Source organism: Ictalurus furcatus, chromosome 6 (assembly GCF_023375685.1).
Source record: "Ictalurus furcatus strain D&B chromosome 6, Billie_1.0, whole genome shotgun sequence".
Classification (NCBI taxonomy): domain Eukaryota; kingdom Metazoa; phylum Chordata; class Actinopteri; order Siluriformes; family Ictaluridae; genus Ictalurus; species Ictalurus furcatus.
In genome coordinates this window covers 12,400,317-12,522,212 of record NC_071260.1, presented here as the reverse complement: position 1 = coordinate 12,522,212, position 121,896 = coordinate 12,400,317, and the positions used below count along the sequence as shown (strand labels likewise).

General features: G+C 37.9%; 2 protein-coding genes across 2 annotated transcripts; one reads left to right on the top strand and one right to left on the bottom strand.

Annotated features, from left to right (window-relative positions):
- The first annotated feature begins 2,151 nt into the window (after positions 1-2,151).
- hs6st3b (heparan sulfate 6-O-sulfotransferase 3b) lies at positions 2,152-68,116 on the top strand. The gene is made up of 2 exons (XM_053626528.1): positions 2,152-2,672; positions 66,325-68,116. Exons 1-2 carry the CDS (start codon positions 2,152-2,154, stop codon positions 67,013-67,015), a joined length of 1,212 nt encoding a protein of 403 aa, XP_053482503.1. The 3' UTR covers positions 67,016-68,116.
- A 3,484-nt stretch (positions 68,117-71,600) lies between these two features.
- LOC128608640 (2-oxoglutarate receptor 1) lies at positions 71,601-73,299 on the bottom strand. The gene has a single exon (XM_053626529.1). The coding sequence runs from the start codon at positions 73,187-73,189 to the stop codon at positions 72,236-72,238; it is 954 nt and encodes a 317-aa protein (XP_053482504.1). The 5' UTR covers positions 73,190-73,299; the 3' UTR covers positions 71,601-72,235.
- Between the last annotated feature and the right edge of the window lie 48,597 nt (positions 73,300-121,896).

Here is a 121,896-nt window from a genome sequence, read left to right as displayed (position 1 = left end):
TCTTTTGCCTCAATAAAAAAAAAAAAATCAATAGAAACTCCATTGTGTGTTTACTCAGGTAGATCATGAAGATCTAAAACTATTTATTATGAGATATACACAAAAACAGAAAAGATCAGAAATCACACCACTGTAAATAGGACACAAATGATGACCAACACATGAAGTTTATTCACCATTATGACAACATGAAACTATTTCATACTTTCCAGCACATCAGGTATGACAGAATATAGTAATTTTCTTTAATTGTAGTTCTTGTATAATCTGACATGGAGAACATGTTATTGCACAGTGCCAAGATTTTATTGGGATCATCTCATACAGTGTAACAAGTAATAATCATAAATAACCACTGTAATCAATACTGTCGTTATTTTATGATGCACATTTTTTTCTGCAACAGACAAATCAGGCTGAAATTCATACAGTGAAAACCTGGCTGTTGTCATGAACAGTCGAATCAAGAATTGAATCAACTATGATACATTGTAAAAAAAAATGTTGGTTTTGTTTTAACCGAAACGCAGACTTGCACATATTGCATAGTTTAATTGGGTTATGTGTCTCATTATTGGGTTCATTTGGTAATAACCCCACATGTTGGTTTAGATATTCTGGTCTCGTAACAGATTTGAAATGTTAATGGTCCAGCTTGTAACAGAACAGGACTTGCTGATTTGATATCCAGCCTGCTGCTTTCCTTAAAAAAAAGTTAGCCTGTGTAGTTGAATGATTTCATGCAAATTATGTTCACCCTAGTTGGTAACGTAAAGTTAGCAGACTTTTAACATTACTAGCTCCAGTGCTGTCACACATATACAGAAATAACCTCGCAGATGTTACCCAATTATGCAAAAAAATTTAAAATGAGTGTATTTTCATGGATAACATCTTTTTGTTATTGCCATTAATCACCGGTAAGATATGATATAATTTATGATAGAACATTTGTTATTGTTAGGCTAGCTGCAGTCTATGTAGACGAACAGTTTCTATTCAGTCAGAATTACACATGCATGTGCTATGAATTGCAGCAAAAACAAAGTATCTTTTTAATAGATATTTCTATGCCTATAATGATGATGATGATAATAATAATAATAATCCATATATCCATTCATCCATTTTCCATACCACTTATTCTACACAGGGTTGCGGGGAGCCTAGAGTCTATCCCAGGGAATGCGGGGCACAAGGCGGGGGTCACCCTGGACGGGGTGCCAACCCATCGCAGGGCACAATCGCACACACATTCACACACAAAGGACAATTTGGAAATGGAAATCATCCTACAACACATGTCTTTGTACTGGGGGAGGAAACCATAGTACCTGGAGGAAACCCTCGAAGCACGGGGAGAACATGCAAACTCCACGCACACAGGGCAGGTGATAATAATAATAATAATAATAATAATAATAATAATAATAATAATAATAATAATAATAATACACAAGCTAGGCAGAGAGCACTGAGTTAAAAATAACCCAACAGTGGGAAGATGCCATATCCACGCTTAGTAAGGTTACTTATTGGGATGTTTTAAACCCAAAATGGAGATGAAATTGCTTTATTTTTATAAGTCACTCGGAGAATAATGAGTAAATGATTCCATTCATGAAGTTAGTATTTATTCTTCAAAAGACCTCCATATTTCGCTCTTCCCAATAAGAGTGATACAGCCCAATCTGGCAACCCTGGAGACTGTCTGAGGCGGTGTTGGACTCCTCGGCCGGAGGAGACGCTGAGCTCAGGACACGCAGGATGCGCTCAGGATGAACGAGCGGCGGCGGGACGAGATGATGTGAGAAACGTGGCCGTGTTTTCACCAAAGGGAGCAAATCAAATCTCATCGATCCCTCTCACACTTTATTTTCCCGAGCGCACAGACGCTTCTGTAAGCCGTTCAGAGGAATTACGCGTTCAGAGACAGATCTTTAACGGCTCGGTTCTTTTGCTCGTTTTCAAACTTTTGTCGTTGAGATTGAGGTTTTGATGGATACAGAAGACGGACACTTCGCCTGACTGTATCAACATGTAGCATGGGTTTGTTTTTCCCTCCCTATCAAGGCATGATGTCTTCAGGGAAGATCTGGTGAGATGGAGAATGATTCATACTCGTCGCGTGAACACTTCCATCTCGTTATCATGAACGAAAAACCCAATAAACTGGTGTTCATCCCGGTCTTGGCTGTGCTTTTCGTGATGATAGGCTATCAGTACATCTGTCCAGCGGGCAGTCAGTCGTGCCATTTGCGGAACGGCGGCGATCCGAGAGGGCGACACGCGGCTGTAACGGACGACGCGCCGCACGTGGAGCGCGAGCTGGAGAAAGACGCAGCGTCCAAGTTCAACTTCAGCGAGCGCGAGCTAGCACGCCGCGTCGACTTCGACATGAAAGGTGACGACGTGCTTGTGTTCCTGCACATCCAGAAGACCGGCGGCACTACATTCGGGCGGCACTTGGTGCGCAACATGCGCCTGGAGCGACCGTGCGACTGCCAGACGGGCCAGAAGAAGTGCGCGTGCCGGCGTCCAGGCCGTGACGAGTCGTGGCTCTTTTCGCGCTTCTCCACGGGCTGGAGCTGCGGCCTGCACGCCGACTGGACCGAGCTCACTAACTGTGTGCCAGCTGTTATGGACAAGAAGCGCGCTCCGAAGCGGAAAAAGTAAGCCTGGTGGACTCGGGTGTGTGTGTGTCTGTGTGTGTGTGTTTGCTCGCGCGCGTGTGTACGTGTGAGAGAATGATGTCAATTCGTGCTTGACTAATTTAGCAATTCAGCTTTCAATTGTATTTGGACGATATACAGTGTAACTGCATTTTGCATTGTATACAGTGATTGGCTGAATAGGATCAGTGTGAATTAAAAGGAATGTCCTCTCCACTCACTCAGACTTCAACATTCCTGGTCCAAAGCAGGTCTGAGGTGGAAGTAGTAATGCCAAGAGAAGTTAGGAAACTCAAGACATGAGTCATACCCAAATCCAAATCTAGAGTCGGGTTGACAGTGGATGTTATAAATAGGCAGGGTGTTATCCCTCACCCTCCTCTTCTCAGGCTGAAAATTCATAATTGGACTACAGCGATTTAGTCCCACTATTCTTTCTGCTTATAAAAGTGATGGATAATAACTATGTAATGTCAAGGCTATAATTTTTTTCCCTCTAAAATGACAGTATAACCAGAATAGTAATGTGGAGTTAAAAGAGTCCAAGGTGCTAAATAACCAAATGCCACAGAGTTTTGTTTGTTTATTTATTTATTTATTTTGTGCTTTCATGATGCTAGCCATAGGCAGGTATGCACTGATTAATAATGCATTTTGATTAATTTCATTGAATTATTTGACAGCAGGTAGTGTTGCCCCCATAACAGCTCCAGAGTCCTTGGTTTGATCCACAACTCTTGGTTACTGTCTGTGTTGATTTTCTGTGCACGGTCCCCTTGTCCATGTCTGTGCAGGTTTTCTCTGGTTTCTCCAGTTTCCTCCCACCTCGCAAAATATGTCGGTAAATGGGTTCGGTATGCTAAATTGCATGTAAGTGTTCATTTGTGTGTGAATGTGTGGCTTCCCATTCAGGGTGTGTCCCTGCCTCACAGCTAGTGTTCCTGGTATAGGCTCTGGGTTCATCACACCCCTGACCAGGATACAATAGTTACTGAAGAATGAATGATATATCATCAAAACCATTTGGGTCAAATGAGCTGATATTTCTTTTTATATGGACAACAAAGAAATTTAATATGGCATTCTCCTAAAAGAGGCTTTATAAGAGAAATCTTAAGAAGGCAAAATTATGACACAATTACTCAATCATTCATCATTCATGCATTTTAGTTAACCAGGTGAATTATTACTATTTTCTGTTTTGTTAGACTGAGAGTGTACACTAGAGATGTAACGGTATGAAAATTTCATATCACGATTATCGTGACCAAAATTATCACGTTTATCAGTATTATCATGGTATTGTTAAACTGTGCTGAAAATGTACAAATAGTACTGATACACATACTGAAATCATTTTAACAGGTTTTATATCTGAATATAAAGTGATGGATGGTTGTCACTAGGCTTGCTGTGATCATTTATTTCAGTTAGAGAACATGGCGGATGGCAGCGACGGTGCTTAGGAGATTTTCCAACCTTCCAAGAGGACCAAATCCAAAGTGTGGTCATATTTTGGATTTTATAAAAGTGCTGTGGGAAACTTAATAGAAGATGGTAAACCTGTCTGCAGAACTTGCCAGAAGACAGTTGCGGTGAAAGTGGTTTTGGCACTTCTTTGGGGCTTTTACCTCTTTTTCCCCACGCTTTTAAAATCACTTATCAATGCATGTGCGGCCTCGCGCATTTCGCTATCGCTTTAGAATTAGCGGCAATTCAGAGCCGGCAATTGCTTGAATGGTGGGTTCATTATTATTCTTAATGAAAAACACAACAACAACAAAACAGTACAATGACAAACTCGCTTATATTAAACCAAATCTTCCGCCATGGTCTTGTCAGTCAGCTCGCCTTGCTCTTCCTGTCAGTCAGCTCGCCTCGCTCTTCCTGTCAGTCAGCTCGCCTCGCTCTTCCTGTCAGTCAGCTCGCCTCACTTTCGTCAGGTGATAAATGGAATCTGACTCCTGCTGATCTGTGCTGCGACTCTGACTCACTCGGCTCATGCTGAATTGAGCAGACCCGTTCAGTTTTTAATTGTAGCGTCCGTTTTCACGCTCAAAAAACAATGTTGCATGCTGAGCCTGCGTCAGACTCATGCTGGGAGTGTGTGGACAGCATTTACCGCGAGTTTTACAAATCACGATAATTGTGCACAGTTTTAAAGCACACCTATTATGGTTTTGAAACGTGCCTAATTTTGTTTTAGAGGTCTCATACAATAGATTTACATGCATCCAAGGCCACTTTAATGTGCTCATCATTTAAATTGCAGCATTATCCCCCCCCATGTCAAAAACGACTCGTTAAATGATCCGTTCTAAAGGATTCCTTCTAAACTCCTCCTTTCAGAGAGCATACTCTGCACTGATTGGTCAGATGTCCCAGTCTGTTGTGATTAGTCTACGGTTGTCAGCGTGTGTTGAAAAGGAAACGCCCATTACCATAATGAGTTTCAGCTCCGTCTGAAAAAAATGAAGACCAGAGGCGGGGCTTTTTGTTACAATCCTATGTAGTGTTTTGTTACAAACCTATGTTTGTGCAGAAATTAAGTTTGGAATCACTAACGACTCGTTTCAGTTGTTCAGAATCGGTTCCTTCTTTTGGGAGTCAATAACTCCGTTTGTCGTGTACTTTTATTTTTGAAACTTTGCAGACTTTTTACATTCACAAACAGCTCTATAACACACTACATGAAAGGTAATATCTGAAAAACCATAATAGGTGCACTTTAATGGTAATTAAATGTGACACTGTAATACTAACTGTCTGGGAATTATACCGTGGTTTATCGTGAAAACAGTAACCGTTTCATCCCTAGTGTGCACACAACTGGTTAAAACTTTATTTGCAAATGATTTTTTCCCCTTTAAACTGGGAATTATTCACTATTGTTTCATATCATACTCATGACCCAGGAGTCAACAGCAGTAATTTTATAGATTGCACTGTATTACACATGATCTTACTATACAGCATTGCCTTAGTCTTACTGCAAAAGTCAGAGACTGTTACTCTGAAAACAATCCCCTGAATATTTAATGGTTATTTTAATTTTTATATGCAGTTAATTCAGTAGTAAATTTCCCACACCAACAAGCTACCTTTCCCTGTTTAGCTGATGGAGAGAACGTGTGGTAATGAACTTTAAATGAGACATCATAAAGTCAAACTCAGCTGTGGAGCACACACACACACGTATTCCCATCTATAATTTAGGCAGTACCGGTCTGCATCCATGAGCTATTAAAAGGATATTTTAGTTGTTTACTGTGTATAATGAGGGTTTAATGTGTATAGAATGTGCAGATTTTCACATTTATTTGTGAGTGTGTGATGGAAAACCATCTGTTCTGTTTTGGTCCAATGCATTCTTTTAAGGAGATCGTTTCATGTACATTTCATTGAAGCCATTTGGTTATCCATGTTATTGTTCTGTGAAAATATTTTCAGTTGGTTTTCAGCCCTTTAGCAGTTTTAGAAAGGATCGTGGCTGAGAAATATGTCACCCACAGCCTTAAGGGGAGCACTGGACTAAAACTAACACTTAAATCATCAGGTTATCCATTAGTGATTGCGCAATTCATCAGTTTGACAAGCAAATTCATGGTGTAATTATCTGTACTTCTACAACTCAAGTGCAGCTAATTTGCTGCTGACAAGTTTGAATGGGACCCATCACACTAACTAGATGAAATTTTACATAGCATGGTGAAATCCAGTAAAATGGCCGAAAGAAATGTGTTTCCAGAACCTGAGTAAGTCTTTTCTTTTTCATTTGAAATCAAATGTAATTAGGTTTTAAACTTTTAAACTGAGTATTTAGTCACAAGTTGATGCGGTGAAATCATCATTATGATTTAACAAGGTTAAAATAGTAATATTTCCTCAAGTCTATGTGAGGAGTGCTAGCATAAATGGTTTCTCATAATTGCTGAGTCCTGATTGCAGATTAGTTATTAAAGCCAAATCTAAAAAGTATTATTGTGTAGAACCTCTAAAAACTAAAAACTGTAGAATGAAGTGATCAAATGGTGACACAAAAGCAGTTAGATAATGCACTTTTTGGGCACTGTCAAAACTATTAGTCTGTTTGCTGAGACCTAATCAGAGCAAAATTTTTACTCTTGGTTTGTTTGCATGGGGTGGATGGAGGCTTAATGGTTTGCATGTTTCCTTGCACCTCCAGGGTTGGGGGTTCAAATCCCGCCTCCATCCTGTGTGCGTGGAGTTTGCATGTTCTCCCCGTGCTTCAGTCCAAAGACATGCGTTTCAAAATTGTCTGTAGTGTGTGAATGTGTGTGTGTGGTTGTGCTTTGTGATGGGTTGGCACCCTGTCCAGGATGTCCCCCGCCTTGCTCCCTGAGTTCCCTGGCATAGGCTCCAGGCTTCCCTGTGACCCTGTGTATGATAAGCGGTCAGAAAATGGATGGATGGATGGTTTGTTTGCAGTGTGGTTTATTTGGTTTCACACTGCACATAAATAAACTAAGCAAAAGAGATGAAAATGTACTCATAAAACTCTTTTATTTATTGGCCATATATACAAATATAAACAAACATTTGCCAAGTGCACACAGAAATCACTTAAATCACTGGAAAAAACAGAGCCAGTACTAAATAAATGATTACATAACTATCTAAATAACTAGTTTATGTGTATTATATTCAGCATTTGCAGTACGAGACCACCTCGTTCAGACACTCTGACTTTTTTTCTTCTGCAAAAGCTAAGTGCAAAGGATGCTAAGGGGGAAAACTTACTTGATGGTGCTTATGTGAAAGCACCCTTAGAAAAAATGGTTCCTCAAGGATTGTTTGAATGGTTAGGAGTTATTAGCGTTCAGTAGGGGTTCTACAAAATGCAACCTTTTAGCTAATTACTAGAGTTTTATACAGAATCCTTAAGTGCTCCTCCAGAGGGGCATACTAAAGAATGTTACATGAAACCTTTTCCCCCCCTGAAACTGCAGTATATGTTATGTGAAAAGATATCGTTGTGTCTAGTTATCTTCTGTACACTAATTATGGCCCGGAGAGTCAGTAAGCTCTTCTTCTATATCAATTAGTGTATGAAAAACATTTGGCACTATCACTGGGTTCTGTCAAATGGCACAAACATCAAATTATGCATTATTGTGTGCAGAATGAAATGCCTCTAAAATAAATTTTGCTATTTTCCAAGCGCAATCTTTTTATATTGTTTGGCTTCCATTATTTGCTGCCAAACAAATGCTTGTTTAATTAGCTGCTCAGCTGAAAACCAGCTTGATGGGGTACAAATTGGAGTCAGTAATTGTCCTAAAGACAACCTGTTATGAGTGGAATCGTCAAGATCAACAAACAGCTGGAGGTAGCGTGGCCTGCAGCCGAGGTGCGTCCCAGCCTGAGAAATTCCTTATTTGAAGATGAAAAATCGACCTGAGACCAAAACCGCAAGGCTACAGGCATATAATTTATATCTGCAGTGCCAAGTACCTCCTTCCTCTGGGAGCGTGCGCCATACTCTCCTTTGCCAACTGCAACATTAATTCATTTCTCTCTCTCTCTCTCTCTCTTGCTCTCTCTCTCTCCACTTATAAATGTGCCTCCTTTCGTATTTCACCAAGTGTGTTTCCACCTTCTTCTAAGATTGTCAAAACCAAATAAATCTCTTTTGACAATAAGCAGGGCTTGTATAACCACATAAGTGGCGACTTTATGAATTTTTCATCCCTTTCTTCTGTAAGTGTGCATCTCTAGACATTTCACTTCAAGACATTTCGTCCCCCATCTTTTGTACCTTTGCTCTCAATTATACAGGGATGGTACATTCTGTTGGTTATACATGATTTCCGTGAAGGCACAGTGTTGCATAATGTTCTGAGAGGAAATAGGATCAAGGCTTTCTTTCTACCTGAGTGCTCATAGCTGTGTCCTGAGTGGCTGTCTCTGCTGCGAGGTGGCACTGAAGGGGAGCGCAGCACAGTCTGTCTTGCATGGCTTGGCCTTTTCAGAGCAGCCAGAGCAAGAAGCAGGAGCCAGAAAGGTCAGTTGTGTCAGAGCAGATCAGCAGGCAGTCGTACAGCAGAGAGCGAGAGAGCGAGACAGAAAGACAGGGATGGAATGCGCTTTGCCCGTCTCTACTGGGCCTGAGGGAGCGCCTTTCGCTCTCTCTGCATCTCAGAGTTTCTGCTCCATTGGGGCTCTGGAGAGCAGCATGTTAATACAGGAGTGAGAGATTTACATGTTTTATTGACCATTGCCAGGACTCGTCATGAGGCAAAGACCAGTAGATTAACCACAAAGAAAAGATGATGACTCTTCATCTATATTAATACATTATAATTAGCCACCTGATGTTAGGAGGTATTTCCTCTCCAAACAAATTAGCACTCATCCCAATGTACACATCATTTACTTGCTACTTCTCCAATGCAGGAGTGATGCTAATGCATGTTTAGTATGAGCAAATGGCATTGTTATTTCAGCTGTCACACAGAGCTTAATAATTGTAAGGGATTGTTCTAACTAAACTAAAATTAATCATGCAAAGCATACACAACTGACTCTAAAACCTGATATCCGCATGGAATACCTCATTTATCTCCAGACAGTGCTGTGCTATGGGATTGTGCTCCTTGGCACTTGCCCTTTCAGCACTAATTAAATCTGTCATGTCCCCTGGTATGTATAAGAATACGAAATGTATTTTCTGGTCAGCCTCAAATGAACATCAGACAAAGTGAGCCCTAATTAATCGAACCAAATGTACAAATCCTTGCTTGGTTACCAATACAGTTTTTAGTAAGAAAACCCACAGTTTCATCTCTTCTTTAACACTTGCAAAATGGCTTAAAGGTTTAGGAGCTGTTTTTATTAATAACTAGTACTACAGATCCGAAAAAAGACCAGTTTTCAGTTTGTTTACTGTAAGAGAATTATGAATGTTGAAGACTGTATGACACATATGGTCCTATTTACGCTCCTATTTCCATTCAGTGCCTAAAGAATGTATTCACCCTTCAGTGATTTTTTTCTTCTCTTTTTGCTGTTTTGCAACATTAAATGTAAGCATATCAGAATGGGATTCTTTTTTTCTGCTCCTTTTGAACTGACTCTCTACAGAAATGTAATATAATATAATAAATATTTTATATAATCAATATTTTATAATATTTTATATAATCAATATTTTATATAATAAAATATTTGGATGTCTTCAGAATGATTTGAAATGAAATATTTCAGATATTAATTTTTTAATATTATATTATATAATTAAAAATAAATAAATAAATCTATAAACTACATAATTGAAGTAGCGGATGTGTCTCTATGAAATTTATGAACACATTTTGATTATGAACATTTTCCCATCTAATCTCTGCCAGATTAGAAAGGAAATATTTGTGGACAGCGATTTTCAGGTCAAACCATAAGATTTTCAATTGGATTTAAATCTGGGCTTTGACGTGGACATTCCAAAACATAACCTTCTTTTTTTTTTCAATCCATGTCTTTGTAGATTTTGCCCTGTGCTTTTGCTCACTGTCCTGTTGGAACATATATTTTTGCCTTAAATACAGTCAAAAACAGATTCTCCTCAGCAATTTGCTTATATTTGCTTCTTATATCCATCCATGTTGGCTAGAACTTGGTAGTGTCTGGTCTGTGCCATATTCTTTCCATTTTGTTATAATGGATTTCATAGTGCTGGTAAGAAGGTTCAAAGCTTTGCTGACGTTTTAATAACCTTTTCCGTCTTTATCTCAAAGCTTCATGGGCAGTTCTTTGGTCTTTATGACAGCAGGACTGATCTGGTCTGCCATTTTAGCTGTGAAAGTCAGAGATATTTATTGTGCAAGCATACAATTGGACAGAAGTGGATTTAAATAAATGTAGGTCTACCCTGTTTAACTTATTTAGTGTGAGCTCTCGAAAATGAACTACTCGTCCTAATTTAGATTGCTAAAAGAAATGGGGTTGAAAGCTTCCTAATTATGCAGTTTTTAGACTGTTTATTTTAAAAATAATTCTGGGGACATATAAACACTTTATGTAATTTAATTTTATTGAGAGTCACTTCAAAACGAGCAGAAACAAATCCCATTCTAATATACTTTAATTTGATGTTGCAATACAGCAAAAAGAGAAATAATAACTGGGGGAGGAGTAATTTCTGGGCGCACTGTACTTTGTTGATATGTGAATATTTAATTGTCGTGTATTTCTTACATTAACCTTGTTGCATGTAATGTTGCACAATATTGTAAACGTTCAGTACTACAACACCACAAATAACTTTGTACAGACACAACTGCTAGTGAATTTTCTGTAGTCCCTTATGTAGTCCACCTCATGCAGTCTGCATTGAAATAAACAAATATTTGGTTCTGTGATGGACTGGTGTACCCTCCAGGGTGTAATCCCACCTCATGCCCAGTGTTCCCGGGATAAGTTCTGGATCCACTACGACCCTGACTAGGAAGAAGTGGTTACTGAACATGAGAGACTAAGAGAGAGTGCAAAATTTTGGTTACAAATACAGAAGCAATTTCATTGCCAATGAAGTCTCCTTTTTAGCATACACTCTAACAAGCAAAATAAACATATACAGAAACACATTGGCCCTTATTCATCAAAGTTGATCATAAATTGAGCATATGCGAATTCCAGTTAACCTTATTCATCAGTTTATAACCCAACTCATATCTTGTTGGAGTGTGTGTAAACTTAAATGTTAACATTTTAACAACCTGCAAAATGCTTGGTTTGCAGCTAAAGAATCAATTTCATTAGCAATATCAGTATTGTGAGTATTGTAAGTAGAATAGTCAGTCTGTACAGGAGTTTTTTTTGTGATTGTTACAGCCAAAAATGCTTTTTTTTTTTTTTTTTTAAATTTGCGATGCAATTTGTGGAGATTTTTGTGCTTTTTTTTGTTGTTTGTTCTTTTAGTTGTAATCATGTTCGATGCACGTGAATCGAAGAGGGCTTTGATTGAATGCACGTTAAATGAATGAATATTGCGGAGTTTGCTTGATTTTGCTTTCGCAAAATCGCTAAATCCTGGAGGGACTGAGCAGTATAATAATAACAATAAAAATAACAATGGAGTTTAGTTGAGTCCTTTGGAGTTTAGCAGTGAAATTGAGTAGATTTTCATAAATTTATTGGTCCTTCAGTTTGAGTAATATTTGTATTTGTGTGCAAAAGGCACCGGAAAGCACGGACCTGGATGTATAGTATTGGACAGATGGACTATTCAGAGATGCCCTGGATATCATCACATGTTTTTTTCAGGTTATTAAAGAATTTCATAATCAACAGTAAAACATTCCAGATGCGACTTTATTCATTTTGGATTCATCTGGATGCCAGAAAATGATTCATTTCTTTTACCAGGATATAAGAATTTGTTTATTGTTCAGGATGGAAACTCGTCCATATTTATAAATGACACTTCAATTTCTATTCAAATTCTGCAATAAATACAACAGTCCTATAATCTATAAACAGAGTTTACATAACTATCTCAGATTGAATTTGAGTTTAAACATCTCTATAAAAATGAACAGTTCCTTTCCATAACTGAATTCAGGAAAAACAGGATTGCAAAAGAAAAAAAACACATTTGGACCATCTTTTCTTCTCTTGAAATAGTAAATTTTTTTATGTCATGCTTTCATTTTGTCCTCACTATCTTTCCATTTTTAAGGATATAAAAAAAGAACATATTTATTTTCAGCAACCACATACACAAGTACTTCTAACTTAGCTTCACAGAATTTATTACCCTGTTGTCCTTTTACGTCTTCTATCAAATATTGGTAGCTTGCTAAATGCTTTCATTTTATTGGCTCTTTATCACAGCACTTGCTTAAATTAGGGCATGTTTCATGTACTGTACATTAGACGTACATGGGGGTAAAATGGGGTGTACCATATGCATGCTTGTGGGCAGTAGCTTGTTTCCATAGCGCTGAAGCTGATTGTCATTTGTGCTGAAATGACTGATCGTTTTGACGTTGTAAGTCGTTGTACATATACACCATTTATTTGTCAAATCTGTTCTTGTGCTGCACAATTTGGAGGAATAAGGCTCAGTGTGATGAGTGCTGGATAATGATAACTGCTTTTGCTGCTTGGTTAGTAGGCAGTGTGAATAGTAACTAGATGATACTTGGTATCTCTGTCAGAGTCAAAATGATAGTATTCCTCCCCATTTGAACAACGTTGGTACATCTGTGCCAGAAGCACTACTGCTCTTAGACAGACACCTTCAACCCGTAATAACTATGAGGGCGACAACCAGAACAGTCAGTGAGTTTAACAGCCTGTTTCCCTGCTAAAGCACAAACGCACCCACCAACCCTGCGTTGGCCTCGGCTAACACCGACAATCAGAACACAAGTAAATTCACAAGCTCCGTATTTCAGACAATCAGAGTAATGAGCAACCTTCAGCAGAAGCCATGGCCCATTATTGAGCGAGTGATGACATGCTCCTGGCACAGTAATACCCCTGCATCATATTTTATTCATTATACTCAACACAGAGGCCTCTGCAATTACTGTCTGACTCTATGTCTGTGTGGGCTTCGATCAGATTGCAGCCTGTCCCCTTCATTTCATTCCCAGTTATGAAATGTACTCGCAGCTTCACTGCATTTTTTTTCCCTTTATGACTTTGTGGATAAGGCTGTAATTTAATCCACATTCACAGTGTAATTTCATTTCATTTTCTTTGTACATCTTCCTCTTCATCATCATCTTCTTCTTCACCATGGTCTTTATACTCCGATGATTGTAGGATATAATGTGCTTACATTTTCAAACATAGGCTTTTCATCCACTCGCAATGATCAATAGAAATAGGTTCCCATCTACAGTTGCAGGAGTTTAATGTGAGGGATTTACAGCCGTGAGGCCCTGGCTGAACCCCTACGGTATCTCAACATTATGAGATCCTTATTAGGTGTCTGGGCTGAGTATGCCCTTGTGGGCTGGATGCAGTGGGGTCTAGAGATTGCTTTTCATGTATCATTAATCCAGCTCGTCATTGCTGCTGTGGCAAAGCTGTTATCCAGTTGGCGTGATAATTAAGTGCTACCTGCGAGGGAGTGTTGTTACATTGCTCAAACAATTGTTCCCTTCCTGACAAAGGAAGTCAGTGGGGGCTTAATATGTGATTAAAAAGAGCAAAAAAAACTCCCCTAATTTCAGTTCATTTTGTGAGCAAAAGGAGATTGACTTGTGTTGTGACAACTATTCATTTAACTAATTGAGTTGATTCCATATTGGCTCATTATTTTGCTACTCCAGTTGGTAAAGTGAATTTTTTTCTTAGGCAAAAGTTATACTTTTGTTTGCAGTCTGTTTCACATTGGTGACATGCAGGGGGGGGGGGGGGGGTGTCGTTCAGCTGTATGGAAATGTGCTTGTTTTATTGTGGTACATTCGACAACAGTGGACTTTACTCACCACCAGTCTTCCCTCCTGTCATTATACATTACATTATACATGATAAATTATGTTACTTTTCTTGAGATATAAAAATTTGCTGATCTCATTTTCCTAAAGAAAAAAGAACCCTTAATAAAATGAGGCTCAAATTGAGAAAGCCACTCAGGCTAATGATACAGGGCTTGCCAGAGCTTTCGCATAGCACTTCTGACACTACTGTCAAAACTTGCTGGTCTGGCAAATATCTTCAATAATCTGATTCAGCTCGAGCTATAGCTCTAGTTGTATTTTTACTTGGATGATTGGGGATCATAGAAGAAGAGGATGTAGTTCTCAGGAAATAAGTTCTATTATATAAATGAATCAAAATAATCCTTTTCAAACATATGAAGAACATAATTATTTTTCAATAAGGTCTATAGTTGAACATGGTTTCAAGAGCCTGGCTTAAAGTTCTGTTTACATTGCATCACACATTAAGATCCTTTATTGTATATTTGTGTATAGGTAGTTCAGTCGTATGCCTGACATTAACTGTTTATTGCCTGTGCATTCATAAAAAAAACCCCCAAAACAAACATAAAACAAAGCTGAGGACCCAGGTTTGAAGGTGAGAGATGTACAGTTGCATAATAGTGTTCAAATGGCAGCCATCCAATAGCCTCATAGCTCTACCTATAGGGTTATAGTCAAGGAAATAACACGGATGACAATGCAAATGTGAATTTTATGAATGGTTAAGGTTAGGATGAGGGGTGTAATTAAAGATCATAGCTTTTCTAACAGCTTTAATGTATAAAATGGAACAAAATAATTCGATTTCATCACAATTCTGCAGTTGTTACATGAGATCAGGTTTTTAGCACTGTTTAAAGCAACCTAACATTTTATCATTTTGGACCAGGACATTATAATGATTGTATTATCTAGTCTTTTGCATTCTCAGTTATTAGTTCCAAACAGGGCAACTGAATCTAAATATGTATCTGACTAATATGCTGTATCAAAAGTAAGCAGAGAGGAATTATTAAAGATGAAAAGTAGTTATAGATACTTTTAGGCTCTTTGCTAAATAAATGATGTATGAAGGCATGCTGACACTTTATTTATAAACTATATCCAGCTAAATGTGGCTAAAAACGACATATTCCTACACACTCAGAATTATATAATAGTAGTTATATTCATGATGGTAGAGTCCTGATATTCTGGGTCTCACAGCATGCTTTATTACAACAACACACCTACCTTCAAAGTCTTTGGCCTACAGTATATTTTGGAGAAAATCTTCCAGATAGGTATTTGGTGATTTTTTTGTCATCTAATCTTAACATGTTTAAAGATGAAAATTACACATTGTAAATAAAGTATTAATAGCTGAGAGACTTTTAATAGCAAGGGAACATAAACACATTCCCAGATATGAAAGAATGATTACTGTCTGCACTCAAAATCCGTATGACTGTGTCTAGATGAAGAATAGTGGTTTATTCATGTTGTGGGATTACTAGCAACAATACTTCATTCCTGCCACAGGTACAGACAAATATACGCATTAACGTTGTACATATCTTACCATGTGTCATAAATTGAGCATATGCAAATTCTACTTACCTTATAGTAATACTACGTATCGTATAGTATCGCAGTGAAGTACTGATTGTGACTTAGTAATACCTTAGCATATTAGCAGGGCCGTGACCAGAAAAAAAAATTGTGAGGTCCACGTTACAGAAATGTAACATACCAAAGTCACCCACTTTCATTAATCACTTTATCCGGAGCCTGTCCTATCCTGGGAACACTGGGTGGGGGGCTAGACTATATCCTCCATGGGATGCCAGTCCATCGCAGGGCATAATGCAACCGTCCACCCACACACACACACACACACACACACACACACACACACACACACAAATTTACAGCCATTTCATTTTAGCTAATCCACCTACTGTACTGTTTCCACCCATTCAGACAGTAACCCTGGAGCTGTGAGGCCTTTTCATTACCCACTGCATTACCCATGCTGCCCTATGCCCTAATATACCACAAATACGAAAAAATTGCTACTTTCTAATCCATGTTATACTTACATTATTACATAAACTGCTCAGAGTCAAGTTTACCGTTCTCTCACTCTCTCTTCTATGTTGCTTGCCTTCTCATCTTCCTTTTCTGTCTTGCCTCTCTTCATTAATTACTGAAAAAGCATACATTAAAAATGACAACAGATAATTTTACTGTAGCTGTGTTTGGCTATGCATTTTACAATGAGCATTTTAATGAGTATGCGTTTTTACAACCCACCAACTATTCTCACAAACACTCACAGTTACAGTATATGATGTGTTCTCACACCTATCAAAGCTGTGTCAGATGTTAGCTTATAATATGTGTGTTGTATAACTCTCTACAAGAAGTTCATGTCTGGAAGCATAGTGTTTTGTGAGAGCTAAAAATATGGGGAAACCCAAAGTAAGTAACAGTAAGTTGAGAACCAGTCATCACTGCTGACTGGGCTTTGATTTGTAAGTTTTTTCCTCACCGCATTCCACATTGCTGTTTCCATATTGAATTTGACAACAGGAGATATGTGGAGGTTAAAAAACAGAAATTCCTAAGTGTGAACCTTGGTATCCTCATAGTTAGTTACAGCCATGAGCAGTAGAGATAAATCTGCCAGCTGATAGTAGCTCTGAATATGTGTCAGTGACTCCATTCAACCACATTTGCCTTGAGCTAATGCCAGATAGACGTCTGTGTAAAATTGGGTTAAGCCAAAATGGTATTATTGCTTGTCTTCATAATAATAGAGGAATGTAGCACTTGTTTCTGTGAAACACAAAAGTATAAAAGGCAGTTACGCTTGTTATTTTGTGTGATACTAACAGCTACATGAAATAAGCTCTACCCACAGTTTCTTTTCTCATCAATCACCTGCCCCATGCTGTGGTAACTGCTGGTCCTGTGAAGCTTCTAGTCCTGCACTGCAAGGGTCGAACACCAATCTTCCTAATTATATTCCCTCAGTTGTTTTTGTCTAACATGTCGCTCCAAAGTCTCCCACAGGTGTTAACTTTGGTTGAGATTCTGTGACTGTGATTAAGGCCATAGTATAGGATTTCCATCATTTGCATCATCATTGATACTAATACTTACAGATTGGTGACAAATTAAAGGGGGAAAAAATGGTGGCTCTGTTATCCTGTGAGCTACATTTTGCTGGCATGGTTTGTTACATTTCTATCTCTATTGTATATTTATAAATATAAATATTTGCAGCCCCGATACTGTGTGCATTATAGGATTGATATATATTTTTTATTTCATACAAAGGGCTCAATTTTCATTATCATAGTGAATGCAAAAAAAAAGAGAGATAAGAACAGTGCATTGCATTTTAAAAAAAATATTCATTACCACTAAAACACTTGGTAAAGTGGCACAATGCAAATGTATAAAAAGGGTGGGGTAAGAGATCAGCTTCTTTCAATCCATTTAAGAACCTAGTGTGTGCAGTGCAGTGACATACATATAGATTTTACTTACTGAATTTTATGCCGATTTTTAGTGGCACAAATAGCCATCTGGCTGACAGAACACTTTTCTCTTTATATTTTAGTCGTACTGTCACAAATTCTGTGATTGAATAAAAGTGCACACATTCACATATTTTGCATGCCAACAGGCCAGAATCCACAATCATTTAAAACATGGAATGCTATAAAACACTATTATCACTTTGTGGTTTTATCAGCAGAACTGAATGCTCATGGATCACTACAACAATATAGCAATTACGTCTAATCGCATTACAAGCAAACATGTTGATTAATGGGTTGAAATATTAGTGTCTCTCATGATCTGTCATCTCTGTTTTACTTTCTTTTTGTTTAAAAAAACCCCAACAACAACAACACATATTGCAGGAGAATTAAAGCCCCATGCCCAAGAGCTTTACCTGGATAATCTACTTCACACCATCTTTAGCAGCGAAAAACAATTTCACACTTTTACAGTTTTATTTATGTACGACTATGTACATTTATTGCATCTTTTGGTGATTTAGAGATCGTCCTTTGAGAGCGTAAACATAAAGCACTAAAGGCAGGGCATGAGAAAGTGAGAAGGTGTGTGTGCAATACAAATTTGGCTGAAAATATTTCGGGTGACTAAAAGAACTTTGCTAAAATAAAAGCTAGAAAGAATTTTAATGTATTACAGTGATCACAGTGCATGAGAAATCAGTATAATTGCTTAAGAGTATACATCTCTCTCTCTCTCTCTCTCTCGCTCTCTCTCTCTCTTTCTCTCTCTCCCTCTCTCTCTCTCCCTCTCTCTCTCTCTCTCTCTCCACAGCTCCGATGTTTATTTGATGGATTGACGAATCAAACATTGACAGGGAAAATGTCAGCTCAGAAGCTTGCTGGCTGTTATTTTTCAATTGTGAGCATTTTCGGCTTAACTTAAGCTATCTATGTATGAAATAAGTCACTCTGGGCATGATTCATCATGGTCACAAAGTGAAATGCCATATTTCCTTATTTGGCTTAGGCTGCCTGACAGGTAAGTTATGTAGCAGGCAGGCAAGCAGGGCGTCATGCAGCGAGGAGCCAGCAGATTCACCTTCTTGAAGCTTAATCTCCTCAGCAGGCCAGGAGCCTCCTACATGTCTTGGCACTGTATTGTTCACAGCTCCTCTGCCGTTATTGTTCTGCCCCCTCAGGACAAAGGACTGACAGAATTTCAGCTCTGAAATTATGTAGTACCATCAATCTGCAGTTCTGCCTCTGGTGCCTGGCTTTCGGAACAAACACGATCCCAGGAACACTGACGGACATGTGTCAGCACCAGCACAGCTGAGCAGAATTTGCACACATTGTGTTTCAAGGCTGTCGCTGCACTTTTTCTGCATCATACATATACTTACATATTCAGCACATGCTGAAACGCTGTTTTTTTTCTCCGGTCGTTTCTCTTCAGGATGTACATTTCAAAACCTTTTGAAGGGTTGAAGTGCCTTTTGGTAGGCTGACGACTGAATGCTGAAGCAGCGAGCATAATCTTGGCGAATAGATTGCAGGACAGATTGCTTCTTCATCCCCTGTGTTTATAAATAGAAGCCTCCGTTTTTGTACTGTTTACATTTTTATAAATGGTTATGCATTTTTAAATGGATGACACTGAGTTGAAAGATTTCACTAGCCTAATCCTTTGCTATTGCATCTTTACTATTTCATTTTTAATGATTCCAACTATAATAAAAAACTGAAAACACTAAAAAGATTGAGAATATATGTAAAAGAGTGACATCCACAAGAAACAGCTCAATTGCTAGGGTTTAAAAAAATAAACATTTTATCCCTGTTAAGTCATTGCTAGTTCCCACCCAGTTCCCCATCACCTACCAAGCAGCTGGTGAAGCCTAACAGGCAGGACCAATTACTGTATGCTCTATTTGACTCCCAGCAACAGATGGTTACGGCATTGTCTGGCTCCCATGATTGGGTGAGCTTTATTGCTGTTGCACGCTCAGACACATTTGCTAGATTTAAAGTGATGCATACAGCAGTGTAATCACTGGCTAAGATAGTTATTTAGTTACAAGGAAAGTAGAACTTTCACCTCAGTGATTGAAAAGGGTTATGCTTGGCAAGACTTAGTCATCTCATAGCTTTTTCTTGGAGAAACCTCCAAGAAAAACAGGCTTCCAGCTTAGGCATGTTACCTTGCCTGAATGAAAAAGTTTCCTTCAGCTGGTTTGTCAGTGACTTTATCTTCTGGTTGAAGGCACTTCAGCATTTCTTTACTTTCATCAATCACTCCTTAAGTTTCCTCATATACATTCATTGAAAATGCAGAGGAGTAAAGTCCCAGTAAAACACAGTTAATAACTGAGTTTAATGACAGTCTCCAGGTGCAGCTTGGTGTAGAGTTGTCTGACTTGCAAGGATTGCATTTCCCAAAGGTGTGCTGGCAGGCAATCATTGTGATGGAGTAGAGAGAGTGTTCAAAATGATGCTTGGTGTAGCCGCATAAACCTTCATCAAGCATTCCTTAGAGATCATGACTTTTGTAGCACAATTATACTTGTTGTACAATAGAAGTACAGTCTACTATACTATACTATACTATGCTATAGTACACTATACCAGACTATACTATACTATGCTATATTATACTACACTATACTATACTATACTATACTCTGCTATATAATACTATACTATTCTATGCTATACCAGACTATACTATGCTATACTATACTATATTATACTACACTATACTATACTATACTATAATATGCTATAATATACTACTCTGTACTATACTATACTATACTATGCTATACTATACTATACTATACCAGACTATACTATGCTATATTATACTACACTACACTATACTATGCTATCTTATACTACACTATACTATACTATACTATAATATACTATGCTATATTATACTACTCTATACTATACTATACTATGCTATATTATACTACACTATACTATACTATACTATACTATATTATACTATACTATACTATACTATGCTATATTATACTATACGATACTATGCTATATTATACTATACTATACTATACTATACTATGCTATATTATATTATACTATACTATGCTATATTTTACTATACTATACTATACTATGCTATATTATAAGTCTCCATACATAGGGGACAGCACCACGTCCGGTTGTGCCTGCGTCAGTGGATGTTTGTGGACATCTACTTCTTGGTTCTCACTTCTCAAAAACACTTCCAGTCTTTTACAGTTTGTTAATAAGTATGCCAACAGTGTCGTGTGTGATGTGCTTGCCATTGCTAAAAAGTATTAATTTCCCCTATGTATGGAGACTTTGGGGGCACCCTGTATACTATAATATACTCTGCATGTATTTTTTTGTAAAGCTCTCTGAGATGTGTGGTGTATAAAATTGTGTTATATACTGTAAATAAACCTGCATTGCCTTGCCATAACATGTAAGCTCCCTAGACAAAAAAATTATAGATGTGTAATTTCCTTCCCTATCCTAATGCTTGGATACACTGCCTCTTGCCTTAGTAACAGCACCAGTCCTATCAGGTAAGGATGCCAGATTCCACCAATGTCTTGTAATAGTTCCTGTCAATTTTAGCCCACTCTCTTCCACTAACTAGCTGTACATTTCAGCTAGCGCATGTGGGTGTCTAGTTTGGTGTTTCGCCCTCTGTTCCAAAGTTTTCTTTGGATCTAATATCTGGTGATTTTTGCATTCAGGCCATTCAAATGTTACAATGTCTCAGTGTTCCAAGACACATGGATTTGTTTGTATACACTCTACAATCTCATGCTGGAAACAAAACGTCAGCATCAGAGTCTGATTAGAGTCAGGCATACAACTTATTGACGTTGTACAAAGAGATGCTGCTATTGGTGAGTAACTTTTTTTTGGCCAATTAGCTAATAATAAAGGCATAATAAAGGTGATATAGTGATGCAGCAGGTAAAGCCTTAGTGAATGAACCAATGCAATTCACTGACTTTCAGTAGAATCTGGATCTCATATGAAAGAGAGGAGTTGGGTGTAAATTGGCAGTTGAAAATAACCTGGGGCTGATTTACCTTCATCTCCCCTGGCACAAAAATCATAGGGACTTATTTTTAACATCCACTTTTCAGATGAAGGTGCTTTCTTCTTTCCTCAGTTTATATCACTGAGCGCAACTATCCTTGACCTTGCAATGATATGCAAATCTTAGAAAACATAGAAAACATATAAAATGTTTAAACTGAGTAAATGTACCATTTAAAGAAAAAAATAAGGTAATTTTGAATTTGATAGTTGCAACACATCTAAAAAAAAAGTTGGGCAGGGGCAATAAAAGGCTGGAAAAGTAAGTGTTACTAAAAAGAATATTGGCAACAAGTCAGTAACAGGATTGGGTATTAAAAGAGTATCTTAGAGAGGCAGAGTCCTTCAGAAGTAAAGATGGGCAGAGGTTCACCAATCTGTGAAAAACTAAGTCTACAATTTGTGGAACAATTTCAGAATAATGTTCCACAACATAAAATTGTGGAGAATATGAATATCTCATCATCTACTGTGCATAATATCATCAAAAGGTTCAGAGAATCTGGAGAAATCTCTGTGCGCAAGGGACAAGGGTGAAAGTCAACAGTGCATGCCCGTGATCTTCGGGGCCTCAGGCGGCACTGCATTAAAAACTGGCAGGATTCTGAAATGAATATTACTGCATGGGCTCAGAAACACCTCCAGAACTCAAAGTTCATTTAAAATGGACTGAGGCAAAGTGGAAAACTGTTCTGTGCTCAGACGAATCGAAATCTGAAATTCTTTTTGGAAACTATGAACACCTTGTCCTTTAAACTAAAGAGGACTAAAGAGGAGAGGGACCATCCGGCTTTTTATCAGCGCTCAGTTCAAAAGCCTGCATCTCTGATGGTATGGGGCTGCATTAGTGCCTATGGAATTGGCAGCTTGCACATCTGGAAAGGCACCATCAATACTGAAAGGTATATATACGTTTTAACGTTTTAGAGCAACATATGCTTCCATCCAGATTCCATCCCATCTTTACTTCTGAGAGACTCTACCTCTCTAAGATACTCTTTTTTTTTTTAAATACCCAATCATGTTACTAACCTGTTGCCAGTTAACCTAATTAGTTGGAAAATGTTCCTCCAGCTGTTTCTTTTTAGTAACCCTTACATTTCCAGCCTTTTGTTGTCCCCATCCCAACTTTTTGAGACTTGTTGCAGTCATCAAAATAAAAATTACCTTATTTTTTCCTTAAAATGGTACATTTACTCAGTTTAAACATTTGATCTGTTTTCTATGTTCTATTGTGAATAACATATGGGTTTATGAGATTTGCAAATCAATGCAATCTGTTTTCATTTACATTTTACACAGCGTCCCGACTTTTTTGGAATTGGGGTTGTACTAGCAATAAATGTCAGACAATCTCAGTGTCTCATCTGCTGTTTCTCCAGATGACTAAAAGCAGGTCAGGGTGCCACACCTAGCGTTTGACACTTTCTGGTCTGGAGATTATTTACAAGCATGGGTTCATCATTCTTCATGAGTGTGTGTGTGTGTGTGTGTTTGTGTGTGTGTGTGTGTGTGTATGTGTGTGTGTGTGTGTGATATGATCCTGGAAGCTCTATGGCATGACAGGGTGAGTAATGGTCCCTAGAGCTCAGATATTGACCAGAGGCACATTTTGTGATGGACCACCACTACTTATTCTACCAGCATCATATGTCTTCCAGTAACTTGCCTTGGTGGTTATTTTGTTTTATTCTTGTCATAGCTTTTTCAAACAAGGTGTGATAAATTTGTGTCTGAAAGTACTCACCATTGACAGAAATGTCATTCCATTTATTTAAAAATCTGACACCATTTAAGCTGGTTTGTCCTTTCTGTGCCAGAATGTACTCTATATGTTTGATATACATAGTGATTTATATTAGTTTATATTTATATTAGATTTATACAGTATTTCTGCCCATATTATCTATGTGCCAGGAATATTTCTCATGATTTCTTTGGTAGCGACATAACAGTTCAGCAGACAATAATGCCTACTTAGAGAGGGCTGGGGTAAATACTTTTCCTATTGGACAATACCGTATGTGATTTTAGCATTGGATATCCATCTCTTTAGTAAATTTATTAATAAATCTACAGTAACCAATTTATCCTGGTCAGGGTCACTATGGATTCAGAGCCTATCCCTGGAACTCGAGGTGTGAGGTGGGAATTTTCCCCCTAATGAGACCCCACTTCTCATCTCAGGGCATACTAAAAATTCGTTTATTATACTCACTGAGCATTTTATTAGGAACACTTGTGCACCTACTCATTCATGCAATTTTCCAATCAGCCAATCATGTGAAAGTAATACAATGCATAAAATCATGCAGATTCGGGCCAGCAGCTTCGGGTAATGTTCACATCAACCATCAGAATGTGGAAAAAGTGTGATCTCAGTAATTTTGACTGTGGTATGATTTTTGTTGCCAGATGGGCTGGTTTGAGTATTTCTATAACTGCTGATCTCCTGGGATTTTCACACACAGCAGTCTCTAGAGGTTACTCAATATGGTGCAATAAAGAAAAAACATCCAGTGAGTGGCAGTGCAGTGGACAGAAACACCTCGTTGATGAGAGAGGTCAATGGAGAGTGGCCAGACTGGTTTGAACTGACAGAAAGGCAATAACTCAGATAACCACTCTGCACAATTGTGGTGAGCAGAAAAGCATCTCAGAATGCACAACACGTCGAAATTTGATGCGGATGCGCTACAACAGCAGAACACCATGTTCCACTTCTGTCAGTCAAGAACAGGAATCTGATTCTGCAGTGGGCACAGGCTCACCAAAACTGGACAGTTGAAGGCTGAAAAAATGTAGCCTGGTCTGATGAATCTCGATTTCTGCTAAAGCACACAGATGGTAGGGTCACCAACAGCATGAATCCATGGACCCAACCTGCCTTGTGTCAACAGTCCAGGCTGGTGGTGGTGGTGTAATGGTGTGGGGAATGTTTTCATGGCACACTGGGACCATTAATAGCAATCAATCATTGTTTGAATGCCACAACCTATTTGAGTATTGTTGCTGACCATGTGCATCCCTTCACAGACACAATTTACCCATCTTCTAATGGCTACTTCCAGCATGATAATGCACCATGTCACAAAACAAAAGTCATCTCGAATTGCTTTCAAGAACATGACAATCAATGTTCTTCAGTGGCCTTCCCAGTCACCAGATCTGAATCCTATAGAACACCTTTGGGATTGCATGATGCAATCATGCCAAACATTTAATCATTTTTATTTTCATTGATGTATTCAACCATTATTGTCTCTATATGCGTATTATGGTGTATTTCTGTTCTGATTACTAAAATAATGTGGTTATGAAAGTTTTTAAGTGCATTTTATGTGTCTATTGTGTTGCTCCTGGCCCACAGTGTAGCATGAGTGTGTTCGCTGCGATGGGCGATTGTCTGCTCCACTCTGGGGGCACTAGCTAAAAGCCACTTTACTGGTCTGTGGTCAGCCATCTGAAAAATTGCAACGGTTTTAATTGAGATGAAATCTTTTTGCTCCATTTGAATAAGGCACCCAGGAAGGCAGGAATAAATCTTCACAGTTAGGGACTTTTGTATGAAATCGACAAAGACACAATGGAGAAATGGAGTATCTTGAGCGTTCTGTTTTCCTACCACATGATGCTGTTGGTGTAAAAAAAAATCCTAAGATTTAATTCTATAAATGACATCAGTACTCAATCAGACCCATTTTTAAATTCTCATCTTTTCTAATTTCTGAATCTTAAGTGCAATTAGATCGATTTCAGTATGACCAGTGAAGCAGTCCTTTCTTTGTAGAGCATTACATTACCAAAGTATGTATACTACCCAGACGATTGTGTACAACAGGCATATCAAACAAAGAAACTGCAAAGCTTAATTGCCTTTTTTTTTTTAATTTAAAGCAAAGACTCTTGGTCAGAATCGGTCACACCCTCCCTGATGCTGTGCAGAAGGGCATGTGTTCACAGCAAGCGAATGGTCCGCAGCACACTGGGGATTATACGACCTGTCTTCCTTTTATACCTTTTATTCTTATTTGTCTTAATTTATGAATTTATGTTGGCTTACTTTCTTTATTGTTTTTTAGAATGAATATTTCTTAAACTATCACCGATACTCATAGCCAATTGCACAGTTTGAGCATTCAGGTTTTTATCCTGGTTTTTCCAAACTACTTCTGCTCAGTTTCTCCTGTTTAACCAAAGTGGTTCATAGTCAGGACTGTCATGCTAACCTTCACCCTGGCTATTGTTCCGTCTTTTGTCACGACTGACTAGAGTGTGTACCTCACTCATGCATAGCCATTGCACACTTTGAGGTGTCAGCTCAGCGGGGACGGAGTGCTGCTCCAAATTACCCCGCCTATGTGTGGAGCAGGTCTTCTCTGAATTTTAATTCAACCGTGCAGATGGACATGGAGCGAGTGAGAGCAGTGTCCTGTTGTGCACGCTGCTTTTATTGATGCCAGGCGTGAAAGGGAAGAGTGACATTTAACAGTGAGAAAAGGTGGGGAGGGTGGTCACAATTCCAAAAAGCACAGCCCTGTGAACACTGTCAGAAACTGTGTGTAATGCAAACTCTAACTTATTTATAGATGCTTGGCTTTACTCCACAAATCCATATATATATTCTGCAGCCATTTCTGTGATGCTTAATGAGATTAGTTTTATTATTTTTTACTTAATTCTAGTCGATAGGTCACCTAAGCCAACAGCATAAAATAAATATATTTGAGTGAGACAGCAAATACATTCATAAAGATACAAAAAAAATCATAAAATGTCTTTTAGGTGCAATTCTTCAAACAGTTTTAAGACAATCTTCATTTTCATTTACAGCTTTATCTTGGTCGGGGTTGTGGTGGTGTACATCCTGGATGGGACAGCAGATTATAGCAGAACACCATGCACAAACACATTCACAAAACGCTAGGGGCGATTTAATGTTGCCAAGCCACCTTCTGGCATACCTTTGGGAGAAATAACATGAACAAGACTCCATCCATCCCTATCAAAGGTATCTGCCTAAACATTAAATATTGATTGTCTCGGTTTACCAACACCGTATTCCAGAGTCACCCCAGGAACTGCTGAATGCAGAAGTATAGCGAAAGGCACAGAGAGCATTAACCCCAAATATAGCAACTTTGCCAGGTATAGAGTTAAAAGTTCCTACATTAGATCTGTTGCTTTGGTCCAGTAATGGTGGACGTAGGCCCTGCTATGACCATTATAACTATTTACACGTGTACTACTTAAGGTTGTTTAAATCTCACTATAACTGTCCTCTGGCTTTGGTTTACATTTGTAAGGGATAGTTTGGTGAAGATCCTGAGCAATCAGCGATATGTCAACACTTCTTCCGATCCAGTGTAAAAGTGTGAGCTGGCAGTGATAATGAAGCCACCACTACAAATGACCCAGTCACTCCTGATTAAGTGGCATGTCATCCTGAAAGTAATTGCCTTAATTAGCTATTGAACAGGTTTTGGGGTTAATAGGACAACAGGTTGGCTGGCAAGCGTGATTTACTGTTAGCAGTTAATGGTTTCACTTTCATACTCCACCCTCACTGCTTGAAATAATTTGATTAACACTATGGGACGAGATCCTCCTTGGTTGTTATTACAAAATCAATTTCATGCCTGGGTGAGCTATCACTGATGCTGTTTGTGTTGAGCGAGGGAGACTCATTGCTTGCCAATTGCCAAAAACAGGAGCGCACACATCGTTTTCAGGAAATGTAATGCTCTCGTTTTCTTCTACAACTGTCATACTTTAGCATATGTGTAGTCTGGAAGTTGAGTTCAGTCTAATCAGATTGTTTTAGACTGACCTCTCAACCCTATATTAGGAAGGTCTGGGGTACATGTCTGAGTTGATGAAAGAAATAACTGAGTAGAGACAGAATAAGTGGGTTATGAAAAATATGCAAGTCTGCAGCGCAGCACAGGAGAGTGTTTTTAGCCAGATTACGTGGGAGATCCTTGCTCTGAAGATTTTCAAAACAAGATTTGTTCAACTCTTTCCAGATGCTCAGTTCTGAATAGTGCTAAATGATAGGTTAGGTAAACAATCTTGACAGAAAGGGCAATTGGATTGTTTACTTCACATTCTGGCTCGGTTAATGAATTCACAGTCAACAGTGATGGTACTAGGTAATCTGTGTGTTGACTGTGAATTGTCATTGATACAAATAATTTTGGATACATGGATCCAAATTAGAATGAGAGATGGATTTAGTTAATAGTAATTTAGTATGTTTTCTTTGTCATTTGTAATTGTGTAATTTATTTGCATTTTGATTACGTTTATGATTGTTTATGCACTGAACAGATCATTTTGCTAAGAGACTGGAGGAGGGTGCTAACTGCATATAATCTGTTTAGAAAGCAGTGATTACTTTTAATAGTCATAAAGAGCTTGTTTGGGGTTGAAAGGATTTTTTTTTAATGAAATGAAAGCTTGGTATGAGATTATGAAACCTCATAACAATGTATTCAAAAAAAAGAAATCAAAGGTTTAGTTGTAGTTACATATAATGTAGTTAGATATAATGGATGGAGGGTAAATAATAATAATAATAATAATAATAATAATAATAATAATAATACATTGTGTTAAAATGTACTCAGGTCTATTATGTATATAGCATAAAGATTTTTATACACCACAGATAACCAACATAATCATTTGCTAGCAGAGCTATTTAGAATCATTTTGTTCATGATCTTTTATTTGTCATGCACTAAGCTGCTTGTCACAAGCTGTGATTTAAAGCAGTCCCGCTATGAGGTGGACAATAATTGCAACACTTTTCCCTTAGCCAACTCCCTCCATTAATTTGTGTTTAACCATATGTGACTGGCTGCACTTAAAGGGATCCATAAAGAGTCCATTGCCTTTAGGTCAGATTACACAGACTTTATCCAAGACCTCATCCTGGAATGAAACATGACCTAACTATGTGCAATCGAAGCCTATGGCTAGACAGCGTTAAGACACTGAAGATTGGCTATAATACAGCAAGATAAGATATATGTGTTAATGGCAAATTGAGAACATCTCTATGTCCAGCTACTTCCGTCTTGTTCTCTCTACATTGAATAAAGGAAAGATGTAGTGGTTTACTAATGAATTTTGCAGCAATACTCATACTGTTGCTCAGATGCAGAATACCTCTGAGTGTGATGTTCCTCTTGACTGCGTTTTTGCATGTCCTGTGCTCATTCCTTTCAGACACATTAGGTGTATGAAGATGTGTAAGACAAGGATATATATATATATAGGTTGGTTTTGCTCTTAAAGAGCAGTAAGAGAAGGGCTCGTGCTTGTCTCATCTAGCATGTGAATAACAAAGACCCATTCTTGAGATCTTGCCAATGATGATCTGATTGCCAGCGAGGGCTGAGATGAAGAAAAGACTCGTTCATCCAAATTTATTGGCTTTCATCTATTATGTAGCACATCAAATCTGTTGTTTCAGGACAATCACCTGACCGTATTGTGGCCTCAGGCTGTTTAAATCAGACGAATAACATATTTCAGTATGACACACTAGCGAGAGTGCTTAAGGGCCCAGTAAACACTGTGGAATCCATCTGGGTGTCCATCTGGTTTGATGGGTGAAGCACAGCATGTTAATTTAGCACACATAACTCTAAAGCCTGAAACATAATGGCTACATTGACAGACAAATTGATTTCAATAACTGGTCTGTGTAGTTTTCCCCAATACAGAATTGAGTACCAGGCGTTTCATTTACATTTTAGCATTTTGCATTTATTCTGTTGTCAGGCACGTTTATCCAAGCATAAACAGAGCAGTTGACCACCTTTGCTTAATTTAAAAAATAAAATTTGCTTAAATCTTTGGACGTGCTGGGATTTAAAAAAACAACCTTCCAGTCACTAGTACAGAAGCTCAACCACAGTGTTGCTTCTATTTCTGATAGCACCTTTCCCATTTGTAGGCCTGTGAATATTTACAAGTAGAGCAGAAGTTTTCTTTTGGACTCTCAGTGAGCCACACTTTGACCTGTTATTTGGTATGTTGACTGCAGAAAGTGAAGCCCAGGTCAGAGGAGCTAGTCAGTAATTAGCCTTTCTTGTGTAATTGCTGCAGCTTTGTGTCATTCAGTGTAATTGCTGCAGCTTTGTGCTTGCCATTCTACTTTTGAATAGAAACCAGGTTCAGCCTACCATGTCATGCTATCCCTCTCCAGAGATAAGAGAGTCCAGATACATCTACATTGACATTTTATAGTCTTGTACTGAAAGCCACCCAAACCAATCACCCACTTTGCACTGGTTTCAAAATGTAATTTATTTAATAAATAAACATCCATTGAGTGGAAGATTAGTTCATTGTTGAAAATGTAGACATGTTCAAAACGTGTGAAGATTCAGTGGGATACTATGAAATTGTCAGCTTACAGCTTACACTTTATTATGAACAGATAAACCTGCTTGTATTTTAGGTACAGACTATGGCAAAGCAGCCAACTGTTGGCGAAAGAAGCATTTTACTTTTACCGTGGAGGTAGGTGTAGTCTTGTTGGTGACTCAGTGGACTAGAATGGCACCAGTAATTTGATACTGTATGAAGAGAGATGTAACATATGGTCAATTAAAGACCAGGCACAATACCACATTTTTTATTATGCCATGGTTGAACGATGCAAACCAGCACCGAGCTGTGAGATGATGATTGCCTGGATAATCACATATTCCAATAGGTATGGTCTGATCTTCTGGGTGTTTTACAGGGCAAACATGCAATATCAGGAGATCACCCTAATGTGGACGATGAAGGCTGGTTATTAATTGTTGCTGCATGGTGAACCTTTGTGCTTGTAGTGACAATGTGCCTGGCTCTTTCATAGAAAGGTTGAGGTGGAGACAGTGTTTCTTCATCCAGTTGGACATGTCTGTTAAGCATGCTGAGGTGACTTTGCCTGTTCCGGGTGATGTGCTCATGATGTGGGTGAGGAAGATGGCCTTTTGGAGATGTGTGGGGATAGGTCCAGAGGACAAATGGTGGATCGACTGGTCAGGAGGTGCTTAGAGATCTTATTGTCAGTAAGAGGGACAATGAAGTTAGTGTTGTACTGTGTATAGGAGGCTAGAGGAGACTGGTAGCAAAGTGGGTAAAGCACTATGAAGCTAATCAGAAGTTTGTGAGCTCAGATCCTAAGGCTATTGGGCCAAAGACTTTAACCCTCAACTCATGCTGGGCAATATAGCCAAAAATATTATGATGTTATACATTTGACTGTATATTCATTAGTCTCAACATTTATTATGATAAGGGGAAAAAAAGTAATGTCACTTGACTACAAGACAACACTTTTGCAAGGGTAGACAAATAAAATTCTTTAGCTAGCCCACCAGACAAATACAAGCTCTAATGTGCTGCCTAGTCCCATGTTCTAGTTGCCCAAAAAACCTAATTGCCTATGCTGAAAATTACTAGCTGGTATACTGTAATAATGTATGGTGAGCTAGTTAGCCAGCTATTGCATTAATACGTTCATGAATTCATTCATTCACTTTCAGCGAATGCATTTGATCCTGCTCAGGGTCATGGTGGCCATCCCTGGGAAGAGGAATAAACCCTGGATGGGACACCAGTCCACTGCAGGGCACAATACACACATATTGTACATCCACCTGCTTTTTACAAGTCACACCTAGGGGCAAATTACTGTAGCCAATCCACATACATACATGCCTTTGGGAAATGGGACGAAACTGCAGAACCCTGAGGAAACCCACATGGACAGACAGTAACCCAAGCTCAGGACTGAACCAGGGACCCTGAAGCTGTAAGGATACAAGGCTACCTGCTGCACCACTGTCCTACCCAAATTAATACAGACTATGAGAAACAAATTAAACAATACTTATCCCTTCGCCCGCCAGGGCCATGTGTGTGCGGAGTTTGCATGTTCTCCCCGTGCTGTGGGGGTTTCCTCCGGGTGCTCCGGTTTCCTCCCCCAGTACAAAGACATGCATGGTAGGCTGATTGGCGTGTCTAAAGTGTCCGTAGTGTATGAATGGGTGTGTGAGTGTGTATGTGATTGTGCCCTGCGATGGACTGGCACCCTGTCCAGGGTGTACCCCGCCTTGTGCCCCATGCTCCATGGGATAGGCTCCAGGTTCCCCCATGACCCTGAAAAGGAGTAAGCGGTAGAAGATGGATGGATGGATGGGTGGACTTATCCCTTTGTAAAAAATTTTTGAATGTAGCACATCCTCTTTGCACTCTCTACAAAAAGTCTGCAAGTCATTGGGCATGTTTTGGCTATGAGCTGTGGTGTTCTGTCCTCATCACACATAAGACATATTATTCAAGTCTTGTTAGCATGTATTTTTTCTCTCTATATGCTTAACCATGAGCAGACTCTGTGTTGTAAGCAGGAGAGTTCAATAGCTTTGCACTGTGAATTATTTTGCTTGGTTTCGTCAGTATTTTCATATACATAAGTGTTCCTGATTCTGAAAAGATTGTGAGTCATCTTTGCAGAGAGTGTCCTCAATAGTTAGGGTATCAAGGTGTCGTGTCACTGTGAGGCATATTATGTTTAAACATACATACTTACTAAATATAAATATATTTGTTTTGCAAAAGGTAATAAAAAATAGGGTTTTTTTTCTATGGTTATTGGACAAGAGAAGAAAAAAACTTTGCTGCCTGCTTCATCAGCAGCATTCTGAGCCAGCTTCTTCACTGGGCAACTATGAATAAAAAAAATTGCCTGGACACATAATCTGCTTCTCCCAGGTGCCTGGGTAGTGATTTGTCTACCCCTGCTCTGTGTACTCAACTGAGTGCTTTTCTTCAAATGATGGAACAAATTATTAGAGTTTTTTAGATTTGTCAGCACTGGACAGCAGCATTTTGTATTTTGGGCTTAACTGCACTTGGACAGACATAAGATATTTGATGTGATGGAAGTGGCTTTCATCTTTACTTTCGTTCTTAGCCCTGACTGTACTCACTATCTTCCCATAGCTTGCCATTGCAGTATTTGTTTAAATGTTATTTCACCAAGTGGGCATGCAATTGAGCCTGATTAGCTGGTATGTGCTGACTTTATGCTAACCCTACATCCAGCGTATGGCTATTTTGGTGTAAGTTAAATGGGAGAGTAGAAATGAAACTTTGTTGTATTTGACTAACACTACTCTTAACCTCCCATTGTTTTGCTGTAAGTTTGAATTGTCTCAGTAGTAAGTCATTTTGGATAACATAAGCCAAAGAGAGAAATATAAATATCTCAGCAGTCAGGGATGTGGGTGGTAGTGGAAGGTTGAGGAGGCTGTTGGAAGTGGAGAGCAATTTGTTTATAGTGTTGCTAATCTTGTCCTTATATAACTTATTTTAGCATGATAGGAAAGAACGAAGATGGATGTGGTATTAATTCATTTCTCTAGGGTCTTTTGACTCCATTTTCTCTCAGCTGTCCTGAACTTCAGATTGAGAGAAAGCCAGCATCTATTGATTTTTGGAGTTGTTCTGGGTCATATTCATTTTGGTGGGCCAGGCTTAGTCATTTCTGTGGTTTATCCTTTTGTCTACACCATGAGATATTGATTGAGTTCAGACCTGAGATGCTTTAGCTCAGCTGGATTGGATTCCTAACTTGCCTGAGTTGTGTTCTTATTTTTTTTTTCCAGGGCATGCAGTTATGGGACCTCATAAATAAGTTCAGTGTTGTATTTCATGTTTATTACTGGACCACTAAAAGTGTAATCTGATGGCTCTCATTTAGAGCTACTTCTCTGATGATCTTTAGTTGTCCCCATATTTCCTGGAAGCAATGTTGCATTGAGAGAATGGGTACTGAGAATGAGGAAATTCTTCCGTGATGGCATCGTGACTTGTCATGTTGTCATGAGAGTGGAGGCTGTTAGCTAAGTGATGGATTTGTGTAATGAGATAAGGAGGAACCGGTGCAGAATAGGAGAGTGTCCTAGTGGGCTTTCAACACAAACACACACACACACACACACACACACACACACACACACACACACACACACACACACACACACACACACACACTGCTTATGAGGCTTGGGCTGTCATGCTGTGGTGGGGGATCGGAATGAGAAGCGACACCACATGCAGAAACATTAGTGATCTGTGTGGGTGGTTTGGAGGTGCATATGTATGTATATGTGCATGTGTGTTGTACATTAGTGTCAGGTTATATGGGGTTATAGTGTGTCACTCATATATTCTCTGTGGGGGTGTGTATATAGTACATGAGTATATTTGTGAATGTTCTGTGTGTGCTCATGTGTGTTTTACCATAATCTGGCTCCGCTCAGACTATGGAAAAAAAACAAAGATCAGTCAGCTCAGAATCAGTCAGAATTATCCGCAGCACAGTCACGAGAGCAATTTTGCAGTGTAGTGCCCAGGGCCACTAACACAGTGCTCTCTCAACAGACACACCAGCAAACATGCATATACTCAAAATATTATGTAACTTTTTCTAAAAGAATTGCTGATTACCCCCAGAATAAATTGTAGTGTCATTCAGGAGTATCTGATTCTGAGTATCAGGATCTGGAGGTATGAATCAGCAAAGACTTCTACTAACTATGATCATTTAAGTATTTTTTTTTCTGTATTAAGAAGAAAACAGAAAACAGGTTTCATCAAAATGCATTTATAATGGAAGAGTAAAAAAAACTTCTGTGTGCATTGGTATACACATGGAGACCTACCAACAAAGTCACAAAAGTAGGATGCGGTTTTCATATAATAGAGCCATATTTCCCTAGAACCTTCTTGTCGAGCCAGTACAGGCTCTAAATGACAAGGAAACATGGTGGTTATCTGGGGTTCATAGTATCAAGGTTACGTACGTGACTAGTGTTTGATTTCACCATTAATAACCACCAGGGGCAGGCATATCAGGGAACATTCAGCAGGCTCACTATCATTGAAAGCTGGATGTTCAATCTGATTTTCAAAGGGTGATATGACCTTGGGCAGAAACCCTGGATTCAGCCTCATGTTCCACCCCAGATTCATCTGTCCACCAACACATGCAAGATGAGCTTTTTTCTGTGTGTAACTTCAGACTTTTTTCCAAATATAATAGCAAATTAACAGTTTTCAGAGACACCTATTTCAAGTCAGCATCCTACAGATGCTCAAAAAATTGGTCCAAGACAAAGGAAGGACCTCTGTCAAGACCTCTGTCCTACAGAATATTGGTGCATTCATGTGCTTTGCCCATTAAAGTAGCCCGTTATATTAAATAAACTTAGAAGATGCTGCTATGATGTGCCTATAAAGGTATATGTCATAGACATATACCTTTAGTGTAGATGGGGAATTGTTGATATTAAACAGTCCCTGAAGACAAGGAATTAGGAATTAGGCAATGCACTACCACCAGCTTGATGATGTGAACCCCATTCACCCCATTCAGCTTCCAGTTAAGGACAAGACCAGTGTGCTAGGGGTCGTTGCATTTAGAAATGTTTACTGGACTGCTAGGTCATAGTCCTTAGTTCAGCAATTCAGATGGGCAGACCAGACCTATAGACACAGGTGGCCTGGCTCAGGGTGCCAAGTAACATACCAGGCTGTAAGGGAGGTTTCCTGGTTATTTTTTGTCTCTTTTGTGGCACTGCTGCCAACCAGATTCCCTCTATTAAGAATGACCTGCATCAATAGTCAGAGCCAATGCTTGGACACATCCATCCTTGTTTTAAACTATGGGGTCTACCTTTTGTAACACATGACTGTTCAAGGAGGAAGATACATCTTGGGACATAGTGACACCTTTTTAGGTCTAATATCAAAGAGGTCTTAAGCCCCAAAAAGTGCTGGGAGCGAGTAGCAGAACCATAGTAAACGTGCAACATCAGGACCCACTACTTTCACTGTGAAGAGTTGCATAGCCAGTCCATACTCTATAACAAGCATGCTCCACATGATTCTTAGTAGTCGGGGATGCTGTCTAGAGCCTGCCCAAGAGGGTACACGAGGGGTATTCAGATGTCATGAGGGGTACACAGCTTTAGACATAGCATCCTCACGCTCCTCTGAGGGACAAGATGATGGTTGGCCATTGAAATCTAAGGAGGGCTTTGTTGAAATGTACAACCCCAATTTCAAAAAAGTTGGACAGTATGGAAAATGCAAAAAAACAAATAAAAAGAGTAATTTGACAATTAAATTCACCATGTACTACACTGAAAACACATTATTAACACATTATTTAATGTTTGACTTTGTGAATTGAATTTATTTTTGAAAATATACACTCATTTCAAATCTGATGACTACAACACACTCCAAAAAAGTTGGGACAGTCGACTGTTTACCACTGTGTAACATCTTTTCTTTTAATAACACTTATTAAGCGTTTGGGCGCTGTAGACGCCAGTTGATTTAGCAAGCGGAATTTTCTCCCATTTATCCATTATGCATTTCTGTGCGGAACCTTAGTTGCCTTATATAGTGCTTCATAATGCGTCACATATTCTCAATGGGAGATAGGTCAGGACTGCAGGCAGGCCATGCTAGCACCCGCACTCTCTGCTTACACAACCATTTGGTTGTAATTCGGGTAGAATGTGGTCTGGCGTTGTCCTGCTCTGGCTGGCAGCATATGTTGCTCCAAAATGTGTACATTAAGGCTGCATTAATGATGTCCTCACAGATGTACAAGTAACCCATGCCATGTGCACTGACTCACCCCTATACCATGACAGTGACAGACGCTGGCTTTTGGACCTAACACTGATAACAGCTTGGATGGATGGTCCTTTTCCTCTTTTGCCCGGAGAACATGACGGCTGTTTTGTCCAAAAACTATTTGAAATGTTGACTCGTCGGACCACAAAACACGATTCCGCTGTGCTACTGTCCATCTCAGATGAGACCGAGCCCAGAGAAGTCGGTGGCGCTTCTGCTTTGCATACTAATTGCAAACAGATGCAACGGCGAATGGTGTTGACTTAGAAAGGTTTACCAAAGTATTCTCGAGTCCATGTCAGGATATCTATTACGGAAGCGTGGCGGTTTTTAAGACAGTGACGTCTGAGGAGATCACGTGCACGTCTGAATTTGCATGATCTCCGATCCCTCAGACCTTACTGTCTTAAACTGTTGGCCTTGTCCTTTATGCATCAAGTTTTGACTGGATATTGTGTACTATAAAAGGTAAATTGCCCAAAATCCTACAGATTTGTCTTTGGGGAATGTTGTTCTCAAAGTGTTAGATTATTCGCTAACCTGAATTCTTTTCTTTTGGCAGATTGGCAAGCCTCGACTCATCCTTGCTATTGAAGGACTAGGACTTTTTTGGAGGCTCCTTATATACTATGATTAGACGATTGCCTCACCTGTTTCACATCACCTTCTTATTTCAACTTGTCACATTGTTATTAGTTCTAAATTGCCCTTGTCCCAACTTTTTTGGAACGTGACGCATGCATCAATTTCAAAATAAACAATTTTCTTCAAAAACTATGCAGTTCATTAGGTAAAACATCAGATACCTTGTCTTTATACGTTCTTTTGTTTAAATACAAGTCAAAGTACATTTACAAATCACTCCTCTTTGTTTTTATTAGCATTTTCCCTACTTTTTTGGAATTGGGGTCGTATAATCATCTGAGTTGTATGGTCTTAGCTCCTAAATAATTGATTTAAACTGAGACATTACTGCTTCCAAATTGGTTAGAGAGTAACTCAGACCATTTTCTGGGTTTCTTTTTGTGCTTTTCAGTTTTAACTTGGATGATTGATCATGATTTGGGCATTTGCAACTAGCAAGCTGTTGAGGTTGAGGGACTTGGGACAGATTTGACAATGAGCTACGGTTCAAATCTGCCAGCTGAGCATGTTGTGTTGACATAGGCAACACCACACAGTCAGTGCAGGGGCCAGCTCCAACAAAGAGTTATGAAGAGTTATGTCCTGGGAAAACCAGCTTCCTCTTTTTGAGCCAGACTCATGATGGGTCTCAAATCAAACGGTGCACTTTTGTATATTTAATATTGTAATCTGTAAGTGTACTTGTGCCTAAAAACACATGTAATTTCCCTGAAGGTTTAAATGGTTCTCATTTCAATTCAACAAATCTCTAATGTAGAAACCCACATAAAATTAGGTTCTATGTAAGAACCTTTTAGAATCCCGATTGTAAAATTGCAATTTAAGACACAGATTGAAGCTATCACAAGTACACTTGAGCAGCAGCAGTCATTTAATTTGAGTTAATGAATGCATATAAAATAATACAAAAATGCCTGAAATTGCAAAACATACACAACGTGTGAACTCTAACCGGATACTTTATACTTGAATGTTTTTAGAGTATTAAACCCATTGGTTCAGAGGACAAAATAGGGTAATTTCCTGTTTTCTCTTATTTCAATTAATTGAAGTCCCAAAAGGTATGCACTGCACACCAATTACTACTCACTTAAATGAAAGGACATTATGTACCAAAATAGATCCTGGTTTAAAAACATTTAATTTTACTAATAAACTAAGATATAACTGTTGTTTGTACCTGAATTTTATTGTTGCCTTGTTGGGACGTGATTTTTTGGTTTGATGGTAAAAGTATTTGGGCTGTGATGTCCCAAATACGTGGCCATGTTAGGCCAGGAGTCACAGCAGGCTGTGAACAAGTCGCAAGGCAACACATCTGCTCAGTTATTGAGTGCTTCAAAACAAAGACTGAAAAAGTTCAAATTTGTAGATATGTGGATAGATAACTTATTACTTTGAAAGATGACACACAGCTTTTTTTTTATATTGTGAGTATTTTCTTTATACGAACGCTATTTTTGCACAATAGTCAGACTGTAGATGCTGACGTCTACACCACTAGGGGGGCCGAACAGACGTCTTTCCCTCAAGCGTACATGAACTGTGGTAGAAATTAGTAGGTATTTGTTGGCATGTAGAGAGGATAGAGAAAGCATAATGAGTGAATTTTAATAGCTACTCTCTTGAATAACTGTCTGTGGGTGCACAAATGCGGTTGTTCGTCTCCTTTTTTCTAACCTTTACTCTCAAAAGCCAAAGTCTGGACTGACTCAGTGCTAAAACAAATGTATACCGTCATAGGATCATGCAAGCTCATGAAAACATTAAATATTTATTGGCATCTTCAGCTCAAAATGTCTTTTAGTTTAGACTTATTCAGGATATGTGTTACCTGGTTTGATCTTCAAAACACCATTACTCTGACTTCCTTAGCTCCTTCATTTTCAAAGGCTGATGAGAATTTAAAACTGTGATATGAAATCAAAGATTGTTGAGATTTTTTTTTTGCTGGTTGAGGGGAAAAAAGCAGAGCGTGGTAATCTTGTTTGTGCAAAGGCGAATGAAAAAGATCATTCAACTGCCATCTCAGTAATCCCCTTAAACAAGAAGCTTACAGTATGTGGCAAAGCCTCTATAATTTTATCTATGATCTTCCATAGAGTGGCATTAGGAAGACATCAAAGCCACACCACTAGTGCTTGGCTAACAAATCAATAAACAGATGAGCCATATTAATTTTTAATATGCGGCAGAGTGTAGAAGGGGCAAAAGCTGGTGTTTGCAGATCAGGCAGGTTTTGGCTCAGATACCTGGTCTGCAGTGGAACACTATGCCCTAAGCTTTATAGCTAACTGCTTGTGTATGTGCTGTGAGCAGACCATTTTCAATATATAAATAATTAAATTGTGCAATATATAAACAAACAAATATAAACCAATTTTTTAAATTTATAAATATTTTTCTTATTACTTTTTTTTTTTAAAGACACTACTTCTCTGTGATCTGAAATGTCCATTATATGGGATCTGAGAAGATTAGTTTTTCCATTAATGCATTGAATTGATCCATCCATCCATCCATTTTCTATACTGCTTATCCTGCTGGGTTGTGGGGAACCTGGAGCCTATCCCAGGGAGCATGGGGCACAAGATGGGTGACACCCTGGACAGGCTGCCAATCCATCACATACACATTCACACACCCATTCAAAGAATTACGGACACTTTGAACATGCCAATGAGTCTACCGTGCATGTCTTTGGATTGGGGGAGGAAACAGGAGTACCCGGAGGAACATGCAAACTCCGCACACACAGGACAGCGGCAGGAATCGAACCCTCAACCCAGGAGGTGTGAGGCAACCACCATGTGTCCGCGTTGAATTGATTTGATTGTTTATTCCTAATTTAGCATGCCTGCATTAGGTGTAAATGTAATTTTACATAAATTTGTATGGAAAATAATTTTGCCTATTGTATATGAAATACTGAAGCCATTAAAGAAGAACAAATATCATAATGCCCATAATATGCATCTTTACACCTGCAATTTCAGGTGCACGGTGGCTTAGTGTTGTCTGTAGTATGTGAATGTGTATGTGATTGTGCCCTGCGATGGACTGGCACCCTGTCCAGGGTGTACCCTGTCTTGTGCCCGATAGGCTCCAGGTTCCCCAGGACCCTGTAGGATAAGCGGTATAGAAGATAGATGAGTGGATTGTCTGCCTGCAATTTCTTTTTGTGTCAGATCTATTTTCCTACATTACACAAAGGGTTCCTTATTAAACACATTTGTTCATCATAGGTTGTCTGTGATTCATGTATAATCATTGAATGATTTAAATAGCTGTAAATGCTGTGCAAATCCATCACACTTGCTTGTCCATTCTGTTGTATGTCCTATCTAAGGCAAGTGTATTAAAAGGTTTAACATACAAAAGTTGTTTATATTGTGTCGAGACAGTGAAGGCAATAAAGAATAGGAGTATAAGGTATAAGAGAGTATAAGGTATCATGTTTTGTTTGTTGGCATGGGCACATTCCATTGTGCTTGAATCAGGTACATTGATTTAAATGATTTACCAAAATAAGGTAAGTGTCTAATGTTGGTTATGCTTTAAATGCTATTGAGGTAAACTATGCTAAGAGAGTGCCTAATTACAAACACTGAGCATTGCAATGACAATGGCTGCCCTTCATTTTTGGCAGAGCTACTTAGGGAAGGGTCATTTTGGAGCTAAAAAAAGCTGATACTTATTTGTGAATTGAACAGATAGATCTGGCTGGTTGAAAGGAGCCAGAACTCTCATAATCATTAGCTTATGAATGCACTAACCACATATAATTCATATAGTGCCTTGTGACATGATCTTAGAATAAATAAACAACTGCAACTCCACCTAGAGGAGGCCATACACCAAACATGAGTGATTGGGTAACTCTCAAGGAGCTAGAGGGATCAACAGCTGAGAAGAGGAAAGCTGTTTAAACAAGACACCCCAGGAAACTGGGCATTATGAAAGAGTAGAGAGACATATGAAATCCTATATCACCAAAGTTTGCCAAAAGACTTATTGGCGGTAGCACAACGGTGGTAGCATCATATTGTGCATTACCCTTAGTCGCTTTGTTACTTCTCACTGACTTCTGCTGGTCACATTTTTAATAATAGACTTATAGGTGCTCTGCAGAATTTTCAAAGTGTAGGATATATATATATTTTTTATAACCAAACCCTGACTGATACTTGTCCAGACTTTATTGTTCCTGACTTGTTTTGATAGATCCTTGGTCTTCATAATGCTGACTGTTTAGGTATGTTCTCTAACAAACTCTGGGGACTTCCAGGAACAGTTTATTTATATCGCGAATATATTACACTTACACAACATTTTACACTTTAATTATTACACATGTGGACTCCATTCAACTAATTATGTGAATGAAACTAATTGCACCAGAATTAATTTAGGGGTTTCAGAGGTACAGGGTCAGTACTTATGCAAGCACAACTTTTATGTTTTTAAAACAAAAACAACATTTGAAATATTATGGGCGCTTCTGTGCAGTTTCTTGACATATACTGTAAGTCCAATTAAATGCATTTCAGTTCCAGGTTGTAACAGTATACAATGTGGAACATTCAAAGAGGTGAATACTTATGCAAGGCATTGTGTATCTGCCTTTTTGAGAAATATTTTTCTATACCAGGAAAGTAGGAAGCAGAGTACTTTGCAAATTAATTCATTTGGGTAATTTTTAATCGTTGTAAACCATGTGTCATTAACTCTTCTTGTATTTTTATGATGAGGCTTACTGATGCAGAACAACACTTATACAGCTCTGTAAGCACAGTGGTAATATGATCAAAACGTGATGGAGTTCAAAGTAATATAACTGCTGTTAATATTGAATCATTTAAAACCAAATTTCCCGATGGCCTCTCACAAATGGACCCAGGAACATAGAATTTTGCATTTTATACTATGTTTGCAAAACCTTTCTCTAGAGCCATCAGTTTAAATGAACCTATCTAACTTATTATCAAAACATTCACGGACCTTCACTTCTCCAGTGCATCCCATGTGTTATTAGCTTGGTTGTGAAAAACAACTGCTACAGCTCCTTCAGGAATAAGCAAGGAGAAAGAAATGGAAGAAATAATAAGAGAGAAAAATAGAGAAGAAGACAATATTAGCTGAGCTATAGAGAGAAGTGAAATGAAGTGAAATACAGACGTACAACAGGAATGAGAGAAACATAGTGATGTAGATAGTACAAACACCCTAAATTAATTAAACCAAGTAATTAATTACTATTAGCTTTCAGACTGAGCAAACTTAAACGCTTTTATTTTATTTAAAAATGTTCTCTTATATTAGTAGATCACCAAAATCCCATAACAACATTAACTAACAAGGGTGGTAACTAATAAATATCGATAATTGATTCATTTATTGACCTGTTTTTTTTCCTGACTAATCAACTACTTGGGTTATTTTAAAACCATATTAAAGAGCAGGTCACTAAAATTACTAAAATACAATATTACTGACATGTATCTGTCATACACAGGTGCATATGTTATATCTATCTATCTATCTATATCTATCTATCTATCTATCTCTCTCTCTCTCTCTCTCTCTCTCTCTCTCTCTATATATATATATATATATATATTTATTAGGCAAAGAACTTGGCTTTATAATTTGATCTTAGTGTGAATTTTGTAATACCTAAATACATATTTGTTCCTTTACATGCATGTTGACTGTCTTGTGATATGTTGTGGTGAGACAGACAGTAGGTTTATATGGACAACAATAATCCGATATTAAACCGATTAAGACAATACTCTGATTAAGGAACTACCATGTACCATTGATTACCTTAATCCAACTGAAATCATACTCAAAATTAACGCAAATCTAATTAAGACATGTGGAGTATTCCTATTTTAGTCACATTATCGAAGTGCATTACTGACTACATTTACATGGACTGCAATAATCTAATTATTGGCCTTATTCTGAATAAGACAATATTGTGATTAAGGTGTTTACATGAGTTGCTTTTAGAATATTCCTTTCATGTTCCTGTTTTACATGTTATAGAACATAGATGGATTAACGGCACACGTCATTACGTCCCTACGCCACGCTGTCCGATGTTCACTCCAGAATTTCACGTATGAACATACAGTTCGTCTTTGTTATGGTACTGTATACAGATTTGGTTGTTTTTATTTTTAATTTTACGAAAGCTTCAAGTGCAGTTAATTACTTGTCCTGCTGTACGTGCAAATAGACGACTGCTTGAAGCCGTGGGCTGCGTCTGAAACTGCATACTTACCTACTATATAGTAGCTGAAATACATGCATCTCGCCTACTATATAGTAGGTAAGTGCGCGGATTCGGACGCAGCCGTGCTCTCTTGTTTGTCGTCAAACGGTTGAGCACTGCCACTGTCGCAAAATGAGCAGTCACAAAATGCGGTGAAAACTCCCACCCATCGTTAATAGTGTGATTAAGGGCAAAAGCATCTATGCTGACTTTCTTTAAACCATTGTGTGACACTCTTAACAAACAACAAAGAAATGGAGTCCTTGTTCAGTTTTCTGAATCACCCAAACCTTTCACATGCAAAGTCTTAACCATTGCAGGGACTTGTGATTTACTTGCAAAAGCATTAGTGTTAAATACTGTCCAGTTCAATGGAAATTTTGGGTGTTTGAAATGTGAACAGCCAGGCAAGACAATAAAAACTGGAGAAAATGGACGTGTATGATTTTCCTTTTCAAAGGGAAGATCCAAAAGGTCCCGCACGTACTCAAAAGAGAGTCGTTGAAGATGCCAAGTTGTCATTTAGTTCAATAACCATTGTGCATGGCGTTAAAGGTCCCACTTACCTTAGCACATTAGATAGTTTTGATTTGGTCTTAGGCACAGGTATTGATTACATGCATTCTGTGCTGCTTACTGTCCTGCGACTTTTGATGCTTTTGTGGTTTTCCACAGAATTCTGCACGCTGTGCTTATTAGTATGGTCAGATCAATTGGTAGACAAACGCATGAGTGAAATTCAACCACCATATGGAACACGTTCTGTTTCTGCCCATAGAATGTATTACAAAGCCTCAGAGTACCGGTATACAGTGGGGGATAATAAGTATTGAACATGTCAACATTTTGTTCAGTAAATATATTTCCAATGAGGCTATTCACATGAAAGTATCAACAGACATCAGTGTTAACTCAAGAAATCCACACATATAATGAAATCCAAACATTAAAAACCATAAATGAAGTTATGTGTAATAAAGTGGAATGACACAGGAAAAAAGTATTGAACCTGACTCATGCTTACTGAAATTTATTTAATACTTATTGGAGAAGCCTTTGTTTGTAATGACGGCTTCAAGACGCTTCCTGTATGAAGAAATTAAAGGGCCGCAGTATTCAGGTGTGATTTTTGCCCTGTTCTTCTAAACATATTGTCTTTAAATCTTCTTCAATTGGATTCAAGTCAGGTGATTGACTGGGCCATTCCAACACCTTGATTTTTTTTTCTCTGAATCCAATTAAGACTTTCCTTTGCTGTATGCTTTGGATCGTTGTCCTGCAGGAGGGTCCAGCCACGTCTCATCTTCATCATCCTGGTGGATGGCAACAGATTCTTTTCAAGAGAATAAAGGGCTCCATTCATCGTTCCTTCAATTATATGAAGTCTGCCAGTACCATGTGATGAAAAACAGCCCCACACCATGATGCTTCCACCTCCAAACTTCACTGTTGGTATAGTGTTTTTAGGGTGATGTGCAGTGCCATTTCTTCTCCAAACATGGTGTGTAGTATAACAGCCAAAAAGTTCAATTTTGCTCTGATCTGACCAGACTACACTCTCCCAGTATTTCATAGGCTTGTCCAAATGAGTTGTAGCAAACTTTAAACCAGCTTCGACATGCCTTTTCTTTACTAATGGAGTCTTGCGGGGTGAACGTGCGTAGAGGCCATGGTGATGGAGTGCACTGCCTATTGTTTTCTCTGTGATGATGGCACCTGCTGCCTCCGAGTGTTTCTGGAGCTCTTTCCGAGTGGTCCTTGGCTCTTGGGCTACTCTTCTGACTATTCTTCTGACTCCCTGATCAGAAATCTCGCGAGTAGCTCCTGTGCATGGCCGGTGCTATGCATGACTAAGTGATGTTGCTTCCACTTGTGGATAATGGCCCCAATGGTGCTTATTGGAGGATTCATAAGTTCTGAAATACGTCTGTATATAATTCCATCAATATGTTTTGCAACAATAAGGTTGCGAAGGTTTTGGGAGAGCTCTTTGCTTTTACCCATCATGAGATGTTTCTTGTGACACCTTGGTAATGAAAAGCTTTTTATATTATTTATTTTATTTGTATAGCGCTTTTTACAATAGACATTGTCTCAAAGCAGCTTTACAGAAATATCAACATGGTATACAGATATTAAAGGTGCAAATTTATCCCAACTGAGTAAGCCACTGAGTGGCGACGGTGGCAAGGAAAAACTCCCTAAGATGTTTTAAGAGGAAGAAACCTTGAGAGGAACCCGACTCAGAAGGGAACCCATCCTCATCTGGGTAACAACAGATAGTGTGAAAAAGTTCATTATGGATTTATATGAAGTCTGTATGGCCTTAGGAGCAGCCGTAGTCCCAGCAGTCTGGAATTAGAGAAGATTTGAGCTCCATCCAGAGGCAGAAAGGATCTGGATCTCTAGTATCTCCATAAATTCATGTGGGGCTCGGCGAAAGGAGAGAGGGAGAAAAAAGATTATTATGACTGCGAAGTAGTAGAACAGAATCTAGTCAGGGTAGGCTTGAGTAAACAAATACGTTTTAAGCCTAGACTTAAACACTGAGACTGTGTCTGAGTCCCGAACACTAATAGGAAGACTGTTCCATAACTGTGGGGCTCTATAAGAGAAAGCTCTTCCCCCTGCTGTAGCCTTCACTATTCGAGGTACCGTCAAATAGCCTGCATCTTTTGATCTAAGTAGGCGTGGCGGATTATATAAAACCAAAAGGTCGCTTAGATATTGTGGCGCGAGACCATTTAGTGCTTTATAGGTTAATAAAAGTATTTTATAGTTAATGCGAGATTTTACTGGGAGCCAATGCAGTATTGATAATATCGGTGTGATATGGTCGTACCTTCTAGTTCTAGTTAGGACTCTAGCAGCTGCATTCTGGACTAACTGGAGCTTATTTATATTCCTACTGGAACATCCAGACAGTAAGGCATTACAGTAATCTAATCTAGAGGTGACGAATGCATGAACTAGTATTTCCGCATCATGTAGTGACAATATGTTTCTTATTTTAGAAATATTTCTGAGATGAAAGAAGGCTATCCTAGTAATATTATCTACATGAGCATCAAATGATAGGCTGGAGTCAATAATCACTCCAAGGTCTTTAACTGCTGCACATGATGAAACAGAAAGACCATCCAGAGTAACCATGTGATCAGAAAGATTACTTCTAGCTACACGTGGGCCTAATAAAAGTATTTCTGTTTTATCAGAATTAAGTAGAAGGAAGTTAGTTAACATCCAATGTCTAATGTCCTTTACACAATCCTCAGCTTTACTAAGCTTCTGTCTGTCCTCTGGCTTCGCTGAAACATACAACTGTGTATCATCAGCATAACAGTGGAAGCTAATTCCATGTTTACGAATAATTTGACCTAGGGGTAGCATATATAAAGTAAAGAGCAGTGGGCCTAAAACAGAACCCTGTGGAACTCCAAAAGTAACCTCAGTACGCATGGAGAATTCACCATTTACATCTACGAACTGATAACGATCGGTCAGATAAGACCTGAGCCAGGAGAGGACTGTTCCCTTAATACCAACAACATTTTCTAATCTATCAAGGAGAATAGTGTGATCTATAGTATCAAAAGCTGCACTAAGGTCGAGTAACACAAGCAGAGAGACACAACCCTGATCGTAGGGTTATAGACCATCAATTTACTAACCCAGCTGATATTAATTTGCACAGATAGGAGGTATAATTACTTATGGATTTCAGTTGGTTCCATGCCTTACCTTGCCTTAGAGAACTGCTTTTTCTTAGTGTGTTTTCTTAGCGTGTCTTATACTTTTTTTTCCTGTGTTATTCCACTTTATTACACACAAGTTTATTTATGGATGTTAATGTTGTGAATTCTTTATATTTCCAGATTTCTTGAGTTAATACTGATATCTGGTGAAACTTTTTTGTGAATAGCCTCATTGGAAATATATTTACTGAAAAAAATGTTGACGCATTCAATACTTATTTCCCCCACTTTATGTTGTTCTTCTTTGGGCCAGTAGTGTTCAGAGTTATTCTTGCAAACCTGTACTACAAACACTTTCTTTTGCTAACTTTTCTGTTGCTAACAAACACTTTCTACTGCTAACTGTTGCTAATATTAATGTTTCTGTTGGACTTATATATAACTTTGTTATATGGCATGACAGTGGCAGTGGTGGTTTGGCGGTTAAGGCTCATTATTACTGATCGGAAGGTCCGGGGTTCAAGCCCCAGCATTGCGAAGCTGGCACTGTTGGGTCCTCTCTGCTCCAGGGATGCTGTATCATGGCTGACCCTGTGCTCTGACCCTAACATGCTGGGGTATGCAAAGGAAAATAATTTCACTATGTATATGTGACCCATAAAGACTCATTATTATAATATTTGCCATCTTAGGTTATGGTGAGGCAGCAAGGACTTCCCCCATATTCCTTTCCTGAAACACGAGACTACACTTCTTTATGCTTTGGGGAAGTCATGACAAATGATTCTATATAAACCATGTCTCTTTGGTTACCTCTGAAGTTCTCTCTATTTTTTATATAGACAATGATAGTATCTTGACCCGTCCATCAGTTTTTGTTAGATTTTGTGTTTGGTCTGATTGGACAGTTGGTTGAATGCCCAGACTTACATATGAAACCTTTGGCTATAGTTCAAAGCATCTGGATGGAAAGCTATTGGGATATTTTGAAGTTACACATAATAACCACAAACCAATTAATAGTTTAGAAGCACCACAGTGGTACCAATTAATGTTAGGACATACTTGTCAGTAATCAGATGAATTAATTCCATTTAATTTAAACATGACTGTAGACCTGCTGACGCCCTTTATACTGAATAGCATACTGCCTGTAAGGCATACAGAGCAGAATCTTAATCTTGCTATACTAATTGCTCACTTCAGAAACAGTCATACACTTCAAAGCTCTGCCCTCCCGAGAGTCAGCCATTGCAATTACAATTTATTTATTCAAGTACATGAAACAACTATGTTCAAAACACCACTGTCTTATGTTATTTATGAACCTTCTAAAGATTGATGACAACCCCCATTGTTTTTTTATACTATTGCTGTGAGGCCATACTGTGACGAAGCTGTGTGTATTGCTTTATTATTCTGAGTTGTAAGTCTTCAATGTATTTAATTAGTTCATTCCCCACATGCTTTGGAAATACACAATTAAATGTTTACAGACCTTCCTACCCTGCACACTAGATGTTGTATGTCTCAAAGGATTGCATCAAATCTGCCTCAAGTATGCCTGGCATCAAGCTCTCTGCTAAATGTTAGATATGTGTAATGTGACCAGACTGGAGTCAGTAAAAATTACCTTGACTGACCTTGGTTACTGCAGCTGTACGTCTGGCTGAGAACGAGGTCTTGACAGGGTGATAACCTCCATCCATTTGTCTTTCAAACACTTCCACTGTGGATATTTTGGTTCACAACAGTCATCAAATGGCTTTTTAATTAAATTTCAGATCAAACAGTGAAGACATATGTGGCAAAAATATACTTTAAACATTCGTATCTTTTACATATGTTATCAACATACACTCACCAGTCACTTTATTAGGAACACCTGTACACAGCAGCTCAGGAACCTCATATTATATCAAATCACTTCTTTTCTTTACTTTTTCCAAAAAAAAAATCAAAATCCCACTTTAGCTTATATCTATATCTCTTCTTCTTCTGACCTCGATCACATTTTCAGACATTACTCCAAAACTTGAGCCCTCTTCTACTATGCTAACTAAAGACTTCTTTCCTGTACAGTGTACTAGTCCCAGATAGTGGACCAACACTGACTACGTTTACATGGACAGCAAAAATCTAATTATTGACCTTATTCTGAATAAGACAATATTGTGATTTAAGGTGTTTACATGTCTATAGTGCATGTCTATACTGCAGCTAAAACAGGAATTTCGAGTATGACTTTAGTCGGATTAAGGTAATCAATAATCGCTGTTTACATAGTAATTTCTTAATCAGAGTATTGTCTTAATCGGGTTAATATCGGATTATTGTTGTCCATTTAAATGTACTGACTGAATCAGTGTTACTGCATCAACCAAACTATTATTGAATCAGTGTTGAAATTTGAAATTTAACAAACCTTTTTTTGTTTTTTGCAAACCTTTTGCATATTTTGCAAACGTGATGAAAAATAGATCAAGATGGACAAAACAAATCAATATTTGTTCGACTAGAGGGAATGCTGACAAAATTTAATGGAAATACACCCAATTGATTGATTCATTGTGTTGAATTGGGGGACAGATGGATTGACATCTAAGCCCCACCAGTGGGGAAATGAAGCTGACCAAAAATCAACAATGATTCACTGTTTGTCTTTTCAACACTGAAAAGCAATGAGTTATCAACATTTGATTCAAAATTATTTAGCATTGAATATTCAACCTCAGCCAAAATGATGATCCTGATTTCAACATTGAATCAATGTCACCTTGCTATCTGGGGTCTTACTGTTCTTTTTAATGAGTCTTTTCAGTTGGCCATGACTATAAATATGCTAAGCAAACATCTGGCTTAAACCTTTAAGATGTTTTTCTTCTCCAAAAACATATAGCACATCTGTCATATCTCATCCTCTCTACAATAACCATTATTTTCATAAAGTGACTTATTTCTGACCAATGCATAGCACAGAGACTGCCCTGGTTAAAATAATGAATCGTTTACTTGTTTTAGCTGACGATCAACAGAGCTCAGTGAAGCTCTCAATATTTGCACTTTTATTATAAGTGTGCCACAATTCCTTTACAGGGGCTCAGTGAACTGGTCATTATTGACACCTTCACTGCACCAGTAGCTTACACTTTGTGGTCAGTAGGCTAGTGTCAAGCTGAAGTATTCTCAGCCATGAACTCCTGTTTGTTTTCACTAAGCACCACTGTGATCCTGATTCTTAACAATGAAACATATAGTTAGTGATCAACTATTCGTTCATTTTCAGTAACCACTTTGTGTCTTGATTTTGTGTGTGTGTGTGTGTGTTTAGAAATATAGTCATAAGTTTCCTCAAAATTTTATGACTGTATTTCTGAAATCATATATTATTTATTAGTACTTGTAAATCAATCAAGCACATGGGAATACTCACTAGGTCTGAAGGAAGCAACCCTGGCTTTCCTCCACTTATTAAAATCAATTACATACATTACCTTAAAATCTTTGGAACCAGTTCATATGAGAATTACCTCAGTAGTATTATTTATCATCATACCTCACTGGCTTTGATTGTGTGTCAGACACTTTATCACAGTGGACATCAGAGATAACATAGACATAACAAGGGTCTCACCACTGAGTCCAATAGCATAGCTGTTACAGAAACACAAAGAATCTCTGCTGCCATCAAAGAACAAAAGCATTTTATTGACTAGTAAATATTGTTCACTGCATGTGTTTCCATATCAGAGGAACAGGCCCTTATGTATTATTAACACACTTACCACATAAGTGGTAAAAGTGTCCCTGTGGTTTTATACTGCATGGAAAGTGTATTGAAATGGAAAAAAAAAAAAAATTAGGAACTGACTGTCTGGTTGTAGACAATACAAAAAGCAGCATGATTGTGGGTTTGGTCTTTTTTATTATCTACAGTAATTAAGATTTTGATCATTTTTATCTTTTCCACATTTGGTAGTATTACAGCCTGGAATTGAAACAAACTTATTTGGGATTTTTATCAGTTTATTCAGCCAATATGTCTAACAGTTGGAAATTATTTCTTTTATTACATAAATCTTTGGGGTATGTCTCTATGCACATCTGTATCCTGATATTTTTGCCAATTCTTTGTTTCAAGCTCAAGCACTTTCAGATTGTATGAAGATAGGAGAGTCTGCCACAGATCATCAATAGGATTCAGATCTGGGCTTTGACCTGGCCATTTGAAAACAGGTCCTTGGGTTTGAACCACTCCAATGTAGCTTTTGCAGTACGATGCTTTTAGGGTTGTTGTCTTGTTGGAAGGTGAACGTCCGCCCCAGTCTCAAATCTCTTCTGGACTGGAACAGATTTTCTTCTAGGATTGCCCTGTGTTTGGTTCCACCCATCTTACCCTCAACCTTGACCAATTCCCAGTCCCTACATGACGCTTCCACCACCATGCTTCACTGTGGGTATGGTGTTCTCAGGGTGATGAACAGTGCTGGGTTTCTGGTGAATGCGGTGCTGTGTGTTAAGGCCAATACAATCTCATCTCATCAGACCAGAGAATGTTTCTTCCACATTTGCTGAGTCTCCAACATTGGATTTCTTTTTTTTTTCAATAATGGATTTCTTCGGATAACTCTTCCATAAAGCCCAACTTTGTGGAGTGTGTGTGTGTGTGCTAGGCTGATCCTGAGAATGTCCTTCTCCCATGTGAGGTGCAGATCTCTCCAACTCCTTCAGAGTTATCGTTGGCATCTTGGTTACTTCTCTGACTAATGTCATCCTTAATCTGTCTCTGATTTTTACTGGATGGCCACCTCTGGTTGTGGTAGTTCAATATTCTTTCAATTTATTTTTTTAAGTAAAGGACTTAATGGTGTTCTCTGGACTGTTCAAAGTTTGGGATATTTTTTAAAATAACCTGATTTATACAGTTCCAGAACTTTTCCTGGATTTATTTTGATAGCTCCTTGGCCTTCAAGTGGCTGTTTCTTTAGGTTTATTGTATATGAACAAAACAGGTGGTCCAGGTGAAACATGGACAGCGGCACAGCCTTAGTATTTGGGAATGTCATGGTGTAAAAGTTGATGGTACAATTAAAGTGTGAGGAATAATCACAGTTAATAAGTGTTACATTTCTTTTTTCCATGTAATTTATTGATAATGCATTAGTTTTTGAGGTTTATAAATGACAACCCACAAAATTAACTCTACTGAAAATGAAACAGAACTGATCTGCTATGCACTATTGCAACCATTGGGAGCTTCAAGCAAATTTGAATTATGTGTATTTGAATAAGCTTTGGATACCACTTTTTTCTAATTGTGTTTGCAACTTGAATATCCGTCATCTTGAACTATATGCTGATCACTCAAAATACATGTCCAAAATGTCCCCTTGCCACCAACTTATGGCATTCAAAGCTAAAGTTCATTATTGACATATCTGCTCTCACGATAACAAACTGTGCTAGCAGCACACCTCACACTCACATGACATACGATTACGGTTAATAGTTTACAGATTAATCAGAACGTTACGAAGGTTCATTTACCAATGGCGTTGATGTTTCTGTTAGTGGTGACTGTGTGTGTCCAGCCCATCACCATTCTCTGCAGCTCATCAGGTCCTCAAGGCTACAAAAACACAGACCAAACACGCATCTGAGATTAGCCACTGGTTCTATAGGCACAGTCTCTCAGTCTCTCTCTCTCTCTCTCTCTCTCTCTCACTCTCTCTCTCTCTCTCTCTCTCTCACACACACACAAAACACATGTCAGTTTTACACCAGCTCTGCTCTCACAGCCCAGACTGATGGCTTGACAAGAGCACAGCTCCCAAGCAGGCATCTGTAATAGGCAGTATGAGAGCTGACCGCTGTCTCTCACACAGACAGGCTACCTGTTTAAGGCCTTATAAAGAAAATGCAAATACTGTGTTTTAGATGCCAGGCAAGGTTGGAAGGAGAGCCCACTCAGACCAAGGCCTCCCAGCACTGGGCGATGCGCCAGTGTAATTTCCTCTTACCGAATGATGTGCCAGCCTCAATGATCTCAAACGACCAGAGGAGTAATTGCGTTAAAGTTATGCATTAAAGAATTTAATAGGGATGAAGCGGCCATGTATGGCCTGTTTTGTTCCATAGACTGCTAAAGAAGAAGAGACTGTATACAGTATATGTATCTCTCTAATATGTTTCATCTAATCAAAGAAATGAGTAAAAATGCAGTGATAAAACATTTAGGAACATTTTTGGTTAAAAGACATTATAAAGTATTCTAAGTAGTCTTCTGGGAGATTACATAGTAACATTTATTCCCCAAAAAGCTATATTTATGGTAGACTGATGTACAGTATGTGGACATTCTATTGACACACTAACAAATTTATCTAACTTTCTCTAATTTTTCATTTCCAATCAACGGTGTTAATTTAATACATACAGTGATAAACATAAACTTTCACTTGTTGATGAGAGGTCATTGGAGAATGGTCAGACAGGTTCGAGCTGGCAGGAATGCTACAGAAACTCAGATCACCAAAACTGGCTGGTTGAAGACCGGAAAGACTTGGTCTGCTGAATTTTGATTTCTGCCGAGGCACACAGATAGAAGGGTCAGAATTTGGTACCAACAGCATGAATCCATGGACCCAACCTGCCTTGTGTCAACAGTCCAGGCTGGTGGAGGTGGTGTAATGCTTTGGGGAATGTTTTTGTGGCACACTTTGGGTCTGCTAATACCCAAATCAATCAGTCAATCATATCTATAATCTATCTATATGCTAATACCCAAATCTATAAACAATCATAGCTTGAATGCTTGAAAGCTTGAATCGTACAATAGAACACCTTTGGGATGTGGTAGAGCGGGAGAATCACAGCATGAAAGTGCACCTGAAATATCTGCAGGATTTGTATGATGCAATCATGTCAACATGGATCAGAATCTCAAAGGAATGTTTCCAACATCTTGTGGAACGAAAGAACTCTCAGGCTGTTTTGCGAGCAAAGGGAGGCCCTACCCAGTATTAGTATAGTGTTCCTAATAAAATGCTCAGTGAGTGTAAATAGTCGAATATAGTATTGAACTGATGCATAGACTCCGCATAGTCTGGGAGCTGGGGCTTTATGTACATGACCATGGAGCACATTCTACCCAATGCACCTTTAATATTAGACCAAATTAGACCAAAGAGCACCTTATTGTTGTGACTATATTTATGATACAATCTGGTTTATTAATTGTTAAATGTAGAAAACACAGCCACAAGAATCAAACATTCACTTGACTCACATGACAAAAAAATGTCATGATCATATAGTGCATTGTAATGTTTCACCCCAGTTATGTTTCTGGCTCAATTTCTACTTGAGCAGACCTTATTCTGTTTATATTAAGATATATCTTGTGTCTATCCAAATGAGCTTATGATCTTCAGGGTATTTGTTTTCTTTGGTATTTGTTTTCAGGTTAATTCTGGAAAGAGCTCTTCTTACACAAGTACTACATTATTGGACACTGGACTTTGCTGAAAGGGGCAAAGTGCTTCAGTTGGAGGACAGCCGATTCACTTTGTCATCAGAATGAGCCTTTTTTAGCATGGTCTCACACCAGCTCCCTGACAACACAAAGATGGTCTCATCATATGTTGTCTCTTCCCAGGTGACACAATGTCCTCATTCCGTCACCATCAACGGCAGAGACCAAGATGCAGAAAGGCTGTCCATTATGGTCTGTCAGAGGCACCATTAGGAGATGAGATCTGTTACAAATAATGCATGTTTTCTAGGCACGCCTGCTCTATCTTGTCAAGAAGATGAGGCAGAGAGATGCTCCATGAAGATCCACTCTGCCTCACTGTGTATTTCTCCTGGTCCTCTAGTGCTGATGTGGTTGGTGCAGTATTTAAGCCCATGAAAATAGTGTCCATTAGAAGTAATCGAAGTATGCTTTGATGTTGTATTGCCTAACAAGTAGACCTGCTATCAACAAGTCTAGTCCTTGTCACTAATTTGCATGCTGCAAATACCCTGCCTATCAAAGGAGAACTTTTTCAGACATTTGACCTTGCGTTTTCAGACATTTGACCCTGTTTGGATCAAATCCAAAACTGGTTACAGTGATAATTTCATATAAATCCTACTATATTCAACCACTTGTTCTTGAGATATCATGCCGATGACAATCTTAGATAGTCAGACAGCCAAATCATAGCCGTGCTGATATTCAGTACTATGAAGTACTTTATAGTAATAATAATAATAATAATAATAATTTTATTATTATTATTAGTAGTAGTAGTAGTAGTAGTAGTAGTGAATTTCAACTAAATTTCAGGTAGAATAGTTCTTAAAAAGGTTAATACAGTAGAACTGTATCGGCAACTCGTGTCAAGACTGTAAACTGGTTATGATGAGAGTTTGAGCTAAAAAGCCAAATTGCTTGTTTAATATTATGGAAGCATATAATTCACTTTGAGGTTTTGTGATATGACGTGGCATTTACAGTGCTGTGCAAAAAGTATTTGCCCCATCCTGATTACTTCTGTTTTTGTTTATATCTCATACTAAATAGTTTGAGAACCTCAAGTGAAATGCAACATAAAACAAAGGCAACTTGAGTAAACACACAATAGTTTTAATTTTTTTATTGAAAAAAAAAAGTGATCCAACACCTATCACCCATGTGAAAAACTATTTGCCCCCTTAAACTTAAAATCTGGTTGTGCCACCTTTAGCAGCAATAACTGCAACAAACACTTCCGATAACCGGAGATCAGACTTTCACGGCACTGTGGTAGAAATTCGGCCCACTCTTCTTTGCAGAACTGCTTTAGTTCAGCCACACTGGAGGGTTTTCGAGTATGAACTGCCTGTTTAAGGTCCTTCCACAACATCTCAATTGATTCAAGTCAGGACTTTGACTAGGCCACTCCAAAACTTTAATTTAGCTTTTTTTGAGCCATTCAGAGGTGGACTTACTTCTATGCTTTGGATCATCTTGCTGCAATCCAGTTGCGCTTGAGTTTCAGCTTATGGACTCGAGTTTCAGCTTATGGACTGAAGACTGGACATTCTCCTTTAGCATTTTTTGGTAGAGAGCAGAATTGATGTTTCCTTCAATTACTGCAAGTTGCCCAGGCCCTGAAGCAGCTAAGCATACCATCACACTACCACCACCATGTTTGGCTATAGGTGTGATGTTCTTTTTGTGGAATTCTGTGTTTGGTTTACGCCAGATGTAACAGGACCCCTGTCTTCCAAACAGTTCGACTTTTGACTCATCAATCCACAGAACATTCTCCCAAAAGGTTTGAGGATCATCGAGGTGTGTTTTGGCAAAATTCAGACAAGCCTTAATGTTCTTCTGGGTTAGCAGTGGTTTTCACCTCGCATTCTTGCATGGATGCCATTTTTGCCCAGTGTGTTTCTGATATTGGAGTCATGAACAGTGACCTTTATTGATGCAAGAGAGGCCTGTAGTTCCTTTGATGTCGTCCTTGGGTCTTTTGTGACTTCCTGGATGAGTAGTTGCTGTGCTCTTGGAAGAAATTCGGAAGGTCGGCCACTTCTGGGAAAGTTCACTACTGTGCCGAATTGTTTCCATTTGGAGATAATGGCTCTCACTGTGGTCCTTCGGCATCCCAGAGCCTTTGAAATAGCTTTGTAAATCTTCCTAGACTGATGTATTTCAATCACCTTCTTCCTCGTGATTTCTGGAATTTTTTTCAACTTTGGCATAGTGTGTTACTGTGTAAGACCTTTTAACCAACTTCATGCTGTTGGAAAAATTCTATTTAAGTGTAGATTTGATTGAACAGGGTTTGCAGTAATCAGGTCTGGTTGCGTCTATTCCAGCTGAACCCCATTATGAATGCAATTTCATAGATTTGGGAATTAGCAACTACAGGGTCAAATACATTTTCACACAGGCCCAGTTGGTACCGGATAACTTTTTTGCTTCAATAAATAACATTATCATTTAAAAACTGTATTTTGTGTTTACTCAGGTTGCCTTTGTTTTATCTTAGATATTGTTTTAATTTCTGAAATAATTATTATGACACACACACAAAAAGAAATCAGGTTGGGGCAAATACTTTTTCACAGCATTGTAAATCATTAATATTACATGTAATTAAATATTAACTCTGAAGATGACTGTGCATTCTTACCCTATAATTAAAAAGGTCAGTGGAACTTGGTCTATCATTAACAATCAGTTTATTTTTCATAAGTAATGAGTAGCATTTACCAGATGGCTAATGAAACCATTTTGATATTCAATCTTAACTGGCACTAATTCTGGGAGGGAAATAATGCTTTACTGCTGTAATGATCTTGAAACCTAATAGCAAACCTCACATAATTCAGTTTTGGTCGTTAAAAGTCAATAAGCTTGGAGACATTTATGTATATTTAATGAATGAGCTCTGCTGCCTTTTATACAAGGGATTTGGTACTGTAAAATTGTGAAATTTCCCGTTTGACTAAGGGAAATAACAACTCAAGATTTAAGAGTGAAAGTTGTTCATGTGTCCTAAAGAGTAGGGATCTATATACTATTATTAAGCAAGTAATAATATATTAAATTATATGTATATTAGTTAATGAAATAATTAGTCCATTTTTAACCACTGTATATTTTGCTGTCTAGGATTCATACTGGTCAAATAACCCTTGTGGTCTCAGGAAACAAAGCACACACACAGAGTGAGTGAGTCTCACTGATCTAAAGGCCAATTCACACTTAGTGTTTCTGAAGCTTTTTTACTCACACATCTCGCTAAACACATATGCTACCATTTTAACCAACATTACAATACATACCAGTTTTGTCAGATGTGTGACTCGTGCATATAAAGACATGGTCCATTTGTCCTGTTACATGTATTTGCATGTGTGTGTAAATGAAGTGTAGACTCTTTACATCTTGTACCAAAAGTCTCCATACATAGGGCACTATGTACGCCAGCACAACATCGATTGTGCCTTCATCAGTGGATGTTCGTGGACTTCCACATCTCTGTTGGTCTGCAACACTTCCAGTCTTTTTGAATTTGTTAATAAGTTTGGCAACAGTGTCATGTGTGTGTGTGTGTTTCTTTTGCCAAAAGGATTCTTAAAGGATATCTGAAAAAAAAAAAAAAATATATATATATATATATATATATATATATATATATATATATATATATATATATATATATATATAAACTAATTTTGGAAGACATTTTGTTAAAAATGTTAACTTCCCCTATCTATGGAGTCTTTTGCGACACACTGCAGAAATCCATGCTAATCATACACTACGCTAGCTAAACATACATACATATACGCTAGCTAAAAAAATGTAATGATTGTTGTGTACTGTATTGTTACTCATTACACCAACATAGGGAACAAGGAGAAACACAAATATGCTGTTGCACCACTGGCACATTTTTAAGTGTCTACAGCGTGAAAACAGTGTGTTTTGGACAGAAGGTTACTTTTGCTGTGCAGACGTATCACTATGTTATGTGTCATGTCCAGTGTGAATTCTAGGTCAGATGATATTTCTGAATTTCTGATTCTGGAGGTGCTGACTGCCTTGCCATGTGTTGATAAGGACTGGTGAAATACTCTTCCACCCTGATTTTATAATGAATACGTGCGATATAAATAGTTGTTAAAATGAACACTGTAAAATTCTGATTAAATTCATAGAGGGAGAATTTTTTTTTATCACTTACCTTTGCTGCCAAAAATAGATTTATTATCCAGCTGAGGGTAATTTTAGGTTGTTATTGTTAAAAAACACTTTCAATACACAATTGTATTGAACACTGAACATAAGTGATCATTGTGCATAAGTTCATATTAGTTCTGATCTTTATTTAGCATTGAAGTGTCAAATGAATACAAATGCACCAAGATGACAGAGAGATGGAGGAGGGTAGCAAATGAGTTAAGCTTTTAATGTTTCAAGGGGAAAACTGGGTACTGTCTGTCTGGAGTTACTGTGCATGTTCTTCCTGTGTATGTGCAGGTTTCCATTGGGTTCACTAGTTTCCTCCCACCTCTCAAAAACATATCATTAAGCGAACTATCCTAAATTGCCTCTAGGTATGAATGTGTGTGTAAATGAACCCTAGGTATGAATGTGTGTGTAAATGAACCCTAGGTATGAATGTGTGTGTGTAAATGAACTCTAGGTATGAATTTGTGTGTTGCCATGAGATGGACTGAGATCCCATCCAGGGTGTATTCCTGCCTCACACCCAGTGTTCCCGGGATCTGGATCCACTGCAATCCAGACCAGGATAAAGAGGGACCAGGATTACTGAAGATGAATGAATGAAAGTGTGGAACTGAATGATTGTGGAATAATGATAAAGTGCCCTTGTCATCTTCTTAGACAGAACATTGTTCTCTGGTCAGACCATATTTGTAGATCTCGATTAGAGAATGATTTCCTGGTGAGTTTCTTCAGTCCACATACTGGTAGGTCTGTGAAAATATCCAGTCTTGCTCTAGTTACTCTGGTTGGCCCTCAGGTAGTTGCAGGATATTTATAACCTTGCAATGTAATGCACTATAATGTGTACTGTATTCTATATATGTGGTACTAACTGTACTTTACAAACTGAACATGAATATGTAAGAAATTGTGACTACAAAACATGTTTGTCAGTTGAAGATTCGGCAAGGTGCACGTGTCTGTCCGTCTGACTGTCTGTCTGTCTGTCTGTGGTTAGAGTTGCATGTTTTCATAGTAGCCTGAGTGTTTTTTATTTTATTTATTAAAAAAAGAAATAAAAACTGCAGTTTTTATGCATTAATAATTATATCAATGGAATGTCTTCACAAAGCTAGTAAGACACTCGTGTGTATGAGTGTAGCTTGAGTAACCTTTGAGCAAATGAAGCAGCAGTTTAAGCAAATATAGTATGTTGCAGAACTATCTTTGAGCTAAGAGCTGAAAGACTGACACACATAGCATTGCCTTGGGGACCAGGCAGGAGGTTCCACCACATATTCCCACTGCCACTGATGATAAAAGAGAACGAACAGTTGATCTGTAAATGCCTAGGAATGCAACTTGTATGAACATATTCTGATACAAAATAAATAATATACAGAACAAATTAAAATACAAAATAGTATACTGTCATTATGGTATTTCTGTACATTTTCACCCTGTGTCCACTGGGGTTTCCTCCGGTTCTCAGGTTTCCTCCCACCTCCCAAAGTAGTTGGATTTGCTACTGTATGCTAAATTGCTCCTAGGTGCGAGTCAGGGTGGGCATGGTGGACTGTGATGGACTCATGTCCAATTGAGGGAGTGTCCCTTCTGCTCTTATGGTAATGATTTCGCTTGTTTCCACATTAAACCACATGATACAGGAGCTCTGCATTTTAATATATTCAAGATGTTTCCTGTCAAGATCTGCTGTGGCTTTTAATGAACAAACCGGAACCTGCTGAGATCAGTGTGTTACATTAATTACTGGCACTTGATTTACTGCAGTTCTGCAATATGTGACTTAAGATCAAACATCAAAGCATGTCTTAATCATAAACATTCATAATCATGAACGTTGGAGCAAGGAGGCCCACACTTGAAATGACCAGTGCATACTAATGAGGATGGTACAGTGAGGATATGGATTTTATAATAGTTTACTTAAAATTAAATTTTATGATTAATAACCTATTTTCAATCTACAACCCCAATTCCAAAAAAGTCGGGACGCTGTGTAAAATGTAAATGAAAACAGATTGCAATGATTTGCAAATCTCATAAACCCATATGTTATTCATAATAGAACATAGAAAACAGATCAAATGTCTAAACTGAGGAAATGTACCATTTTGAGGAAAAAAATAAGGTAATTTTTAAGTTGATGGCTGCAACACGTCTCACAAGAGTTGGGATGGGGACAACAAAATGCTGGAAAAGTAAGTGTTACTAAAAAGAAACAGCTGGCAACTAATTAGGTTAATTGGCATCAGGCCAGTAACATGATTGGGAATAAAAAGAGTATCTTAGAGAGACATAGTCTCTCAGAAGTAAATATGGGATGGAATCTGGATGGAAGCATATGTTGCTCTAAAACCTGTATTTACCTTTCAGCATTGGTGGTGCTTTTCCAGATGTGCAATCTGCCCATTCCATTGGCACTAATGCAGCCCCATACTAGGGATGCACCACACGTTCGGCAACCGAAATCATTCGGCCAAAAATAGCAAAACAAAAAACTTTCAGTTAGTGAAAAGTGAAAAGGCAGAATAAATTTTACCGGATAATGACGTTTTTGATAATGCAATCGAATAACAACCAGCGCAGAGTGAGAGGTGCGCATGCTTTATAAATGCAGCAAACATTTCGGCAGTTTGGAAGCATATTAAAGTGTCCAAGAAAGATGCAAAAATGGGCATTTGCAGACACTGTTCTGTTGAATTGTCTAGAAAGGGTGCATCTGCAACAAAAAAAAAAGTTCCTCCTTCCAATCCCAGCGCACCCTGTCTATCTGTGGCTGACTTAAATAGGCTTATGTCTAGGACGATTTTTCATTTGTTGTGGGTTCATCCACTTTTTTTGCACTCTTTTAAATGCACTCTTAATGCAGTTTTTAGCGTTGTAGGCGTACAGAGTACGTTACATTCTTCAGCAGTCAGTGACTACGTTCACATGGACAGCAGTAATCTAATTATTGACCTTACTCTGAGTAAGATAATAATGTGATTAAGGTGTTTACATGAGTCGCTTTTAGAATACTCCTGCCATGTTCCCATTTTACATGTTTTAGAACATAATTTGATTAACGGCCCGCGTCATTACGTGACCGCGCCACGCCATCCGACGTCCCTCCAGAATTTCACGTATCAACACACAGTTCGTCTTCCTTATGGTACCGTATACGGTTTTGGGTGTTTTTATTTAATTTTTTTTTTTTTACGAACGCTTCAAGTGCAGTTAATTATTTGTCATGCTGTACGTGCAAATAGACAACTGCTTGAATCCGTGGTCTGCGTCCCAAACTGCTTACTTACCGTCTATATAGTAGCCGAGATACATGTATTTTTCCCCACTACAGGCCTATAGTAGGCAAGTATGCGGTTTGGGATGCAGCCGAACTCTCTTGTTCTCCGTAAAATGTAAAACTGCAGTGTGTGATCGTGTCCTGTCGCAAAATGCGGTGAAAATGCTCACACGTCGTTCATAATGTGATTAAGGTGTTTACATGTCTGTAATACACGTCCATAATGCAACTAAAACAGGAGTACTCCACCTGTCTTAATTCAATTATTGCTTACTTCGAGTATGACCTTAATTAGATTAAGGTAATTAAAAATGGCTGTTTACATGGTAGTTTCTTAATCAAAGTATGGTCTTAACCGGGTTAAGAGTGGATTATTGTTGTCCATGTAAACGCACTGACTTATAGGCCTAATATAGGCTATTCAAGAAGGGGGGCTCAAAGCTGGCCAAGTAAAAATATTTTTATTTTAATTTATGCAGTGTTGAAAAATCTGTCAAAATAAATGGAAAAAATGCAAAAAACCGTGTTCGGTATTCCGCCTTCGGCCAAGAATTTTCATTTCAGTGCATCCCTACCCCATACCATCAGAGATGCAGGTTTTTGAACTGAGCGCTGATAAAAAGCCGGATGGTCCCTCTCCTCTTTAGTCCTCTTTAGTTTAGAGGATGCGACGTCCATTGGTTTCCAAAAAGAATTTCAAATTTCGATTCGTCTGACCACAGAGCAGTTTTCCAAATAGCCTCAGTCCATTTTAAATGAGCTTTGGCCCAGAGAAGATGGCAGCGTTTCTGGATCATGTTCACATATGGCTTCTTCTTTGCATGATAGAGCTTTAACCAGCATTTGTGGATGGCATGGCAAACTGTGTTCACAGACAGTGAGTTCTGGAGGTGTTTCTGAGCCCATGCAGTGATTTCCATTATAGAATCCTGCCTGTTTTTAATGCAGTGCCGCCTGAGGGCCTGAAGATCACGGGCATGCAATATTGATTTTCACCCTTGTCCCTTGCGTGCAGAGATTTCTCCAGATTCTCGGAATCTTTTGATGATATTATGTACTGTAGATGATGAGATATTCATAGTCTTCACAATTTTATGTTGAGGAACATTATTTTTAAATTGTTCCACAAATTGTAGATGCAGTTTTTCCATCAAATTAAAAATTACCTTATTTTTTTCTTAAAATGGTACATTTACTCAGTTTAAACATATGTTTTGTAAGTTCTATTGTGAATAACATATGGGTTTATGAGATTTGCAAATCATTGCATTCTGATTTTATTTACATTTTACACGGCATCCCAACTTTTTGGAATTGGGGTTGTATTTATGAACCAAAAGGGTTAAACTTTAAAAGTGACTTTATCAGTCAATATCACAGTGTTATTCAAAATAAAGCCGGGTGCACACTGTGCGATTTTTAATAGTCCTTTGCGACTATTGCTTGTCAGACTGTACGAACACGATCCCCGCTGTAAGCCATGTCACACTGTAGGATCTCAGTTGTCATTAATTTTAGACTTTATGACAGTCAAGATGTGAAAAACGGATGCACGCAAGAAGACTCCTACAGAGTAGGAGAAGCCACACTACAGGACTGTGCCTCAAATCTTCTGACACTGCCAGAACTTAATCGGAGGAAAAATTTGATTGCAACGGCCATTAATTGACTGTATGTAAAACTAGCGCCCAAAGGCTACATATTTTGGCCTAGAATTATAGGAATCTTTTAGGATTAACAAAAGTAGTCTTTAGACGACCAAATCATGGCCAAAATCATACAGTATGAACTCGGCTTAAGACAAAAACAATTGAGAGAACATTCTTCCCATGATCTTCAAGAAGTTTGGGAGTGGTTATTTCCAGATGACTGGTGGAATATTCTGTACATATATTCTGTATATACTGGTGGAATATTCTCATTTCATATGAGCAAATGTGTTCAGGTAACACACACACACACACACACACACACAAAAGACATTTTACAGTATATAGCCTGTAATGAATGACGTGATGTTTCAAGCAGTGGATGTTAAATTGATTTGATTTGTAAATGATTTAATGTTATATTTCTAGGTACACAGTAGTTATAGTGGACTGGGACAGAAACAAATATATAATATATAATTCATCTGAAATATGTATAGTGGCTGTTGTGAAGGACATTTACTTATATATAACTTCATTCTACAATTAGGAACACAATTGTTATCTGTGAAAGGTTTTACTGTCAAAATATTGAACGCTCCTTCAATGCGAGATTTCTACTCATCTTTATCCCTTATACCGAAAGTATTATTCACAGACGAAACAGACAACAGGGCTGAAATGGTTTGAGGTTAATGCAGCATGACACTGATGGTGTTCAGCACTGGTGTCTTTTTTTCCCCTCACAGTTGGCTTGCTCCAACAATACTTGCTGCATGTGTTTTTTGTGCTGGAGACAGTCTAATGAGAGCGTGTCTACATTTCAGACACTCCAGGAGCAAGAGCTAGGATATAGCTGCCACAAGCACTATACTAATCACAGGCTAGTCCCTGACATCTCTGTCGTGTATGCATATTACTCTCACATCCTGCGTCCCTTCTGCTCACAATCATTGCCAAATTATGCCTTGTTGTGGTGAATATGGTCTTCAGTAAGTGGCAGTTATGAGTATTAATTAGGTCTCAAAAGGCCAATATGAATACAACGATACAGAGATACAAGCTGTGCCCAGCTTTTTGTTTCACGCAGGGGTTAAAATGGATGAGTCAATGTTTATGAATTGGGTTAATGTGAAACTGAATAAAAAAAGATCCTCTAACCTGTATTTCAGTTCAAACTGCTTGAGTAGGAGGACACTGTGCTTAGATGCTTATACCTGACAAGTGTTATTTTTCATTTTGGACAATTTGATTGCAGCTGTAGAATTGTCCCTTGCTTTTTGATTGACAAATTACTTGCCACTTGTAATTTCTTCTGTGCAGTTGTTCTGTTTATAAAGTATGCTTTTATGTTTTGTTTTGAAAGCATTTCAAAGTACATTTTTATTTGTTGCAGACTAAACGTTCATACTATGCTTCCTATGTATACTATGCCACCCCCCACCCCCCTTCGGTTTCTTACTTGACCTTGGAAAAGGGTAAAAAAATAAAATAAAATAATAATAATAATAAAAAAAGCAGCCAAAGAAGAGCCCTGGTTTGGGGCCAATCCCAGCTCACTCAAAGGGTGAAATCTGCTATTGGAAAGTGCAGTGAATATGTCATGTCCACCTTTCCCTGAGGGAGATGAAGATGAATAGAGGAAACTTTCTTCCAACCATCATCTCCTCTCTGGGGAAACATCAGAGTAGTGCTGCCTTCAGTCCGTATTCTTCCCAGCTCAGAGGATATCTATCCTCAGAGAATGAAATACTGCTTCTCAGGAGCTCATTGCAGAAAATAACTGCAGGTGCAGGTCTTTTGATGTGTCCCTGTAGGGGCTTTTGGGCTTCAGTTGGACCCTTTTCAGAGGTTTAGAGAAAGTTCCACTCAGCACTGAAGTGTGAAATAACCAGAACATGGGCAATTGTCATAAGGTTGCAGTAAAAACATAAAGTAGAACTTAATATACAGTATATTTTGTAATTTCCTTTCTACTGATATTTCTCTGTGATTTAATTGTTGTGCCTCATATCTATGTAATATATTCTCAGTTTAAACAATTATTTCATATTTAATACATAGTTTTCTATAATAAAAAACAAACAAACAAAGTTTAAAATCCAGGACTTGACAGCTTACAACATGTCATCAACTATCCCCTGTGTGCTCTGGAGGATTACAGCTTTAAAATGAAAGTCCTCATTTTTTCCCTGTGTTCAGTGGCCGTTCCAAAATGTAAAATAATTAAGCAGATAGTCTGTCCCTGGAGAAGCACTGATGTGTGTAAAATATGTTTCATGTAACAGCTGCTCTCCCAAAAGTGTCCTGTGAATTACGCTGTTTCTGGACTGAATTTTGTGGATATTTGATGCATGAACAATCTGATTACAGTTATTAAGCATTCAGCTTACTGTCAGGGAATGTTGAGGAAAATAAGATTTTTGTAAGCTTATGGCTATAAACCTGATTGGTGTTACTGTTGATTGAGTCAGGTTCATACTATATGCTTTTAAATGTTCAGCACTATGACAGCAGATGTCTGAAACTGACTACCATTGCTTTGCCCATTGCAGGAACTTCTATTACATCACCATGCTGCGGGACCCAGTGTCACGCTATCTGAGTGAGTGGAAGCATGTGCAGCGTGGTGCCACTTGGAAAACATCGCTCCACATGTGTGATGGCCGTGCACCCACCCAGGCCGAGCTACCTTCATGTTACAGCGGTGATGATTGGTCAGGTGTGACACTGGGAGAATTTATGGCATGTCCACACAACCTGGCTAACAACCGGCAGGTGCGCATGCTGGCCGACTTGAGCCTGGTCGGCTGCTACAACCTCTCATCCATGGGTGAGCGCGAGCGTGGTGCTATCTTGCTCTCCAGTGCCATGAGCAATCTGAAAAACATGGCTTTCTATGGCCTGACCGAGTTCCAGCGTAAAACACAATACCTGTTTGAGCGCACTTTTCGGCTGCACTTCATTGCAGCATTTATGCAGCTCAACAGTACACGCGCTGCTGGTGTGGAGTTGCGGGAAGACGTGCGCGACCGCATCGAACGTCTCAACTTCCTGGATGTGCAACTCTACAAGTTTGCCAAGGAGTTATTCCTGCAGCGTGTGCAGTTTGCACGCCAACAGGAGAGGCAGGAACGGCGCTGGCAGCATGAGCAGAAGGACCACCAGAGTAAAAGGCAGTCAGAAGAAATTCAGTCGCAGCCTGCCACCACAGAGGACTACGCCAGCCAGGTGGCACGCTGGTGATGTTCCTTACAAAAAGGCACACTCGCAGCACTGAGCCAAGTTGTAGATGGGGTGGCCATGTTTTTTTAGCTCTTATTCATTCTTCTGTCTCATTTTTTGTTTGAGATGCAGTTATACAGTGATGTGAAAAAGTATTTCTTCTGTTTTTGTGTATATCTCGTACTAAATTGTTTCAGAAATTAAAACAATATCTAAGATAAAACAAGGGCAAACCGAGTAAACATAAAATACAGTTTTTAAATGATAATTATTTATTGAAGCAAAAAGTTATCCAATACCAATTGGGCCTGTGTGAAAATGTATTTGCCCCCGTAGTTACTAATTCCCCAAAACTATGAAACTGCATTCATAATGGGATTCAGCTGGACTAGACACAACCAGGCCTGATTACTGTAAACCCTGTTCAATCAAATCATCACTTAAATAGAACTTTTTCAACAGCATGAAGTTGGTTAAAAGGTCTTACCCAGTAACACACTATGCCAAAGTTGAAAGAAATTCCAGAAATGATGAGGAAGAAGGTGATTGAAATACATCACTCTGGGAAGGGTTACAAAGCTATTTCACAGGCTCTGGGACTCCAACGAACCACAGTGGGAGCCATTATTTCTAAATGGAAAAACCCGGCACAGTAGTAAACTTTCCCAGAAGTGGCCGACCTTCCAAAATTCCTCCAAGAGCACAGCAACGTCTCATCCAGGAAGTCACAAAAGACCCAAGGACAACATAAAAGGACCTACAGGCCTCTCTTACATCAATAAAGGTCACTGTTCATGACTCCACTATCAGGCAGACACTGGGCAAAAATGGCATCCATGGAAGTGTGGCGAGGTGAAAACCACTGCTAACCCAGAAGAACATTAAAGCTCATCTGAATTTTGCCAAAACTCACCTTGATGATCCACAAACCTTTAGGGAGAATGTTAGCATAGGAGTAATCTTAGTTCTAGAAGTAAGTGAAAGAATGATCTCCAGTTATCGGAAGCGTTTGGTTGCAATTATTGCTGCTAAAGGTGGTACAAACAGATTTTAAGTTTAAGGGGGCAATTAGTTTATCACATTGGTGTTGGATAACTTTTTTTTGCTTCAATAGAAAAAAAAAACTATATTTCCTCAGGTTGCCTTTGTTTTAAAAATATTTAGTATGAAATATACACAAAAACAGGAGAAACCTAGATGGGGCAAATACTTTTTCACAGCAAGTCAGTACACTGGGAAATGTTTCCTTAGAGAGTCAAGTCTGAGAATCTGAAACATGCACACAATGAATATTTATAATGCAACCTCAGTAGATTGCAATGTGGGTAAAGAGCAATTCTACTCTTAAAATGTTCTTAAACACAGCCTAGCATCACAAATTAACAGACAAATCTGGCTAATGATAAATAAAAGCTATGGGGAACCAGTTGTTCTACATTTGGAAGTTTTTCAGTGGCATCAGCATTTTTATTTTCTGTTCCACTGAAGCACAGTGGAACACTGGCCGACTCTTTGGTGTTTCTGTTTAGGGCTTTATGGGAATGTCTCACTGAACATCAAGGGAGTCTATATTTTCATTCTCGATAAGTGATTAGTGATCTGACATGTTAAGGATACACAGCATTTTAAGCAGGAACCCCAATTTATAAAAATGATTATTTTTAATGTTTTAAAAATGGATTAAAATAACTTTAAAAAATATATATATATATGTGTGTGTATATATATATATATATATATATATATATATATATATATATATATATATGTATATATATATATATATATATATATATATAATTAATTTACACAACTTGTATGCAAGATAAAGAAAAACATAGCATATCAAAAATCATTTGGCAAAATAAACAAAAAGGAGGCAGAGTTGACTCCAGAATTATTGGCACCCTTCAACAGAATGGAGAGAATGACTATATAAAAAGAACATGGTTGAAACTTTCCCCTCATGAGAAAGTACTTTCTGTTCCTCTAATAAAAGTAATCCTCAAAGTACTTTAAAAAAAACAACAACAAAATGTTCTTTTAAAAATATATGTGGAAATTTATTGTCAGCCTAGAATAATTTAAATAAACACAAGAAATAATCATTGTTGGGAAACACAACCATCAAACCTAAGTGTACGTCAGTACAAAACCTCAGTACAAAAGAGACAGATTCTTGTTTACCTGCACGAGTATGTGAATAAGTGTGTGAATATAATGAATATAAAAAGACAAATGCAATTAAAATAAATAGTAATAAAAGATACTGACCCCAAAGATCACAGTGTTTGATTTGCACATTTGAATTGAATCTTGGGGTCATCGTATTTTAAAATAAATGAATAGGTATGGAACAGTTGCAAGAAAGAAGAACAAACCAGAGAATGCAGCTCATTGAAAATACAGCTATTTCTTATGGTCAGATGAGACAAAAAATCTAAAGTTTTGGTCATGCACACCATCAGCATATTTGGCAGACAAACACCTGACTGCATACAAAAAAGAGCTTATATACTTTCTGTAAAAATCTGCTTTTGTATCACTGGTGATTTGGGATGTTTTGAACAGGTGCTCTTGTAAAGATTAATGATTTCCTGAATTCCACTAAGTACCAGGATACACTAAAACTAAGACCTGCTTGCTCTTGCCAGGACTTGGACATAGATGGATCTTTTCTGAAATGCATCCAAATTAACATAGACTTCATTGCAGAGTGGAAAAAAACAGTGTTTTGCAAAGTTATAAAATCTCTTGATTTCAACCCTACTAAAACACTGTGGTCTTAATTAAACAGGGCAGCCATACTGTATGCATAAATCTGAAAATATAAAGGGGATTCTGCATGTTGCAAGATCCCATACATTTATCTCCAACCTTTTAACGTGTTAGAGGAATTTGCTCATTGCTTGTATTTTCTCCAGGGATTCATCATTAATTCATCATTCATTTTAAGGGTGTTGATAATTTCAAAAATTATGCAGGAAAAAAAAATGCACTATGTCAGACACACTTTTTTTTGTTGAAAACAAAATAATAAATAAATCAGCATTCATTTTCTGTAGACGTTAGCTAGGATGCTTATGGATGCATCATAGTATCAAAGATGGTAATGTCCTCTGGGTACAACAAGATGAGTTAAAACAATTCAAATTAATTTTCTGTTGCAGGGCCCTTAAAAATGAAAACAACTTTCAAGATTGTTCTAGATTCAGCATTTTGATTTGAAATGTAAGTCTTAGAATGTAAGTCTCAGAAGTCTTAGAATATCTTTTTATTTTTCAGCTGAAATGGATTCATGTGCTTTTGAGTTCTGTTCACAAGATGGTAAATTTACTGTACACACCAAGCGACACCTCTGAATGGATTCTTGCATATATTTAGTGAATGTAAGGCCCAAACGTAATTGTATATTGACTTTAATTATACTGTAATTTTACTTTGAACAAAAGCTGTGAATCTGAATGAGCTATAATAAGGAACAGAAAGTACTTGATGAACGAGCATATTTCTCCCACCTCCTCCTGTCTGTCACTTACTGATTTTGCAGATTTACAGGGACCATGGAGAACACTCAGAGCGAATTATCAGTGACAGAACGATACCAATCATTCAGGTTCATACAGAACACAAGATCACACACTAGTTTTTAGCTCTGCATTTACTAACAGAAGTGTGTATTTACACTTTCTCTGTAATGGACCTCATTTTTATAAAACCATGGAAAATTCAAGAAAATTCGTTATAATCCCCAAACAAAAATGAATTGTGTGCTGCTGTTTTGTGTTTGTGTATTTTGTTTACATTGCCTGCATTGTATGAGGCTAATAGCCTGCTATATGTACAAATGAAAATACATACAAGATGTCTATCTGTTAGTGTGAGTGTGTATGGATGTATACATAAAACCGGATGTGTGTGTACATAATGAATGAGTTGCCATCGTTGTTATGTATTTGAATTGTTTTGGGCACTGAAGTGCAATACACTATAAAGGGAACAATCTCTTATACAAATTGCAAATATTTTGGAAATATCATGCCATAATTTGGTGGATGATGCATTCAAAAATTAAAAAATGATCTTCTAAAAAGTTGCAGAGAATATGTTATTTTAAACTCCGCCCCCCAACTTCTATTTTCTGCTTCTTCTGGGTGGAACTCGTCCAGCTTGCAAGAGTTGAAGACCAAGTGCTGGGCTATGTGGCACAGCTCCCATTTGTGATTCACTGAATTGGAGACAACATAAAGCTTAAAAAGAGCCAGATATAATTACAGAGGATTGTATTGGACTGAAGGCCTAAAGAAAAGTAAAATGAAACAATAAAAATTAATCCATCTTCATATCCTATACACTCTGGCCATGACATGCCCCCCTGTACCACTGTTTTCTTATTCACACTGTTGTTGAGTATTTAGCAAATTGTTAATGAGTATATAAGTTGAAGATTGCAAGATCTTATCTCCGATTATAGCAGTACTGTAACAATGAATTACTGGCTAAAGCAGAAACAATAACTACCAGTAAAATAGGCATCAATTCATTATTTATTCACAAATATATATGTGATATTGCCAATGATTTAAATCAGATGGTGTTTATCTAGTCTTATTATGGATCTGGGTTATTAATAATTATTAATGTGAACTCAACAAAAAAAAAGACAAAATGTGCTAACTAACTGAACAAAACCTATTAACCAGGTTAGAAAGGTGGCTAGTCTCTGACTTAACAATCACTGAAAATTATTTTCTTTTTACTAAACACACTTAGCACAAGTTAGCAAATTACTTCACATTGCATAATAGAAGATGCTTGAATTTAATGTATTCTGTGCTTGATTTTAAGAACATTTAGTGCTGGTACAACAATATGTGTTTTACCTAAATGCTTTATGACTGCCCCGACAACTGACTTTAAACTTCTATTATAAGGCTTGTTTCTTTTCTCAATTTGAACAAATGTTGAAATTATTGTCCATAGTAATTACCCTAACAGTGCATTTAATTCCTCTTTGAATCTTTGACATACAAGCTCAAACTCAACTCTTGCAACAACCATCTTTTGTAATATATTAACAGTAATCTTTTCTGCCAGAATGCTTCTTGCTTTCACACAGCTTAGAACTCAAGTGAAATAAAAGTCAGTTCTCTGTCTATACTGTAAATGCAATTCAGATTTAGAGCTATGTAATATAGATTAAGTAAAATGAAGAGTCCACAGGTGACTGTTTTCAGATCTTCAGCAGATCACAGCCACCTTGCTGATGGTAGGTTTCCTTCTGAAAATCAGGCTGTAGAAAGCCTGTTGGAACTTGTCTCCGGCCAAGGTGAAGAGTCCCAGATTGAAGAAGGTGTTAAGGCCTGCCAAGGGCCGTGACAGCGTGTAGGCATCATTGATGATTTTCTTTTGCAAACAGGATGTCACGTTGCTCCTCAGACTGCCCACTCTCAGCAACCTCAGGATATGATAGGGCAGGAAACACATGACAAACACAGCCAAGATCATCACTGTGAGTCTGTAGGCTCGCACCCGGCTGGGCCTAGATGCTGAAAGGCTATTACTGAGTGCACCCCTGATTTGTGTGTAACACCAACACACCACAACCAGAGGCAGCAAGTAGCCCAGCACACTCAGTAGCCAGCCATACCACCATACCGTCTCTGGCTCATTGCTGGCAAAGTCCAAACAGTCTGTGGTGTTGCCATCTTTCTTGGTCATGATCATGCTTAGCATTGGGCCAATCTCCAGCAGGGAGATGGCCCAAATGGTCAAGCAGGCAGAGACACCCCAGTACGCCCTTTGGACCTGAGCTGCTCGAAGTGGATGCACCACTACCACATAACGGAAGACACTGAGACAAGTAAGGAAGAGGATGCTGCCATACAGGTTAAAGTGGAAGCAGAAGCGGAGGAAGCGGCACATAAACTCGCCCAGCATCCAGTTCCTGGTGATGTAGAATTTGACAAGGAAAGGTAAGCTGAGAGCGTACAGCAAGTCAGATACCGCCAGATTCACCATAATGATGCTCCCAGTCTTCCAAGGCCTCAGCTTGACCACATAGATTATGATTGCCATGAGATTTCCAGTAAATCCAACCAAAAATATAATTCCATACATAACAGGAAGGTAGTAATGCTTTATAGATAAATCAACAGACAAACAGACCCCAGAGTCATTGTCATACACTTCCATTGTCAGCTTAATTTGTCCCACAGGTACCTAAAAAGCAGATTGAACAAGTTGAAGTTTTAGAATGTTAATCTACTCTTATTTCAGCACCAGGTGAAATCTTTACAAACTGAGATGGCATTGAGACCATGAACAGTCATAACACATGATAATAACTGTGATATTCTATTATGAATTAAATATAATAAAGAAACAAAAAACATATGAAAACTGAATCAGTCATACAGATTATGTCATTTTTATGTTTATTTTTTATTTATTTAATCACATATTCACAAGAATTACTTTCAGTTTGTTGAATTACACTACCAGTCAAAAGTATGGACACATCAGATATGAATGTATATTTTTCATTGTCAAAAAACTTTTTCATAAAGGCTTATGGTTGACAAATGTAAATAGTGAAGTAAATGCCCATGTAAAAATATATTTCTGAATCAAATCTATTTTACAACAAAGTTTTTACAACTTTTACATGTTGTTTTCATTTAGAACAAACTGGCAAACTACACCCTGGGTGAAGCTCCCTCATGAAGGTAGTTGAGAAAATGCTTTTCTTGGCCACTCAATAACACCATATGCCTCATTCCATAGTGTTAATGTCTTCATTATTATTCTAAAATAGTATAAAATAGTGCTCCCTGGGATAGGCTCCAGGTTCCCCCGCAACCCTGAAAAGGAGTAAGCGGTTGAAGATGGATGGATGGAGTATAAAGTAGTATACATGAAGAAATCCCTTCTATGAGCAAGTGTGTCTAAAATTTTGACTGATAGTAAATGTTAAATAATCAATACTGATATAAACATGCAATTGTTATAGACTAAGTCTATTTGCAAAAGCTAAATATAATACATTTTGATTAAAATGTACATCTCTAAGAGTCATATGCATAAATTACAAATGCAGTATTTTCACAGCGCTTTTAGTCTAGAAATGTGGGAGTCCTTACCTGTATTTAGTCAGTTTTCAAGTTCTTGTATTTCCAGAAACGTCTCTCACGTTCTCATTTTCCTTTTAATCCTTATACTCAAACTGCATGTTTTAGTGACTGTTATGAATTAGCACTTTTAGTGTTGTGTCCCACACAGCCTTTTACTTATTGCCAATGCTTAAATAGTGACTCATGCTGGGAAGTCCAGGTAACAAGGTCTTGATATTTGTCTCAGGTAAAGTGTAATCATTTACCCATTTTAAAAGTACTTCCTGAAAAAAATTCCAGTCATATTTCCTGCAATATCTTGTACAGCTCCACTGTAAGTAAATCATATGGCATAAACACATATGTGTCAAGGGCAAGTCGCTTTTATTGCTGCTTAGTGCCTCGCCATATTGTGTGTACAAATATTTCTGAAAAATACAGTATATTTAGCCCTATATCAGATACCTATATTTTAACATCTTAGACAAGACTAAACTAGGTAACCCAAACCATGATATCTGGTACAGTGTGTATGAAATTTTGGAAGGTAACCATGTAACAATAGTTAGTCAACTGAATTGTGGAGTTTTTTCCTTTTGCATGTTTTCTTGACGAGTACGAATAGCAAAGTCGTCACTTCATTAACATCTCCTCTGCTGCTACTGTTACCGAATCTTCTTGAGAATGAGAATTACTCAAGGAGTTGATACTGCATATTAAGTAAATGAGGTTAAAAATCCCTCAACATTCTGAGACTGACGCTTTCTATTGTGGATGAAAGTCACTCAATGTGCTGTTATTTTATCTCTTTGGAGGATAAGACTCAAAGTCTTAAAATTGTATTCTACTGAGGGTGAAGACCACTTGAATCACTACTCTCTGTGGTGTGAAAAAATATTTACTTTGGCAAAGTAGATTGTGAATTCTATGTCACCGCCTCACAAATGTTTATAAGTGACATTCCTCTTAGTGCCACCCAGGAGGTAGCTATACTGAATTTAATGAAAGATGGCACCTCTCAGCCTGTATACAAGTATGCTTGCACAATCATTTCCTGTACCTAATGGGTAAATGTGTACGTAGAGAGCAAAGCCTTTTATGGCGCTTCCCAAAGTCAGTCAGTAACCCACTAGCTGTCAGTCATATGCACATGATAGAGAGTGCTGGAGACGGAGCTGGCACATATGCTACATCCTCAACATCCTAGGTAGGAATGCTGGGTTCCACCTAAGTTTGACATGCTCGAATTTTGGATCCCAATGCAGACACTGTGTCCTGTGTGCATGCAATATGCCTAAAAGGTGTCTTAAGTGAAAACCACTTTATGTCTGCATATAGCATTGGTTCATGTGCCAAGCCGGACAAGCTGCTTAGTGCCAATTGCAGATTAATTCTCCCTGAAGTTTAAAAAATTCACACAAGCTCTAAACTCTGTATCTATACAGTCAACTGTGGCAAAATTAGTAATAAGTCAAATATTAAAATTACCATCACCTATGTTTGGTGCACCTCAACACAGATTTGAAAAATAGTATAATAGTACAACAATTTGGACAATGGCAATACTAGTAATATTAGTGAAAATCAGATGATTAGTATACCAGCAGTGTCTTTGAATCCACTTCTTCCAGTCGAAAAAAGGAAAGAGGACAAATATGATGTGGCGGGGGCCTTTTATAGGCTGCACACATCAGGTCACGATCACAAGGTGACAGACTTTAGTACTACAGTTAGTAGTTCTTCCAAAGAAAGCTGCCCTATAGATCTGGAAAGAAAGGAAGTACTCTAGAATTCACATTGTTTAACTGGTAAGGCTTCATCTACACTTGTTACAATACAGTTTGTTTTCAGCTCAGCTACAATAAATTCTTTCTCACCTACAGTAAACTATTTCTCCTTTAATGATTAGACAGGAAGTGTAGCAAGCAGTTAGGACTAGACGTTTCATCACAATCTTGCATTATAATTGTTCATCTGGCTTTAGATCAACCTTGTAGGATATAAGCTGCTATGCTGAAAGAAGGTTTATTAGAATTTGGACAACTTGATTGAATGCATTCAAGTGCTTTTGAACAAGGATTGACTGTAGCGTCCAGGTGTGCTGGTTTGAGCATGTTTAGAATTGACACCCTGCTGGGTTTTTCAAGCCCGGCAAATTCCCTCTCAGTAGTGGCCTACCCACTGTGTATCTAGGATGTTCAACCACTCAAAAAACATCCCTCACATTACAGGGCAGTGGTTGAAAATAACTCGAAAAAAGAACTGAAAGAAGCAACACAAATTGTATACCAACAGATGTCTTTAAAAGCCAATTTACTAAAAACCCACGCTGAAAACACATTCCTATAAATGTTCCTCAGTAACAAAAGCAATGGGGGCTTGGATATTCTTTGGATTTAATGCTAAAGATGAGTTGAGAAAGAGAAAAACATAAGTCCATGCATGCACCATGCTGTGTGTCAGCATTGTAGGATTATGATGATGATGATGATGATGTAATGGTAGGGCACATAATGGGAACCATAGTAAAAATAGAGTGACAGTAGAATGCTGAAGAATATCCGAACATCATTACAAATCAGGTACATGCCATCATCACCAGCAGTGAATAGATATTTTCAGCTAAATCCCCTGTGGAACAGGAAGAGACAATTAGTTCAGTGTAATGCAGTTGCCTGCCCAGTTACCATATCACAATACAATACAAACAATTATTCAATTTAACACCACTATGGCAAGAGATGTCATGGCTTGTGGAATGCTTATGATATTTTATTTACTCTTTATTCCAACATGCTGTGCAAGATATGAAGGGGAAAACATAATACAGTGCTATATTTATAATGATAATCTAGGTGTCACACAAAAACCTAGTCATAAATTCAACTCTTTTGAAATTCATTATACTAGTATGATAATGATAATGAGTCTTTATTGATCACATATACATTACAGCACAGTGAAGTCCCTGCTTGCACTCACGCAAAGTACATTGTCCTTAGCCATTACGGGACAATTTGCATACCTAATAATCTCTCCCTCGCTTTCCCTCTCTCTTTCTGTCGAGTTACACATTATACTCCTGATATGCCAGTGATTCTGACCCCTTCTGCTCTCCGGACCTGCCTGGTCCATCCTGATGCCCTACATCTTCTTGGAGTTCTCATCAACATGCTGCTGCGGAGGATGGCCCCACACGGCGCAGCCTAAAGATCATTGAGATTACTGAGGATGGTACCATTTTAAAAAACATAAAGTTGGCTTTGGACCTCAATTCATTTGAACAGAACAGTTATGCTGTGATGGCCGGGACTACAATTGCTATGATAGCTTTAGGACTGCAATTACCACAAAAAATTTTGCACTCAGTTTTGAACAGTTGATAGGTTCAACAAAACAGACTTCATGTAAAAATTGTAATGAATTTTCCTGATTACACAACTGCACTATTTGAACATGTAGAATTAGCAAATTTATAGAAGAGATGTATTTATAATTGCATAATATGGTGTCACCCAAATGAGGATGAGTTCCCTTTTGAGTCTGGTTCCTCTCAAGATTTCTTCCTCATAGCATCTCAGGGAGTTTGTCATTGACCCCGTCGCATCTGGCTTGCTCATTTGGGACAAATTCATAAATATAAAATCTATTTCCTGAATTTATATATTTCTGTAAAGCTGCTTTGGGACAGTATGTGTTGTTTTTTTAAAAAAAGAAGAAAAACCAGTACCTAATATCAGTTTGGCAATATTCTTGCTTGTCTACAGACCACTAAATGGTTCAGTTGGAAAAACTACATCCAATAGTGTTTTAGCTAGAATTGCATTAAAGTCATGACAACAAACTTGCCTGACCTTTTCTAAGAAGGCTTCTCTTTATAAAAGTAACAGGACTGAAAGTAACAGCACAGAGTTTTTAGCACAGAATTATCAAATACATGAAACATAGCCACATGGCCTACATGCTAATAGCATGAGGACATTGAGCACATACTAGTGATTGACCAAAAATTATTATTTTTTAAGATAAACAATGTGTGCTGAGATTAATCCTCTCAGTCATAATTACAATATTATCAAATATACAGAAAAGCGAATGAGAGAACTTACTTTTGGTCTTCCCATGACCTTCAGAAGATCCAGATGATACAACTTTCTAGTGAACATGTGACTTGTGAAATATTCCATATTTTTCAGAGAAGGGTATGTGTTAGGGTAACAGTACTGAGTGAAAACCTGGGGACATGACTAAAATGTGTATTTTCAAAATATTGTGGGTTTCTTCTAATTATTATATTTAATGGTAAATTGTAGTGTTAGAGAGTGAGGATAGGTAACTGCTATTTATTCAGTGTTCTAGGTAGTTTTAATTAATGTTTTAAATTATATATTTTAAATTTGTAGTTAGATTAATGTGCAGGACATTTTAAAATACATTTTAATTGGAATGGCTCAGATATTGTTTCTTTTGAAATTGTTTAGTTAGGTCGTGTGATTACGCTTTTGAGTGATGAAGTATTTCACTAGATTTATAAATGAGGAAAGAAATTCCAAACATCAAAAGAAAACGCTTTTGTGTTTAAGAAGGTTGGTATTAGAGTGTGACTAAATAAAAAATAATGCAGCTTAAAAAAAAATTCCCAATGCAGTACAGGAAAATACTGGGAGAATACGAAGAGCTATGATAGTCTTAAAATGACACAATAGCAACATACCTGCTGAAACATATCTGCTAGATAGGCTTAGATATTTCTTTTATGTGTTCTGCAGTGATATCATTATTTCCTAATGTTCATTCTAGAAATGTTACAGAGAAATGATACAAAGAATAAACAGAGAAAATACAAAGAAGGCTGTCTGGTATTGCTGCAGAAGCAAGTGCAGCAATGAAAGTCTCCATAAGAGCTATGGCAGGTTCTCTAAGATTCCTGGGAAATCTTAACAGCTGATTTCGTTATAATGTTTTAAATGCAAACAGTGATAATGCCAAAATTTTTATTTTTATTTATTAATGTTCACTGCTTTATACAATTATTATATGTACAACCATTTCATTACTTTCAATCATTACTTTGAGGGTATCTTTGCTTTACAGAATTTGCTTAAGATTTTTACTCAGTACTGTATGTATGTGTGTGTGTGTGTGTATATATATATATATATATATATATATATATATATATATATATATATATATATATACATATATATATATAAATATATATATATATATATATATATATATATATATATATATGTATATATGTATGTATATATGTATATATGTATGTATATATGTATATATGTTTGCTAGGCTCTGCACATATCAGAATAGTGGCATATTTGAGAGCGAGAAGTCAAAGTCAATGACTTTTCAGAGTCTATGAAAAGCTGAGGCTGAGTGCTCACAATGATCTTGTATTTAATAAAAAGAGGTTTATTACCTAATTTTGTGCTGCAGTTTCTCCAAGAAGCTGTCTTACATTTTTGTACATTGGCTCATTGCACAGAAGAGGTAATAAGAAATGCTGACCTTTCAATGACCTTTTTTTCTGAAAACAGTAAATACTAATATATTATATATTACTATTTACTAGATATAGAGGTTTAAACAATACCTACAATATGTGTTTTGCTAAAGCCTTTTGTGGTTTCAGCGAGCAAAGACACAAATGTACTAAAACTCACTCACACTCACTCACTCACTCATTTACTCATTCACTCACTCACTCACACTCACTCACTCATTTACTCACTCACACTCACTCACTAACTCATTTACTCACTCACACTCAGTCACTCACTCACACTCACTCACTCACTCACTCACACTCACTCACTCACACACGCTAACTCACTCACACTCACTCACTCATTTACTCACACACACTCACTCACTCATTTACTCACTCACACTCACTCACTCACTCACTCACACTCACTCACTCACTCATTTACTCACTCACACTCACTCACTCACTCACACTCACTCACACTCACTCACACTCACTCACTCACACTCACTCACTCACTCACTCATTTACTCACTCATACTCACTCACTCACTCATTTACTCACTCACACACACTCACTCACTCACTCATTTACTCACTCACACTCACTCACTAACTCATTTACTCACTCACACTCACTCACTCACTCACTCATTTACTCACTCAAACTCACTCACTCACACTCACTCACACTCACTCACTCACTCATTTACTCACTCACACTCACTCATTTACTCACTCACTCACTCACTCACTCACACTCACTCACTCACTCATTTACTCACTCACACTCACTCACTCATTTATTTTCTCATTTACTCACTCACTCACACTCACTCACTCACTCATTTACTCACTCACACTCACTCACTCACTCATTTACTCACTCACACTCACTCACTCATTTATTTTCTCATTTACTCACTCACACTCACTAACTCATTTACTCACTCACACTCACTCACTCACTCACTCATTTACTCACTCACACTCACTCACTCACACTCACTCATACTCACTCACACTCACTCACTCATTCGTTTACTCACTCACTCACTCACACTCACTCACTCACTCACACTCACTCACTCACTCACACTCACTCACACTCACTCACACTCACACTCACTCACACTCACTCACACTCACTCACACTCACTCACTCACACTCACTCACACTCACTCACTCACACTCACTCACACTCACTCACTCACTCATTTACTCACTCACACTCACTCATTTATTCACTCACACACACTCACTCACTCACACTCACTCATTTACTCACTCACTCACACTCGCTCACTCATTTACTCACTCACTCACTCACTCACTCATTCATTTACTCAATCACACTCACTCACTAACTCATTTACTCACTCACACTCACTCACTCACACTCACTCACTCACTCACACTACTCACTCACTCTCACTCACTCACTCATTTACTCACTCACTCACACTCACTCACTCACTCATTTACTCACTCACTCATTTACTCTCTCACACTCACTCACTCACTCACTCACTCATTTACTCACTCACACTCACTCATTTACTCATTCACACTCACTCCCTCACTCACTCACTCACTCACACTCACTCATTTACTCACTCACTCACACATTTACTCTCTCACACTAACTCACTCACTCATTTACTCACTCACACCAACTTACTCACTCACTCAATTATTCACTCACACTCACTCACACCAACTCACTCTCACTCACTCACTCATTTATTCAATCACACTCACTCACTCACTCACTCATTTACTCACTCACACCAACTCACTCACTCAATTATTCATTCACACCAACTCACTCATTCACTCACTCATTTATTTATTTACTTACTCACACCAACTCACTCACTCACTCATTTACTCACTCATTCATTTACTCACTCACACCAACTCACTCACTCTTTTACTCACTCATTCATTTACTCACTCACACCAACTCACTCACTCACTCACTTATTCATTTACTCACTCACACCAACTCACTCATTCATTTACTCACTCACACCAACTCACTCACTCACTCACTCACTCATTTACTCACTCATTCATTTACTCACTCACACCAACTCATTCACTCATTTACTCACTCACACCAACTCACTCACTCTTTTACTCACTCATTCATCTACTCACTCAGACCAACTCACTAAATCACTCATTTATTCACTCACACCAACTCAATTACTCACTCATTTATTCACTCACAATCACTCACTCACTCACTCATTTATTTACTCACTCACTCACTCATTTATTCACTCACACCAACTCACTGACTCAGTCATTTATTCACTCACACCAACTCACACTCACTCACTGACTCACACCAACTCACTCACTGACTCTCATTTATTCACTCACACCAACTCACACTCACTCACTCATTTACTCAAGGACACCAACTCACTCACTCACACCAACTCACACTCACTCACTCATTTACTCACTCACACCAACTCACTCAAACACTCATTTACTCACTCACACCAACTCACTCACTCACTCACTCATTTATTCACACACCAACTCACTCACTCACTCATTTACTCACTCACACCAACTCACTCACTCACTCACTCACTCACTCATTTATTCACACACCAACTCACTCACTCACTCATTTACTCACTCACACCAACTCACTCAAACACTCATTTACTCACTCACACCAACTCACTCACTCACTCATTTATTCACACACCAACTCACTCACTCACTCATTTACTCACTCACACCAACTCACTCACTCACTGTTTTCCACACTCATTCATTTACTCACTCACACCAACTCACTCATTTATTCACTCACACTCACTCACTCGCTCATTTATTTACTCACTCACTCACTCATTTATTCACTCACACTCACTCACTGACTCACATTTATTCACTCACACCAACTCACACTCACTCACTCATTTATTCACTCACACCAACTCACACTCACTCATTCATTTATTCACTCACACCAACTCACTCACTCACACCAACTCACACTCACTCACTCACACCAACTCACTCACTCATTCATTTGTTCACTCACACCAACTCACACTCACTAACTCACTCACACTCACTCATTTACTCACTCACACTCTCACTCACTCACTCACTCACTCATTCATTTTCATACTCACTCACACACTCATTTACTCACAATCACTCATTTACTCATTTACACACTCGCTCACTCATTCTCCCCCTCACTCACTCACTCACTCATTCTCACACTCACTCACTCACTAGTGTATGGCTTTTTTAGATTGAAATAGCAGTCCATCTTTCAGCACTATTTTTTCCAGCTCTCTGCTGTCCTCTACTGGATTAAAGCCCACCAGTTTATCTGACAGATGGTTTCACCTGCAACTTGGCTGAAGCCTTTATCTGGATGTTTGTGTGAGTGCTCAGCCTGCATGGTCTTTCATTTGCAGCATGTTCAAACAAATAGCTTTGACAATTGTTTATCGAGGGAAAACCCAGAAGGCTGAAAAACAATAAACTTGGAAATTATGCATATCAAAGCCATTAGTCTTGTGGTGTATAGAAACTTAGAAACAAATAAAAACTGTATGTGGCAGTTGACAGTCTAGCTGGCTGAGAAAACAGCTGCTTCTCTAAGGAAAGGAAATTAGAGAAGATGAAAGAAATCTTCTAACACAGTCATAAAATTACAAAGGTGTGCAAAGGCTGGTTTTGTGGCTCATGACAGGCAGAGCAGAACTTTTGACATGTCAGTCAGGAGAAAGTCTAAAATTGATCAAAAGAAGCTTCTCAGAAATATGTTTTTGTGAAACAATTTGGTCCTATTAACAACCAATAACTTTTTTTAGTCATTTGTCCTATATTTTATTAAGAATAAAGAACGTTGAAGATAGTATGATAGTTTAGATAATTACTTACGCACAGCTTGTTATAAAAGGTAACTTTAAAATTGGTACAATTGCCCTTCAAGTTTAACTAATAGATTCAGATTCAGATCCACTATGCATACTATATGTGGTGGGCAGTGGTGGCTTGGCGGTTAAGGCTCTGGGTTACTGATTGGAAGGTCAGGGGTTCAAGCCCCAGCACTACCAAGCTGCCACTGTTGGGCCCTTGAGCAATGCCATTAACCCTCTCCGCTCCAGGGGCGCTGTATCATGGCTCGCCCTGCGCTCTGACCCCAGCTTCCTGACGTGCTGGAGTATGCGAAGAAAATAATTTCACTGTGCATATGTATATGTGTCCAATAAAGACTCACTATATATTTTTATGCTTGAAAAATGTTTTGCTTCCAGAGGCATGCTGGATTTGAAATGACGCCCAGCTCACTAATCCCTATGTTGGAAAATCAAGAGCATTTCACAGAACACTATTATAGGAAATACATTTGGCAACTGAAGTTAATGATATATTAGACTACACTACATGTTTTGATCATCACTCTGTGACAGTAGTCTCATTCCATTGCGTAACCATGGACAGCCATATTGCAACATAGTGCACAATGCAATGAAAAGGCCAGCATTTAGCAGGCACCACAATCCAGAGTGATTTACAGAATAACCTCATGCTTGTTCACTAGGTCAGGGACAAAGAATATGATCAATATGACCAAAACCATATTGTAGGAGATTAGTACAACAAGATAGAAAACATACAACAAGGTTTTTTATTGGTTTATTTATTTGTTTGTTTGTCTTGATGCATTTTTTCCATGTATCTTGAGGGATTTTGGGTCTAGTAAAGCTATAGATAGATGTAAATGTTTTTAGTTAAGTTAAGAAGTTGTCCAAATATTTGTTAGTTTACAATAAATCATATAGTTTAATTATTCTGACTTTCTTTTTTCTTTTTAATCACAAGCGACGCTGCTGGTTTATTTTTATTTTTGATATATATAATGATTGTTGAGTTGTCTTTAACTAATTTCTTTACAATTAAGAATAGATATCATTATAGTAATTATATATATATATATATATATATATATATATATATATATATATATATATATATATATATATATAAACATATTTTGAAAAATTGTCTTTTATTTCATTTCTATTATTTTCTATGGAAAGAAAATAATATTTTTGACAACCCACTCATCCCTGGTGTTCCTGGGAAAGGCTCTGGATAGATTCCACCATGACTGGGATAAAGCAGTTAATGAAGTTGAATAAATATTAATGATTAATAATATTGAATCATTCTATTTTTATTGAAACAATAAAGCCACACACATAATATCAGCATTTAACTGAGGAATGCAGGAGCCCAAAAGTGTAAACCAACTCTGTGGCATGTGAGAAAATAAAGGTGGATGTTTTTACACAGTGAAAGATATACTGCAACATACTGAAAGAAAACTGATTGGCCTCACCTGTACCTCACCCACACTACCATAAATAACCTGGACAAGCAGCCTTTGCTCCAGCATTGGACATGTGATCATTTCAAGCCTTTGCTCTTTGGTGATTTGACTATTTGGTTTGACATTTGCCTGATTATCATTGTCCCATTTCTACTTTATACCTGTGTGTGATGGCCTGTCTCTCGTTTTGAGTAGGCCCTTTTGTCTGTTTGCTGAATGCTTCAATAACTCAGTCATTGTGGCATCCACTCCATGAAACTGGCTTTTAATTGCACAACCTGACAAATATGACTGAGTTCCTTTCAAATGCTGAAGTTTCCTACTACAGTGCTTGCTGTACTTTACTTCTCAAGAGATAAAGTAAAAAAAAAAAAAAAAAAAAAAAAAGGCAAGGTAGCTTAGCTCATCTTGCTACTCACTGCAAGAGCTCTCCAATGCACCACTGCTATTTGGATGATCAAGGCATTGCGCATTCCTACAACCGATTTGTTCTACTATTTTTCATCATGTTCCACCACCCTCCTGATGGCCAAGAAGAAGGAGAACGTCTCATGGCACTTGAGTTTTTCACATTGTCATGCTTTTGACACTCTACCACTCTATAAGAGAACAGGCATACAATTATTGCATAAAATATACATTATATTTTAATGTGTAATTATATTTAAATGTGTAAATATATATATATATATATATATATATATATATATATATATATATATATACACACACACACACACACACATACATATATACATACATACATACATATATTTATTTATTTATTTATTTATTTATTTATTTATTTATTTATTTATTTAACTGAGCTGTATCAATCTGACCTGCATTAATAGCTAGTCTAATGATGGAAATACACTATATAGGCAAAGGCTTGTGGACAACTGTCCATCACAGCCATATGTGCTTGTTGATCCCATTCAAGATGTAGTCTATCCTTTGCTGTTATAATAACCTCCTCTCTTCTGGGAAGGTTTTTCTCTAGATTTTAGAATGTGGCTATGGGGATTTACCCATTTACCACAAGAGTATTAGTGAGGTCAGACACTGATGATGGGTGAGGAGGTCTGGAGTGCAGTCAGCATTTCAGTTCATCCCAAAGGTGTTCAGTGGGGTTGAGGTCAGGGCTCTGTGCAGGACGCTCATGTTCTTCCATTCAAACCTTGGCATACCATGTCTTCATGGAGCTCGGTTGATGAACAGTTGGTGCAGTGTCATGCTGGAACATGTTTTAACCCCTTAGTTCCAGTGTGGGGAAATCTCAATGCTACTACATACAAAGACATTCTATACAATTGTGTTCTTTCAAAGTTGCGGCACCATTTTGAGGAAGACCCACAAATGGGTGTGAGAGAAAGGTGCCCATATATTTTTGGCCATATAGTGCATATTTGTATTTACTATGTAATATGTAATATTTACTATGTAAATCAATCAGCTCCAAGACTGTACTCCATACTGCAATTATGTCATGCCAAAGCAATTTCCATCTAGTATGTCAGTCACTAATCATTAATTAATGATTCAATTGTTTGATATTTCCTGGATGTTTTATATAATTTATTATAGTAAGTAATGTAAAATTGTATAATCAAAGTACAGATCTTATAGCATTGTGCTTCTTTATTGTCTAGTCACAACATGGCCACCAGATGCCAGGAATGGGCCATTTTCCTGTGGGTATCAAGCACATCCTCTATTCTGCACATTTAGAACAGTAAGAGTAGCTGAGTAAAATGTCAGACTCACATCAAGTGGCATCATACTGTCAAGTCATCTTAAGATTTAAAACAACAACAACAAAACAAAAAGACAAAGTTGGAATACAGTGAAGCAAAGATAACCCTGATTGACCACTTTATTGGGTGCTTTATTATTGCCCAATGGTACACGCATTCTACATTTTATCAGGTTTACTTGAAAATAAATGTCACTTTGTATACAGATAGTTACTGTAGCTCATCTGTTGTTGGTGTCATCAGTGGAAAGAGACCATCATAGAGCCACCACTGACTAGATATTATTTGCATGGTGGACGATTGTCAATTGGCAGAACATTAATTTCACGTCTTTACATTTTTTTTTTTAATCCAGAGATTCTCAGATTTCACATAAACAACAACAACAACAACAACAACAATAATAATAATAATAATAATAATAATAATAATAATAATAATAATAATATAGTGTGTGTGTCTTACTGAAGTCTTTTCCTTCTTGTTTTGTGCTACAGCACTATTTTAAATTTGAATATTTACATTTATTACATTTATTAGATCATAAGACAATTCACATTCTTATTCTAACTGTTTTGCCATTAGCTTACACTGGGCTTCTGAATGCAGTAATTTAGTGCTGTGTAAGCTTGTGTAGTCTGTTCTACCTTTAAGCTATTGATCTGATGTGGGATGTGGGAGAACAACAGTTTAAAACTAGGAGCTACACTAATAGAGGAGATGATGTCAAGAAACTCACATCAGAAGATTTGCCTCTCACAGCCCATGTTGCAGTTTGTTCATAGATTATTTGGGAATGTTATTCTAATATAATCCTGTGGGATTCTTCAGAGATGTATGAGATGTGCTGAATCGGCTCTCAACGCAGAGACTGTTCTTCCCTGCTTAGTGGAGGAAGCAGGATGTTAGTTCATTAAGTTTACAGAGGTAAGATGGAAACAAAAACCACCACAGTCCTGCTAGAGAACTGTTAAGACCAATTTAAATGTATTACTTGTTTTGAGTAGGGGGCACGGCGGCTTGCTGGTTAGCATGTTTGCCTTGCACGTTTAGGGTTAGTAGTTTGATTCCTGCCTCCTCCTTGTGTGTGCAGAGTTTGCATGTTTCCATGTGCTTTGGGGGTTTCCTCTGGGCTCTCTGGTTTCCTCCCCCAGCTAAAAAGACATGCGTTGTAGGCTTTGTCATTTCCACATTGTCCATGGTGTGTGAATGTGTGCGCAATTGTGCCCTGTGATGGGTTAGTTAGTACCCTGTCCAAGGTGTACCCCGCCTTGTGCCCTGAGTTCTGTGGGATAGACTCCAGGCTCACAGCGACCCTTGTAGGATAAGTGGTACAGAAAATGGAAATGGACTTGTCTTGAGTGGTCTTATCAAATATAGGCATTCTTTATTCAGGAAGTATTTTTATTTATTTATTTATTTATTATTTGTCTCCAGTGGGGTGTAATATACACGTTCCTTGGGCTACTAAGATTAGCTAAACTTACAATATAAAGTGAAAATCCAAATAATTGACTAATGAGCAATACCTTCTAAATATTGATCAGGACACTCAGTAGTTTCTTTTCTGCATGAGAAATTACAGACAAATTCATCTGAATCAAGTTAAAAGTGGGGCACAATAAAACCAAGATGGAAAAAGTTTCACCCACTTGACGAGGGCACACACACACACGCAAAAGGACAACACTAGTAATTACTGTCAGTGTGCATTGATTCATGTTCCTATCTCTGACTGTTTTAATCAGAACCATTCCCTGCTGAGACTAATGCGACGTGACAAGAGATGACTCTTGATTTTTGCTCCATTAGCAACTGAGCTCTGAATGAACCGATTACAACTCTAATGTGAAACTTTAAAGACTTTATAGATGGTTTTCCTCTAACTTTTACTAATTCATATGAAGGTGCTCTACAAATACAGGTAATTCTTTACTTTTTGTACACCAATAATGACCATTTGTGTGGCTCAGTCAATGCAGCACTTACTTCATAGATGTAAGTTATGCATGAATCCTTCCTGGACATTTATGGAAAGTCATTATAAAGTGTACATGGTATTAGACCTCTAAGCTGTTAATTGCTGGTGCGTCATGCAGAGGCTTCCAGCATCTCACAGTTCTGACTAATGGCATGTTGCTCCAGCAACAGGAACCAACTCAGTGTTGCAATTATCTTGTAGAGCTAAAGACACATCAACAGTCCAAGCAAAGCAAAGGAAGCAAACTAACTTTGCTTGAACCAGTGCTTGCTTTTAGTGTAGATTCATCTTTAACAATGATTTCCTAACAAATTTGTAGGAATTCTCAACTTGTATGAACAGGTTTAGCATCCCTGGGTGTACTTTTTCCTTTACATTGGACTCTCCAATTGCTAGTTTAGCTGTTACAAACACATGTTCAGTAAATCTTCTACTGGGCTATGTGAAATTCGGTATGCTTTGCTGTGGCCACATGTTTGTCATCTGCTCCTGTGTTTCTCCAGCAGCCAAATACAATGCCCTGTATAAACACAGAACATTCAAATGACTCACCCAGCAGAATGAGTGCGAAACAGTCAGTCACCCCCTCTCCATTTCTTTGCTATGAATGCTATACCAAGAAGACTCACTGCCATCAATAACAATAATTAACGGACAAATGAGCATGAAATGGGTGACTGGACTGCAGCTCTGCATGAATCTCATGTACGCATGCTGTAGGCTACTAATGGATATTTTTAATGATGAAGAACTGCACTGAGTGTCACAAAGCTGCTTCCTGTGATAGCAGTGGTGTGACTGCTTTGTGGCACAGAATATTAAGGACATACTCAAGAACTGTAGTAAACATCTAGGTTATCATTTAGGATTCAGGATTCTGGCTGTGTGACTGTATTGAATATATTCTTATCCTGTAATAATAAATCTAATAGCAGCTCTAGCTCTCAGGAGGATGTTAAACCAGAAGGCAATTTGTGTCAATAATATTTCTGATGCAAGAAAGGAACCTGTGTTAAAATATTATTATTATTATTATTATTATTATTATTATTATTATTATTATTATTATTATTGTTTTATAAACAATACAATATATGACATTTTTAGACAGGATCATTTAAATACAAGATGTACCACAAAATGTACAGGTGATTTACCATTTGTTAGATCTGTATAAGGAAATGAAGTAGCTGAGAAGCACAGGACATGAAATAGACAGAATTAATACAACAAATCTTCAAGCAAAAGGTTTTAGTGGTGTATTGCATATGAATAATAACTATTTTATCCCTTAAACAGGCAGTGAACCACAAGATACATACTCTTCAGTTTCTTGTAGAGCGCATGAGAAATAGTTTTTCACCCAGTCCTGTTATCATTTATCATAGTTGGGTCTGTTTTGAGTATATGAGTCACATGAATTCGTTTAAGTTTTCTCTGACCGTTTAGTCAGCCTGACCTAAAACCAGCATGACTGCCCATGGTACAGGACATGCTGACTTTGTGGTAAGTAATTACAATGGGGGAAATAAGTACTGAATGTGTCAACATTTTTTTCATATATTTCCAATGAGGCTATTCACATGAAATTTTTAAAAGACTTTGGTATTAACTCAGGGGCGCATGGTGGCTTAATGGTTAGCACGTTCACCTCACACCTCCGGGGTCTGGGGTTCAAGTCCCGCCAGGGCCATGTGTGTGCGGAGTTTGCATGTTCTCCCCGTGCTGCGGGGGTTTCCTCCCAGTACTCTGGTTTCCTCCCCCAGTCCAAAGACATGCATGGTAGGCTGATTGGTGTGTCTAAAGTGTCCGTAGTGTATGAATGAGTGTGTATGTGATTGTGCCCTGCGATGGACTGGCACCCTGTCCAGGGTGTACCCCGCCCTGTGCCCGATGTTCCCTGGGATAGGCTCCAGGTTCCCCCGCGAGACTGAAGAAGGAGTAAGCGGTAGAAGATGGATGGATGGTATTAACTCAAGAGATCCACACATATAAAGAAATCCAAACATTAAAGTCCATAAATGAAGTTATGTGTAATAAAGAGGAGTGACACAGGAAAAAAGTATTGAACGCTAACTGAAATTTATTTAATACTTAGTGAAGTATTGAATGACAGCTTCAAGATGCTTCCTGTATGAAGAAATTAATCGGCCGCAGTATTCAGGTGTGATTTTGGCCCATTCTTCTAAACATATTGTCTTTAAATCTTCTTCAATTGGATTCAAGTCAGGTGATTGACTGGGCCATTCTAACACCTTGATTTTTTTTTCTCTGAAACCAATTAAGACTTTCCTTTGCTGTATGCTTTGGATCGTTGTCCTGCTGGAAGGTCCACCCACATCTCATCTTCATCATCCTGGTGGATGGCAGCAGATTCTTCTCAAGAGAATAAAGGGCTCCATTCATCGTTCCTTCAATTATATGAAGTCTGCCAGTACAATGCAATGAAAAACAGCCCCACACCATGATGCTTCCATCTCCAAACTTCACTGTTAGTATAGTGTTTTTAGGGTGATGTGCAGTGCCATTTCTTCTTCAAACATGGTGTGTAGTATAACAACCAAAAAGTTCAATTTTGCTCTCGTCTGACCAGACTACACTCTCCCAGTATTTCATAGGATTATCGCAAACTTTAAATCCAATATTTATCAGTCAACTACTGAGGCTGCAAGTACTATCCAGAATATGGTACCAGAAGTCCACCAGCTCTTTGACCAAGTGGAAATACTTGTGTGGTTACCCCTTGTTGCCCCTGTTTCTTCAGCTGAGGCTGAAAGAACCTTCAGCACTCTTTGGAGATTAAAAACCTGGCTCCGAAGCACAATGGCACAGGCTCGCCTAAACAGTATAGACAGGGAGATGATTGCTCAACAATTCATAGATGGGAAGGAGAATATTTGGCTGTTTCAAGTAGCTAAAAATATTGAGATGCATGTTAGCTTAATCTTTGTGTAAATATTTTGTTGTTTTTGAATCAGCTCGAAAATAATAGAAGTGTTAAAAAAAAAGCTTGACACTAAAAAAAAACTTTATTTACACTAAATATTATTGCATGTTATTGTTGATATAAGGTCTCCAGTGACATGTTTGTTAGTTTAGTTCAATTAAAGTCTCTTAGCAACAGTGTGGTTTGAATGATTTATTTATTTTCAGAAATGTAGACTGTTGAGTAGAGCAGAATAGAATAAAGTAGTGTGTGAATATGCAAGTATATATTATATACTGTGTGCTATTGCATGTATATGCAATACAATGTACACTAAACACAATTTGTAATATTTAAACAATACAGTGCAATGTACAATATAACATGCAAGTACAGAATCATAAATTGCATATGGAGCCAATTAAGAGCAAGAAGAGATAAAATCCATCAATTAGACAACAATCAGAAAAAAGAATACACTTGACACCCCCCCCCCACCTCGCCCTTCATCTGAAATGATGGCTATGCCCCTGATCTGCTGTGAAAAAGAGTCACATTTTATACCAATTAGTTTAACTGTCATTCTGCATTAGTTTGTATAGCTTTCAGCTGGAACTGATTCATTTGAAATAAAATTATTCATGTTTTGTTTCCTGTTGACCTGCCACAAATGTTTGATTTCCATGGTTCCTTGTTAGAGATTTCTATATGTTAAAGCAGATGCTAGCAGAGCTGGAAGTATTCACAATTCATACAGACCACAAAACAGGGTGATATACATGGCACATAAATATCTATCCCAATTAAAAGTATTAAAAATTAGCAGTAAAATGATGTTAATCCTCCAAGTACTGCATTTTCTTGCTAGCCTTTTTGGTCTGTCTGTGTCCATGGTTTGTCACCAGTAGCATAGTAACTACTAGCTAGTGCCACACACATGCTGGTACAATATCCTCAACCAAAAGACTTATACAACTCCATCTCTCCTTTTCTTCCTCAAGTCCACCATTCCTGTCAAAAGACATAAATTTACTCTTATATTCAGTAGTGAAAGTGGAGATCCTTTGAAAAGCAGAGATCACTCAGATAAAAGGAAAGTTTCTTTCATGTCTAGCTCACATTTGATTGGCAGACACCTGTTTTGCTGATCTAAGAGTAGGTGCTGAAGATTTTTTTGTAAGAACCAAAACATATAATTTCAATTTCAAACATGTGTGTGAGCGTGTATGTGTGTGTCTGAGATAGAGAAAGAGATAGATAGAGAGAGAGAGAGAGGGAGAAAGGAAGGATGTAAATGCAAGTTAGCAGGCAGAAACTGGTCACGTTCCTATCTGATACACAAAAAAGAATAATTACCAAGATACTGCAACTATTGTGACTGATAAACATAAAACAACACTCCAAACCTGTGATGCAAAGGATCTGTAACAGCATATGTTTATAATGAGCGCCAAATGTGATTAGAGGGATTTTGGATACTGTGGGTAGTGAGTGGGCAGAGGAGATCAAAGCAGAGGAACTGCAGTTTACAGTTTTTTTTTGTTTGTTTGTTTTTTTTAACAATCGCTAGGACCCATTTCTCAGTAAGTCACACTTTTAAAACTCTTGACGCAGTGAACACAACAGCAGTCTATGTGCGCTAAACTGTGGATCACTTTTCATTGCTTTGGCACAAAATGCATTCAATGATTACATCTTTCAAATGACAAATTATTTTCTCACTTAAACACAACCATCAGCAAAACTCTATGCACCTACAGGCCAATTTGCACATGTTTGCATACTTTTTCAAAACTGTTAAACTTTAGTTCAAAACCCAACACAAAACTTAATAAGACAGCAATTTGCTATATTTCTACAGTAATACCATATTGAAATACATTCCAAATCTAATAAAAAAGAAGTACTATCAAAAAGAGTAGCCCAACCACAGCTGATTTCCATTGTAGCTGAACACCTACTGAGGTGTTAGTTTTTCTCATTTGGTAAGACACGCTTACAGTTTAAAAAAAATGCTTGTTTTTTAAATTGTTTAATGCAATTTCCACAAGCAAGTGGTAAATTTTCAAAACAATTAATATTAATCTCACAACAGATCATTAAAAAGGCACTTTTTTCCAAACATTTCAGCATATTTTCAATTATGTTAGTGCACAACACAAAGTACAAAGTAATCCTTTCACTATAAATAATAAGTGTTTCCTCTATATAAACGTTTCATTCACAGTACCAGTCTTTCATAATAATACTATTACTATCAAACTGTTCATTTGCATCTCTTCTTGTTCAGTTTAATACATTTGTCTTTAATTTAACAAAATTGAACTTAATGGTTAATCAATTAATCATTTGGTATGTCTATAGATTTTCAACAGGTCTGATCATTGTGTGTTGGTGTGTTGGTAAGGTATAAACTACAAATTGCTTTAAGAGCTTTCAATCAGGATAGACCAATCATAATAAATCCCAGTTATTACTCATTTCTTTCACCTGGTGATCACAATTGAATACCATATAAGTAGAACTGTGTGTGAGCATTTGCAAAGGGTAAACATGGAGCAGGATAGAGTGGAAGAGAGAGAAAACCTGCAGAGGTATCAAAGAGGTGGGCATGGGCCTGGGCCTAGTCAGAGAGGTGGGCATGGACCTAGTCAGAGAGCTGTGTATGGGCCTAGACAAAGAGGTGGTCATCAGAGGAATGTAAGTAGAAGGCAATGTACTATCATTTCAAATGAAGTCCAGGCCACTAATGTGGTTAACAGAGGCCTTTCCATGGCAGAGGCTAGTTCACTGCCAGGTTAGTTCACCCTAACCTAAGATCAACTGTCAGCTCCATCATCAGAACATTTCGCCAAAGAAAACCGGTAAGTCTGCTAAATATAAACTATACTTTTATGGTACAGTAAATTGCAATACTACATAGAATTATGAACAAAATTTCATTATCATAAATTGTCATTTACAGTAATAAAATATTGATAGCATACTGTTACTCTCAGAATTGGCAGGAAACTACCTGTTGATGGTCGCACATGTATAATGACTGACCAGTAAGAGTTGGCTGTGGTGGAAATGGTCAGGGCAAGGAATGACATAAGACTATCTGAAATAAAGCGGGCTATTGAGGAGAGCAATGACACCTTTGACAATGTGGCATCAATCAGCCTTCCAACTATTGCATGCCTTTTGAAGAAGCACCAGGTTTCTATAAAACAAATTTACCTGCTGCCTTTTGAGAGAAACAATGCCAGAGTGAAATGACTGTGTGCAGAATATGTTTAGGTACAGCACTATGTGATGTATTTTATGTTCAGTTTTTATGTCTGTGATTCTCACAGTACTGTACTACAGACTAACAATGTCAACTATTCTTTGTAAAAGAGCTAACCAAATTATCTTTTTTTAGAGGACAATGAAGCTGGATGCTGCTGTGAATCATCAGAAGTACATTTTTGTTGATCTGGCAAAAACCAGATACCGTGGACGTAATCTTATTGGCCAAAGGGTAACCATCCAAATGCCTGGACAACGTGGGGGAAACATCTCAATGTGTGAAGATGGTGTGGTAGGCCGTAGACCAGTTCTTGGATCGTGCAACACTGAACACCAGATAGCATTTCTAAAACTTGAGCAGGCCTGTCAGGGTGAAGATATAAGGTATGTTATTGTGTGGGACAATGTCAGCTTCCATCATGCAGAGCTGGTTCGGGAATGGTTTTCGGGCTCATCCTCAGTTGACATGACCTTATATCTCTCACCATACTCACCTTTACTCAACCCAGTTGAGGAATTCTCTACTTGGAGGTGGAAGGTGTATGATCACCATCCCCATGAGCATGTCACCCTCCTTCAAGCCATGGATGAGGCTTGCAGTGACATAACTGCAGAGCAATGTCATGCCAGAAAGTTTTTCCTATGATGCATGAACAATGAAGATATTCACTGTGTTGATAACTTTATGGCCAAATTATGGCTTGATGTTAATAATTTGAGATTATCTCCATTTACACTAAATTGTTTACATTTATTGTTTCACAATGCAGAAACAGTATACTGTAAAATAAGTTTTTTTTTTCCTGCATAAGTGACTTTTGATGTGTTCTTTGATCATATTTTACTTGTTGTATAAATAAAAATATTAATTTTAGTATGGATTTTGTCAATTTGGTTGGATTATGTAAGTATAATATCTATTGTGATGACTGTGTACTGTGTTCAGAATCAAGGGTGATTTGAAATGTGTATCTTGCATTGATTTCTGTTGAATTAACTGTTAAAAGTACTAAATTGAAAGATCATACTGTTGTGTTTTGGTGACTTCAATAAATGTGCTCATTACATGTTACCATAATCTTGTGTTTTGAAACAATGGTTTTATGGAAAGAAAATATGTATGAGATCAGATTTTGAAAGAATGACTAGCTGTATAACAAGTGTTACAATCGCTATCTTGGGCTGGGAAGTTTTCTTTGTGCTGTGACATATTTTGTGTGCAGGTCCAAACTCCCTCCCAGAATTTCCAGCCTGACCTAACCTGCCTTCCTTCCGCTTCCCAGGATGACCTCACTGCTTGGCGGCCATATATAAAGAGGAAGAGGAGTGAGAATGTTGTGGGATGTTTGAGGTGGTTTCATGTATTTGGAGATTGTGGTTGGTTGTATGCTGTTTTCTAACTGCTGTTCTGGTATTTGACTTTTGCCTGGTTTTTGACTTCGAGTTTGGTCGTCCCTGTATCAGTTATTGTGCATTCTCTTCACTTTTGTATACGTGTTCAATTAGTTCACTGGCAGTAGGGGTGTGGCTGCCATTTCTTTTGGGAGAGGGTCCTTTTTTTTCTGTTTCTTTGCTTAGGTAGTTAGGGAAGTATGTGTGTTTTCTTTATTTTTCCTTTTAGGTAAGCTAGCTACCTAAACAATAGAATTATTTTGTTTATTATTTTGGCCTTGGCCCACCCTGAAGATATGTCTGGTTTGGTTAATTTGTACAATTATATGTATATATTGTCTGTTACAATATACCACAACCTTGTTTGCGTTGTTATTCCTGGCTTCCCTTATTTAAAGATCAATCCAATTGAATCCCAAGCTGGTTACTCTGTGCGGCCCAACCTAGACTGGGCCGTAACAAGTGACACACAAATTTGGAGTTTTGTACTAGGAGTTTTGAAAAATTTCCACTTGTAAAAATAGTACCAAAGTAAACAAAAAAAACAAACTGGGATCCACCTGACCTTCATAATCACCTTCTTAGCACAGCAGGTCTTCTCTTACAACTGTCTTAACACGTTTTCATTTGTTTCACACATTTTTCACACCCTTTGTCAAAACAGTTACCACAGATCTCATTGAAAGACCCCAAACTCTATTGGATTAACTGTGTTGAACAAAAGGAAAACATCTATTCACAGCTGAAAAGAAAGTATTTGCATAATTAGGAATCTGTAATGCACCTGTGTGAAACTCATTTGCACAATTCTTCAATCAGTCCTCATCCATCAATAAAAGATGCCACCTCTATGTTGCTATTTGCAAGCATGGATCAAAGAGGCCAAAGGCATGGAAGGAAAGTAAGAGGCCATGACAGAGGGGCCTGAGGAAGAGGAGTTTGCATGTGTGGTGGAGCAGATGTAATAAGAGAAGAAAATGGAGCTCAAATTTCAAATGAATTTCTGGCAACCATTATTGACCATGTCCTCAACCATGGTTTGTCCTTTAGAGCAGCTGGACAGAGGGTCTAGCCCATTCTGAGTGGGAGCACTGTAGCATCTATTGTCAGACTTTTTTGGAATGAGAGCAGGTAAGTCACAATGTTACTGTATGCCATTGTGTATTTCAGCTTTTCTGTTTTGCCCTGTTGGTAGACCAAACTGTGTCTATAGTAATGCAAATGTTTCATCAATCATAATGCCAATTTTGACATGCTTTTTGCTTTTACTTTATAGAATCCACACACCACCACACACTGGTGGCAGAGGAAATGTTGTACAGGAGGCTGCTATTGTAGATATGGTCATGGCAAACAATGTGATCAGACTGCATGGAATCCATTGCAGATCAGGGAGCATTTAGAAATATCAACAGTGTGAGTTTGGCAACTTTTGATAGAGTCCTTAAACAAAGCCATGTCAGAATGAAGCAGCTGTACAGAGTTCTATTCCAAAGAAACTCTGGCATGGTGAAGGAGGCAAGACTGCAGTATGTGCAGGTACAGATTTGTTATTCTAATGCCTTATTATACCATACAGTTACATGCAACTGGAATAATTTGCTTTATGAATTTGCTTTTGTTTCTTAGAGAATAATGCAGCTTGAAACTGAAGGGGTACAGCACAAATTCATGTATGTGGATAAAGCCAGCTTCAACCACTGTAAAGTGAGGAGACGTGGAGAAACATCATTGGGCATAGGGCCACTGTTACAGGCCAGGTCAGAGGGGTGCCAATATCACCATGTGTGCTGCCATCTGCAATGATGGTGTCCTTTGCCACAAACCAACTATTGGCCCATACAATACAGAATGCCTCATCACATTTCTTGATACACTGAATGAAAACTGGGTCCACCACAAGAAAGAGGGCTGTTGAGGCCTGGCATGACGCTGTATGTCATCATTTGGGAAATGTTGCCTTCCACCACTCTCACCTTGTGAATGAATGTTTGCAGCACAGGCCCGTATGATGATACAATTACTCTCTGCATATTCTCCTTTTCTGAACCCAATTGCAGTGTTCTTCTCTGCTTGGAGATGGAAGGTGTATGATCACCGGCCATATGAGCAGATGTCCCTCCTGGAGGCAATGAATGCTAGTTCCCTGGCAATAGGTCCAGAGGATAGCCAGGGATGGATACGCCATTCAAGGAGGTATTTCCGTCAGTGCATTGCAAGAGAAAACATCCAATGCGATGTTTATGAGAACCTGTGGCATAATTGTCAGGAACGAATGGACTAAATGTGAAGTTCTGAGTATTTCAACTATTTATTTATTTATTTTAATTATATATTTCCAGCCATGGTGAAAGAAGACTGAGAGGAACATCGAGAGCTGTAGTCTCAGATGAGATTAGGGCTACTATAATTGATCATGTAATAAATCATGGTCTATTAATGAGAGAGGCGAGACAAATCTGCAATGCTCAACAGTGGCATCTACTGTAAGAATTGTCCAGCAAAACAACAGATAAGATGTGCATTCTGCAAAGGCATGTGACCGAACTGCACATTTCAGAAGTACACTGAGCAAAGCCTCCAAACCCACTCGTGTGTAACTGTTTTTGTAATTCTGCTTAGGACCCAATGGTTACCTCACACAGGTGGGAGAGGCAGGATTTTCACTGATGTGCAGGAAACTGCAGTCGTTGAAATGGTCATCAAAAACAATGGCATGAAACATATTGAACTATAGTGCATCACACTAACTGTTGTTACCCAGATGAGGATGGGTTCCCTTCTGAGTCGGGTTCCTCTCAAGGTTTCTTCCTCTTAAAACATCTTAGGGAGTTTTTCCTTGCCACCGTCCCCACTCAGTGGCTTGCTCAGTTGGGATAAATTCACACCTTTAATATCTGTATACCATGTTGATATTTCTGTAAAGCTGCTTTGAGACAATGTCTATTGTAAAAAGCGCTATACAAATAAAATTGAATTGAATTAAATCATGTCTGATTCATTCCTGTAATTTGTACTACAGTGAATAAACTCTGTAAGCAGTAGAGAGTATTATTCTTGTTTTGCAAAGAAATTTTGCAACAACCCCTCTTCCCCTAAAAAAAAAACATTGTGGTCATTTTTTTATGAGTGACAAAGTGAGCTTGTTGTGTGACAACCTTTGCTTGTGTTGTGGAAGAATGAGTTCATTCAATACATGTATGAAGTGTTTTGGTAGTTTTAGTACATTTTGGGTGAAATTAACTGCTGTGCCAAGCTGAAAGTTGGTTAGGAGAGCTGTGTGAAGAGTTTTGAAAAAGTGACCTAAGTTTTGTGAAATGAATCCTAGCGATTGTAAAAAATAAAACTGTAACAGTGTGTATGTGGATGAAGGCGTTACCATAGTGTGACCTACTTACCTGAATGTGTGTGTGTGTGTGTGTGTGTGTTTGTAGGGTCACAATGAGGTCTGCCAGCCTTAGAAAAGACAATGAGCATTTAAAGTGCACCAAAGAGGAATATGCATGTGGATACTTTAATGAGCTTTCTCCTTGTTACAATGCAACTGATATTGCAACGCATTCATGGTCTCATGTGCTAGTTTTATCATAATTATGTCTGCTGAAACACTGTGAGCTACTTGTTTTGTTTCCTTCTTGAAAGTGGGAAGAATTCTGTAGCAAAATAGTTCCAACTTTGAGTCTTGTTTTGTACCATGTTCTGCATGCTGTGTTGTGAAGGGCACTGCCAGTAAAAATACTTCAATGACAGAAAGACCAGTGAATATTATCTATCCAGTAAAGGTGTAGCACAATGCCAGTATCATCACTGGAAAAAGTTTTTTTTTAATGAAATATTAACCTACCACTCTGCTCCTGGAGACAGTGATGAAAACGCATATGTAGAAATGGCCGCAGTGTCATCATGGTTTGTGAATACTGGCTCTGTTCATAACTGCTCTCAGCTAGACATGTGCGCAGGACTGTCTTTGGAATTCTACTCGCACAGTTCTTATAAACAAGCCATTTGCCTAATTTAAACCCCGGCGACCCGTACCAGACAGTTTCTTAGGTTGAATAAATTAATGCTCTAAATGCATTGCATGTTAATGAATATTGTCTTTGTTTGTCTAGCATCCACATGAAACTAAAATCCTCCTGTTTTTTTTTTTGTTGTTGCATCCTGCAGAATCCCAGACACCATGCACACCTCTAATCTCAACTAAACAAACAAACACACAAACAAACAAACAATACTCCTCCAATTAGTGTCTGTTTAGAACAGTTCATTCTAAATAATGCTTTCACATGGGGTTATATCCTTACTATCCAGCAGAACAACCTGTCATTGGTGACCAAAACCATTTCAGCAGAACTATACTTCTGTACGTCACTCTGGATAAGGGCTTCTGCCATAAGGGTAAATATAAATGTAAGTGCTTACAAAAAAAAAGGAAGCTTATCTAGTACAAGTTAGAGATGTAATAACCAGAGTCACTGAAGACTTTTGTCTTAGTATCATAATAAGGACCTTATCTTAATATTCATTTTCAAGGTATGGCAAACTGTCATATATTCTTCACAAACTTAGTATATATACAATGTACAATATATAAGAGATATAATGAAAAGACTGTTTTTAATTATTGTATTTTTTTATGTACTGTATATGTGCCACTGTACATGGGTAGTTTACAGTACACTGCAAAATAGTGATATTTTAGCAAATAAAACATTTTAAATTTAAGTTAATTTAACTAATCCATCCATCCATCCATCCATCTTCAACCACTCACTCCTTTTCAGGGTCACGGGGGAACCTGGAGCCTATCCCAGGGAGCATCGGACACAAGGCGGGGTACACCCTGGACAGGTGCCAGTTTAATTTAACTAATATTTCCCATAATTATTTTTTAAACAATATCTAATATTATTAAACCCCTTTTAATAATATTAGATATTGGTACTTTTACTGATTTCAAGCTTGAAATTGTCTTATTCTATACTGGCAGAGAATTTTGCTTATTTCAAGCATTTATTTCTGAAAAGAAACACAATCTGCAAATCGAATGAGAAATTTTTAAGATTAAAATTAGTAAAGAATTATACTAACACTAATACTAATTAGACTAGAAATATTCTTATTGGTTTTATATTTGTCACATATTGTAATAAAACTCATAGAGAGAAATATTACTGACCATTTCCTTTATTCAAGATGTCCTCATTTGCTAAGATACAGTATCATCTTTGCAGCGTTGCATTTTATAGTGTTGACTTCTACTTTATTAATAAGAAATAAAATTATTAAAAGGAACTAATGTCATGAGACTGCAATGGTAATTTAAACCACTAAAATGTCCTTTCCACCACAGACAGACAGACAGACAGATAGATAGATAGATAGATAGATAGATAGATAGATAGATAAAAAATAAATTTAAAATATGCAGCAGCAATATAATTATGCATGTGAAATGTGAAGAAGATTGACTGAAAAATAAAAAAATACAGTGGTGCTTGAAAGTTTGTGAACCCTTTAGAATTTTCTATATCTCTGCATAAATATGACCTAAAACATAATCAGATTTTCACACAAGTCGTAAAAGTAGACAAAGAGAACCCAATTAAACCAATGAGACAAAATATTATACTTGGTCATTTATTTATTGAGGGAAATGATCCAATATTACATATCTATCAATGGCAAAGGTATGTGAACCTTTGCTTTCAGTATCTGGTGTGACCCCCTTGTGCAGCAATAACTGCAACTAAATATTTCTGGTAACTGTTGATCTGTTGAACTGTTGAACTGTTGATTGGCTTGGAAGAATTTCAGTACAGAACAACTTCAACTCTGGGATGTTGGTGGGTTTCCTCACATGAACTGCTTGCTTCAGGTCCTTCCACAGCATTTCTATTGGATTAAGGTCAGGACACTGACTTGGCCAGTCCAAAACATTAACTTTATTCTTCTTTAACCATTCTTTAGTAGAACGACTTATGTGTTTAGGGTCATTGTCTTGCTGCATGATCCACTTTCTCTTGAGATTCAGTTCATGAACAGATGTCCTGACATTTTCCTTTAGACTTCACTGTTATAATTCAGAATTATATCCATTATATTAATATAATTATATACATCAATGATGGCAAGTTGTCCAGGCCCAGATGCAGCAAAACAGGCGCAAACCATGATACTACCACCACCATGTTTCAAAGATGGGATAATGTTCTCATGCTGGAATGCAGTGTTTTCCTTTCTCAAATCATAATGCTTCTCACTTAAACCAATAAGTTCAATTTTGGCCTAATCTATCCATGAATCATTTATGCATTAACCTACCGGCTTGTCCACATGATCTCTGAACTGCAGATGTGCAGCAATGTTCTTTTTGTAGAGCAGTGGTTTTCTCCTTGCAACCCTGCCATGCACACCATTGTTGTTCAGTCAATGATGGTGGACTCATGATCATTAACATTAGCCAGTGTGAGAGAGGCCTTTAGCTGCTTAGAAGTTACCCTGGGTTCCTTTGTGACCTGGCAGACTATTACAAGTCTTGCTCTTGAAGTGCGCTTTGTTGGTCAACCACTCCTGGGGAAGGTAACAATGGTCTTGAATTCCCTCCATTTGTACACAATCTGTCTGACTGTGGATTGGTGGAGTCCAAACTGTTTAGAGATGGTTTTGTGACCTTTTCCAGCCTGATGAGCATCAACAACTCTATTTCTGAGGTCCTCACTTCCTCAAACATGTGTTATGGAGATCAGACTTTGATAGATCTGTTCTTGAAATAAAACTCACACCTGATTGTATCCCATTTATTGAAAACACCTGATTCTAATTTCACTTTCAAATTAACTGCTAATCCTAGAGGTTCACATACTTTTTTCAGTATCCAATGTAATATTGGATATTTTTCCCTCAATTAACAAATGACCAAGTATAATATTTTTGTCTCATTTATTTAATTGGGTTCTCTTTGTCTACTTTTAAGACTGTCAAAATCTGATGATCTTTTAGATCATATTTATGTGGAAATATAGAAAATTCTATATTCACAAACTTTCAAGCACCACTGTGAATAAATACATTGGCATTGCAGTAAACAAATCATTCAAATGAATGCAAATTGAATTCAAATGATACAAGCTCAAAGTTATGCATAGACTCAGCTGACAGTTATCTATGCAGACATCACATTTTGCAGGACCACATGCCTACAGCCTGAAACCAATCTGCAGTTTTCTTTCACACTGATGTGTAAATGTAGATTAGTAATAAATGTCACCAGCAGTAACTCAAAAAAGGCTTACAGGTGAAAATTTATGTGTACTAAGAAATGCCTGGCATAAAAATACACAAAGCCATTTCGATGCAGTGAAGTGGTGGTGACATTTGACTGGTATGTCAAACTTCCACTCCACATTTGTGCTTAATTAATTGGTGCTCTGTGAAAGCTGCCAAAGAGCACTTCAATCCAAACTTAAAGAACAAGGGGTGTATTAATAATTTTGGAAAGTATGCAAAATGCAAAACAACAAACAAAAAGAGTCATTTGACAATTCAATTCACCCCGTACTATATTGAAAACACATTATTAAGACATTATTTGATGTTTTACTTTGTGAATTTTATTTATTTTTTAAAATATACACTCATTTCAAATCTGATGACTGAAACACACTCCAAAAAAAAGTTGGGACAGTCGACTGTTTACCACTGTGTAACATCACCTTTTCTTTAAATAACACCTATTAACCATTTGGGCGCTGAAGACACCAGTTGGTGAAGTTTAGCAAGCGGAATTTTCCTCCATTCATCCATTATGCATTTCTTCACCTGTGCAACTATATGGAGCCTTCATTGCCGTATTTTGTACTTCATAATGCGCTATGTATTCTCAATCAGAGACAGGTCAGGACTAGGCAAGCTAGGCAAGGCAGGCCATGCTAGCACCCGCACTCTCTGCTTATGCAACCATGCGCTTGTAATCCAGGCAGAATGTGGTTTAGTGTTGTCCTGTACCTAGATGGCAGCATAGGTTGCTCCAAAATGTGTACATATCTTTCTGCATTAATGGTGTTCTCACAGATGTGCAAGTTACTCCTGACACACCTCCATGACAGATGCTGGTTTTTGGACCTGACACTGACAACAGCTTGGATGGTCCTTTTCCTCTTTGGCCTGGAGAACACGACGGCTGTTTTGTCCAAAAACTATTTTAAATGTTTAGTCTTCGAACCACAAAACATGATTCCTCTGTGATACTGTCCATCTCAGATGAAACCGAGCCCAGAGAAGTTGGCGGCACTTCTGGATAGTATTGATGTATGGCTTCTGCTTTGCATAGTAAAGCATTCACTTGCAGTGGTGTTGACTGACAAAGGTTTACCAAAGTATTCCCGAGCCCATGTCAGGATATCCATTACAGAATCATGACAGTTTTTAAGACAGTGATGTCTGAATGATTGGAGATCATGCGCATTTAGAAGTGGTTTTCAGCCTTGCCCATTATGCACTGAGATTTGACTGGATTCCTTGAATCTTTTAATTATATTTTGCACTGTAGAAGGCAAATGCCCAAAATCCTACCAATTTGTCTTTGGGGAATGTTGTTCTCAAAGTGTTGGCTTATTCACTTACGCAACTTTTGGCAGATTGGCCCTTTGGCCCATCCTTGCTATTGAAGGACTAGGCCTTTTTTGAAGGCTCCTACTCTACTGTGATTAGACTATTGGCTCACCTGTTTCACATCACCTTCTTATTTCAACTTGTCACATCGCTATTAGTCCTAAAATGCCCCGTCCCAACTTTTTTGGAAAGTGTTGCATACATCAATTTCAAAATAAACGTTTATCTTAAAAAAAAATATGCAGTTCATTAGGTAAAACATCAAATTCCTTGTCTGTTAGGATTTGTGAAATAGAGAATCTCTGGGTTGCAATGTTAGGAAAAGAGAAGAAAGAAGGCACCCTCGCCTTGCTGCACACTTCCCACACCAAGGCCTTGGGAGAGTTTTGCCAAATGACACACAAATTCAAATAGCAAGATCTCTCATTCATTCCAAGAAAGAGAGAGTATATATCATGCTTGACACACAACAGACACAATGGATTAACTGTTGATTGGCTAGGTGGAACAGCATATTTGCATGAAACAGGAAGGTATGTAAATGCGTGCAAATGGTATTTGGGGAGGCAAAGGAAAGTGGTGAGGGGCTTCATCCGTCCTCACCTGAGTCAACAAAGAGAAAAGGTGCCAACACAGGAACCAGAAAAGGGAGAAGGAAGGGGGTGTTCATAGAGAGGGGAGAGTGTTCACAGTAAACTTATCGTTGTCTTTATAAGTTAAATACAATTTAAAGTACATTTACAAATTACTCCTCTTTGTTTTTATTAGCATTTTCCATACTGTCCCAACTTTTTGGGGAATTGGGGTTGTAGAAATATCCTAAATTTAGAATCATATTTAGACCACATTTAGGACAAAAGCTATTACAGAACAATATTTCCTAAGTGCATTATCTTATCTTAACCACAGAGAGGAAAAATGTATTACAGAAGCATCCTAACATGACAAAAATTCTAAAAAGTGTCTTAACTTTAGGTCAACAACCCCATGTCCGTGAATGGTGTTAAATTTATTAATGATACACGACAAAGAACTGTGATGTTTGATGGTGGAAAGACTTTTGGAGTACCCAGATGATGTTCTGTGCTTTGACAACAAAACTCTGATAATTACAGACTTCCATGAAATATGATAATGCAATTACCATTAGAACTGCAACTAACATTATAATAGCTAATGAACTGTCACGGAGCATTACCAGTCATAGTGCACGTGATTTAACATTCAACATACTCCATTTTAATTGAAAGTTCACTTCACACTTGTTGGCTGTAGTTAGTTGCTTGGTAACAGACCTGAGAGTTTAATATTTCTTAACTAGAGCTAAGATTTTGTAATATAATATAAGAATTCTAAATCAAGTTAAGATTTGCTTCTGGCCATTCTCCATTGACCTCTATCATCAACAAGGTGCTTTCATCTGCCTCTGGATATTGTTTCTACATTGCACCATTCTGAGTAAACTCTAGAGACTGTTGTACATGAAAATCCCAGGAGATCAGCTCTTATAGAAATACTCAAACCAGCCCGTCTGACACCAACAATCATGGCACGGTCAAAATCACTGAGTCCACTTTTTTTTCCATTCTGATGGTTGATGTGAGCATTAACCAAAGCTGCTGGCCTGAATCTGCATGATTTTATGCATTGCACTGCTGCCACATTATGGTTGATTAGATAATTGCATGAATAAATAGGTGTAAAGGTGTTCCTAATAAAGTGTGTGTAACTAACCAATAACTTAGGACACTAAAGAGACCTTTCTACTGACACTGAAAAACACCAGAAGAAAGATGTCTAGGGTTCCTGCTCACCTACATGAACATGCCATAGGCCTGCAGCAGGGAGGCATGAGGACTACAGATATGGCCAGAGCAATTAATTGCAATGTCTGTAATGTAAGACACATAAGACAGTGCTACAGGGAGACAGGAAGGACAGCTGATCACCCTTGCAGTAGAAAATTACATGTAACCATCTGTCCACCCAGACGTAATCGAGAACTTGCAAACGCTTTGGTGGAAGAGTGGAGTAACATCTCACAGCAAGAACTGACAAATCTGGTGCAGTCCATGAGGATGAGATGCACTGTTGTACTTAAAGCAGCTGGAGGACACCACATACTGACTGGTATTTTTGATATTGACCCCCCTTTGTTCAGGGACTCATTATTCCATTTCTATTCGTCCAATGTCTGTGAAATGTCAGTTTTTATGTTAATACAAATATTTACGCGTTAAGAAATTTGCTGGAAACAAAAGGAGTTGAATGAGAGGACGTTTCTTTTTTACAGTATAGTTTAAAACATCGTGTATGACATCCACCGTTTAATTTTCTCTTATTGGTCCAAATCATACATCACATTTCAGCTGCGCTATGGCGGTCCTTTGGTTCTGTTTACAAAAGAAAAAAAAAAAAAGAAAAAGCCCCACAAAACAAATTCCACAGCATGTTAGGTTCACTTCCTGCAGTTGGGTCGATTCAGGGTGTAGGGGGAGGCAGCGAACATGAAGTGGAGAAACATACCAGGGTTCGAGTCAAGAGGTCAAAACAGTGCATATGCATAATATCTGATTACATGCATAATCACCTGTTTTGAATACCTAATACATCTTCAGTGGGGGTAGGGATATGCATTAAAAACATAATCATTCATCCCTCTTTCATCTTCTTCGTAATATTACACATCCTGTTCTTAATTATAAGACATATCTATTCATTCTCTCTCTCTCTCTCTCTCTCTCTCTCTCTCTCTCTTTTCCAATGCCGAGAGGATGTCAGGAGATGCTTCAGCTGAACAAACTCCGCGTAGAGCTCATCAACAAGCACCACTTGAGAAAACACACGTTTCTGATACTCTGTCCACAGCATCCAAATGAGATTGTATGCAAACCCCTCAACCAGTCCGTCACGCGCATGGACACGCCCCCTTACGCTCTGATCACACGCTCTACTACAGCGCCAATTCAGCTCTAAACGGATCACGGACGCGCGCGCGCACACGGACTGGGACTTGGCGCTGGAAGAAGTCGTGTAACGGAGTTCATCTCGACTTCCCGAAGATACCTGTGACTCTACCTTTGGCGGTGACTCACATAAAGCCGACACATTAGTCACCTCACGACAGCTCCTAATTCTCGCGTCTCCACTTTAGTTTACTGGAGGGAAAAAAAGTGAACGAGCGCGCGCCACTTCAGTGTTGGTGGAGGAGTGACGGGTGGCGTCACTGGGAATGGATGTGATGTCTGTACCTGCATGTGTTAGGCCTATATGTGTGGGACGTGGGCTTTGGGGAATGGGAATTTACTCCTAACATCACAGAGAGATTGGGGCTCTCGTTTCTCAGCAATTTCTGCCAACTGGCAACATGAAACACACACTTTGGTGGAACTTGGCCAGATTGATTGTGTTCTGGAGACTGGTACACGCACAGGTGAGTCACCTGCTATAAGATCACTTCTAAGCCTTTCTTGACTCCATGTAGTGTGTGTGTGTGTGTGTGTGTGTGTGTGTGCGCGTACGTGCGCGCGCGCGTGCGTGTGTGTGTGTGTGTGTGTGTGTGTGTGTGTGTGTGTGTGTGTCTCAGATATACAGGAATAAGATCACCACAAGAACTCTAGCCTATATAAACACTATTTAAAATGGTGGTTCTTTTGGGACAAAAGTAATTCCTTATAATAGACGCATAAGGTTTTCAATTAAAAAAAAAAAAAAATTCCTAAATATCAAGCCTTAGAGTTTTAACTAGAGATGCACCGATACTAAATTTCTCAGCTGATACCGATAATCGATTATTCATAGTGATATCAGCCGATACTGATAATCGATACCGATAGTTCTGCCTTTTATGCCTTCTTTTAAATTAATACTAATTAATTCTTCGGTTCTGAAGGAAATGCAAATAAAAACTTTATTTGCATTTATGTTCGCCTCACACCTCCAGTTCCGGGGTTCGATTCCCACCGGGGCCATGTGTGTGCGGAGTTTGCATGTTCTCCCCATGCTGCGGGGGTTTCCTCTGGGTACTTCCCCCAGCCCAAAGACATGCATGGTAGGCTGATTGGCATGTCTAAAGTGTCCGTAGTGTATGAATGGTGTGTGTGTGAGTGTGTGTGTGATTGTGCGCCCTGCGATGGACTGGCACCCTGTCCAGGGTATACCCCACCTTGTGCCCGATGCTTCCTGGGATTGGCTCCAGGTTCCCCCGTGACCTAAAAAACCTCCTGTTAGTCTCACATTCACTCACCACAAACAAAAGCATTTCTACTTCATCACTGACATCAAACTGGTAATATATAATATCAACTTTTTTACATATTAACATTAACTTGATATGAAATATACTACTCTACAAATATATTTTTCTGTGCAATATATACTTTTTTGCCAAATCATCTTCATTTAAATCTTTCAACAGTGTACTGGCGCTTTAATTCAGTTCGAGCAGCGCGGCAAAAAAAAAAAGAATGACTCGACGCCAAAACTCCCGCTTCACTGCTGCAGTGTCCGGTGTAAAATTTTACCAGTGCAGAGATTACAGAGCTTACAAACTACAGTTTTGTCGTCATTGTCACCCAATTCAAAGTAATTCCATACAAGAAACATCTTTACACACAGCACGAATTCAATGTGCTTTCCCACCCTTTTTTGATTGACAGGATATAATCAGCCTTGATCATCGGTTGTTTTAAAACTATCGGTTGATGGCTGATAGCATGAAAAATAGCTTTTATTTTATACATCGGTGCATCTCTAGTTTTAACCCTAAATAAGGACAAAACAGATGTAATTTTTAAACTTCTTTTTCATGCACAGTAAATGTACACTATTTAGAAAAATAGCGTTTTATTATTTTACAGGTTTGGACTGTAAACAATTAGTCAATTAGATCATTGGTTTAGAGTAAAATTCCAGAAAACGCAATGCATAATGGGATATTGAATATTTTTGCCAGTGGTGAGAGTGGTAAAAATTCTCCTTGTGTTGACATCTGTAAATTCATGTATGACTTTTGTTCAATTTATTTTAGTGAATATTTTAGGCAAGTACAAACCCTTTTTGAGTTTATATTTTATATGCCACTTTTATATGCTAACTTTGGTGTAGTAAACCTCTGCAATTCATCTTTTACTGTGAGGTAATTCAGTGGTTGAGGTGATTGAATCAATGCAGTTTAATCAAGCTAGTTGTGGTGGCTCAGTGGTTAATGTGTTGAGTCACAGCTCAGAAGAACATATGTTCAAATCACAACAAATCTCAAAGATGCCACTGTTTACTGTAAACTTAAAGTAATTTACTGGCAGCAGAGTTACTGTAAATTTTACAGTAAATGTTTTACAGTGTACATTTAATTACCATTTTCATTTAAAACCTCATGCATGTTAAATGGCATGCAAATAACATATTTATGACATTAAGTTATTTCTGCAAAAAAATTTTTTAAAAAAATAGGTCAGATAGAAGCTTATAATATAACCACCTGCATACCTCTGCCAGAAGATTAAGCCTTTGTGTGCATTAGAGCCTCGGAAGGTTAGTCAACAAGAGAATGACCCCAAATATACAGCCAACGAAACACAGGTTGAACAAAATCGGTATCTTACAACAGACATGTCAATCTTTGGATTTAAACCATTTTGAAAAGCTGTTGTCTGAATTGAACTGTATATGTAAGTTATTGTATATGCAATGAATATTTAAAAATAATAATAATAGTAATAATAATAAAAACTCTGCATATTTGAATGTCCAATATCTTCTACAAGTGTTTCCTGCCTTATTAGACATTACAGGAGGTTTCACCAAACCCATGGTTTGTACGTCCTGGGTGTATTCCTGCCTCATGCCCAGTGACTGAATCAATGAATGAATGAATTAATACAATTCTGATTATCTGAAGTGCTTTGAAAAATGTGGAACTACTTAACAAAATGTAATGTTTTTATTTTTTTTTTTAAATCATGAAATCTCAATTATTAAAAAGTGACCTCTTTAACTGCATTCGTACCCATATCCAAGTAAACATCCTACCCTTGGAACACCCTAACTGTTCTATCCAATATACACATTGCTTTTTTTCTGCTGTGTATTTAATTGTCAGAGTTTCTTTCTTTATAACCTTTTCCCTTTCACACATGAATTGAAATTAGGATTGCACCTTGCTGTTGTGACTTTGCATTATGAACATTTTATATGGATTAATTATTTCAGAAACTCCCATATTCCCAGCTCTACTGCAAAGCAACAGAATGATTGGCACTCACTTTTTTCATTGTTTGCTCTCACTCACTCACTGAGTCTTCTCCTTCACTTTTTGTGAGCTACCATTTCTTGAGCTATCATTCTGCATACGTACTGTACATACAGTTGCAATAAAATGTATTGAACCCCCACTGCAAATCAGGTTTATCGTCAAAATTTACAGACTTTCAGCTGTAAAAGCAATTGAAATAGTCCAACACAACGAATGCTTCAAGTGGTTTCCCCAAATTCAACTGAAAATGCAACTTATAATGATTTCTCCAGTCTCAAAATTATTCAACCCCTTCATGGCAAGCATCTTTAGTACTTAATAGAGCAAACTTTTGCTGTTATGACGTGCTGCAAACGAGATGCATAGCTTCTGGCAGCGTTCCTGAGGAATCTTAGCCCATTCCTCATGAGCAGTGGCCTCCAGTTCAGTAATATTCTTGGGTTTGTGTGCTGCAACCGCCTTCTTCAAATCCCACCAGAGATTTTTTATGGGGTTCAAGTCAGGTGACTGTGATGGCCCTGTAGAATCTTCCAGGATGACTTCTGCAACCAAGCCTTGGTGGAATTTGAGGAAAGCTTGGGTCAGTAGTGGTTTATATCTTGTAGTTCTGGCATGGAAACCTTCTGTATTTAGTACGCACCCTACTGTACTCACTGAAACCTCAGTGCCTGTTGCCACCAAATCTTCCTGCAGGTATTTTGCAGTTACTCAAGGGTTTTTACAACCTGCCTTCTCAGAAATCTTGTAGTTGTTGATAGCTTCCTTTTTCTTCCCCGTCCAGGTATTTCATATATTTTCTGCCACTAGCCAGTTCAGGTATTTCATATGTTACAGCTCAAGCACACCTGGTGCAACTAATGAAGCCCTTGATAAGTTGTATCAGGTGTGCTTGAGACAACACCAGTTTTGCATATTTGTGCTGTTGTGAGAATTCTATTCAGGGTGTTGAATAATTTTGAAACTGAAGAAATCATTATAAGTTGCATTTTCAGTTGAATTTGGGGAAACCACTTGATGCATTCGTTGTGTTTAACTATTTCAATTTCAAATGTCTGTAAATTTTGACAATAAACCTGATTTGCAATGTGGGTTCAATAATTTTGATTGTAACTGTATGGTGATCTTACTGGGGGAACATGCTTGAAATGAAGTGACCATGTGGAGGTAAGTGAGAAATGCACAACAAAATCTCAAGTGTTGAATTAACACCTATGCTGTTTATTTAAGTCCATCTGTAAAGGTGAAATAAACACTGGGTATACAGTATCTCACAAAAGTGAGTACACCCCTCACATTTTTGTACATTTGATTATATCTTTTCATGTGACAACACTGAAGAAATGACACTTTGCTACAATGTAAAGTAGTGAGTGTACAGCTTGTATAACAGTGTAAATTTGCTGTACCCTCAAAATAACTCAACACACAGCCATTAATGTCTAAACCGGTGGCAACATAAGTGAGTACACCCCTAAGTGAAAATGTCCAGATTTCATGCAGATTTGGACCAAGATGCTTCATGTGATGTCATCACAACGCGCATTAAGCCAAAATCACTCTTGGATTCATATGTGTCGAACAGGAGTAGAGTTAAAAGGTCTCATTTACCAACAAACATCACTGAGAAAGACCATGCAATATACTTTTGTGCAGTTGAAATTTCGCCAATTCAAGTATTTTTCTGCAAAAAAAAAACCCAACAAAAACTCTGCAAGTTGCATCCCAATTTTAAAAAAAAAGCCAATCACAATCAAGCAGTTTTGGCCACAATAATCACAAAAACCTCAGACTCAGGATGTCTCAATGTCCCAGTGTCTCAATTTTGCAATAATGTAACTTGCAATACTAGTAACGGACCATTTACTGTCTATGATTTGAATTGATAGATGACATTGAAGAGCTCTTGTTGTTTACTCAGGCTGGTCCAGATGGGGAGATCACAGCAGAGGAGCAGGTGCAGATGCTCCTGGATGCCAAACTTAAGTGCCTCCATACTGTATCTACACATGACCTGGCAGGTAAGAAAAAATACAGGGACAATTTTCTCAGATTCAGTAGCAATCAAAATGATTCAACCCCCATTGCAAATCAGGTTTATTGTCAAAATGTACAGACTTTCAGCTGTCTGCAGTGAACAAATCAACCAAAAGCAATTGAAATAGTTTGACTATTTCGATTGAAAGAATGCTTTAATTGAATGAATGCTTCAAGTGGGTTCTCCAAACTTATAATGACTTCTCCAGTCTCAAAATTATTGAACCCCATGAATAGAATCCCTCACGACAGCACAAATATGCAAAACAGGTGTTTTCTCAAGGCTAGGGGCAGAAAATTATTACATACCTGGACAAGGTAACAAGGAGAAACAAGGGGGCAGGGTGTAAATCAGCTGGAGAGAGTGGGAGAGGGAGAGAGAGAGAGAGAGATTGTGTTCCAAGTTGGCTTATTCCACTTGCACAGAAAGACCGGTCCTCCTTGCTGTTCTCCTGACTGTGGAATGCAATTGTAATTTTCTTCACATAGTCACTTTCTGGAAGGATCCTTTGCTATGAATATGTAAGTTTACATGCTAGATAAAATTCTACCATTTCGAGAAAATTGCTTCCCATGATTCTGACCCACAGTCACACTAAGTTTATGTTTGTGTTGTAGCTTATACTGCTTTCAACTAATATAAACTAACATTGGTGAAATCCTTCTCCATACACTTATTTTCATCATGTGTGCCTTTGGAATATTTTGCTGTAATCTGTGATAACATTTCTGTACATTGTTATCATAATCATTTAATTGTAACAATTAAAGTGAATAATTAAATTATCACATGTTTTGGGTTTTGCATGGAATATACATAACTTAAAAGGCACATGCATATTATTGACTTGATCAAGTGCAAATATACTGCAAAAACTGACATCTTACCAAGTTAAAAATATCTAGAATATAGTCCAATTTATCGAGTATTACCTATTATACAATTACAATAAACCAAATATAAGATTATTAAACCTATTTTGAGACTCATTTACTCTTTTTGTGATTTATATTTTCTTATTCTATTGGAGAAAATTTTGCTTCTTTCTAGAAATAAATGCGCAAAATTATCTGGCAATAGAACAAGACTATTTCAAACTTGAAATGAGTAAAAAGTTAAAATTCTAGAGATAGATTTCATATCTCGTCATCATACTTTTGTTTTATGGTAATCTTATAATAGGAAATACTAGATAAAATTGACTATATTCACTTTGCTAAGTGAACTTTATAATAAATGTATTGCACAGTGTATAAATAGCAATAATCATTCATTGTAGCATGTGGATGTGCATGTATAATGGAGTGAGCATACTAAGAATGCAATGAGCATTAAGAGGTGTTCAGAGCTGTCTTACTGAGTGACTAATTACAGTGTGAAGCACCAGTGAGGGGCAAGGATCTTTGATTTGTTTGTGAACATCTGAGCTGCCATGCAAGGCCTAGTTCTTAACCATGAGTTGAAAGTGTAGTGGATGAGACCTCTGAGGCTTGTATCAGTATTTATAAGATAATTTTATCTCAAGTGGGCATCCATGCTTATGTGTTAGCCCTCAAGAAGAGAATACTTGATTATTTTGAGAAGATTGCTTCACAGTGATCAAGTTGTTTTAAAATAATTTCCTGCAACGATTCTGGAGGTTGCCTATCGAGAACCCATCGTGTGCCACTGCACTATAATCCCTTACACTTAACAACAGCCCCATGCATGCAGGTGTTTCCACTGCCAGGAATTTGCAGTGTAAAAAAAAAAATCATTGCAAACCATATTACTGTTTAGTTTGATAAGCAAAACATGTGTAAAAAGCTTAGTGTGGAAATATCCAGACAGAAGAATTGTCAGCTTTGGAGGTTTGAGAGGACAGTCACTTTGGTGCTAATAATATGGACTAAAGTAGTGATGGAAGCATCTTAATTAAAATTAATTTACAGTAGTGTTTGAAAGTTTGTGAATTTTCTATATATGTGTATAAATACTGTTTGACCTAAAACAACATCAGATTTTCACACAAGTCCTCAAAGTAGATGAAGAGAACCCAATTAAACAAATGAGACTAAAATATTATATTTAGTCATTTATTTATTGAGGAAAATGATCCAATATTACATATCTGTCAGTGGCAAAAGTATGTGAACCTTTGCTTTCTCTATCTGTTGTAACCCCATTGTGCAGCAATAACTGTAACTAAATGTTTCCGGTAACTGTTGATCAGTCCTGCACATCGGCTTGGAGGAATTTTATCCCGTTCCTCAGTACAGAACAGCTTCAACTCTGGGACGTTGGTGGGTTTGCTCATATGATCTGCTTGCTTCAGGTCCTTCCACAACATTGGATTAAGGTCTTTGACTTGGCCATTACCAAACATTAATCTTATTCTTCTTTAACCTTTCTTTGGCAGAACCACTTGTATGCTTAAGGCCATTGTCTTGCTGCATGACCCACTTTCTCTTTAAATTCAATTCATGAACAGATGTCCTGACATTTTCCTTTAAAATTCTGTTATAATTCAGAATTCATTCTTCCATCAATGATGGCAAGCCGTCCAGGCACAGATGCAGCAAAACAAACCCAAACCATGATATTACCACCACTATGCTTCACAGATGGGATAAGAATCATATGCTGGAATGTGGTGTTTTCCTTTCACCAAACATAATGCTCCTCATTAAAACCAAAAAGTTCTATTATGGTCTCATCCATCCACAAAACATTTTTCCAGTAGCCTTCTGGTTTGTCCACATTATCTTTAGCAAACTGCACTGTTTTTGGAGAACAGTGGCTTTCTCCTTGTAACCCTTTTCTTTAAATAAACCAGGGTTCTCACTCACTCCTGATTATCATCCCATTGATTGAAAACACTTGACTCTAATTTCACCTTCAAATTAACTGCTAATCTTAGAGGTTCACATACTTTTGCCACTCACACATATGTAATACTGGATCATTTTCCTCAATAAATGGCTGACCAAGTATTATAATTTTGTCTCATTTGCCTAATTGTGTTCTCTTCATTTTCAAATTTTGAAAATTCTAAAGGGTTCACAAACATTCAAGCCCCACTGTAAGTGAGATACTATCTCTTATATAAAAAGCTTCAGACTTTTTACAAATTTGATGCTGCGGACAATAAACAAATTAAAATCTGAGCCCCACATTATATAACCTGCCTGATTTAAAAATTCCCCTTCGGTCAAACACTCAAAAGATTATTACGTTACAGCCCTTCATGGGCTGTTCGTAGCCTCTTCAACAGCTATTCATATTAACACTTGTAGCTATGTGAGGGCGAAGCAAGTTGCTTGAGAAGGACGTCATGGAATGATTGGAATGATCAGTGACAAAAGAGGAAAAGGCCACCCAAGAACTCGCTGGCTAGATACCAGCGAGTATCAAGAACTGAACACAGCAGGATTGAAAGAAGCCATGAGAGATCAGAAGACATGGAGAACATTGAGCCACAGAGTGGCCGAGAGTCGTACTCGACTGAACGGATTCCAAGTCCAAGCTATGTGGGGTGTAAACTTTATTTTCAGATGGTTTAAATGGCCTCTGCGCACTTCACACCAGTGTGTTTGCCAGGTTTTTCGTAAGTAGTGCTCTCAGAGCAGAGTTTTTTTCCAATTACATCTACACCCTAAGTACTTGCAAGCACTCATTTCACAGCTCCTCGTTTGATCATTTATTTTCTTATAATGCCACACACATCATTCTGCATTTTTTTGCATTCAGCTGAAACATAAATGGCAGATATCTGAGGCACAGCTCTGTTGTTGACAAACTCTGCAACATGCGCAACTGTGGACTGAATACTGAAGTGTGCAACAATTTACTTTATAATTTAGCTTGATGTATATTTAATTGATATTTAGTGAAGTTACTTAATAATGAATGTGTATGACTTTCTTTCACTCACTCAATCACTTTCAGTAACCACTGTATCCTGGTCTGGATTGTAGTGGATCCAGAGCATATTCTAATAACACTGGGCACAAAGTGGGTGTAATGAACAGGACCCAGGAAGATGATTAGGATCGATGTTCATGAGGTTGATTGCAAACTACATCCACGATCCAAAACTCATAAACATTTATAACACGTGAAACTATCACAAAACATAAAAACTGTCATTGATCATCCAGGTAACAACACATGGTATTAAGAATCAAGCGAATGTAAACTTTTTCATTTGTTTGATTGTGTAAATTTAGTTATTATTGTCTTGTGGACTACAGTCAGGTCCATACGTGTTTGGACAGTGACACAATTTTTGTAAATTTGTCTCTACACCACCACAATGGATATGTAATGATACAATCAATATGTGATTGAAGTGTAGACTTTCAATTTTAATTCAAGGGATTTAACAAAAATATTTCATTAACTGTTTAGGAATTACAGCCATTTTTCACAGTCCCTTCATTTAAGCAGGCTCAAAAGTAATCGGACAATTGACTGATAAGCAGTTTCGTGGCCAAGTGTGGCTTGTTTCCTCATTATTTCATGACAGATTAAGGAGAGAAAAGGTCTGGAGTTGATTCCAAGAGTCTCCAAGAGAATTTGCATTTGGTAGCTGTTCCAGGGAACTCTGGGAATATGCGGTCCAAAGAGGTGTCGATGCAATTGAAGGAGGCCATCGTTAGGCTGAAAAAACAAAACATACTTTAAGAAACTTTGAGTGGCCAAATCAACAATTTGGTACATTCGTAAAGAGAAAGGACGCACTGGCGAGCTCAGCACTTCCAAAAGATCTTGAAGGCCATGGAAGACAACTAAATTGGATGATTGCAGAATTCTTTCCTTGTTGAAGAAAAACTCCTTCACAACATCTAGCCAAGTCAAGAACATTCTGGAGGAGGTAGGTATATCATTCTCAATGTCTAAAATCAAGAGACACCTTCATGAATGTAAATTCATATAACCCTAACCCTGGTAACACTCAAGTACAGAAAAGCCAGATTAGACTTTGCTTTTTAAAAAAAAAAAGATTATCTTGTACCAGAATGATGGGAAGAGAAGAGTATGGACAAGGAAAGGAAGGCTCATGACTCACATCATCTGTTAAACATGTAGAGGCAGTGTTATAGCATGGACATATATGGCTGTCAGTGGAACTGGGTCACTGGTGTGTATTGATGATGTAACTGTAGAAAGACTCACAAACAAGCAGCAACTGAAGACAGCTGCAGTAAATGCCTGGGTAAGCATCTCAAGGGATGAAACTCAGCATTTGATCATGTCCATGGGTTCCAGACTTCAGGCAGTCTTTGACTACAAAGGATTTGCATCTAAGTATTAAAAATAATCCTAATATTTAATATTGTTTGGTTTGTCCAATTACTTTTGAGCCTATGAAAATGGAGGGACTCTGTAAAAATGGCTATAATTCCTAAATCGTTAATGCAATATTTTTGTTAATCCCCTTGAATTAAAGCCGAAAGTCTATACTTCAGTCACATCACTGCTTCATTTTAAATCTATTGTGGTGGTGTACAGAGGCAAACCCATCTCAGGGAATAATTGCACACACTCCAGGCAATTTAAAGATTTCAATCAGCCTACAACCCATGTCCTGGGACTGGGGGAAGAGGCTGGTGCACACAGGGCAGAATCCCCAACCCTGGCAGTGCAAGGCAAACATGCTAACCACTAAGCCACCATGCCCCCATACACACAGACAGACACACACAGACTGACAGATCAGATTCTAATATTGTATAGCAGCATAATACAGGATTTTTTCTAAACAAAATCCTCCAAATGGTCTGAACACAGTACACTAAATAAAAAATCTTGCATTTATTTAGTCCAATTTAAAAAAAAAATCATCAGTTATGTATGTATCACAGTTATGTATCACTTTCTCATAGTCTACTATTTGTACTTTTTACTAATTCTCTGATTTATTAAAGGTGGTTGTTCAGCTGGAGTGAGAAAAGCAGTTCTCTCATTCCCTGTCATATTGCTGTATCTTCACTAGACTGCTAGGGCTGCATGCATATCGTGTGCCTGAGCCTCAATTAGCCAATTCCAGTTTGAATGACCTGAAATAAGTTGCATCTGAAGAGATGATGGAATTCACATTTCTCCAGTTTTACAAAGGGGTAGTTTTAGATTCGTTTGATGAGCACAATACACACATGACAGATCTGTTCCTTTCTGAGGGCAAGAAAATCAAGATGTTTATCTTGGAACCTCAAGTGTACCTTGGTTTATCACACTGAGGGGAACCCTTAACATTTAAACAGATGACCTACAGATGGTTTCCTTTTTAGAAATGCCCTAAATATTATGCGTTTTGGAATTATGCATTCACACCTTACATTTATCAATGGATTTAAGCACCAAACAGATTGTTGGGTATATGAGTCAGAGCTTTGCAAAAACAGAGGTATTTGTCAGTTATCTGATATTCCCACCTCAGAATGAAGGTTTTTCTTGTTGTTGTGTTTTTTTTTAAACTTTTAGTTGATTCTGATTATTTGTTGAACATGAACAACAAGAAGCAGAACAAGAAGAACAAAATGAACAACAAAGCAGTGCTGGATTACATTACCCATCAGCCCCTGCACATCACATGAGATCATGCATACCTGAGAATCATACACATTTTTAACACTCCTTGTCTAGTGTTTGTTGTTAACTTCATGTTCTTTTGTGTTTCCATGCTTGCTTCATTCTTGTTCATGGTATTAGTGTTAGTTTTTGTATTGTACTTAGTAAAAAGTCATCTGCACTTGCATTGGCCTCTGATTCTAATGCCTGACATAACATCGATGACAATCATGACAACGATGATGATGATGATGATGATGGCAATATTAAATAAAGAAATATTGCATTATGAATGAAATCATTTTATGAGTTGTCTACACTTTTGAATTGTTTTACACCATTTTCTGAAGTGTCACTCTGTTATACCTCACTAAAATTGTAGAATATATTATGATGTAACTATAAATTAATGATAATTGTAGGGCCTATTTTAATATCATGGCAATGGATTAATTTATCACTTATACTTTTATTGTTATTTCATGTTGGTGTTAATCTGGCAGAAGCAAAGTTGAACTCAATCCTTGTTTTAACTTTCAAATTATTTACCAACAATTAGATTATAGTGTATAGATCTGTTAATATTGCTTATACAGCATATAGTATAGGTTTAATAGGCCTAATCCTTTGGCTAGGTTGCATGACTGTATGTATATATAACACAAACATACGGTATACATATATTTAAATCAATGCAAAATATGCAAGACCATTAGTGTGAAGGTACTTATGTAGTGTTTCTGTAGTGCATTAACAATTTTTAAAAACTCCACTCATGTGGTGTTTTGTTTGTTTGTTTGTTTGTTTGTTTTTTACAGAGGAAAATACATTGTGTGACATGGTCTGATTTTATGGTGGCATATTGAAAGCAACATAATGTAACAATTCTTGTCCTCCACTCATTCTGTGTGACGTCCCATAAATGTATTTAGCAATACAAGAACGCTGAAATGAAACTAACATGACTGATTTCCTCGACTTCAGTTCAAGAATCTGTAAAAACAGCAGAACTATCATTATATGGCCAGCATCAGGCAAAGGAAGGTAGTACAGTTCTAAATGCATGGTTGCCAATAATTAAGACATGTGGTTTTGTTTAATATTTCTCTCATATTTTTAATGTTATACAATAATAAATAATCACAGATAATTTTTTAATAACATTGTTTACCCATGATTACCAAGGGTGCCAATAATGGAGCAATAATGGAACCATTATTGTGTTCATGTCATATTGTTTTTTTTTTTTTCATTATTTTAGTCATCTGTCTTTGTTTTAAAATTTTGTATGCATGGCCTAAGACAAACAATTGTTATTATATTCCTAAGAAGCCATAAAAAGTAAAAGTAATGCAAGCAAGCAATTTAGATGCCTGAAATGCAAATGAGGACCATATCAATTTAGAACATGTTGACAAAAGAAACATTATCCCCAGAAGCATCCTGATTATAGCAATGATAGTCAACAATAGAACTATAAATGCTGCACTGCAAGATGTAAACATCTAATCATTAGTCCAAAGCAACTACAGAGATGAGCCAGGAGACTTTTGAAATGACTTTTTCTGGTCAAACGAGATGATAAACATGCACCAGTGGGACATGAAGATAAAGTATAAAGATAAAAGGAAATAAGTGTACATTTTTAAAAAATTCAGCAATGCAACAGCACAGTGAGGTTCAGAGCTTGTTGGAGTATAGTACAGCTTCTTCATGTGTAGAGACAGAATATGATGTCCTTTTAGTGGCTGCATCTCATTCCATAACCTTGTGGCCTGCTCAGTATGAGAGTGCTGATTTCCTTGGTGGGCTGTTCCATCAGCACAGTCAGAGTGTAATCCCAGAAGTCAGCACAGCAGAGGTTAATGGGCTGCAAGCCATCATTAATGACATCTTAGCAAAACTAGAGCTTGATCCTAGTGCAATGACCTAAGTACTGGGCTGTTACACAGTGTAACAGTTTCGTAAAGGAGCTTGTACATCCATTGGGAGTGCAGGAAATCTGTGAACTGCTGTAAGAGAACACATAATGACTGCAATGGCAGATGCAGAAACCACAGGCTGCAAATGTTGTAAATAGAGAGACCAGTGGCCTCAATTGTCGTACAA

Coding starts and splice junctions, on each gene's coding strand:
- hs6st3b (XM_053626528.1), top strand. CDS start 2,152: ATGAACGAAAAACCCAATAAACTGGTGTTCATCCCGGTCTTGGCTGTG. Junction 2,673..66,324: donor CGCGCTCCGAAGCGGAAAAA/GTAAGCCTGGTG, acceptor TGCCCATTGCAG/GAACTTCTATTACATCACCA.
- LOC128608640 (XM_053626529.1), bottom strand. CDS start 73,189: ATGGAAGTGTATGACAATGACTCTGGGGTCTGTTTGTCTGTTGATTTA.